This window comes from Papio anubis, chromosome 5 (genome assembly GCF_008728515.1).
Source record: "Papio anubis isolate 15944 chromosome 5, Panubis1.0, whole genome shotgun sequence".
In the NCBI taxonomy this organism is placed as follows: domain Eukaryota; kingdom Metazoa; phylum Chordata; class Mammalia; order Primates; family Cercopithecidae; genus Papio; species Papio anubis.
Genome location: NC_044980.1, coordinates 49603121 through 49747299, shown reverse-complemented (window position 1 = coordinate 49747299; position 144179 = coordinate 49603121). Strand labels below are relative to the sequence as shown.

The following is a 144179-nucleotide window of genomic DNA, read 5'->3' as shown; positions in this document are numbered from 1 at the left end:
CTATTCTTTCCACATGTTGTCTTGACACCCATTTTGAAAATCAATTGAACATAAATGTCAGAGTTTATTTTTGAGCTCTCAATACTACTCAATTTATCTGTGTATCTATCCCTAAAGCAGTACTATGTTGTCTTGATTATTGCAGATTTATAGTAAAATTTGAAATTAGGAAGTGTGAATTCTCCAACTTCATTCTTTTTTTCAAGATTAATTCAGCAATTTTGGGTCCCTTATAGTGCCACATACATTTTAGGATTAACTTATCATTTTCTGCAAAAAAGCCACCTGTGGTTTTAGTAGGAGTTGCATTGACTCTGTAGATCAATGTAGGGAATATTGCCTTCTTAACAATATTAAGTCCTCTGATACATGAATTTGGTATATTTTTCTCTTTATTTAGATTTTCTTTAATTTCTTTCAATCATGTTTTATAGTTTTCAGTGTAGAAGCCTTACACTTCTTTTGTTAAATTTATATCTAGGCATTTTATTTTTTGTGATGCTATTGTAAGTGGAATGGTTTTCTTAGTTTCATTTTCAGATTGTTCATTGTTAATGCATAGAAATACAACTGATTTTTGTATATTGATCTTGTATCCTTCAACCCTGTTAAATTAGTACATTAATCCTCATAGTATTTTAAATGAATTCCCTAGGATTTTTTGTATACAAAATGATTTTACTTCTTCCTTTCCAATCTAAATAGCTGCTGCTGCTCCTTCTTCTCTTTCTCCTTTCTTCTTCCTCTTCCTTCTTTTTCTTTTCCTTGTTTTCCTTCTCCTCCTTTTCCCCACCTCCTCCTCCTCCTTCTTTCTTCTCTTTGCCTTATCGCCCATATGCATACCTACAGTGCAGTGTTGAGTAGCAAAGGGGTGAGCAGGCATCCTTGTCTTTTTTCTTATCTTGGGGGGAAACATTCAGCTTTTCACCATCAAGTATGATGTTTGCTCTGGGTTTTTCATAGATACCCTTTATCAGGTTAAGGAAGTTCCCTTTTTTCCCTGGTTTATTAAGTGTTTTTAAACATGAAAGGGTGTTGGATTTTGCCAATTTTTTTTTTTTTTTTTTGCATTTATTGAGATAATCATGTTGCTTTTCTCCTTTAGGCTATCATTACATTACATTGATTTTTGGATCTAGGAGATTCTTGTTGCAAGATAAATCAATTAGTAATTCCCTTTCCTGGGAAAACTGTGACTTGGAACTGAGGTTTAGTAACTTGTAGTCATTTTAATGTCAAAATTCTGGGAGATGATCCAAAACTTGAAAACATGATGAAAACTTTGCAGGTAAGCATCATTCAGGGTGGTGACTATGGAGGAGCGTTCCAGGGGATGAGTGACCATCAGGGAAGTGAGCCCTGAACCTTGGAAGAGCTGCATGTGTTGTAGGAGAAGCAACTAAAACTCCCCATGCAAAGGAACAGTCATTTTGTCAGGTGAGGAAGGGTATAGGGCAAAAGGACTCCAACAACAAAGGAGCATACAGTCGCTCTTCTTTTTCCCAGTACAAAGAGAAGGGAGATCTTTAGAAGAGAAGAGAAAGAGAAACAGCTCTCTCTGTGTAGAGGGGTCTCCCAGTGAAAAGGACCGACTGGTAGTGGATGCACTGGATTTCATTTGAGGGTCACGGAGAGTAAAGGAGGAAATTATGATAGAAAAGTTGGAGATCCTGTTGCCCACCCCATTGGGCGGTCAGAGGCTGAAGTCAGTCCAGAAGCCTTTGGATAACGCCATGGGGTAGCCCCGCCAGAAATCCTCAGTTGCCCCAGGACTACTTCCAGCCCCGCATGACGGCGAAGTCCTCCGTGAAAGGAAGCTATTTCAAACACGGCCAACACGGCCTGCAAGCCGTGGGTGCTGGGGATTCTCCATGTTCTCCCCAGCAAGCCTGTCCCCCAAGTCTTGCAAGGCTGGCAGCCATGCTAATCATTTTTAAATGTCTGAGGGGGGCCAGTATTTGGTTTGATTTGGTTCTAAAATGGAGGCCGAGAACCTTAAAATGAAAGGACAGAGTTGGAGTCCGCTGCTCTACTCACCGTTTGGATGAATGTTGTACCTTGGTGTCCTGGACAAGGGCCCAAGATGAAGCGGCTACCTTGTCTGGGATGTATACCTTGGGGTTTGCCCTCTGGCGCCAGGAAAATTTAGGACACGGAGGCACACAGGGAGTTTAGGAGCGGAGGTTTCATAGGGGGAAGAGAAGAGAATGAGAAACAGCTCTCTCTATAGAGAGAGGTCTCTGAGCGGAAAGAACCCCCATATAATGTTATTAACTATGTTGTTTCTGTAACTTTTTTTCCAAATTCCTTTTTGCTCAGAGTTATTTTGTGATTTGAAAAGTAGACTTTACATTTGAGTCATTTTTAGGTTCACAGTAAAATTGAGTGGAAGGTATAAAGGTTTCTCATATATTCCCTGACCCTACACATGTATAGCCTCCCCCATTATCAACATTCCTCACCAGAGTGGTACATTTATTACAGCTGATGAACCTATTGACACATCATTATCACCTGAAGTCCTTAGTTTACATTAGAGTTTACTCTTGGTAGTGAACATTTGATTGGTTTGGACAAAGGTGTCATGACATGTACCCACCATTATAGTATCATACAGAATATTTTCACTGTCCCAAAAATTTTCTGTACTCCACTTATCCAGCCTTCTTTCTCCCCTAACCGCTCGTAACCACTGATCTTTCTACTCTCTCCGTAATTGTGCCCTTTCCAGAATGTCAGGTAGTTGAAATCATACAGTGTATATAGCCTTTTCAGACTACTACTACTTCTTCTTCTTATTTTTGAGATGAAGTCTCGCTCTTGTTCCCCAGGCTGGAGTGCAATGGCGTGATCTTGGCTCACTGCAACTTCTGCCTCCCGGGTTCAAGTGATTCTTCTGCCTCAGCCTCCCAAGTAACTGGGATTACAGGCGCCTGCCATCATCCCCGGCTAATTTGTATTTTTAGTAGAGACAGGGTTTCACCGTGTTGGCCAGGATGGTCTTGATCTCTTGACCTCATGATCTGTCCGCTCCGGCCTCCCAAAATGCTGGGATTACAGGTATGAGCCACCGTGCTCGGTCTACTTCTTTCATTTAGTCATATGCATTTATGTTTCCTCCATGTCTTTTCATGACTTGATAGCTCATTTCCTTAGTGCTGAATAATATCCCATTATCCCATTAAGATGTACCACAGTTTGCTTATCGATTCACCAACTGAAGGATATCTTGGTTGCTTCTGAGTGTGGCAATTTGATTTCGAATAAAGCTGATACAAACATATGTGTGCATGTTTCTGTGTGGACATAAGTGTTCAATTCTTTTGAATAAAACTAAGGAATGTGATTGCTGGATTGTTTAAGAGTATACTCAGTTTCCTAAGAAAATGCCGAGCTGTCTTCCACAATGACTCTACAATTTTGCATTCATACTAGCAAAAGATGAGTGTTTCTGTTGTTCCTGTTGCTCCAAATCCTCTCCAGCATTTGGTATTGTCAGTGTTCTGGATTTTAGCCAATCTACTAGGTGTGTAGTTGTATCACATTATTGTTTCAATTTGTGTTTCCCTGATGACATATGAGGTGGAGCATCTTTTTATATGCTTATTTGTCATCTACGTTCTTTTTGCTGAGATGTCTGTTAAAGTCTTCTGCTAATTTTTAAATTGAGTTTTCTTTTTGTTCAGTTTTAAGAGTTCTTCCTATACTTTGGACAACAATTCTTTATCAGATATGTCCTTTGTAAACATTTTCTCCAAATCTGTGACTTGTATTTTTATTCTGTAGACAGTGTCTTTAACAGAGCAGAAATTTTAACTTTAATGTTTTTTTTTTTTTTTTGAACAGAGTATCACTCTGTTGCCCAGGATGGAATGCAATGGCGTGGTCTCGGCTCACTGAAACCTCTGCCTCCCAGGTTCAAGTGATTCTCCTGCTTCAGCCTTCAGAATAGCTGCGATTACAGGTGCTTACCTAATTTTTGTATTTTTAGTAGAGACAGGGTTTCACCATTTTGGCCAGGCTGGTCTCAAACTCCTGACTTCAGTGATCCACCTGCCTCAGCCTCCCAAAGTGTTGGGATTACGGGCGTGAGCCACTGCACCTGGCAGAAATTTTAATTTTAATGAAGTTTAGCCTACCAATTCTTTCTTTCGTGGACCATGCCTTTGGTATTGTATCTAAGACATCACTGCCAAACTCAATATCATTTAGATTTTCTCCCACGCTATCTTTCAGGAATTTCATAGTTTTGCATTTTACTTTAGAATTATGAACCATTTTGAATTGATTTTGTAAAGCATATACAGTCTGTGTCTAGATTACTTTTTTTTTTTAAATAGATGTCTAGTTGTGCTAGCACCATTTGTTGAAAAGACTATCTTTTCTCCATTGTGTTGCCTTTGCTCCTTTGTCAAAGATCAGTTGACTATATTTCTGTGGATCTATTTTTAGGTTCTCTATTCTGTTCCATTGATCTATTCATCTATTTTTTAATCATTACCTCCAATGTCTTTTTTTTTTTTTTAGATGGAGCCTCACTCTATCACCCAGGCTGGAGTGCAGGGGCATGATCTTGGCTCACTGCAACCTCCACCTCCTGGGTTCAAGCGATTCTCCCATGTCAGCCTCTCAAGTAGCTGGGATTACAGGCATGCATGCCACCACGCCCGGTTAACTTTTGCATTTTTAGTAAAGATGGGGTTTCACCATGTTGCCCAAGCTGGTCTTGAACTCCTGGGCTCAGCTATCCACCACCTCTGCGTCCCAAAGTGCTGGGGTTATGGGCATGAGCCACCATGTTGGGCCTTTTTTTTTTTTTTTTTTTGAGACAGAGTCTCCCTGCCACCCAGGTTGGAGTGTAGTGGTGGAACCAGAGCTCACTGTAACCTCAAACTCCTGAGCTCAAAGGATCCTCTTACTTCAACCTCCTGAATAGCTGGGACTACAAGTGCAGGCCACTGCACCCAGCTAATTTTTTTGTAGAGACAGTTCTTGCTTTGTTGCCAAGGCTTGTCTTGAACTCCTAGGCTAAGGCAATCCTCCAGCCTCGGCCTCACAGAGTGTTAGGATTACTGGTGTGAGCCATTGCACCCAGCCCACATTGTGTTGATTACTGTAATATTATAGTAAGTCTTGAATATGGGTAGTGTTGGTCCTCCGACTTTATCTTCTTCAATATTGTGTTGCCTGTTGTGCATCTGTTGTATCCTTATAAACTTTATAATTAGTTTGTTGATATCTACAAAATAACTGTTGACATTTTGATTGAAATTGCATTGAATCTATAGATTAATAGTTGAATCTTCTCAGTACTTGGGAAGAACTGACATCTTGGCAATATTGAGTCTTCCTAACCTTAAACATAGGATATCTCTCTTTTTATTTAGTTCTTTATTGATTTCTTTCATCTGAGTATTGTAGTCTTCCTCTTGAAGATCTTGTACATTTTTGTTAGAGTTATACCTAAGTATTTTATTTTTGGGTGCTAAAGTAATGATATTGTGTTATTAATTTCAAATTCCACTTGTTTATTGCATCTTGTTCATTGCTAGTATATTAGAAAGCAATTAACTTTTGAATATTAACCTTGTATCCTGCAACCTTGCTACAATTGTTTATTAGTTGCAAGAGGGTTTTTTTGTCAGTTCTTTCACATTTTCTACACAGATAATCATATCACCTGCAAACAAAGACAATTTTGTTTCCTCTTCCCTAATCTGTTCAACTTTCAAAGATTCCACATATAAGTGAGATCATGAAGTATTTATTTGTCTTTCTGTGTCTGGCTTATTTCTTAGCATAATGTCCTCCAGATTTATCCATGTTGGCACAAATGGCAGGATGTTCTTCTTTTTTATGGCTGAATAATATTCCACTGTATATATGCATCACAATTTCTTTATCCATTCATTTGTCCATGAACACTTAGGTAGTTTCCATGCCTTGGGTATTGTGAATAATGTTGCAATGAACATGGGAGTGCAGATACCCTCTCGAGCTACTGGTTTCTTCTTTTTTTCTTTCTTTCTCTTTCTTTCTCCCCTTCCTTCCTTCCTTCCTTCTTTTTTTTGAGACAGAGTCTAGCTCTGTCATCCAGGCTGGAGTGCAGTGGTGCAATCTTGGCTCACTGCGACCTCTGCCTCCCGGGTTCCAGCAATTCTGCCTCAGCCTCCTGAGTAGCTGGGATTACAGATTCCCGCAACCACATCCAACTAATTTTTGTATTTTTAGTAGAGTTAGAGTTTCGCTGTGTTGGCCAGGCTGGTCTCAAACTCCTGACCTTGTGATCTACCCCCACCCGCTCAGCCTCTCAAAGTGCTGGGATTACAAGTGTGAGTCACCACGCCTGGCCCAAGCTACTGATTTCTTTTCCTTTAGATTATATATCCAGAAAAGGGGTTGCTGAATCACATGTAGTTCTAGTTTTTATTTATTTATTTAATTTTTGAGACGGAGTCTCACTGTTGCCCAGGCTGGAGTGCAGTGGCGCAATCTTGGCTCACTGCAACCTCTGCCTCCCGGGTTCATGCCATTCTCCTGCCTCAGCCTCCTGAGTAGCTGGGACTACAGGCGCCCGCCACAACGCCCAGATAACTTTTTGTATTTTTAGTAGAGACGGGGTTTCACCGCGTTAGCCAGGATGGTCTCAATCTCCTGACCTCGTGATCCGCCCACCTCGGCCTCCCAAAGTTCTGGGATTACAGGCGTGAGCCACCGTGCCTGGCCTATTTTTAATTTTTTGAGGACCCCTCCACACTGTTTTCCATAATCACTGCACCAATTTACATTGCCACTGGCAGTGCACACGGGTTCCCTTTTCTTCACATCCTTACCAACATTTGTTATCTTTTCTCTTTTTGATAATAGCCAAGCTAACTAGTATTAGGTGATATCTCCCTGTGGTTTTGATTTGGTGATTAGTGATGTTGAGCATCTTTTCCTGTGCCTGTTGGCCAGGAAAAGGAGAAATGTCTTTTTAGATCCCTTGCCCACTTTAAAATCAGATTATTTGTGTTTTTGTTATTGAGTCGTATGAGTTCTTTACATATTTTGGATATTAATCCCTTATCAGATATACGGTTTGCAAAGATTTTCTCCCATTTCCATAGGTTGCTTTTTCATTTTGTTGATTGCTTCCTTTGCTGTGCCCAAGATTTTAGTCCCTGCTTATTTATTTTTGCTTTTGTTGCCTGTGCTTTTGGTGTTATATCCAAAAAGTGATTGCCAAGACTAATATCGAGGAGATTTTCCAATATTTTTTAAAGGAGCTTTAGACTTTCAGGCCTTACATTTAACTGTTTATCCATTTTGAGTTAATTTTTATGAGTATTATAAGGTAAGGGTCCGATTTCATTCTTTTGCATATGGGTATCCAGTTTTCCCAGCACTAGTTATTGAAGAGGCTATTCTTTTCCACTGTGTATTTTTGACATCTTTGTCAAATATTGGGTGACTATACTCTCCCTTTTGATTGTGGTAGCATGGTATATCTTTCTCCATCATGTCTTTATATTTAAAGTAGGTTTATGTAGACAACATATAGTTAGGTCTTGTTTTTTGATCCACTCTGATAATCTATATTTTAAATAGTGTATTTAGACCACTGATATTTAAAATGATTATCAATGTGGTTGGATTAATAGCTACTGTAATTATTACTGTTTACTATTTGTTGCCCTTCTTCTTTGTTTCCACTTAAGTCTTCTGCTCTTTTCCTGCCTTTTGTGTTTTGTTTTGTTTTTTAGAGACAGGGTCTCACTCTGTCACCCAGGCTGGAGTGCAGTGGTGTGATCATAGCTCACCGTAACCTCAAACCTCTGGGCTCAAGTGAGCCTCTCACCTCAGCCTCTTGAGTAGCTGGGATCATAGGCGTACACCACCACCACCACCACCACCACCATATCCAACTAATTTTTTTATTTTTAAACTTTTTCATAGAATCAGGGTTTCACTTTATTGTCCAGGCTGGTCTTGAATTCCTAGCTTCAAGCAATTCTTCCACCTTGGCCTCCCAAAGTGTTGGGATTACATGGGTGAGCCACCACATCTGGGCCCAAGGTATAGTCATCTTTAAACGTCCATTAGATTAAGCTGGTTGATACTATTGTCCAAATTTTCTATATTCTTACTACTTTTTTGGTCTTATCAAATACTATTAAGATCCCCAACCATAACTGTGGAATTGTCTGTTTCTTTTGTTCTATAAATGTTTACTTCGTGTGTTGTAATAAAGTCTATTATTAGACACACATTTATTTATAAGTGTTATATATATTTTAAGGCATTGACCCTTTTATTATGAAGTCTATAGCAATACCTTTACCTTGAAGTTTATTTTGCCTGGTATTAATATAGTTATCTCTGCTTTCTTAACATATTGTATGTGTGGTATATCTTTTCTCTTGTTTTACTTTCAATTTATCTTTGTATTTAAAGTACTTCTATAGAGAACACATACTGAGTTCTTTTTTTTTTGAGACAGGATCTCATTTTGTTGCTGAAGTGCAGTGGTACAGTCACAGCTCACTGTGGCCTAAGCCTCCAAGTGATCCTCCTGCCTTTGCCTCTGGAGTAGTAGTACAGGTGCGTTCCACCACACCTGGCTAATTTTTTGGTGGAGATGGGGTGTCCCCCTGTGTTGCCCAGGCTAGTCTCAAACTCCTGGGCCCAAGCTATCCTACTGGCTTGGCTTCTCAAAGTGCTGGGATTACAGGTGTGGTTCTTGCTTTTTAAATCCAGTCTGACAATCTCAGACTTTTAATTGTAGTGTTTCATTTATTTACATTTAATATAACTTGTTACAGCTAGATTTAGGTCTGCCATTTTGCCATTTGCTTTCAATTAGTTTGTTTCTTTTTGTCTGCCCTTTTTTTGTTTTAATAAAATGTTTTCTTAGTATTCCATTTTAATTTCTCTATTGCATATGCATATCTTTTAGCTATGTCTCTTTGCATCACTTTTTTAGTGGTTCCTGATGTAGGGATTAAAATCTGCATCTTCAATTTCTCACAATCTACTTAGAGTTGATATTGAATGACTTCAGGCAAAATCTACAAAACTTTTAACACTATAATTCTATTGATCATCCCATCATCCTTCTGCTACTGTTGTCACATATATTTCATTATTGTAAGTTATAAACCCGACAATCCAGTGTATCTCCCCTATACAAATTCTCAGAAAACTATTTATAGAAGGGAACTTCCTCACTTTGATGAAGAGCATTTATAAAGAAAACTATAGCTAACACGGTAGCTAATGGTGAAAGGATACCCACTGTGACCATTTCTAGCCAACAGTGTACTGGAATTCTAGCCAGTTTAATAAGGCAAGGAAAATAAATAAAAGTTATAAAGATCAGAAAGGAAGAAGAAAGAAAACCAGTGAATGTAGTTTTATTCTTATTGCAACTGAGCTGAGCTAATTTCTCCAAACACAATATTAAATCTTTTGAAACCTTTTTTTGTTTGTTTGTTTTTTAAGAGACAGTTGCCTTGCTATGTTGTCCCGGCTAGTCTCAATATTGTGGCCTCAAGCGAACCTCTCACCTCAGCCTTCTGAGTGGCTGGAATTACAGGAACAAGTCACTGTGCCTGGTTAAATCTTTTGAAAACTTTTAAAAGGAGCCAGTCATATAGATATTTAGTGCACATCCTGCATCTGTGACTGAGATGGTTAACTTAATAATCTTTTGCTTTACTTAATATTCTTTTACTTTACTTTGGTATCAACTACATACAGACATAAATGAGCTGAAGAGATGGACATTATCTGTAGAATTTGGACTATGACATTTTGACATAATTTAGTTTGGTTTGACACATATAAAATTTATATATACTTTAAACAGACTTTATTTTTCAGAGCAGTTTTAGAATAATGGAAAAATTGACAAAAAGTACAGAGAATTCCTACATACACCCCTGCACACAGTTTCCCATATTATTACATTGTATTAGTAATGTACTAGTATAACTACATATCTTACATTAGTGTGGTATAATTAATGAAACAATACTTATACATTATTATTAACAGAAGCCCATACTTTATTCAGATTTCCTCAGATTTCCTAATGTTCTTTTGTATTCTGGGTTTTCACCCAAGATCCAATTACATTCAGTTGTCACGTCTCCTTGGACCCTCTTGGTTGTGGCAGTTTCTAACACTTTTTTTTTTTTTTTTTGTGGTCCTTGAGAGTTTGAAAAGTACTGTTCAGGTATATTGTAGGCTTCCCCTCTGTTAAAATTTGTCTGGTGTGTTTTCTCATAATTAGAGTGAGATTATGTATTTTTTGGAGAGCAATCATATTATATCAAGGTTATATCAACATGATTTATGACTATTGATGCTGACCTTGATCACCTGGCTGATGTAATATTTGTCAGATTTTCCACTGTAAAAATACTCCTCCCTATGCTCCATACTGTACTCTTTGGAAGGAGGTCACTATGTGCACCCTGCATTTGTGGGGAGCAGAATGTCCACATAAATTGTTTGGAATTCTGCAAGGGAAATTTGTGTCTTATACCCCATAACATTTATATTTTAATGCTGTCTGTCTATGTACTTGTCATCTTTCTATATCTGCTCTTTTCTTTTTAGGTTAAATAAAGCAGTAAAAGTTATCTTGCTCTGTAAGGTTCAATATTATTTCTAAATCTAAAGTGATATGTTTTTTCTTTATACCACAATTAAGTAAGCAGAATTATGTTCATTTTGTTTGCTTTCATTTTGACTAATATTTGGCTTTTACTTAAATTTCAAAATTCTCTATACTTCTTTATTAGTTATAAAGAAGTAGTTTAGCCTGTAGGCTAATGCCATTAGCCTTGTTTTACAGATGAAGGAACAAGGTAGTTAAGAGCCCTTACTAAGTTCTTACAACAGATCAGTGGATGAGCTGCCTCTACGATTGATTCTTAGCTTTGATCCCACTTCACTGGGCCTTGTTACATTTAATTATCTCTTTGTAAATTGTAAGACTTTTAAGAAAAAATATTCCCCCTAGTTGTTTCTTGTTTTTTATCTCTAGCTTAAACTTTCCCCTGTCTTTGAATAATGAACATTTTACATACTTTAGACTGAAGGGGAGAAATTACAGCTAGGGTTTTCTGCAATGCTTAGGAAACCACCAAAGAGCAAAAACTACAAAGTAAAATTAGAATGTTACTTGGAAAGTAGGATGAACACCAGTATTGCACAAAGCAAATGGAAACTTCAAATCTAACGATAAATAAAGAACGTACAGCTGTTACTACTTAGAGGAACTTTAGCTTTAAGTTCTCTCTGGATTGAAAACAAGACGTGTTTGCAATTAAATTTGGAAAGTTTTGCTGATACCTAGTCTTTTTTTTTTTTTTTTTTTGAGACGGAGTCTCGCGCTGTGTCACCCAGGCTGGAGTGCAGTGGCGCGATCTCGGCTCACTGCAAGCTCCACCTCCCAGGTTCACGCCATTCTCCTGCCTCAGCCTCCGAGTAGCTGGGACTACAGGCGCCCGCCACCTCGCCCGGCTAGTTTTTGTATTTTTAGTAGAGGCGGGGTTTCACCATGGTCAGGATGGTCTCGATCTCACGACCTCATTGATCCACCATACCTCGGCCTCCCAAGTGCTGGGATTATAGGCGAGCCACGGCCCGGCCTAATACCTAGTCTTAAAAGTAAACACTCCACAGTAAGTGGCTTAACCATGATGGGTGTATACCAGGAATGGAGTATCTACTCTGCTACGTGGAGAGGAGGGAGAGAAAAGTGCAAGTGGCAGAGGAGCTGGGGGTAAAAAGGAAGGTTGAAGAAAAGGAGCTATGTGTTAAACTTACTACTGTGGGAATTTTTAAATGAATTAATTCAAAGTTGTTAAATTAATAATGAAAATACCTTTTTTCTTCTTTTTTTCCTGAGACGGAGTCTTGCTCAGTCGCCTAGGCCGGAGTGCAATGGCCCGATCTCGATCTCAGCTCACTGCAACCTCCAGCTCCCAGGTTCAAGTGATTCTCTGGCCTCCGCCCCCCGAGGAGCTGGGATTACAGGTCCGTGCCACCACACCTGGCCAATTTTTGTATTTTTAGTAGAGATGGGGTTTCACCATGTTGGCCAGGCTGGTCTCGAACTCCTGACCTCAAGTGATCCGCCTGCCTTGGCCTCCCAAGGTGTTGGGATTACAGGCGTAAGCCACCGTGCCTGGCCTACATTTTTAAAAATTGTTTTATATACCTGTGATATGAAGAAATTTGAACATCTAAAGCCACATGTATGACAGGAGAATGACATTTGAATGACATTTGTATCTGAGGTTAGTGTAGAAAATTATTTACCCAATAAGCATTTTATCTTTTGAACAAATAATTTAAAGTACCCTAAAGCTAGATCTGTGAAGGCACAGTGTTTTGTTTTGTTTTTTTTTTTTGAGATGGAGTCTTGCTTTGTTGCCCAGGCTGGAGTGCAGTGGCACTATCTTGGCTCACTGCAACCTCCTCTCCTGGGTTCAAGCAATTCTCCTGCCTCTGCCTACCGAGTAACTGAGATTACAGGCCCGTGCACCATGTCAGGCTAATTTTTGTATTTTTAGTACAGACAGGGTTTCACCATGTTGGCCAGGCAGGTCTCGAACTCCTGACCTCGTGATTCCCCGGCATTGGCCTCCCAAAGTGCTGGAATTACAGGCATGAGCCACCATGCCCAGCCCAGAAAGATTTAATAGGGAAAAATTTTATAGCTAGATTGAAAAACCATCAACTAAATGGAACTAGATCAAAGAAGAATGACAAATTAAAACATCAGTATCACAGTGTCAAAATGTAAAAATGTGAACTAGTTTTTATTATGTAAACAATAATGTCCTTATCCTAGTAAATATATTTGTTGGGTGCACTGGCCCATGCCTATAATCCCAGCACTTTGGGAGGCCAAAGTGGGAGGATCGCTTGAACCTAGGAGTTTGAGACCAGCCTGGGCAACATAGTGAGGCCCCGTCTCTACAAAAAAATACAAAAATTAGTGGGGTGTAGTGGCACGCACCTGTGGCCCCAGCTACTAGGAGTCTGAGATAGGAGGATTGCTTGAGCCCGAGAGGTCGAAGCTGCAGTGAGCCATGATCACCCCACTGCACTCCAGCCTTGGCAACAGAGGGAGATCCTGTCTCAAAAAGCAAACAAAATGTATTATATTTACTGGTGTCACATTTTTATCAGAGCAGTTTATGAAATCTACTGTATTGCTGACAGGTGATTTTTAAATTGATTGGGTAACTAGTGGTTTATTAAGAGGTCTAACAATCTCTCAGCGTAGGTTGATTGATTTTTGGAGGTACAGTTACAGTGGGAAGATTTTGACTGAACATAAGGTCTTGCCTAGGATAGTATCTACGAATATTTGTTGAGTCAACTCATTTCAAATGCGTCTCCTTAAAAATACCTGGAGAGATTATTTTACCTTGACAGATTATAAAGAAGGCTGATTGAATGGAAAACAACACCCTATAAAATAAATCATGTATAATTTACAAACAAGTCGATGCATGAATATAGCAGATGAAGAAGGACCGATAGCCTCAGTGTGTGTTTGCAGTTATTTAACCAGTTATTTCCCATGAGGGTGATGACGAAGTCCTGGACCAGAACTGCTGAATATCACCTGCTCTTGATCCATCCTCTTCTTTGAAACATTTCTTTAGTTAATATCACTCCCTGACCCATTTCTATATTCTCTGATAGACCGTTTGAAATTGACTACTTATTTGTGTCTGAATTGATATGCCAATTGCTGGATTTTTGGTCTGTGGACAGTTGCTCTATGGTTCAGTCTTTCAAATACAGACTTTCCACCTCAACTAGGGAAACTCCATTAGTTATAATCTTGGTGTGGGCTGTTCCTGTTCTCACTTTCTATTATGTAAATTGGTATGATGCAGGACATTTAGATGATGTGATTCTCCTTTAATTAATTAATCAATTTTTTTTCAGAGACAGAGTCTTGCTCCGTCACCCAGGCTGTAGTGCCGTGGTGCCATCATAACTCACTGCAGCCTTGAACTACTGGGCTTAGGCAATCCTCCCACCTCAGCGTTCCAATCCTTTAATTGTATTCTACCCGGAAGTACTATTAATATTTATGTATATCTTCTATAACACAGTCCTTAGTATATTATTGCTGCTGCATGACAAGAAGTTTTATAAATTGTCCTGGCTTTAGTTCAGAAAAACAAAATCTTTCAGGCTCAACATTACCTGAAATATTCTTTTTTATTATTTAGGAGATCATGTACTTTAGTAAACTCCTTCTTTGGGTTTGTTCCCTCTGAAAGGACAAAGAGAGGCTGGGCCCTTCTGGGCTGACATCTTCCATGATCATAGACAAATTCATAGAAAATCCTTATGAATCTAAAAGAGGGTAGGGTCATTGGAAAGCAGAAAACATTTTCTTTTTCTTTCAAAGCAAACTAACGATCGCTGTAAGTAAGTAGAAAGACATTTGGAAATACGTGGTTATCTTGGTTTTATTTTAAGATTTTATTATTATTTTCAAAATAGGCAATTTTATTTTTGTGCGCCAGAACAACTGATGGAAGCAAGTGAGGCAGGAGGATCATCTGAGTCTGGGAGGTCGAGGGTTTAGTGAGCTGAGATCGCACCACTGCACTCTAACCTGGGTGACAGAGCAAGACCCTGTCGAAGAAAAATAATTAAATGTAAAATTGGACAGACTAGGGCTATTTATTTGCATGCAAAGTGAAATTGAGAATCGAGGCAATGTGTTTTCTGGATGTTTTCAGTTAAAGCAATTTTTGATGTCCAAAATTCTGAAAACTGCTTTAGTGATCCCTCTAACTTTCTATACAAAGAGAACGTCTAAAGTATTTTAAAATGGATTTTAACGTATTTATTCTAATTTTATCTCTCTCTCTCTCTCTCTCTCTCTTTTTTTTGACAGAGTCTTGCTGTCACCCAGGCTAGAGTGCAGTGGGATGATCTCGGTTCACTACAACCTCTGCCTCCCGGCTTCAAGCAATTCTCCTGCCTTAGCCTTCCTAGTAGCTGGGATTACAGGTGTGCTCCACCGTGCCCGGCTAATTTTTGTATTTTTAGTAGAGACCTGGTTTCCCCATGTAGGCCAGGCTGGTCTTTAACTCTTGACCTCATGTGATCCTCCCCGCTCAACCTCCCAAAGTGTAGGGATTAAAGGCGTGAGCCACCAGGCCTGGCCCTAATTTTTTCTTTTAAATAAAAGTATAGGATATCTCTATTATTACTATAGCCCAGAGCATCTTCAACTTGTAAAATGAATTCATGTGCAGAAACAGGTGGGCATTTTGGTCATTTTCAGATTCAGAAATGGAATTGGGCAAAGAACTGTAAAAAACAGGATTAGATTAGAAGAGCTGATGCAAGCCAGGGAAGTCTCCTGCCCTACTCCTATGTCTTTCCCCCAATTTTCTCATTTCACTTAGATACACGGTCTGACCTTCCTTTGATTAGAGAATAATTTGGGCTAATAAGTAGCTTCATTTGCAATATGTGTTTTTCCTATTATACCAGTTGTAAGTGTTCATTACTAATACAGTTTTAGAAAATGAGAAATTACTTGTAGTTTTACCTTCCAAATATTCCATTGTTCATATTTTGGTGGATTTATTCTGTTTTTTTTTTATAACCATTGGTTTAATTTTTCTCATAGTTATAATTATCCAGTCCACAGCATTTGACTCCTTTATTCCACTTATTCAACATTAACTCCCTCCCAATGAATAAGTAGCTTCTTCGATGATTTCTGGGATGAATATAGGACAGTGTAGCATTCAGGATTCAGTGCAGTTTTGATATGCTGGGTTGCTTTCCCGCCTCTACCTACCCAAGGTCATATGCATTTGTTTATTTATTTGATAGGCACATTAAACAACTTTGTGCCTAAAGTCAGGGAAAGTAGAGTCCCTGGCCCTGAGGAGCTCACAGTCTGCTTGGGAAAAACTGTATCACCAAAAGAGAGTTTTGACTAAAGGGAAGGGAGATGGGGCACTTGGCCCCTGAAGTACTTTGGGAGACAGGACAAGTCGGGACAGAGCTGTGAAAAACATGGCAATTCCATCCTCCAAGATAACCACAGAAAAGGGGCCAGAAGCAGAGGTGGGAGGGTGGCAAGAATAAATGATATATAAAAAGTTTTCCCTGGGGTGTTGAGGTCAGAGTAGCGTGACATGGTGAGAGGTAGTGACTGGGCAAAGAGAATGAGGAAACCCTCTGGGGTGGTGGAAATGTTCTATGTCTTTATTTGGATGATGATTACACAGGTGTATTCATATGAAAAATTCACCAGGCTATACACTTAAGATTAGTTCACTTTATGTATTTTATGCATCAGTAAAAAAGTCAAAGTATTTCCCCCTAGGGTTGGCCCTTTGCCCAAGGTAGGAGAGGTTTGAAAAAGTTCTGCTTCTCCTACACTCTCTTATACTGCCTGGCTCTGTTAATAGGATCTAGGACTCAGACTTGTGCTACTAATACCATGGCTCTGCTACATTATAGGTTAAAAAGGCTTTTGTGAATTAATTTCAGAAATACTACTTAAAATGAACTGTGTGGGAAAGTGCAATTGACTTACAAAAGAACATCAGGAGTGTAATTCAACAAACATGGAATAACTAACTCTACTGTGTACAAATGGTGCTTTGTGCTGAGACTGTCTCCAAGATGAATGAGACCAGGATCCTAGTGTCAGGAACCTGATCTTTCCTAGGTTAAGGTCTTTCCCATATTATTATCAGTTCAAGTATTGTTTGCCATGTTTTGGAAATAACCAAAACATAGTGTCTTTGAAAAAGATGCTGTTTTCATTCATTTTAAGCTGCGTTAACAGAATACCACAAACTGGGTAATTTATAAAGAGCAGAAATTTGTTCTCTCACAGTTCTGAGGCTGGGGAAGTTCAAGATCAAGGTGCTAGCAGGTTTGGTCTCTGGCTCACAGTTGCTACTTTGGTTCTCTGTCTTTCAGAGAAGAAGAACATTGTGTCCTCACATGGCAGAAGAGAAGAGAGAGAGAGAGAGAGAGAGCTCACACCGCCCCCATAACCCCTTTTTAAAGCAACATTAATCCGTTCATGAGAGTGGAGCCCTCATGCCCTAAACACCTCCCAAAAGGCCCTGTCTCCCAATAACGTTGATTGAGGATTAAGTTTCTAGCACATGAATTTTGGGGACACACTTAAACCATAGCAGATGCTCAACATCATTAGCTATCAGGAAAATGCAAATCAAAGCCACTGCAAGATACCACTTCATACCCACTGGAATGGCTACAATAAAGAGATAATTACAAGTGCTGACAAGATACGGGGAAATTAGAATCCTCACATACTGCTGGTGGGAAGACAAAAAGGTGCCGCTGCTTGGGAAAACAGCTTGGCAGTTCCATAACAGGTTGAGCAGAATCACCACATGACCCAGCAATTTTACTCCTAGGTATCTAGCGGAGAGAAATGAAAACATATGTCCACAAAAAAGCTTTTGCACAATATTCATAGGAACATTACTCCTACTAGCCAAAAGGTGGAAACAACTAAAATCTTCATCAACTGATGGATAAATAAAATGTAGTATGTCCATACAATAGAATATTACTCAGCAATAAAAAGGAATGAAGTAGTGGGTGCAGCATGAATGAACTTTGGAAACATTATGTTGAATGAGTCAGTCACAGAAGACCACATATTGCATTTTTCTATTTATGTGAACTGTTGCAGAATAGACAAATTTATAGAGACAGAAAATAAATTAGTGGTTGCCTAGGGATAGGGAGAGGGGAGAATGGAGAGTGACTGCTAAAGGGTAAAAGGTTTCCTTTTAGGGTGATCAAAATACTCTAAAATTAATTGTGGTGGTGCTTGGATAACTATGAATGTACTAAAAATAATTGAAATGTACACTTTAAATGTGTGAATTTTATGCTTTGTGAATTACATCTCAATAAAGCTGTTTAAAAAACCTAGTGCCTTTGAAGAAAGAGACAAGAAAACCTAGTTAACAGCAGCATTCAATAAAAAGTATCCGAGTGGTTAAGAGGTGCTCTGGTGCGGACCCCTGAGTTTTCATGCCAGGTCCACCATCTATTAGCTGTGGAATGTGGGTATGTTATTAAGCCTCTCTGTGCCTCAGTTTCCTCTTTGGAAAATGAAGATACTGGCAGAACCTACTTCATTCATAGGCACATGTACATAGGCTTTATGCATAACTGCATTAGTGAATGAGCCCATGTACAGCATTCATGGGTAGAGTTTAATAAATGTTAGCTATTATTTGTAGAGCGCTCTAACATTTTTAAAGTACTCTTACACACATTTTCTCAGTTGATAACACAAGTACTTGGGAAATTTTCATTCCTTCTGCCTCTGTAAAGTTTTGAGCAGCTTGTTTTTGGCCCTTGAAACCCTCTCGTATTTATTACCCTCTCTACCTCTCCTCCACTCCATAATACCCAAGGTTTATCACTATTTGATTCTTGCTTTTACCTAATTTCTGCTAAGATGCCAATAAATAACACTTAAAAATGGGACCCAGTCAAGAAAATTTCCATGTTAAAAGAGAAATCTTAAAAACCAAAAGGGTCTGTAGAATCCAGAGTACTGGCAAATCTCCAATCACACCATTCAGGAGACAGCCCGTCCTTCTTACTCCATAGACTAGGTTCTGATTTTTGTGATGATTAGCCTATGATTCAGCATGTACATTTTGTTTTTTCTAGAATCAGCTTAATAGTACTAAAAATGGACCCGGTGCAGGGGCTCACGCCTGTAATCCCGGCATTTTGGGAGGCCAAGGCAGGCAGATCACGGGGTCAGGAGTTCGAGACCAGCCTGGCCAACATAGTGAAACCCCGTCTCTACTAAAAATACAAAAATTAGCTGGGCATGGTGGCATGCACCTGTAGTCCCAGCTACTCAGGAGGCTGAGGCAGAAGTTGCAGTGAGCCAAGATTGCGCCATTGCACTCCAGCCTAGGCAACAAGAGTGAAACTCCATCTCAAAAGAAAAAAAAGTCCTAAGAATATAAAAATACTCTCATATATACAATTTATACTTCATTTATTAAATGAAATCTCTTATGCGAATAAACTGAGATTCTAAAATTTGCTTTTATTTTGATAATTATATTACAAAGTGAAGCATCTTATTAATTTTTTTCTTGCTACAAAATCAGTAACTGCAAGCAAAAGTATACATAAAACACCCATATTTCTCCCACTTTGATGGGAACATCCAGGTTCTTTTGTGTATATATACGTATATATATATATTCAGACAAATATATACTTAAAATAAGAATTATAACCTGATATGTGCCTCATTTTTCTTCTAATTAATAGTATTTATGATTCTTTTATGATTTTTATTTCTGAAATATTTTAATGACTTGATTTCATTATATAGACATGGAATAATTTATTTAACCAATACCTCGTGGTTAGATATTTAACAAATATGCACTGGATCATTAACTTTCCCTACAATTATTTCAAAAGTGAAGAAGATGCTAGGAAACTAAGGAAGTAAGGCATTGCTTCCCACATTCAGCTTTTGGGCCTTTATAATGGTGGTATAGTTTTGAGTTCTATAAACTAAGATAAATATTGAAAACTGAGGATTCAGAGGAGAACAATAAACAAAGCATTGGGAAATAGGAATTGAAATTATTTAACCTTAAGAAGAGAAGAAAAAGCTTAAACATGGCTACATTTATGTTTATTTACATAGAAAGAATATCCTATAGGACCTTGTGTTTTTCATGGTATCACTCTCACAGTCTGTCAGTATTAGAGTCATTATTGTATATATCTCCTCTTCCCATCTAGCCTGAGAGCTCCCAGAGGAAGTTATCTAATTGATCTATTTCCCCAGTTGTGTGTGCTGTTTAAAGAATAAATGTTTTCTGAACTAAAGTTGAATATAATCACAACATTTCAAAGGAGGAGAGAGCAGATCGGGATCGTTTAGTTCTGCCTATAGTCACTATGCTGATTTTTACAAACTTCTAAAGGAATTATCAGCCACGTGACTCTATCCATTTTACTAGTATGCCACTGTTTGCTTCTTCTTCTTATAAAGAAGAATTTAAGGGCGTTTCCTCACTGTCTTACTCTAGTAAATCAGGTCCTTGTGTATCCTATTACTAAAATGTAAACATAATTGTGTTGAAATTATGTCCCACTGGCTAAGTTGAACTGTATGAAATGTTAGCTAAATGCTTCTGTATTTACACAGGTATGTTTGCTTACTGGGTAAGCACAGTTGGAAGTGTTTCATTTAAATATGATGAACTGACAATTTGGCGGTGCACCTGATGAGTAAGTTTTCCATAATCGTGATGTGATTCAAGCATTCTGTTTTGTTTTGTTTTGCTTTTTACTCAACATTTAGGCGATAAAGTTGTAGAATCTCCATAGGAAAGTTGAAAATGATAGCACAGTTTTGGCACACACCAAATTAATGTATTCAGAAATTCATGTATTCAAATTATGCGGTCTCAACCTTTGAGGGATGTTGTAAGATTTTAGCCTATTGAGCAGTAAGGTCACTGCAAAGTTTTTTGGGTTGTTTGAATCATAACTTCCCACAGTTGATGTCAAAATATTTTAGTTGGCTTGTGCCTTCCTATACTATTCTGGTCTGATTTTGGTGAGGGTTGGTGGTATGTGTTTGTTAACAAAAAAAAAAACACACACAGACACACACATACACACACAAAACAAACAGAAAATGTCCCAATTACATCTTCATTTCTTTCTTTCTCTTCTTCTTCTTCTTCTTCTCCTTCTTCTTCTTCTTCTCCTCCTCCTCCTCCTCCTCCTTCTTCTTCTCCTTCTTCTCCTTCTCCTTCTCCTTCTCCTTCTCCTTCTCCTTCTTCTTCTTCTTCTCCTTCTCCTTCTCCTTCTTCTCCTTCTTCTCCTTCTTCTCCTTCTTCTCCTTCTTCTCCTTCCTCTCCTTCTTCTCCTTCTTCTTCTTCTTCTTCTTCTAGCAGGTAACAAAATAAAAGCTCTTAGTCAAGTCTCTAGTTAATAAAGACAAACATCATGTCTTCTCTCCCTATATGCTGTCCCAGAAAAAAAGCAAAGAAACAAGTTTATAAACTCTAAAATTTCCTAGCAAAATCATGCCAGTTGGAGTTGTGGGAATTAACTACTCTTTTAAAATAGCTCCTGTCTTCATTTTGCCACTGAAGTACAAAAATGCTATAAAGTATTTAAAGTGCTTAGTATTGTGGTTGAAAACAGCATTCAATAAATTTTAGCTGTTAGGTTTTTTTTTAATAGAAAACAATATCTTAATATAAAAACTCACTCAAAAAGTCAATGGGCACAGTTACTATAGACAATAAATTTGATCTCAAAAAGGAATGGAGAAGAATCAAAATGAAAGGAAAATAGCAGTTTAAACTGTCAAAGGCATCGGAATAACTGAGATGTATATAATGTGGTTTTTTTCTTCTTTTGAGACAGGGTGGTGATCCTCTCACCTCAGCCTCCCAAGTAGCTGGGACTACAGGCATGTGCCACTGCACCTGGCTAATTTTTTCATTTTAATTTTTGGTAGACATGATGTCCCACTCTGTTGCCCAGGCTTGTCTTGAACTCCTGGCCTCAAACCATCCTCCTGCCTTGGCCTTTCAAAGTGCTGGGATTATAGATGTGAGCCACTGTGCTTGGCCTATTTTGCATTTTTTTTTTCAATCTGATAAAATAGTCCCCAAATCCTGGATAAACTAAGTGAAGAGAGCTAATTACTTTCCATGTTCATAGTGCCACCTTCAGGGAAGAAAGTGTTCATTTAAATTTAGTGCAAATGCATCTTTTTAAATTATTATTTATTATTATTATTATACTTTAAGTTCTAGGGTACATGTGCACAATGTGCAGGTTTGTTACATATGTATACATGTGCCATGTTGGTGTGCTGCACCCATTAACTCGTCATTTACATTAGGTATATCTCCTAATGCTATCCCTCCCCAATCCCCACTCCCCACTCCCCACAACAGGCCCCGGTGTGTGATGTTCCCCTTCCTGTGTCCAGGTGATCTCATTGTTCAATTCCCACCTATGAGTGAGAACATGCGGTGTTTGGTTTTCTGTTCATGCGATAGTTTGCTGAGAATGATGGTTTCCAGCTGCATCCATGTCCCTACAAAGGACACGAACTCATCCTTTTTTATGGCTGCATAGTATTCCATGGTGTATATGTGCCACATTTTCTTAATCCAGTCTGTCACTGATGGACATTTGGGTTGATTCCAAGTCTTTGCTATGGTGAACAGTGCTGCAATAAACATATGTGTGCATGTGTCTTTCTTTATAGAAGCATGATTTATAATCCTTTGGGTATATACCCAGTAATGGGATGACTGGGTCAATTGGTATTTCTCTTTATTGAAGACGGCTAGGCCAAGTACCTAAATATCAGGTGTGATAATGACAATGTTTAAGTTTAATTGATTGTCATGAACATGTTTAGTCTCATTTCTGCCTGGTTGTGTTCAAAGCAGAAGACAAACTGCTACCCTTTAAATTTCGAAATGGGGCATTAAAATTTGATTAGAAATGAAATACACATAATTTCCTATTTATTCTGCTTTGGAACACCATACTTAGATCTTTATATGTAGATCATGGAATTTTTATATATCTCCAAGAGGTTTAACAATCTCCCTTGATAATTGATTCTGTTAACCAATCTTATAAGAAAACTATCCACTATATTGAATTAAAAATGGGACTAAACAATAAATTCTAGTACTTGAATAGTACCCAATGGATGAACAATTGGTATGGGAAGTCAGCGTGGGTCAGATTAAACAACCTGGGGAAGAGGAGGGGAAGAGCTCCTAGAACTCTCTAGGACTACATTGTCTTAGGTAGCCACTAATTGCATGTGGCTATTGAGCACTTGAGATGCAGATAGTACAAATCAGGATTTGCTATAAATGTAGAACACATATAGGATTTTAAAGACCTAATGCCAAAAAATCATAAAATATCTGAATATTTTTATATTGATTATATGTGGAAATTATATTTCATATATGTTACATTAAATTAAATATATTATTTAAATCACTTTTACCTATTTATTTTTAATTTTCTTACTGTGGCTACTAGAAAGTTTAAAAGGTTATTTATGTGGCTTGCATTATACTTCTATTGGGAAGTATGCTCTAGGGCATACAAATTATAGTGGAAGCGGCCCCCATGATAATGATAGATTTACTAAGCACATACCAAGTGTCTGGTATTGTACTACGTGCTCATAAGAAAGTTTTGTGGCTAGATGCAGTGGCTCAAGCTTGTAATCCCAGCACTTTGGGAGGTAGAGGCTGGAGAATTGCTTGAGCCTAAGAGGTGGAGGCTGTAGTTAGTTATGATTACACCACTGTACTCCAGCTTGGATGGCACTAGAGGCCAAGATTTGGGAGGAAGGTTCAGTGTGGATAGAAGTTTGAGGTGCCTGAGAAGCCTACCGGTCTGGATTAGGTATGGATCACAAACACTATGCACCAGGTTGAGACTGCTTATGGAGTACAGTGTTAGAAGAAGCCCTCTAGTGGTGAGCTGGAGCTGGTTTGTAACGTTCCATGAGCCAATTTGACTCTTTTCCCAACTCTGTTCAGTGATATCATGTTGGGAGCTTGAAATCAGTTACAGTAGGAGTATTTACACCACAAATTGTCAGTTGCTTCAAATCAGGTCTTCCTCCTCCTGCCTAACCTGGTGCCCCAAAGCTGTTTACCAGCATACCACTTAAAACTTAAAACATTTCCAAAGCCTAGCAAGAAGGATAAACCAGTAATGATTACTGAGAAGGAGGAAAACCAGGAATGTGTAGTGTTGATTTAAAAAATGGAAAAAACTTTAAGCAGGAAGAAGCGGTGAATTCCTCCTTTGGAGGAAGCAATATTCCTTTTCATCAAGGAAGATGATGAATTCCTTTAATATTCCTGTGATGTTTCTCTGGACGAGATTCTTGATATCCATTATGAAGTATGACACTGAAGTGTGATATGTACAGATACGGTCGGTCTAGTACAAAGGAAGAAAAATCATTTCTCTCCTGAGCAATATTCCTTTTTCATCAAGTAAGATGAAAAATGAGACCTTTTGGAGGTAACAATGGGGAAGTGATGGTAAATAGACTGAGGAGTGAGCTAAAGTTAGGAAATTGCGATTGTGCATGTAGACAAATCTTTTGAGAATCTTAGCTGTGGAAAGGATAGCCTGGAATAATAGTTGGAGATTTGAACGCATTTAAATACTTATTGGAAGAATCCAATAAAGAGGGAGAGCTTGCAGATGAGGAGAGATGGAGGGTACTACTATAGCATGGACCATGAAAAGATGGTAAAGTTCTTGAAGAAATTAACCTTAGGAGGAGGGGTATCTTCTCTATTGCAGAGGAGGAAGTGCAGAAGGATGGTGTTACAGGTTTGGCTGCCCAGAAATCAGACTTGGGTTTATTTTCTTCAGATTTGCTTTCTAGTCTATAGCCATACCACCCTGAATGTGCCCGATCTCATCTGATCTCAGAAGCTAAGCAGGGTTGGACCTGGTTAGTACTTGGATGGGAGATTTACTTTCTAGTTAATATGATGTTTTTCCTGGTTAATGTAATTTTTTTCTGACATGACCTTTAGATACTTTAATATACTTACGATATTTCTCTGGATGAGATTCTCAATATCCATTATAAAGTATGATACTCAAGTGTAATATCTACCGTTAGGGTCTGTCCAGTACAAAGGAAGATAAATCATTTCTCTTTTGGGGACATTACACTTCTATTAATAAAGTCTAAAAGTTTTATGGTAGCTTTATCAACATCCTCCTATTGACTTATACTAGCTTGCAGTAAATTAAAATCCCCAATTCTTTATTTTATGATGGTTTTTTTTTTTTTTTTTGACGGAGTCTAGCTCTGTTGCCATATTGAAGTGCAGTGGTACAATCTCGGTTCACTACAACCTCCACCTCCCAGATTCAAGCGATTCTCTTGCCTTATCTCCTGAGTAGCTGGGACTACAGGCACATGCCACCATGTCCGGCTAATTTTTGTATTTTTAGTAGAGACGGGGTTTCACCCTATTGGCCAGAGTGGTCTCGATCTCTTGACCTCGTGATCCACCTGCCTCAGCCTCCCAAAGTGCTGGGATTACAGACATGAGCCACTGCGCCCAGCTAGTTGTCCTTTCTAATCATCACTTCTCCCCCTCCACCATAACCATCCTTTATTTGGAAGATATGGTTTTTGTTAGTTTGAGAGTTTTTGCTTTTAGAGTATGTACAGATTTTACATGTAGTCTAATGAAGCATTATTTTGGTAATTGATGCATTGTTATAGTCTGTAGAGGTAATTTTGGATTTTGATACCGTGGAATTAATGCTTACAGACATGTTGACTCTTTTTCAAATCTTTTGAGTATTTTAGATGATGGAAAGATATCTTAAAAGCAACTAATACAACTACAAAATACAAATGATAAGCCCATAATAGCTAATGGGCTAGTGAAGAAAGTCTTCAATAAGTGGAGTCTATGATAATACTGCCTTTACTTTTTCAAAGGTGAAGTTTGGGATATTGATTATCCCAATCAATAATTGTTATTTGTTCAAATAAACTCTTTAAAATTTCATTGTGTCTCAGTTTTCTTTTTAACAAACTGGAGTGTGGGAAGAGAATCATTCACATAAGTCAAAAATTCTTAATTGTACTATATTTCTAGCAGCATTGAAATAAGTTACATTAGTGCCATGTTCTGAATGTTTAGATTCTCCCAAAATTCACATGTTGAAATCCTAACCCCCAAGGTGATGGTATTAGGAGGTGGGACCACTGAGAGATGATTAGGTCATGAGGGTGGAGCCCTCATGAATGGGATTAGTGCCCTTATAAAAGAGGCCTCTTGTCAGTTCCACCATGTGAGGATGCAGCAAGAAGGCACCATCTAAGACCAAGAAATGCCCTCACCAGACACTGAATCTGCTGGCACCTTGATCTTGGGCTTTCTGGGCTCCAGACTGTTAGAAAGATATTTCTGTTGTTCATAAACTACCCCATTTATGGTATTTTGTTATAGCAGCATAAACAGACTAATTAGGAAAAGATTCTTTGAGAGCAAAATAAATGTTAATATTAAACTGCAATGAGCCATTTTGACCCCTATGAATCTCTTTACTTTTGTTTTGGTATTTTAGTTATGGATGCAGAAGTGATTAATAAGTACCAAAAGAAGCAGAGTTTAAGTTTAAATTTATATGTATAGGCATTGCCCAATTTATTTAAATAATAAATTATCTGTCATCTCTTAAAATCAGAGCTAATTCCTAAGCTATTTTGAAAGTCACCCTTTTCATTGTAATATTAACACCAGCAACAGATGTTTATACATATGTGTGTTTGTATATATATGTCATATATGCCTCTGTACATATTTACTTATATCATTTTTTAACAGAGTTAAAAACCTGGAATCAACCAAAAAAGCAAAATATTTTCCCTATAGATATGAACAATACAGTATTTCCAATTTACCTATAAAACCTTATTTCTTCATATTAGTGGTGTACTGACACAAATAATTTCTACACTATTTGCAAGAAATGACACCACTTTCTTGTATAGAAGCTGCCACTGTTATTGTGTACTGGTCTATGGGAACCCCAAAAGGTCTAGCATCTTTTCTTTAAAGATTCAATTTGAAGAGGATTGAGAAAGGACTAAATAAAAGGACTAAAATATAATGAAGTAATAGTAGCCTCTTCTGTGCCTTAGAAAATCTGAACACCACTATTCAATCCTGACTTATTTCAACTCTTGAGATTCATGTTGGGATCCTTGGTTATTCCTCTTTCATGAACCTCTCATATGACAGAGTTAGTCTCAGAACTTCATAACTATATCGGCCATTTAATCCCTCCAGATGAGGAAACTTGCCTAAAGTCGTACAGGAAAAGTTAGGGCTTTAGCTGGCCTGTACTTGCTCCATTAAATTGCACTGAGCTGCTTCCTGCTGATGGGTCTAAACAAAATAAATATAAAAGGTAAAAAAGAAAAATAAAAAAGTCAATAATAAACTGCACTGAGTCGATAAGTCAGAAGTTAGATTATAAAGCTTTTATGTTTGGCACATTACTTTGTACATTGTGGTCATTTAGCAAATATTCAATAATTAAGAAGACAATATGAAGAGTTAAAGAGAGAAAATTCATCCTTTGTTACTAAATTTAAAAATCACAGGCTTGTGAGAATCTCTTGAGTATGTTTTTCTTTAAACAGTGTCCCATTTAAAAATAGCTAAAAGAACATCACGCACTGACTTTTTCGACTTAAGGGGAAATTGTAGAATCATGAGGAAATGAAGGCATCTGTCCAGGGCAGTGCTGAAGCTCGTAAGTCTACTTACTAGTGTAAATTTTTAAGTACCTGTGGGTTTATCTATTGTGGGCTATATACAGATCTGCTTCTCTTTTGATGCCTCCTGTCTAGTGTTTTATTGTTCCTTGGTGCGTCCAAATAAATCATGAACAAGATGAACAAGGGAGGAGGTAAAGGCAAAATTAGACAAAAGATATCAACTGCATTTGGAATTCTGACAAATGATGGTAGAATGATGACATGGCTGAAACTATTGCTTAAATGAGATTTCAGGATTGCTTCTATATAATATCTGAAGGAATTTTCCTCTATTAGCAGATAAGTGGGAACTGATTATATCATGGTATGTTGAATTGAATTTTCTCCCTACAATGTGTAATTTGGGTGTTGATGTGGTAAAAGGAGAGAATTACATAGAGCATAGTCTCTTGAAACATGGAGGGAACATCACCCACCAATGTACTCACTGGGGGCAATGGCCCTCTGTGATTGCATATAGAGTTCTATGGATAGTCTGTGTGTCTTTGGACTTTACAACATAGTTCTGGAATATGGCACCAGTAAGCAGTGTATAAGGCAAAGTTAGCACGGGCATTCTTACAGCAATTCAGCCGTTGTTTTCTTCTATCTTAACTCAAATATTTCATTCATTGGTCTTGAATACTGAAATAAAAATCAGAATACAGAACATGTGTGTAGAGTGTAAGAAGTTGCAGAAATACAAGAAATTTTGGTATGGTTCTTCCTTTTAAAAAACCATTTAAGAATAATGGTATAATTTACATAGAGTAAAATTTACTCGTTCTTAGTGAATAGTTTTGTGAGTGTAGAGTAATGCCTACAGTCCTATAACCACCCCACAATCAAGATATAGAACAGTTCCATCATTTAGAAAAATTCCCTGTGCTCCTTTGTAGTTAGCTCCTCTCTGGCAATCACTTATCTATTTCCTGTTCCCATAGTTTTGTCTATTCCAGATTGTCCTATAAATTGAGCCATATAATATGTAGCCTTTTGAGTCTGGTTCTTTCAATGAGCATATTGCATTCCCAGTACATCCATGATGTTGTTTGTTTGAATAGTTTATTTTTTTGTATTGTTGAATCCATTGTGTGGATTTACTATAGTTTGCTTATTCATTCACCAGATGAAAGGCATTTTGGTGGATTTGGGTTGTTTCCAGTTTTTAATGATTGCTTCTTGCCTTTTACAAAGTTTTCTCTCAATTTTTTTTTTTTTTTTTTTTTTTTTAAGATGGAGCCTTGCTCTCACCTAGGATGGAGTACAGTAGTGCAATCTCATTTCACTGCAACCTCCGCCTCCTGGGTTCAAATGATTCTTGTGCCTCAGCCCCTGAGTAGCTGGGATTATAGTGCGCACCACCATGCCTGGCTAATTTTTGTATTTTCAGCAGAGAAGGGATTTTGCCATGTTGGCCATGCTGGTTTCGAATTCCTGACCTCAGGTGATCCACCGGCTTTGGCCTCCCAAAGTACTGGGATTATAGGTGTGAGCCACCGCTCCCGGCCTCAAGTTTTTTTCATCTAGTCTTCACAGCAACATGTGAAATAGATATTATTACTATTTTGCAGATGAGGAAGCTGAGGCTCTGGAAGGGAGTGTTAATGACTTGGCCAATTTCACACAGCTAGTACATGGAAAAGCTAGGATTCCAACACGTTCTGTGACTGTAAAGCCTGTGTTCTTCCCTCAGCTCTATGCTACAAACAAGCAAAGGGGCAAGAGGGTGCATATTTTATGTCATTCTGCGTTTAGAGGAGATAAAAGTCACTAAAAGTAAAATTCACTAGGGGCAGCAGCCCTAACATTTGTTTTGGAAGCCACTCCTCCATAGTCTCTCATGCTCCTACATGTCTTGCTGGACATGCTAAGAATGTGAGATCTTGATGACTCTTTATCTGGGCTTGGAATTGGTTTGCAGCATGCCATTTTACAGGTTGAGGTAATCTGGGACAAAGAGCAACCTTGCTTTTGCTTACTATAAAAGCAGAAGATTCTTCAAGCTAAGCCTTTCTCTCCTCTAACGCAACCTCTTACAGGTGCAGGGATCAATTTGGGCTCTCTATGTCACCCCACGAGATTTGGGGGCAAGGCGAATTGATGTAAATATGCCCATTCAGGTTGCTGTGTTGTGATGAAGTCTTTTGTCTGATCCAGGAGTCTTGTGTCTTCTGCTATTAATAGCATCCACAAAACAGTAATAGGCTAACTGATTAGATTGTGGATAGAATAAAATGAAATCCCAGATCCAAAAGTTTATATCTAAAGTATCAGTAGTCTCTGGAAAACTTGGAAAAAGAAGGCGTAAGAGCAATCATAAAATAAGTTAAAAAAGGACAAATATTGGTCTTTAAATTAGTCAACATTTTTGTGATCTAAACTGTTTCTTCAACATTTCACCCTCTGGAAAGGAGCCCTGGTTTTAGGGCTTAAAACTCCAAATTGCCCCTTGCTGTTGCTCTGCTTCACTGCATGTTAAGCTCTAGAAAACTAACTTCTCATGTGTTGGTGGGTACTGTTTCTGTGGGCTTTAGTGTTGCCATGATCAGACATCTTGAGAGGCTGATTGGCTGTGATTCCAGACAGCTTCCCAGTTGGGAAGTTTCGTGCTGAGGTCACTCTGGTTGGTAATTCATGGACTATAACGATACAGAGGTGGAAAGAATATTAGAGCTTCCTCTGTTTAATGTCTTCATTTTATAAGTAACCAGACTTCTGGGGAAGAGTAACTCGACCAAAATTATACTGCAAGTTAATGGCAGGGCAAGAATATCTGGTTCGGAGCAAATCCCATTGTTTAATTCACCACTTTGGTTCAAATCTACTTCTTCTGAACAAGACATAGCAATCATGGGATACTGACTTATATTAACCAAGCTCAAGTTTGGTAGGTAAGCCAGAATCCAATTCAGTTACAATTGGCGGTATGTAGCTATCTAGAATCAGGACCCTTCCCTTTCAGAAGCAAGTCTTCCCAGACTTAACCTTAAGTCATAAATCAAGTGGTTGCTTGGTGGGCACAGAATTGGAATACATTTAAATGCAAATGTCTATTCTCTGGCGACATAACCATATAACTAGATTAGCTATATGGATTTCTCTTGATTTAGTATATTACTAGTTAAGGAACTGAGTTGGAGGTTTAGAATTCACTCATATTATATTTATTGACCACCTACTATGTGCCACGTACCTAGTATATGGCTCTGGACCTACGGATAGTGTCTTCTGGACAACTGCTTTATAAAGACATATTTATTATCCCAATACTCATTTTACTTAGTCATCTACGTACCACCACTTCATTCTCAAAGCAAGAAATGTATACTTTTCGAAGGTTTATATTTTCCCTCTTGATCCTCGTCATAAATCTGTACAGTAGATAATAACTATCCTATTTTACAGTTGAGGAACCTGAGACTTAAAGGGGTAGAAAAACATGTTTCAAGTTACACAATTAGCAGGTATCAGGCCTAGGACCTGTATACTTTTTAACTCACATATTGCTTTTTTTTTTTTTTCCTAAGACGGAGTCTGGCTCTGTCGCCCAGGCTGGAGTGCAGTGGCCGGATCTCAGCTAACTGCAAGCTCCGCCTCCCGGGTTTACGCCATTCTCCTGCCTCGCCCGTCTAGTTTTTTGTATTTTTTAGTAGAGGCGGGGTTTCGCCATGTTAGCCAGGATGGTCTCGATCTCCTGACCTCGTGATCCGCCCGTCTCGGCCTCCCAGAGTGTTGGGATTACAGGCTTGAGCCACCGCGCCGGCCAACTCACATATTTCTTAAAACTGAGTTTATTACATTCCAAATGTGGCATGTGAAAGTCTTTCTTTTGTAATTCTATATTGCCACTTCCATGATTTGGAAAAGGTTCTAATCTCATCTACAAATTGGTTCAGTGAACAAATTATTGATCACCAACCGAGTGCAAAGCTTATTATGTGCAAAGCACTGAGTCAATCTCTGAAGAGGAAACCAAGATGAAAAACACAAGATCCTTGTATTCTTGGAACTTACAATATAGTGGAGAATGTATATAACACACACACACACAATCTGGAAGTAAGCAGACTAGAAGTACAAACAATATGGTATGGGAACAGAGGGAAGATAAAGAAATTCCAACTAGCATGATTTGATTTGAGAAGGCTCTTTGGAAAAGGTAGCTGAAATTTGAGAGTAAGAATTTGCCAGGAAGAGAAAAGAAAAAAGACAATCCAAAAGTAAGGTACCTTCAACAAAGATCTGAAGGCAAGAGAGTACTAGTATCAAGTACATCTGAAGATAGGAGGTGTTGGTGGTGTTGTGGGAGATTATGAGAGAAAGGCAAAGAGAAGTCCTAAAGGGGTTTTATGTGAATTAGAGAACTTAGAACTTAATTCTATGTGTTAAGAAGGTCTTTCAAGGAACTTGGGGCAGGGGAGAAATATGATCAGCTTAAGATAATGCTTATTGGCTTTAATTATTGGATCTCTACTTCTTTGCATAGTGCATGACACTTGCTGGGTGCAAAGACATATGTTAAATGAACCAACTGGAGAAGGAATAGATGGGGGTTATCAGGTTATTGTTATTGTTTAAGAAGAGGGCAGGTGTAATCAACACAGCAGAGGGGAAAATGACTGTCTTTGATAGCTGGATTTGGACATATGGAGAAGGGGAAGAGTTAAGGAAAGCTGACTTTACCTCTGCTCCACCAGGAAGATGGTGATGCTGGCAACAGGGCACACAGAGGGAGGAATAGATAGATGGTCTGGCAGAATGGGAATAAGGAAAGATTCTCAATTCTGTTTGGGATTATGTTGCATTTGAAGTTCTGGAAGAATATCTAGTGAAAACTGATTTTCGGGTCTAGAGCATTCATGAACCAGCTTTTCTTTGAGAGGGGATCATTTTCATATGCCTGATTTCATCCATTGTTTTATACAGATTTGAATTAATTTAATTTTAAAATTTTCCTTGCATTGCCTTAAAATGGTGGGGAACTACCTTATTTGGGCAGTTACCCTGTGCAAGAACGACTCTAAGGAGGAAGTGAAAGGAAAAACGCCTTAAAGGAAATAAGTGGTTGGAGGTGATCTTAAGATTTTCATGCAGTGAAGCTGGGCAAACCTTTTCCTCTATCCTTGTTCATTGGGGTATGAATGGAGAAGTAATTTTAAAGGACAGACCCTGTACTGTACTTAGAAATCAGGCACTAATAGAAAAATATGCATATACACGAACTACTTGTAATCGAAAAAATAATAAGCCATGTAACCAGAGGTGATGTGCTACTTTATTGACCACTCTTCTGATTGAGGCGTTTACAGTGCTGGAACCTTTGCAATTTAAATTTTTGGAGCCCTGCTGATAGTCTGCATTATAAGGGCTTCATTCGTCCATCCATGCGCTATACTGAGCCACGTTACACCAGGGAGCAGAGAGTTTATCAGTCTTGGACTATGTTTTTCCTTCCCTTTCTTTTTCTCCGTGGCTGACTTCCTTGCGCCACCAGAGTGCGGTTATCCTAAGCTCTCCCCTTCTGCAGTCTAACGCCTGTCACGCACAGGCTGGAGCTGTAACAGCCCCCACCGGCGTGGCGCTTTACCTCACACTCCCAGCTCGCGCTCCCCAACCCCTGCTGGGCGGGAAACGCGTGCCCCAGGGACCGTTGGAGCAAACTCCCAACCGTCCCTTTGGCCCAGTAGGCGCGCAGGGGCTGCCGGGCGGCGCGCAGACGCTAGGGGCGGGAGCGGGCGCGGGCGTAGCCCGGAGCCAGCGGGCGGAAGGCGCGGGACCAGCCAGGACCCGGGCGGGAGGAACCGCGGGCCGGAGGGGCGCGCAAACCTGCCGTTGGCGTTGGGGTTGGGGAGCTCTCCTGTTTGCATTGCTCGGAAATTAGTTGAATACAGTGAATTAGAGAAAACAAGTTGAAAAATGATAAGTATAATGAGATCTCATTTGTGGGGGAAGATCCATAGGGCCAGACTCTCTGTGTGCACGTGCAAATAGATTGAAAAGGGTCTGACGAAGCTAGGGGAAGGAGGAGGTTGGGAGAGCGGACTGAACGGAGTGTACCTGCTATATTGCACATTCAGTGCATATGCCGCTGAAGCGGGCCCATGTATATGGCATATTTCTGAGATATTTAACATTCTTGATGTTTAGAATGAAAGTGTAATTGAAAAAAAAAAAAAAAGAGATCGCATTTGGGAAGCTTGAATATCCTCTTGCTTCCCATTGTTAGGGACCTACTCAGATTCTCACAGCACCCGCGACTTCGAGAGTTAAGGGAAGCTTTTCCAAATACTTTCTCTCCCTTCCTCCACTGCTCCACCTCTGCTCGCTCCCGTCGCCTTTCTTTCCTCAAAATCCTTCGAACTGGCCTTTGTCAACGAGTCTTCCTCACAGCCTTTCTCATTGTCACATCCTTCCTGCAAAACCCATTCTCAAAGACGAAACATTTTAAAGATAGTAAAGCTACTCTCAGGCACATAAATATTTGAATTAGACATTGTTCCTAAACCATACTTGATAACAATTAAGATAATATGTTTACAGGATATTTCTGTTTTCCCCTACACAGTTTTACCAAAGTGCTTTTTATTAGAATGACCACACGATGTTAATTTTTTTTCATTTTGAAATAATTTCAGGCTTAGAAAAAAGTTTCAAAAATAGTACAAATAATTCCATTATATCCTTCACTCAGCATTCACAAATCTCAACATTTTTCATAACCCTAGTACGGTAATCATAACTAGGAAATCAACATTACTACTACTCTATTAACTAAAGTGCAGATATGGATTAATTCAAATTTCTACAGTTATCTAACCAATATCTTCTTTTTTCTTGTCCAGGATTCAATTCAGAACCTTGCAATGCATTCAGTTGGCATGTCTTGTTTCTTTTAATCTGTGACAGTTTCTTAGTCTTTCTTTATTCATGACTATGATACTTTTGAAGAGTACTGGCCAATTTAGTGGAATGTCTTTTAATTTGGGTTTGTCTAGTATTTTCTCACTATTAAACTTATGCATTTTGTGGGACAAGAATATCACAGAAGTGATGTGTCCTTCTCATGAGGCACAATATGTCATCATGTCTCATTAATGGTGATGTTAACTTTGGTCACTTGGTTAAGGTGGTCCCTGCCAGTTTTGGCCAATGAAAAGTTGTGATTTTAATTTTTGTGTTTAATTATAGGGAGAAGTATTCTCATCATACGCAAGGTAATTTTAGTATTCTTGACAGTTATTACTGTAGTATTTGTCAAGTGGCGAGTTTCTATTTGCATCATTCTGATTTTAAATTTAATCTGAATATTCAACTGCATAATAACTTCCTAAAGATACTTGACTAATACTTTTCTAGTTTACACTAAAGGAAAAAAAGGCATTTGGAGGCTGTGTATATGTATGCTGTGGAATTAATGGCTAGAATGGAATTTATAAATGTATTTTTTTTACAGACAATTGCATTCTAAATGAATAATTCACTATTCTTAGTACTTGTAAGAAATTGGATTCTAAAAATCCCAATTTACATGCATTTATAAGCTTATTAATTGAATTGCTTTTATTCTGTGTTTATACAAAATGGTTAAATGTGAACTATATTTAAAAATAGAACAAAGATAAAATGTCCTTCATATTATTTCCAATATACTTTGAGTTTTTGTTGACATTTGCAAAACTGACCATTTAAATTAACAATGCATCTGACTCTCATCCAATAATAGGTTACTTCTATTTAGTCTTAATGTTTGCAGAAAGGATTTACTGGAATTTGGAATGAGTACTCCACTGCAAGGAAAATAGACTTCTTGTGGATGAAACTTAGAGAACTTTTAATCCACTAGTTATTTGACTATCAAACATTTTGATATGTCATTTGAAGATTAAGTTACCCTATGCAGCATTATTCTTGTACATAGAAAACTGGTCTAAGATTGGGTCTTAGTTCTAATGCCACTTTTTCTTGCTTTCAGTATGAAGGAAAGCAGGGGAGTGAGTTTTAGCTTTTTTTTGGGGGGCGGTCACTGGCCCATTTCAGTATCTGGTGTCTATGAACTGTTTCACCAGAAAAACACACAAACTCACATTGACTTAAAGCAAAATACAATCCAATGTCAAAAATGGTTGGGGGGTTAGCAAGGGAGGAACAAACAGGCTGCCAGGCTTTCAGAGGCTTCCCAGACGCCGTGTCTCCTCCTGCCATATGGCACAACTCTCTTGGCAGCTCAGATGGGTAGCTAAGGCTGCACAGCCCATCTGGCTGCTTGTCATTTCCCGGCAGACCTCTTCCTCAACCCTCAATATCTTCCTCTCCCCCTTTATCACGGAGTTCCCAGTGTGCTCAGCTTTCTGACCCCTTCACGCCTTATGAGGTCCTGCCTGTCTTGGTTCTTTCACTACCTCTTCACCTCTCTCACCGACCTCCTACTTAGGAACGGGGCTCAGAAGCCCGAGTGAGAGGACCTGACCACTTCCCAATGTATAGAGCAGGGAGAATAATTTATTGCATAAATATGTCAACGCTCTCCGTTTTGACCGGCATAGAAATCTTGCCACGTTTTCTTGCCTGTCTGAAAACGCAGAGCTGACGAACACGCCTCACATCAATAGCTGACACAGCGATTACCAACGGACAGAGGCCAGAGAGCTGTACACCCTCCGATCCTGCAAAGGCAGGGTGTGGTTGAACAAAGAGAAGTGAGAGCCGAGAAACAGGGATTAGGGCCGTTATAAGGAAACATTCTTGTTTCTGAAAATGGAAAGATTGTGAACTCCCAGAACCCGCTTCTTAGCCCGCCAACCCCTCTGCCTCCCGCTGCGGTGGCAGCCCCCGGTGCCAGGCCCAGCCGCAGACCCGCCACGGCTCGCGGCAAAGCTTGGCGCCGGGGTGCGCGCCTAGTCCGGAGGCGGTGACTGGGCGGGGCGCAGAGAGGGCCGGCAGGGGCGGGGCCGCGGCGCGCGCCGGGGAATCCCTCCTGGGCTCTGACGTCACCACGGCGCAGGCCAATAAGAAGGCGGCGAGGGGGATTCCCGCGCCAACTGCCGCGCCGCCGGGTTTTTAAATGGTACCCAGGGGAACACCTTGCAGCGGCGGTGGGAGGAGTGGGGGACCTGGAGGGAGGTGGTGAAATAGAATGGTCTTGGGGGACGGGACTCCAGGGGTTTGACGTTAGGCGTCAAGACTGACTTAGACCTGGAAAGAAAACCAGAGGCGGTCGAGGAGAGAGGCCAAACGCCAGGCAGGGCGAAGTCAGCCGGAGATGGAGTGGAAACTGGAGCGCACCGCGCCTCGGAGGGTCCGCACCGAAGAGGAGATGCTGTGGGTGAGTAATGCCCTGTTTTGCATTCTCCCCAAGTCTCTAATGCGGGGTCAAAGGCCCCGTTCGTAATACCTGTTTAGGACCAAGAGGTGGTACCAAACTCTAAGCCCGGGTCGTACATTTGAATGAAGTAATTTAGTTATATTCTGAAGGTGCCTAGTTGCCTTAAAAAAAAAAAAAAAGTGTAATCTGACAAGCACAGGATCTAGAAAAATTCCACACCTGAAATTATGATTTTGCTAAATAGTTTCTCTCTCAATATATTATCTGTGTTTTCAAAGGAAAGTATCATGCGTGTGCTCTCCAAAGAACTGAAGCAGAAGAAAAGTCAAAGCTCCACCAAGGTGAGTGTCCAGGGCTTGTTCTTGTTCTCTGTTTTAATTCTGATCTTGAACAAACGAATTCTTGGTAAAGAATGTATTTGTAGGAAGTATGAGCTGGTCTGAAAATATGAGAATTTAAGTACAGTATCTTATTACATACTAAAAAAATTTCTTTACGAAACTGAAGATCCCAGAAAAATAATGCAATCATTTGCATCTGAATCGTTCTTTCTAGTTTTTGCCTCCACAGCAAAGGATAAAGCTGGGATGTCAGGTAGGCAGTGTATTGCTAGCGGCTGTTAATACTTTTTTTTTTTTTTTGAGACGGAGTCTCGCTCTGTAGCCCAGGCTGGAGTGCAGTGGCCGGATCTTAGCTCACTGCAAGCTCCGCCTCCCGGGTCCACGCCATTCTCTTACCTCAGCCTCCCGAGTAGCTGGGACTCCGCCACCTCCCCCGGCTAGTTTTTTTTGTATTTTTTAGTAGAGACGGGGTTTCACCGTGTTAGCCAGGAGGGTCTCGATCTCCTGACCTCGTGATCCACCCGTCTCGGCCTCCCAAAGTGCTGAGATTACAGGCTTGAGCCACGGCGCCCGGCCCCTGTTAATAATTTTAACAGTTGTTTGTTGTACTCCTCTCTGTTGCATTCAGAAGCACGGCCCCCAAAGAAATGGAAATGGTGCCATCTTGTGGACAATGTGGAGAAGTGGCATAAACCACGGTTTTTAACGTGAGCTGTTTAAAGTTGATCCAAAGTATTACCTGTTCTCTTTGAAAGACCAAACCCAAAGGTCTGTAGTGTCTCTTGTAATCAGTGTAAAAGGAAACAAATTTAAACGGTTTTAGAAACATGTTTCATAAACAGCCTTCATCTGCTTTAGATGTCGGTCATCATTTACCATGCTTCTCTCTAGGCTCAATAGTTCATCTTCCTTTGACCTGTACTCATAGATTCTAGTTCCAAATCCATCACCATTTTAATATATTTTTCTAGATCTTATGTAAATGTTTCAACTAGGCACCGTGGCTCATGCCTATAATCCCAGCACTTTGGGAGGCTGAGGCAGGAGGATCATTTGAGGCCAGGACTTCAAGACGAACCTGGACAACACAGGGAGACCTTGTCTTTACAAAAAAACTGCAAAAATTAGCTGGGCATGATGACTTGTGCTTGTAGTCCCAGCTACTTGGGAGCCTGAGGCAGGAGGATCGCTTGAGCCTAGGAGTTCAAGGCTGCAGTGAGCTATGATTGCACTACTGCACTCCAGCCTGGAGGACAGAGCCAGACCCTGCCTCTTAAAAAAAATTTCTGTATTCAAGTGGTAACATCCTAAATTGAATACATAATTGCATTTGCAGAACTCGATTACTAATGTCATTTCTAGTAGGAGGAAACTAATCACATTTAAGCCCTTACATTTCTTAAATACTTTAATGTTGATTTCTTCCCCCCAAACACTGCTGCAGTTTTGTGTCATGCCCAGCTTATGTATTATCACGACTCCTAGATATTTTACCTTCTAATACAGGCAACTAATCTTTTGATCAGTAAATAGAAGTGATTTGAAAAGGTATAGTTAAGTAACTTTTTATTTATTTTTTTGAGACAGAGTCTTGCTTTGTTGCCCAGGTTGGAGTGCAGTGGTGCAATCTCGGCTCACTGCAAACTCCGGCTTCCAGGCTCAAGTGATTCTCATGCCTCAGACTCCTGAGTAGCTGGGATTACAGGCAGCACCATCATGCCGGGCTAATTTTTGTATTTTTAGTAGAGACAGGGTTTCACCATGTTGGCCAGGCTGGTCTGGAACTTGTGACCTCAGGGGATTAGCCAACCTCGGCCTCCCAAAGTGCTGGGATTACAAGCGTAAGCTGTCTACAGTTAAGGAACTTTTAAAATTCATTTGTACTGCAGTAACATATCTTCATTATCCAAGCATTTAATTTGGAAAACCTAAGTGTGAGTATTCTGAACATTTTAAAGTTTTTGTTTACCTTTTATGTTTTTGACTAGATTCAAACAAATATTGATTTCATTTCTTATAGTCCTGAAGTAATACATTTTGTCCATAAGTTTTCTTTAATGTGACTATTAAGATTAGAGTTCTGCCACTGTGTTCATGTTACAAATTTAGCCTCGGTGACTTTCTGGGCCACGAGAATCAGCAGTGACCTGAATCAGGTAGGCAGTGTATTGTTAGCTGGCTGCTTGAGTCAAGTCAGCAGCCACAACTACCCTGCCACTTGCTTCTGGATAAATTCTTCTTGTCAATGAAGTGCTCTGGCTACCTGTGTGTGATGAGCTGGCAGTGTATTGTTAGCTGGTTGAATATGTGAATGGCATCAGCTAACATGCAACTGCTGTCTTATTGCATATACAATGAAAATCAGAGTGTAACTGAATCTGTAATTAGTGTGTGTTTACGTGTACTTTCTGCTATGAAGCAAGGCACTATTTACCATAATATATTATTGCCATTAACTTACAATACAGTAATACTTATAATACAATGGACAGTTTTATAATGGTAAGGAAAGTACTACAATTACTTAAATTTTTTTCCTTTTAAGAAAAATTTACTTATGCCTGCTTTTCCATAACTAAAAGTTTTTAAGAAATATTTTTGGAGTCTTTGGAGTCTTTTGGAGTAGACAGTGTTTAAGTATTTGTGAAATTATATATTTTTACATGTAAGGTTTAGAATGTAATAACAATGTGGAATGGACCTACAATGTGTCCCCAGATTTTCAGTGAAGTCTTTGGGATTCTTTCTGCATCATTAGTTTCTGAATACAGCATTAGAATCGGTTTCCAAAACCGTGACTGTGTATACCAGCTGGAGGGAAAGTTGAGGTAATTTTCCAGATGAGTCAGTCAACTAAAACATTTTTCACTTGAAATATCAAGAATATTGGGGATTTTTTTTGGATGGGGAATGGTTTAATTTTTTTTGGAAGATTTACCTCAATCCTTTCACTTCATTTTCTGTAAAAACACAGGTTCATGAAATATTTGGAAGGGAGCAAGAGATTTAACTTGTGAAGTGGGAAGAACTGACCATACATTATGACTTTAAATATTTTCTCTTTCCCTGAGAGGCATTTTGGCCCATGAAGCAGTATAGATATGTGCTGGCTTCCAGACATGCAGTATTTTTGTGTGGACATTTGTAGCCAGTTAGTGGAACTGACTTTGGTGGTGCCATCAGTTAGTTAAGCCATAGATGAGATATAAGAAATATTTCGGCCGGGCGCGGTGGCTCAAGCCTGTAATCCCAGCACTTTGGGAGGCCGAGACGGGCGGATCACAAGGTCAGCAGATCGAGACCATCCTGGCTAACCCGGTGAAACCCCGTCTCTACTAAAAAATACAAAAAACTAGCCGGGCGAAGTGGCGGGCGCCTGTAGTCCCAGCTACTCGGGAGGCTGAGGCAGGAGAATGGCGTGAACCCGGGAGGCGGAGCTTGCAGTGAGCTGAGATCCGGCCACTGCACTCCAGCCTGGGTGACAGAGCAAGACCCCGTCTCAAAAAAAAAAAAAAAAAAAGAAATATTTCACATTCTCTACTGTACTGGATTGTAAGTTATTGGTAAAATGATTTTTATGCTTTCCTTATTTAAATATAAACATATTTCTAGAACATGGGTTAAATAGATATCTATAGCTTGATTCTTATGCATTTTACTACTTTCAAATCACATCCTCTTTTTGTTGTTGCCCAGTGTTATTCACTTTCAGGAGATTTATGTTTAAGTATATCTTCCATGTAAAAATTGTTTTCATCTTGTCTCTTTTTAAGGTTAAATTTCAACATGTTATTTTTCTATACAGAGTCACTGACCTGGTGATAAAAATAAAACCTACTAAATTTAGAAGTCTTGGCTTTTGTGTTTTAGTTTTTTAAAATTAAACAGCAAGACACAAAATGCCAACTTTATTTTATTTTAGATCAAGGGGTACATGTGCAGGTTTGTTACGTGAATATATTGGGTGATGCTGGGGTTTGGGCTTCTAGTGAACCTGTCTCCCAAATAATGAACATTGTACCCAATAGGTAGTTTTTCGGTCCTTGTGTTCCTTTCTTCCTACCCCTTCTGGAGTCCCCAGTGTCTACTGTTTCCATCTTCATGTCCATGTGTACCCATTGTTTAGCTCCCACTTAGAAGTGAGAATATGCCATAATTGATTTTCTGTTTCTGAAAATGACAACTTAAATTAAAAAAAATTTTTTCTTTTTTAGAACTGTTGATTCTGTAGGGAAACCAACTTTAAGTTCAATAAACAGAAGACATTTAAAGTTGTGGTTTAGTCTCATATTATTGAGATGATGAGAAAAGAGGGAAGGAATGGAATGAAATAAAAGTATGTTAAAGAAATAAAAAATACGTTAAAGAGATGAATGGGTTAGGAGGAAAGTGAAGATACAAATTAAAAGAGAAAATGTTTCCATAGGTGGGAGAGGGAAAGAAAGGGATACACACTGGGATATCAAGGGTCAAACAGAGGGAAAAGGGATTGGAAAAAGAGGAGGGAGGCTCTGCTGATGGCAAAGTATTTTCTCCCAGGTGTTTTCTCTTGAGGCAGTCTCTTGGCTGTTCACTGGTACTGGGAATGTCACTACCTCCCATCGCTGCCCTCTGAACCTCTCACTATTATAGTGATAGCCTCCTTCTTTCTCTCTCTCTGCTGCGTTTTATTTCCCTGCAAAGACACTATGCTGCTCTGCAAGAGACATACTTAACAGTTCAGCTGGAGGAGGGGAACGGAAGAGTGGGAAGGAGTGTGATGGATTAGTTTCTAGGCATAACAATTATTAGAATTTTATTCTATGGGAAAGATAAAATCCAGCAGAGGACTAAATATAGACAGAGTGTCCTCATATCAGCTCCACCCAAACATGTCATTTTTCTTTCAAAGGAACACCACAAATCAATGTGGTGCAATCATGGCTCACTGCAGCCTCTACCTCCTGGGCTTAAGCAATCCTCTCACCTCAGCCTCCTGAGGAGATGGAACCACAGGTATGTGCTACCACACCTGGCTAATTAAATTTTTTTTTTTTTTTTTTTTTTTTTGGGCAGAGACAGGGTCGCTCTGTTGCCCAGGCTGGAGTTTAGTGGAGCCATCTCGGCTCACTGCAGCCTTGATCTCTTTGGGCTCAAGCAATCCTTCCACCTCAGCCTCCTATGTAGCTGGGACCTGAGGCATGTGCCACCACACCCAGCTAATTTTTTGATTTTTTTGTGGAGACGGGGTTTTGCCATGTTGCCTCAGGCTTGTCTCTAACTCCTGAGCTCAAGTGATCCTCCCTCCTCAGCTGCTTAAAGTGCTGATATTACAGGCCTGAGCCATCATGCCCATCCCCAATTGTCATATTTTTAGAAATTTTGCATCCTAGTTACTAAACCATTGGTAGATTGAAATTGGCCATGAGGGAGCATGAGCATTTACACTGAACTGGCAAATGCTGTATGTCAGGATTCCTCCTCCAGAGTCTGCTATTAAACATGTACCAGCCACCATTATATATATGCTACATACACTGCAGTTATTAAGAATTATATATATGTACATGTATACATACTATTGATACAGTGTAATTGTTAAACATTTAAAAAAATGAAATACAACTTTCAGGGCACATTTCAGGCAAATTCATATTTATTCCAGTCTCTAACACTCTGTTGTTCCGTCTGCTGTAAGATGATCAGGAGTTAGTATGAAGTATTCTTCTCTACGCACCAAAGAAAACAAACAAAGCAAACTTCAAGTCAGTGAATTAGTTACCACAGTTAAAATGCATTTGATTTTGTCCTTTTCCTTTTTCACAAGGACAACAGCTGAATACTCTTTTATGTGATGCATGATATTTTTCTTTTTCTCTTTTTTTTTTTTTTGAGACAGAGTCTTTGAGATGGGGTCTTGCTCTGTCGCCCAGGTTGGAGTGCAGTGGTGTGATCTTGGCTCATTGCAACCTCAGCCTCCTGTTTTCAAGTGATTCTTCTGCCTCAGCTTCCCAAGTAGCTGGGATTACAGGCACATGCCACCATGCCCGGCTAATTTTTGTATCTTTTACAAAAAATACAAATACAAAGATGGTCACCATGTTGGCCAGGATGGTCTCGAACTCCTGACCTCAAGTGATCCGCCCGCCTCGGCCTCCCTAAGTGCTGGGATTACCGGCGTGAGTCACCGCGCCTGGCTCTGATGTTGATATTTTTCTGTTACAGTCCTTAGCCCAGGCATCCTGTAGCACTCCATGTCCCAGACTTTTTGATGCAGAAACAAGACTGAAGGAAGATTGTCCAATATAGGAAAGATTCAACTTTTCCTCTGTGTGTTTGTCCACTGGTATTCCTATGAGGCATTTGAGTTACAGGTAGCAGCACCTTAGCAAATGACTCCAATCCCTCTCTCAGCACACATAACCTAATTGTTACGGAACCCCGAAGGGACACCTGAATGTCCTTTCTTTCAAGGCAATACGTATGACATGCTTTCAAATCTCCGCCTGCCTACTCTGCTTACCTAAAGGGCAAGGGGAGAAAATCCAGCACTGACATAGAATCTGTAGGTTGAATAAGGCAACCAAGATTAGAGATGTAAGTGAAGAAACCCACTTTTTCTGGCTTTGAAGAGAACTAGTGACTTACGGCAGGACGTTCATCTGTATCATGTTGACTGGGACAGTCCTGGTTGTTCCCAGTGCAGCTCCATTATCATCCATCTGGCAGTGGGGAGTCTCTGCTGCCCATGTGGTGCTGGCATATGCAGTTCTGCTCAGGCCCCTAACGTGAATGCATAAAACACCCCTGCAGTGCCACAGCACTGCTATGAGCTCATGGAAGGCATATGTGGGGATACAAGGCAAGAGTTCTCTGGCAGCAACACTTGGAGGGGCCGCCTGAACAAAAGTTTTCTTAGAGGCTCATAATTCAAATTGCTAATAGGCTCTTGGGGCAAAATTGCAAAGGACAGATAGACTTGTTGGGTGGCTTCTGTTTTTGTTCCAGCAATCCAGGTTAATTCTGATTTCCTTCCTGGTCACTTAAAACACCTTGCTAAGTGTGTTAATTGACTTTTAAAGTTGCAAAGGGCTTTTTTATTCCATTCAACCCCTGTTCAATTTACAGGTGAGGAAACTGAAATAAGGTACTTAAGTGACTTGCCTAAAGTCACGCAGCTGGCGAGCAGTAGGAGCAGGCTTGCTGACACACTCATCTGGCATTTGTGAGGCTATCCCTACAAATCCTCTTGACTTCTGGTAGAAACTCCACCTCCACCTCCACCAAATATCTTTCTAAATACCTTCATAGCTGGGTGGCTGGATATGTACTTTGAAGCAGAAGATGCTTCATGAAGTATTTTTGGTTTATCTAAGAACTTTGGTCCAAATACATATACAGAACTATTTACTGAGGTAGCATTACTGAATTCGCCATAAGAAACATCTTCACTTTCATCCATTAGGTCAGGATTTGGGAGTCAAGTCACAGACTACTTAAATCGGGTCTTTTTCTTCTTAGAAAATTTTATATGACTATTTTTACATTTTTGGCCATCTTCCTATTTATTTTATGCAGTGAATGTGTATTTCATGAGGCAATAATCAACCTTCACCAACTTGGCAGTTTGCTTTGTTAGCCAATTATAAGGCTAACAAAATATAAAGGCCATGACTTTGGGAGAAGAAGTGCCTTGTGACTCTACTAAAAGGTTCAGTGACTGCTGATCTACACTTTAGGACTTATATGATCACCCCATTTTTACACTAGAGTTTAGGCTGTTTGGAGTTTGTTTTTACTATTTCAGCCATCAGAATGATGCAGCATTGAATTCCTTCCACGTGGCTAATCTAGAATGAATACATTAGCAACCCAAATCAACCTATAAGGAATCAAGCTAAATTGTCTTATACTCATGTCCTTTTTTCTACACTTGGGATTTTCACGCAAGAGTAAAGACTGACTTATTTGGTAATATTATGATTACAGAATTTGAGTTGCTTCTAAAAAATAATGCAGAGAGAAATACTGAAAATGAAGACTTTTTCAAATGTTATAATATGGCCATTTATAAATGACTATTTATATATGTCAGTTGCATACATAGTGACAGTTATAGTAAAACACTAGGAACCTACACTTAAAGAGAAAAAACAAACAAAATCCTGTACATAAAACAAGCACACATATATAAGGATTTGAATCTATGTATATATATTTTATACTTTTCAACATTTGTGTTTTATTACGTTAACATAACCATTTACAGTTATTCCAGAAATTTCAGTCATACACAGTGCTCTTGAATCCAAAGAATGGTCTAGTGTGTTAGCATTTTCATCAAGTACAGTCCTAGAAAATGTCAAGTTGAACAATAAGATATGGAGGCACACTGGTCACTGAATTCTGAATTCTTTAGCACAGTCAGAGGAAGTAGTTAATATATTTCATGTTGATTCTTTGGCTACTCTTGATTTTGCTTTGGGTAACATCTTCATCCTGGGAACATTCATTACCACTTAATAGCAAGATAACATTAAAAAAAAATCCTTCTTTGCCACATTTAATAGCATGTTTAAAGAGGCAGAGGTTGCAATGAGCTGAGGTTGCACCACTGCACTCCAGCCTGGGTGACAGAGTGAGACATTGTCTCCAAAAAGGTGTTTAAAATGAGACCAAACCCTCATGGAGACATTTCTCTGTTCTATTAGAAATGCAATGGCATTCTCATAGATCCTCTTTCTTTTTTATGATCAGTTGTCTAACCAGAGCTGCTATGTCAGGCCTGATGACTTCAATGGGCTCCTCTGGCCTCCAGAACTTCACAACTTGACCCTCAGGGTTGACAAGATACTTCCAAAAATTCCACCTTGGTTCCTTCTTTGAAGAATCTAAAATATCCAGAACATATTTTCATGAGCATAATTTTATTCTTTGTCAAGATTTTCACTTCTATTAGTATCTGCATAAATGACAACTTTAGTATCACGTTCTAGGATTGTCATAATATCAAAAACAAAACACCCAAACAAAGTGAAAGTCAAGGTTAGAGTAACCAGATTTCAATATACTTGATGACTTCACCTATGAGTCTACTCATCTAGGATGTGATCTTAGTATCATGAAATAAAGCAAAGTAGGCTGGGAGTGGTAGCTTATGCCTGTAATCCCAGCACTTTGGGAGGCTGAGGTGGGTGGATCACCTAAGGTCAGGAGTTTGAGACCAGCCTGCCCAACATGGTGAAATCCTGTCTCTACTAAAAATACAAAAAATTAGCTGGGTGTGTTGGCATGTGCCTGTAATCCCCGCTACTCGGGAGGCTGAGACAGTAGGATCACTTGAACCCAGGAGGCGGAGGTTGCAGTGAGCTGAGATCACGCCATTGTCCTCCAGCCTGGGGGACAAGAGCGAAACTCTGTGTCAAGTAAAATAAAAGCAAAAAAAAAAAAAAAAAAAAAAAAATTAAAGTTGTAATCCCAAATTGCTGGGATTACAGATGTGTGCCACCACACTAGGTGAATTTTTGTATTTTGAGTGGAGACGGGGTTTTGGCCTCCCAAAGGGAATAATCACCTTATTTTGAAAAGCAATAACTTTTTTTTTGGCAGGGTCTCACTGTATTGCCCCGGCTGCCCTTGAACTCCTGGGCACTCAAGTGATCCTCCTGTCTTGGCTTCCCAAAGTGCTGGGATTACAGGCATGAGCCACCATGCCCAGCCATGATATCCTTTTGATAAACCTTAATTTATGTAAGAAATGTAGATGTTTTTTCTATTTATACCACTCAAGATTTATGTTCATTTTATTGACTAACGTGAGAAAAAATATAATAATTATAACTAAAATTTATGAAGTGCTTACTATGTGCCTAGTAATGGATGCTGCGTGCTTCAAATTGATCCTCTCATTTAATCTTACAGGGACCCTATGAGGTGGGTATTATTATCATCCCCGTTTTGCAGATGAGATAAATGGAGGCCTAGACACAAGGTCACGTGGCTAGTAAGTGGTCGAGCCGGGATTGCTATACAGGCCTTTTTACTCCAGAGCTCATGCTCTTAACCTTTGGGCCCTATGATCCTATCTAAGTGGAATGAAACCTTAAATCACTGTTACCTTTTTGATTACACAGGCTAAGAGGGGTTTCAGAAGGTTTGTAGTGATAAAGAGAAATAACCTATGAGCTATTGCACCCACGTATCTGGCTGCTATAACTGAAGAATGATTAGTTCAATGGCATGTGCTTGGGCTTTTCTTTCCTCAGTGCACCCTCAAAATAAAAGGAATAAAGACCTCGCTGTGGTTGCCATTTACGGCGTTAGGCATTATATCAACTTTCCCTAGAAATTAAACATAATGTTTTCAGAAGATTGTGACTTCACATTTATGTGAAATATTATAGATCACGATTTGGTTTGTTGGATTAGAAGCTTGATTGCCTGAGTGAGGTCATAGTTTTATCAAAACCCAAGTTATCTACAGTGAAAATAGGACTGAAGATGTCATCAGAATAAGTTAGATGAGAGAATGTTAGCTAATGTCCTTTATTGATTGATTGATTGATTGATTTAAGATGGAGGCTTGCTCTGTCGCCCAGGCTGGAGTGCAGTGTCGCGATTTCAGCTCATTGCAACCTCTGCCTCTGCGTTCAAGCGAATCTCCTGCCTTAGCCTCCCGAATAGCTGGGATTACAGGTGCCCACCACCACGCCTGGCTAATTTTTGTATTATTAGTAGAGACAGGGTTTCACTGCATTGGCCAGACTAGTCTCTAACTCCTGACCTCAAGTGATCTGCCTGCCTTGGCCTCCCAAAGTGCTGTGATTACAGGCGTGAGCCACCACATCCGGCCTTTTTTTTTTTTTTTTTTTGACTAATGTCATTTAGAACAGTGTCTGGCACAGAGCAAGCGGTGTATAAGTACTTTATTTTTACTATTAACACACTTAATTCCAAACAATCTTAAGAAGTCGGTACTATTGATAGCCCATTTAACAAATGAGAAACAGGCACAGAGAAGTTAAGAAGCCACACAGCAAAAACAAGAGAGCAGGGATTTGAACTCAGGTAGCCTGAGGCCAAAGCCTATATGCTGTCACTACGCCTTATGACCTTTGTGCTAAGTGACCTTGGCAAGTCTTTAAACAGATTTCTGTAGCTAGCTTAATTGGAGAGATAGCCTAACACTACTGCCCTCTAAAGAATCAAGTTATATGTTTTTGGATTTTAGCAAAAATCTGGTAAGCTGACATATTCATCCTTGAGAATATTGTTTCAGATAAGAAAGGCAACATAAAATTAGCCACAAACATATGTTAACTAATATTGCCCAGCACTATTCATGAGAGCTGGGTGGCTTTAATGATGGGAAGGGACATTTCCCCAGATGCTAGTTACACGAGAGGAGAATTAAGATATTTTGTGAAAATGGCCATGGGCACACTTTAAATAAATTCTTCAGGAAGATGGTCGTAAGGAATAAAATACATTGGAATAGAATTATTTTACCATCTAAGACGCTAAAACATTGGTTTCAGGGGAGCATAACTCCTAGAAGTTACAAAGGATGAGATTCTGGCTCTTTGATAGTTTTATGACGCTTTCCTGATCCAAAGTTTCAAACGAGATAGGAAAGTATTGTCCTGGTATAATTGTTTAAAAATGAAAAGCAATTTAAAACATTATACTGGTGAGGCAAGGCAGATATTTACCAACAAGAAATCTAAATGCAGGTTCTCCTTCTGATCCTAGAATCTTAATCTTGTGGAAGATGGGGAATGTTACTCCGTAGTTTTTTCTTGCAAAAGATTCTACCTCCTTGCTCGGGCGGGGCTCCGATTCTCCAAACTGATTGCAGGGAAAAGCCAACACGCTGAAGTGGGATGGTCCAAACTCTTTGTGCAGTTCCTTCAGTGCTAAGTAATTTCTGTCTGTGAGTTGGCAGTCACTAGCCACGTTTACAACTAGTGAAACCTCCCGGAAAAAGAAAAAAATCCAACCGGAAAGTGAAGCAAAAGATTTTAAAAAATTCTGCAAGTAGTTAAAATCCTAAACAATTTTGGGGGACTATAACCTCTGATTGATGTTTTTTTCATATTTTTGGACACACAACGTTCTATTGAAAACTGTAACCTAGATGCCTGGGTTAAGGCCCTGAAATAGTACTGCCATTAAACAAGCATTAGGTACTCATGAAAGTTTATTTTTAAATTAAAGATAAAACTATGATCCTTGATAAGTGCTTTTTAAAGTTATTCGATTATAGAACCAATACTTTTATTAATAAATGTCATCATGTTCACATTACTAACTATAAGTATTTTCCAAACAACTTTATATATCAATTCAGCACAAAATTAAAGCATTTTAAAGAAGACAAGATAATTGGAATTTATTATTTAGAAGCAAACTATCAGAACTCTAATAATGAAAGTGATGTACTAATACAATTACTCTGAAGACTAAATTCCAACTTATGACCATGTAACAGCAAAAAATGATTTTATTAAGAGGAATAAACAGAGACAAGGAGAAACGGTAACAATAAAAATCAGATGATGCAACTTACTTTGCCTTTATACTTTTCCAGAGAAACAGTTCTTCCTTTTGCATCCTTCACTTCAAAGGCATAAAAGCTGTTGATTTTAGGTTTGAGGAATTTTAGTTGTAGAAGAAATAGCGTTACTGTGCATAGAACCATAGACAGCAAAACTGCAAATACCTTTGCTCTGGGCCCGGAACATTTTAGCGGGTAAGCTGCAAGAGGCTCCATGTTGGAGGATTCTAGAGGGAAGTCTCAGCAGCCTGGAATTCAAGGAGGAGCTGAAACTTGAAACCGGCTTAGTTTAACGGAAAACCAGGAAGGACAGACTGCCTGCCTTCACTGCTAAGGAACAGAAAAACTCCTTCTCAGAGGGGGAATGAAGCGAAACTACTGAATGAAGCAAGGAGCTCTGCAGAATTTCAAAGTATTTGTGATGTAATTATAATTTTTGTTAGAAAAATCAGTACATTTTTGGTAAGTCTTTGACATTCTCCCTACAAAGAAAATATTTCGCCAGCAGATGGTGCTCTTGTAACTTGAAAGCTATGGAGGGCTCATCCCCATGCTAAGCATCCTGTATATTTATTTAACAACTGTTTGGATGCAGAGGATACAGTACAATGCTCAGCAATAGTTTAGAATGTAGATTAAATGACCATATACTCATATGATGTATAGCCTGAAGGACGTTACTATTACATGTATGGATTAAATATGCTATATGAGTTCAGGAAATTTGTAGTGGAAAGAGCAGTGAAATATCTGAAAAGGCTATTTACCCTGACTCATCTAGCTAAGGCAATCAAATACCAGGTGAATACAGTCAAAATAAATATGTTAAAAACAGTGAAGGTGTTAAAAAAGCCCTTCTTTATCATAAAGCAAACTATAGTCCAGTGTTTTTCAAATTTCTGATCATGACCCCCAGTCAGTAGTGCACTTTACAACGTAACTGGGTACAAACATACACAACTGAGAAACAACACTTCTTCTTTGAACTGTGATGCACCCCCACCTGTTGCATTTTTAAACAACCCAGTTCTGACCTATCAAAATGATTTCATCATTCACCAATGCACTGCAACCTATAGATAGAAAAAACTGAGGCCGGGCATGGTGGCTTGTGCCTGTAATCTCAGCATTTTGGGAGGCCTAGATGGGAGGATCACTTGAGCCCAGGAGTTCAAGACCAACTTGGGCAAGAAAGCGAGACCACTGTCTCTAAAAATTTTTTTTTTTTTTTTTTTTAAATTAGCTGGTTGTGGTGGGGCATGCCTGTGGTCCCAGTTATACAGGTGGCTAAGGTGGGAGGATCGCTTGATCCCAGGGGACTGAGGCTGCAGTGAGTCATGTTTGTAGCACTGCATTGCAGCCCGGGTGACAGAGTGAGACTGTCTTAAGATCAAAACAAAAGAAGAAGAGGGAAAAAAGAAAAAATTGAACTCCATAATAAAGTAGTAATTTAGCAGTTAAGTAAGGCAATTCTACCAAGAAAACTCTGAAAACAAACAAACCCTGCAAAACCCATCTCTACTTGGGTACATCAGCTAATTGCTTCATTTTTTTTCTCTTTATTTCCCCCCACTGGCTGTTGCCTGGCACAGGCAGCCTAACTTTGCTGTTGCTAATGGTCATGAATTTTAGGGGTGGGTATGGGGAGGCAATTGAAGGCTGCATATCTTAAAAGCCATTCACTTTCAATTCTGCTCTGTTTAAGACTCACAGCAAGATCTGGATGAAGGGGCATTATTCCATTTGATCACGTGTGTTTCCAGAAAGTGCAGGGAATGAGCTGAGACGCTTGTGGAGTGCCCTTCCTATCACTGTTAGCTTGCGGATCTTCAGAGAGGGTGCTCAGGGCGCTGCCTGCTCTTCAGGTGCCCGCTCTGTGGCATGTGTGTTTTTGGGTGGCTGAGCAAAACCCATAGCCTACTGTGTAAAACCTGTGAGAGAAACCACTCTACTCCTACTCTCATGGCCCAGTAAGAATGGATACAGTAGAAAAGGAAATGACTATGCAGAAAGTATTCCCTTTTAAACATAATTCCTAGTAAAGAACAAAATTGTATCACTTCCTGATAATTTTACTTTGGTGTTCTCTGGCTGAATTGTTTAAAAAGTCAAAGTCCCTGTGTTTGTATGACATGAACACTGCTATGTTACTTAAGCTCTCTGGCCTTGCTCTCTAAATGGGATCTGGGACCTTCCACAGTACCATCACCTGGGCATTTGGTAGAAACACACACACACACACACACACACACACACACACAAAATAGAAACACAGCATCTTGGGCCCCACCCCAGACTTCCCGAGTCAGAATCTACTTTTACAGGATCTCCTCATGACACATACACACGTTTAAGTTTGAGAACCTTTAGACCTCAGCCTTTTTTTGGTTTCAGAGCAACAAGAGTCTTTGATTTCTCTGTTTTCCATAGTGGATGTGTTTCATGTCTCTATGAATACACGAGATATTTTAACTCCTCAGGCTGTACAAGCAAATGGCTCAGGAGCATGCATTTTAAAATTAATTCGTAGAATACCTGCTATAATTTGAGCCATGTAAACCCAACTCATTATAACTGTGTTTTGAGGTGGAAAGAGAGTGATTTATCTCTGGCAGGGATGTTGACTGACTACTGCTTCAGCAGGGCCCCACAGGGTGATATTATTTTGATAAAATCACTGTGATAATTTCTAGTTCATTGTTTTATAAGTACAGAAACTCTTATCAAGTGATCCAGAGATGAATGGATTTGAAAAGGCCAAAATTATGCTGTTACAAACTTGCATGTGATTGCTGAATAAGCCAGTTTTTACAACCAGAAATAAAACATTATGCAGGCCTGATGTTGAGGTTGGTTTGACCACAAAATTCCATATTATATGAATACAACTTTGAAAACTTCAGTGTATGTCTCCTGTCAAGGATGAAATCAGAGTCAGTTTGTTAACTTAATGTTCCTAAGGCTTAAGAGCTTCAAATAATGAAGGCATGATATATAAATTTTCACATTGGCCCATTAACCAAACATTCAGACAGCACTTTGGAGAACTCATGTGCTGGACAGCATTGGATGAACACAGATTTTGACCCTGGCACACCTCTTCTTTGTTGTTTTGGCAGTCTTTCTCTGCATACATTTTGATGTCATCATCTCTCAGCCTTCTGGGGATCTGCCATCATTGTTTTCATGTTCTGTCTATACTAACTCTATTCTCAGACTATAGATATATCAAAAATGGCACATTTCTCTGCGTAAGGGGTAATATGTTAGAAAAACCACCAGCACTCTTTCAGTAAATGAAGGAAGGCTTCTTACAGGAGGGGAAGAGATTGATGAGTTCATGGTGAAGGCAGGAGGAAGCTACCGAGTCAAGAATGGGATAAAGCAGTTGACTCAATTATCAACCAACTCAGGCACTGGAAAGGATACAAATAAGGTGCAAGGGAAGGAGCCAGCCTCAGGCAAATGTAAAATCAATTTTGGAAATATGAGAACACACATGAAACAGGGAAGGATTACAAGGCAGCAAATAACTGAGTGCTAAATAAATGACTTGTTGTTGTTGTTGTTGTTGTTTTTTTTTTTGAGACAGAGTCTTGCTCTGTCAGCTAGGCTGGAGTGCAGTGGTGCAACCTCGGCTCACTGCAACCCCCACCTCCTGGGTTCGAGTGATTCTCCGGCCTCAGTCTCCTGAGTAGCTGGGACTACAGGCATGTGCCAAAACGCCCAGCTAATTTTTGTATTTTTAGTAGTGATGGGGTTTCACCATATTAGTCAGGCTGGTCATGAACTCCTGACCTCGTTAGCTGCCTGCCTCAGCCTCCAAAAGTGCTGGGATTACAGGTGCAAGCCACCACGCCTGGCCAATGACTTATGTTTTTAGAGAGCTTTATACTGCACACAATCTTCTTTAGTATACACATTATTTTCTTCACAATAATTCTTTGAAATAGGGAGCAGTTAACTCAGCCAAGATCACAGAATTAGTGAATGGAACAATGAAGAATAGAGTTTTGAACTTTCGACTTCATAACCAAAGTTATTTCAACTTCATGAAACTGTTTCTGTGTAATAGGTAAATAAGTTTATTTAGAAGGAAACATGGTAGGTGAGGAGATGGCTGTAGTACTCTGGTGGAGAGGTCATACAGTTTGGCTGTGTCCCCACCCAAATCTCACCTTGAATTGTAATAATCCCCACATGTGAAGGGTGGGGCCGGATGGAGATAACTAAATCATGGGGGTGGTTTCCCCTATACTGTTCTCGTGGTAGTGAATAAGTCTCACAAGACCTGATGGTTTTGTAAATGGGAGTTCTCCTGCACAAGCTTTTGCCTGCTGCCACGTAAGACATGACTTTGCTCCTCATTCACCCTCCACCATGATTGTGAGGACTCCTTAGCCATGTGGAACCGTGAGTCCATTAAATCTCTTTCCTTTGTAAATTACCCAGCCTCAGGTATGTCTTTATTAGCAGTGTGAGAACAGACTAATACAAGGGGTTTCATTCATCAGGAGGCATTTTGTTTTATAAGAGATCACTGTATAAGCGCCCAAAAAGGAGAGGGCATGGAGAACACCACCAAAAGGCTTGTCTGTGTGTACTGAAGTTATCTGGAAGGGGCCCCAGGAAGTCTGCAGAACAGCAGGTCCAGATGATAGATAAAGAGTCTTAGTGAGGGCAGCCTTGGCCAGCACGATGGAAGGAAGGGGTGGGTGCTAAAGATGCTTTGTAGACCACGCTGGCGATGGAGATAAAGGATGACGTTTACCTGAAAATGACCTTGACAGTGTGTGGGTCATATTGCCCACTAGGATGGGAAGGCATTGAAGGTTCAAACATGAGAAGATGAACATTTTGGTCTTCATGACTAATTTGAAATAGCATTGAGACCCTACATTTGAAACGTCTTGTGGACAGAATGTTGCTGCGTTGGGCTAGTGGTGGGTGGGAGGGGCACACACTCAGAGGTTAAGGAACGAGGTTAGGGTATGCTTCAGAGCTACCTGGGCTGTCTTTGCTACTTTTATCTTTGTCTTGAGGTTCTAGCAAGACTGGCATCACCAGCAGGTCTTTTCTGGCATGTCTAGGTTTTTCCCACCCACTGGATATTTGTGTGTCAAATTATTTGTCAGTAGACATATTTGTTTCTATTTTCTCAGTTGTTTCATTCTGCTACTTCCTGACTTTATTTTTAACCCCTCTGGGTTCTTTTCTAATTATTTTTGGCTCTGGTGCTCTGAATTCCTCCTGGTTTAATGTCACTGTGATGTGAACTCTACAGGTAAACAAGCTGAATTGATGTGCTTGGAGTACCAAGTCATTCATCCCTTTTCCCTTCTTTGTCTTACTTTTCTTATCTTCCTCTTCCTTTCTATTAATAAATACTTGAGTCATTCAAAACTATGCGACAGGCATTTCCTCAGCAGGAGATAGATCCTGGAACAGAAGTTTAAAAATACTGAAGATGAAATAGCACAATCTGCAGCAGTGTTTCCTTCACTGCAGTCATTGAAGGAATACCACTGTGTGATTTGCCGTATCTCTATATCATTTATTTGCTTAACATTTTAATATTCATACTAACAAATGAGTATTTAAATACAATTTATTTTTCTAAAATTAATTTTTTATAAAGAAAACTTTACATCAAAACTAAAAAATTATAAAATGACATTAAATATATAATTATTAATGTTCATCTATACCACTATGAACCATATGTCCCTAGTGCAGGGACTGACAGAATTTTACTTTATATTCAAACTGTGCTCTCTTTCAAAGTTCTCTGAACTGAATCTACCCCTTCGTGGGTCCTGGTTGTATCATAAGGAGCAATATAAAGTATGTTTTTCTTTTATTCATAGATTGCATCCCTTTAAATATTTGAAGACAGTTCATTTTGGGTTTTCCTCTTTTTTCTTTTTCTTTTTGTAATTTGAGACAGGGTCTCACTCCATCACCAGTGGCATGATCATGGCTCACTGCATCCTCGACCTCCTGGGATCAAGCGATGCTCCCACCTTAGCCTCCCAAGTGGCTGGGACCACAGGTGCGTGCCACCATGCACACCTAGTTTTTTGATTTTTTTTTTTTAGAGATGGGGTCTCACTTGCCCAGGCTGGTCTGGAACTCCTGGCCTCAAGTGATTTCCCCTCTGCATTGGCCCCCCAAAGTGCTTGGATTACAGGTGTGAGCCACTGCACCAGACCCTTTTGAGTCTTCTTTCTTCTAGACTAAGCACCCCAGGTTTCCACCATTGGATGTGCTGGGGTGTTGCCCCATTACTGTGTTTACCCTGACCCCTGTCACTGTGGTCTCTTTCCTCCAAATGAACTCAGGGTTTGAATCCTGACTCGTCCATCTGCCTTCTTGAAGAACAGTTCTGGGACTGAACGTGGTTCTCCAGATGCTATCTGAGCGGTGCAGAGACACAGGGTTTTGATTGCTCCTGTTCTGGACACTATTTTTCTGTCAATGGGACCTAAAATTGTACTGATTTTTTACAATCATTTCACTGTGCTGTTCACCCATATTCTAGTGGGGGCCTGCCTAACACTGTCAATCTTTTTCACTGCATGTCAGTTCTCTTCCATCTTATGCCTGTGCAATGAAGAAAAAAAATCTAAATAAGAATATTGTTCATGCAACTTGATTGAATTAAATTTTGCTGCTTTGGCCCTTGTCCCAGATTTATTCTGTATTCTATTCTGTCCTTTAGTATTTTAATTATATTTTCAACTTAGAGTAATCAACAATTTTGATAAATAGATCTCCATTTAAGCTGCTGATAACGAGTTGAATAGCAGAAGGCCAGAGACTAAACCCTTTAGTCCACCACAGGGTGATTTATTCAGGCTAACGTGGATCCGCTCACTTGTGCTATCTAGGACACTGGCAGCAAATTTATTACTAGTTACTTGCTCCTCCTATTGGAAAACCATGAAAAATAATACATTTATCTATCAGGGGGCATGTATTTTTCATATTTGTCATGTTTTGCTCATAGATCACTAACACGTATCAGTTTTGAAAGTGCTGTCATTCCTCTGGGTTTTATTTATCTGGCCCTACAGACTTGAACTTGTTTTAAAAACCCAGATGCACTTTTGTTGTTTCATTTATCTCATTCTCTAATTTCTGCAGAAATGTTTGTTTTACTCTGTACAATTTGAGAATTGTTCTTTTTTTTTTTTTTTTTTAACGAGACAAGGTCTATCTCTATTGCCCAGGCTGGAGTGCTGTGGCATGATCTTGGCTCACTGCAATCTCTGCCTCCTGGGCTCAAGCCATCCTCCCACCTCAGCCTCCTGAGCAGCTGGGACTATCGGCACACACCACCATGCCCGGCTAATTTTTGTATTTTTGTTCAGATGGAGTTTCACCACGTTGTCGAGGCTAGTATCGAACTCCTGAGCTCAAGCAATCTGCCTGCCTTGGCCTCCCCAAGTGCTGGGATTATAGGCGTGAGCCACTGTGCCTGGCCTGAGAATTGTTCTCCTTAGTGGGAAAGGATAAAAACATCTTATTTCCTTGCCTCTGGATTCTTTCTCAAATCCCTTGTCCCTTTTTAGTACTAATTGCCTCTAGGGGAAGAGATTCATCTATTTATTCATTACGGGGTTCCTAGATACCAATGTCCCAAGGATAGTAAGATAAAAGTCAAAGTCCCTGGTCTTAAGGAGTATATGATATAGCAGGAGAGAAAGTAAAAAAGTGGAATATGAGCAGACCTGCTTTTTAGCATAGGGATTAGATTGATTTGTCAGAGTTCAAACCGTGGCAGGGTTGCTCTGGTTGGTTGTGAAGGTTGTGCACTGCATATTCTAGAGGGTGCCATCCATAGAGAAAATGATCTATACAGCTGTATGCAGTATACAGCTGCCTATTAGCTCTATATCCTTGCTTAAATTACTTAATACCATTAAGATATTTCTTCCAACTCTGTAGAATGGGGGAAATAATACTAGTACCTATTTCACAGGGTTGTGATGAAACTAAAATAAACACTCCCTCTAAATCATATATCCCAGTGCTTGGCATGGATTAAGTGTTTGATAAATGTTATTAACACAGGGTGGTCATGCTGGAGCATGCACTGTGGGTGTGGAAGCACAGGGAGGGCTTAGTATTTGTTCCTAGGGCTGCTGCAGCAAATTACCACAAACTTGGTGGCTTAAATACACGTATTCTCTTCTAGTTACGGAGGCCAGAAGTCCAAACTCAGTTTCACTGGGCAGAAGCTGAGGGGTCAGCAGGGCCTGGCCTCCTCCAGAGGCTCGAGGGGAGAATCCATTCCTTTCCTCTTCCAGTTTCTGGTACCTGCCAGCATTTCTTGGCCTGTGGCCCTATCACTCTGGTCTCTGCCTTTGTGGTCACATTGCTTCTCCTCTTCTGTGTGCAGTCACATCTCCCTCTGCCTTCCTCTTACAAGGATACATGTGATTGCATTTAGGACTCATCCTGAAAATTCACAACAGTCTCCTTACCTCAACTTAACTTCATCCTGAACTTAAGTCTGCATAGTCCCTTTGGCATATGAAGTAACATTTACAAGTTCCAGGGATTAGGATCTGGATATCTCTGGGGACAATTATTTAGCTACCATTGGCTGCCTAACCTAGTTTGGAATAGGGAGGAAGGGAAAGTCAGAGACACCTTCCTGAAAGAGTTGATGGCTGAACCCAGGTGTGAAGGTGGCTGGGAGTTCCCTGGCAGAGAACTGGGGATGAACATCCCACGTGGGAAACATTCAGCGTGGACAGAGTGATGGTAGATGAGTCACAGAAACTCAGACCTGCTAAGGCAGTAGGATATTGTCAATATGCAATTTCTCAATAGTTTTCACGGACATAGCTGACATAGCATCAAATTTTTATTCTTTAATTTCCTCTTTTAAACACAGAATTTTTTAAATGTACATTTAAAGTTTGGAATTTCCTTGGAATTTTGCTCCAAGGAAACCTTTGAGCAAGTGTCTCTGTCCTCTGCCATGTTTTCTGCAAACTAAGTCTATCTTCCAATATGGTGTCTCCTCCCTTTCTTGGTACCTGTGAGGGAAAGGGCTACCTGGACATAGTGGAGCCGTTGCAAACATAGCCTACTGAATGTGGCCCACAGACATGCTCTGTTCAGTCCTCCAGTCTTTTCTAAAAATTACAATCAGTTGAACACTTTAAAAAGTGGGAAAATTCATATGAAAAGTCTAAATTTCTAACATCTTCTAAGAAATGAGACAATGTGTCTCAATGTGTTCTTGCTGCGGCTAAAACACGAACATTAAAGTTTGAGAGATTCCCTCAGTTTCTGGGGCCAAGACCCCATAGCCTCTGAGCTGGTACTGTGGCTTTTTTCTTAGTGGAGAGAAATAAAAACAGTGGGGAAATGAAAGTCCAAGTGGCCCTGTGAAGGGGCTCATGCTTGTAATCCTAGCACCTTGGGGGGCTTAGGTAGGAGGATTGCTTGAGCCCAGGAGTTAAAGACCAGCCTGGGCAACATAGTGAAACCCCGTCTCTCCAAAAAATACAAAAATTAGCCAGGCATGGTGGTGCACACCTGTAGTCCCAGCTACTGGTGAGCCTGAGGCAGGAGGATCGCTTGAGCTCTGGGACATCGAGGCTGCGGTGAGCCATGATCGTGCTGCTACACTCCAGCCTGGGTGACAGAGTGAGACTGCCTCAAAATAACAAAGCAAAACAAAAAAGAAGGCCAGAGTGGGTCACGCTCTCATCCAAGCTGGCGTTACTCATCACCTTACCTGCTGCCCTCTAGTCTGGGCTTCTGAGATTGAGATGCCTGATTGACACGTGCAGCCTCTTTTCATCTTTCCCATTCCTACTCAAAAACAAACAGCTGTAAGACAGAAAAACTGACCCCCAACAACACTCTTTACAACGGCCTGTCTCCTGGGAAAGACGTTCTCTTCGGTCAGTTGGTGGGGAGAGCACAGAGCAGCAGTGGAGAGAGAGCTGGCCTTGCCCCCTGGGGGCTGCAGGCAGGGTGGGCCAGTGCCCTCACATATGCTTAGTAAAAAACCCAAACTGAATCAAAGCTTACTGCTTCAACATTCTAGCATATTCCTTTCCTATCTTTCATTTAGATCTAGGAAGTGGGACTGTATTGGAATTCTGTTTTATAGTCCCTGTTTTACAGCTAGCAATATATTGTGAGCATTTGCATGTTTCATTCACTATTATCCTATGTTACCATTTTAAAAAAGATTTCTTTTATTGAAGTGAAATTCTCATGTTAAAAATAACTTTTTTTTTTTTTTTTGAGACGGAGTTTTGCTCTTGTTGCCCAGGCTGGAGTGCAATGGTGCCATCTCGGCTCACTGCAACCTCTGCCTCCTAGGTTCAAGTGATTCTCTTGTCTCAGCCTCCCAAGTAGCTGGGATTACAGGTGCATGCCACCATGCCTGGCTAATTTTTGTGTTTTTAGCAGAGATGGGGTTTCATCATATTGGTTAGGCTGGTCTCGAACTCCTGAGCTCAGGTGATTTACCTGCCTCAGTCTCCCAAAGTGTTGGGATTACAGGTGTGAGCCACTGCACCCGGCCAGAAATAACCTTTTAAGACACCAATTCAGTGGTTTTAGTGTATTCCCAATGTTCTGGAACCACCACTTCTCTCTTGTTCCAAAACGTTTTCATCACCTCAAAAGAAAACTCCATACCCATTAAGCAGTTGCTCCCCATTTCCTCCTCCCCTAATCTCTGACAATGACCAATCTGTGTTCTCTCCCTGTGGATTTTCTTAGGCTGACTGTTTCCTATAGATGGAATCATACGATATGTGACCTTTCCTGTCTAGCTTCTTTCACTTAGCATAATGCTTTCAAGGCTTATGCACATTATGACATGTATCAGCTACTCATTCCTCTTGGGAGTGATATGTAGATCACTTGCATATGTAGATACGTCCCATGATTTGTCTACGCGTTCATCTGTTGATGAGCGTTTGGGCTGTCTGCACCTTCTTAGTGTGATTAGCGCTACTATGAACATATGTGCACATGAATTTGAGTACATATACCTACGAGTGGACTTGCTGGGTCATGTGGTAATTCTAGGTTTATCTTTTTGAGGGATCACCAAACTAATCTTCCACAGTGACTGCATCCTTTCACATTCTGTACACTTGCAATGTAAAAAGCTTCCAGTTTCTTTGCATCCTTACCAATGCTTATTAGTTTCCATTAAAAAAATTCTAACCATCCTCTTGAGTGTGAAGTGGTGCTTTGGTGTGGTTTAGTTTACATTTTCCTAATGTATGCCATTTCTGATGGCAGCAGAGCAGTCCCTCTTAGAGATGTCCTGTTAGTTTGCCTAGTCAGTTCTCCATTGGTAAATATTTAGTCTGTCTCACATCTTTTTGTACTTACAAACATGTAAAATGCAGTACATACCCTCATGTTCTCAGTTGAGAGCCTGGACTCTGGGGTCAGACAGGTGAGCCTCGGGTGTGGTATCTCCACTTACTGTGTAGTCTTGGGCAATTCACTTGACCTCTAAGCCTCAGTTTCTTCACTGATAAAATGGGCATAAATAACATCTGCTTCACAGATGTTTCTTAGGATTAAATACAAACATGTGTAAAACCCTTTACATATGGGTTCATACATAGTAAGCAGTCAGTAAATGCTGGATGTTTTCTCCATCTTGGTTCGTATCTTAGATTTTTTTTTCTTTCTTTTCTTTTCTTTTTTTTTTTTTTTTTTTTACTTTGAGAGAGGGTCTCACTTTGTCGCCCAGGCTGGAGTGCAGTGGCGCCAATGTGGCTCACTGCAGCGAGCAATCCTCCTACCTCAGCCCCGTCAAGTAGCTGGCAATTCAAGTGCACGCCACCATGCTTGACTCATTCTTGTACTTTTTGTAGAGACAGGGTTTTGCCTTGTTGCCAAGGCTGGTCCCGAACACCTGGGCTCAAGCAATCTGCCTGCCTCAGCCTCACAAAGAGCTAGGATTACAGGCATGAGCCGCCATGGCCAGCTGATTTCTTTTTTAAATTCTTAGAGGTGATATTGCTGGGTCAGTAGAAGTTATGCACATATTTGAGGGCTTTTGAAAGGACATTGTCCAAAAGTCCTTTCCAGATACTAATTTAACCCCCACGAGCAGTGCATGCCAGTGTTTGTTTTTGGCACCTTCAACACCAGGGATTGTCACAAAAAAATTATTGCTAACATCTCATTGCTCTTTTAAATTTGCATTTCTTTGATTGCTAGTGAGATTAAATATCTTTTGGGCATTTATATATCTCTTTTATGAATTGCCTTTTTAATGTACTATGCCCCAGTTTTTCTATTGAGTTGGTAAACTTGTCAATTTCTATGAGAGCTCTTTATGACTAGGATTTTAATGTAAGTTGTCTGTCATTTTGTTAAACGATAATTCATTTCTAGTTTGTCACTTACATTTTAATTTCACATGGCTACATGGGATGGTTCACTACTACAGGCTCTATAAATATCAAACTCCTAGTGTTTCTTAGAGAGGATGGACAGATGAGCAAATCACTTACTTTCTCTAGGCCTCAGCTTCCCCATCTGTGAAATGAAGGGTTTGGACTAGAAAATTGCTGTTTATATCCAGATTTGAAATTTTATTATTTCATACAAACATCTTGCATGTTCAGTACATAGTGTTGTATCATATGTCATATTTTACACTGATATGTGATGGTAATATTTATAAATGTAATTACTCCCTAAACTACTTTGGTATACCTACAGACCCTTCAGCAGAGGCTCTAAGTAAGTAGTAGCATTTTGTTGTTTTTTAGATAGAAAAAATGTATATCTATTTTATATATAAAATAATAGATTTCACATATAAACATAAAAATATAACATATTTTACACATAAATATATATAAAATGTAACAGTTTACACATAAGTATATAAAAATGTAACATGTTTATATATAAATACATGTAAAAATAACATGTTTTATAAATATAAATATAAAATATAACTTTTATATATATTAATATAAAAATATATAAAATATGAACATATTTCATATATAAATATAAATATATACAAGATAACATATTTATGTTTATATAATATATAACTGTAAAATATAACATTTAATGTATAACTATATACAAAAATGTATATAAATATATAAAATAACATCCAGGTTACAAAAATTAAAAAATCTCATTATATATATTTTATTGGTGTTGTACTAGATGAGTCATCTGAAGTCTCTTCTAGGGAATTTTTACTTTTGCATCACTGAGGCCAGTGGAGTTACAGCTGTTTTTGTTGTTAAACAGGTATTTGATTCAGTTAATGCTACGTATTCTGACTTTAAGAGTCACTTTGCGAAGAGGTTGTCCGCGGAGGTTCCTGTTGCGAGTAGCCCCATTACCACAAGGTGGAGGCAAAGTCAAACTAGGGCTTTGTCCTCTGATTCCTTTGGGGAAGAGCAGTCAACCACCTACCTCCCAGAAGCTTCCGGATCAGTGCTGAAGACAACGCCTGAGAAAGAAACCTGGACTCTAGGTGAGGAGCCCCAAATGCCACAGCCCAGTTACACAACGTGAATAAAAGATACGTTCCTGAGAGATTCTTTGTCTTGTAGAACTAAGGAGTGCCACATTGAGTCAACTCTTTTCTCTTTTTCTCCCTTTGAATAAGAAATTTCCAAGGTGGGGAGAAATGACACAAAAACAAAGGAAAGGTACTGTATGTGTTAAAAAAAAAAACCCAAAACTTTAGACAAATTAAATTTAACAAAGTTAGTTGTGCAAAGAACCATTGGCCAATGGGCAACCAGAGAACCACTCCGCCATGTGGGGGCGAGCAGCATTTATGGACAGGAATTGGGAGTGAGTAGAAGCCGGCCTGATTGGCTACAGCTCAGTTTGCCTTATTTGCACGTGGTCTGATTAGTTGGCCACCTGTGATTGACTGAAGCTCAGCTTCTGTGATTGGCGGAGACTCAGCTAAGTTAAGCTTTCAGTTAGTTTACATCCCAAGTTAGGTTGCAATTTAAGATGTAGGGACTCATCCTACATCCTCAGGCCAAATTTAGCTTAATTTTAATATGTTTTCAAGACTTGCATTGGTTAGTTGATTGCTTTTGAAAAGACTGTATGAATGTGTATGTATATATGTATATGTATATACACACATATATATGTGCTTTTGTTTTGCAAAGTATAGAATTTTAATGACTAGTAAGGTTCCTGGTATACAGATTAAGAAAAAATTATGCGTTAGTAATGGAATAATCAGATGTGAAATAGAAGGAAAAGACACAAGCAGGAGAGAATGAGAGGAAGAGAAAGTAAGAGGAAGGAAGCAAGAGAGAGGGATGAGGGGATGGATGAGGGGAGAGAGACAAAAAGAGAGAAGAGAGGAGAAGGAGACAGAGGAGGAGGAGGAGGAAGAGGAGAAAGAAAGAAGAAAGAAGAACCTCCAAAATTAGTAGGAAAAGTGAAGAAAAGGGAAGGAAAGGAGAGTGAGAGACAGTCTATGATGCGGCAGAGATGGGGGAGTGGGCTCCAAACCACCAGTGTGATGGGCAGGATCCGTGATCAACCTGCCAGAGCCCCGAAACACAAACTCTCTCTCTGAAATATGTAATTCTCATTTGGGCACAGCCATTTTCATTCCCATCCTTCAGAAGCAAAATTTGTCACCTATCATTAGCTGATGTAATGCCCATTCTCTCTTTTGAGAATCATAGGCAACATAATTCTTTTGACTATCAGCATATTTATTAAGACAAATGTTAATAGAAGTGCCAGCTCTTTTCAATGACATCAGACACAATGATGCATTGCAGTCTGCCGATTGAAAGGGAGCCCAGATTTTTTTCAAACCAATGAAGTTCCCATGTGACGACAGGCATTAATACTGAAAGTATTTAATAATTGAAAATATTTAATAACCAAGGAGGGAAGCAGTAGGAGATAAGGGGTTGTGAAAAAGGTCATTGTTATGACTATCTTCTAAAAGAAATCTTTTGTATCTCAGTGCAATTGAGGGACAGTTTTGATGCTGATTGTTTTTGGAAGAATTTCTGGCTAAAATTAGGGGCTCCCTTTTTCTTTCGAGGCTCTAAATTAATTTATTGATTTTTAAAAAAAGTATGGCATTGTGTGAGAAATTCAGAAATCAGATATTAACCAAAAGGATTTTACAAGAAAGGCCATTTTATTTTTCTACTTAAGTTAATACTAGGGATTAATCAGATCTATTGGTTTCTCAGTGCTTTGCTAGTGGGGTTTCTTTCTTTTTGTTTTGGAAGAGCAGATACTGAAGATCCTCCCATTCCAAAGGGACATTTATGGAGAGGTTTATTTTCAGTCATGCTCTGTGGACAGAACCTGAGAGGTCCCTTCTTTCTTAGGCTGGTGGACCTGACTTCTTTGTTTATAACTGGGGTGATTGTCAGTACTAGCCTCTGACTGCAACTTTTTCTTTCTCATTTGAAGTTCTCAGAGCTGGCTTTTTCTTCCCTGTACTCTTTTACAAATACCACGAGAAAGCAAGCATGCATAATTTCTCAGGACAAAGAGCAAGATCTAAAACTTTGATCAACATTTCATATTTTTATCCTTCTTCTCCCTAAATGTAATCTATATTGCTTAAATTTTGAATGTCTCAGTACTTGAGGTACTAGGCTCTAGGAACATTAGTGAGAGTTTATCAAGCCCATGGTTGTCCAAATGAAGAAGAGATTGTCACATAGCAAAAGGCCAAGATTTTCCAATGGTCCCTTGGCTCCTGTGATGAACAAGTGATATGGCAGATATTTAGTTTTAGAGAATGACTTGACAGGTTTCCAGTGCAGTTGAAAGTCTGGTAAAGGGCTTTCTCAATCTTGAGAAGAGAATAGGTAGGAATAATATTGATGCAAGAAACACTAACTCTTCTATTACTTTAACTTAGAAAGTATTTCACTAATGCCATCTTAAACTATCTTTAAAACATCTTTCTGCAATAGAAAGGGGGAGAGAGGCAGAGTGATTTGCTCATGATTATGCAGTGAATGTCAATGCTGGCAAAGCAAGCATCCCATAATGCTTTCCTTGCAGGATGACCATAGCTCAGGCAAACCGGATACTCTTTCCACTATCATTTAAAACTATGGAACTGTTTCTATCCATTCTTCAAATGTGCAAATCTGTTTTTTTTTCCATACAGAGATAAAGCATTTACACTGCTGCCGCTGCAGATGAAGTCAGGTCTTTAATCTTGGCACCTCTTCCCTGCTCTAGAGACCACTGAGGCAGCTTTCTCATTGAGTGACAACCTTATGAAGTCAGCAGTCTGGATAAAATTCTGTTCTGCTCTCTGCAATGGACTTTGGAGTGATGAGAGCTTGGACTTTCTCACTCTGTCCTACTGTGAAAGATGCCATGGCCAGTCCTACAATCAAATTGATTATCTTGTTTTAAAAACCAAATTCAAAGATAAATGTCTTTCTTGTAGGATCCTGCAAAGAACCACCGAAAACCCCCAGCAAAGGAATTTCTGAAGCAAGTAACTCTGCTCTCCATTTTTGCAAGGCACCTCATGCAATGGACAGAGACTGGAAAGAAAATGTTGCCTCAAAAGGGCAGGTAGGTAAAGAGAAAAAAACTGAAGATCCCTTGTCTAGAGAAGCTGAGACAACTTAGTCGCAAATGTAAGGAAAAAGTTGCTTAGCTGCTCTTACCCATCAATGAGAAAATGATGCATTCCTGGTAAAAAAAAAATGAATAATTAAAGGATATGAATAGAGCCACCTTTTTTTTTTTTTTTTTTTTTTTTTTTTTGAGACGGAGTCTCACTCTGTCACCCAGGCTGGAGTGCAGTGGCCGATCTCAGCTCACTGCAAGCTCCATCTCCCGGTTTACGCATTCTCCTTCCTCACCTCTCGAAAGTAGCTGGGACTACAGGCGCTCAGCCACCCTCGCCTCGCTAGTTTTTTTGTATTTTTTTTAGTAGAGACGGGTTTCACTGTGTTAGCCAGGATGGTCTCGACTTGACCTCGATCCGCCTGCCTCGCCTCCCAAAGTGCTGGGATTACAGGCGTGAGCCACCGCGCCCGGCCCGAATAGAGCCACTTTGTAAAAGAAAGAAGATACCCCCCAAATATATGAGAAACTGTTGAATTGGGATTAATTAAAAAAGTGAAAATGAGAATAACCATTTTATCTTTACAAACAGGTAAAAGTTAAAAATATAATGAAATTATACTTATTATGGTATGCTTCCTCTTAGCCTAAGGATCTCTTGCTGTCATCATTTCCATCTGTGTGATGATGTGATCTGTCCTTTGGGGTCTCTTAGGAAAAGTTGAATTATTCCTCTATATGATGGTCTTTTAAATATTTACCTTAAGCCTTTCTTGTTGTTTTTTTCTTGGTTAAGTACATTTATTACATTTAGGTATCTCTTATTTATCATAGTTTTAAGATCTTAGGAGTCTGACATAGATCTTTTGGGCACATTAAATATCAATAACATGTTTTTGCATTTATCAAATCCAGTGAAGAATCTTTGAAGGAATCAATGTTTCAGTTCAAAAACTTTGAACTAGAAAAGTCATACATTCTCAATGTAGGCAAAATTACTTATTCAGTGTATGCCTTTTTTCTGTGCTTTGCTATTTTACTAGAAGAATAATAAAATATTATAAATATAAATTTTAGTTATCTGAACTCATATGCAGTTGGAAGTCAATGTTTTAGAGCAGGTGTTTTGATGCGTGCTTTATTGTTGGATATGGGTTTGGAGGATAGGGAATGGCCGGGGAGTCCCACTGAGATAATTAGGGGGCACTGGTGGCCTCAAACCTGGACCAGGTTATTAACACTCCTTTCTTTTTCACCCCCTACTGCTGATTGGAGTTTTTGCTGTCCCACCCTTTAGGATTTCCCTTTTCCTTCCTCTTATCCTTTCTGGTAACTGGTGGCAGCAAGGTTCGTGGCTCCATCTGTGGGCTCATGATGGTGTTGGCAAGATACTCCTTAGCAATTGTTATACCAGCTGGAACGTCACCCCAGCATCACTGAAGAACCTGGACAGGGGATAATGGAAGCTGCTCTACGATGTTAAGGAGAGCATTTTTTGCCATGATTAGTTAGAAGTCAAATAGCTTAGAGAGTGGTGAAGACACGAAGCGAGGTCTTTCCCCTGTAGAGTAAGCGTGTGTCTTCATGTGGTCCTCACTGATCATCTGGAGGGTGTTCCACAACAAGGGCTTGCATAGCCATGGAGACTTTCAGAATTCATCCTCCAGGAGCTCCATATTAAGTTGCTGATTAAAGTGGTAAGTAGATCTAATCTAGGAAAGAGCACCCCTGCACCCACAGAACAGAAGTGCCTGCTAAACCTTGCTGTGATCAGCTTTGTGGTAACTGTGGGATTCTGAAGAAATGAGTCTGTGAAGAGGTCATTGAACTACTGATGAGCAGGCCATTTTAGGAATATTATTTTATACTAATGGTTCTCAACTTGGGGTGATTTTACTCATCAAGGGTCATTTGGCAATATCTAAAGACATTTGATTGTTACAACTCAGGGGGAGAGCATCTCGTGGGTGAAGGCCTGGGTTACTGCTAAACATCCTACAATGCACAGAACAGCTCCCACAACAATGAATTATCGGCTGCCAAATGCCCATAGTGCCAAGATTGGGAAACCCTGCTTTCCAGTTAGTTGTTCTACCTTGAGTAACTAAAAACCATGATTCATTGACAGCAATGCCAATTATGTGACATAACATCAAGGAAGAAAAACAAAATACCAAAACGTTGCCTGTCAGAGAGACTTCTTTCTGAACTGTGGGGACCCAGAGTGTAAGGAACATGGCTGTGCTTTGGTCAAGGATAGGCTGAGGTAGGATGTTTACATTCTTCATGACTCAGTGAGTCTAGAGCACAGGTGTATAACTCCGCTTGTTGTCAGCCATGTAGACACAGCATGGAGAAGCTCACCACTATAGCTGTAACACCTGCAAAGCCATCACTTGGCTCTAAGCGACTGTTGTCTGTAAAAGGTATAATTGCCCTGTTGACACTGTGCAGGAGCTGGCACCCGCAGAAAGAGAAAGCCAGAGCTGTCCGTCTTTGCAGATGGATGAGGGGAGCCAGAACACAGCTTGGCTTGCTCGTGCCCAGAGAAAGAAAGTGTTAAGCTGCTGACCCTGAAGGCAAGGGAGAGCCAGCCATGCAGCTGTGTGTGGGGGTCACGGAATTAAGCAGCTGAAATAAAGGTGAACAGCGTAGAGAGCTAGTTAAGAAAGCTGTTGATGAGAGCTGCTGCTGAATAAAATCATTCACCTGCCTACGGCCACTCCCCCGAGTGTTCTTTCTGCTCATTCACCCTCTCCCTCCGGACCTCAACATGACCTTTGGCGCAGTTGTGAACCTGACACAGTGTTTGTCATATTTGGGAGAGGAAATATCTTGTTGTGAAGAAGCAAAACAGAATCTTCTCTGTTTTAACCATTTATCAGTATGTTTTTAGGAAATTTCATCAGTTATTTTTCTTTCCACTTATTACTAATTTTCCCAGGGGTTTTTGATTGAAGTTGGATGTAAGAATGTCAGAAGTGCTCTTTGTATATTGGCCCAAAGGGATAGGACCCAGATTTTTGTGCACATGGAATTTTAGTAAACTTACTTAAGAACTCTGTGAAGGTGTTAACAAAAAGGGACCTTAAGATGGCAGTTCAGTTGTGGCAGGCTTTGGAGATGTCACCAGCCTATGGTGTATAGGCTAAACGGATTTTTAGGCTAGAAGAATAAAAAAAGATTTTATTCTAGCCAAAAATACCTGCTCTATGGAGTTGTTGAACTCCATAGTCTTTTATTACCAGTGTTCTATGATTTCATGATGATAAAGCTTGGCATTAAAAAAAAGACTCATTATAAATCAAAAGCCCATTGGTGGATATTTTCATTCTTGGAGATCCATATCCTATAGTTCTTGGAAAGTTGCTTGAATTATTTTTAATAATTTTTTTGACTATCATTTATTTTTTCTTTATGAAATATTTGGATTGTCTCTCCAATTCTCTTATCTTTTATCTTCTATTTTTCATCTCACTGTTTTTTTTTTTTTTTTTAACCTTTTGGGTGATTTCCTCAACTCTGTTCACCAACCTTCCTATAAAACTTTTTATTTTGGCTATCCTACTTTTAATTATGGAGTTGTTGAACTCCATAGAGCAGGAGAAATAATATATGTAAAATGCTCAGCACTGTTCGTTACATAGTGTTTAGTTAATAAATAATAGTGATTATTGTGGTGTTGGCTTTTACAATGTGGAATCTTTGAACTCCTTAGTGAATTATCAGTTGTAATTCTATATTATACATCACATTTTAGTTGTACATATATGTTTCTAAAGAAGTATTCTCCTTATGTGTGCTTATTTTCAGAAATGCCTAAAACAACTCTTTGTAACCCAGAAGGTGGTTCAGCAGGCTAATGGAAAAATGCAGCTCTGTGAGCAATCCCAATGTGTTTGGAAAGGTACAGGGTCAAGACATTGTCCTTCCTTCCTGCCCTCCTCTCTCTGCCTCCTTCATGTCTTCCTAATCTTAAAATATATTATTTTAAATATATTTTATAATATTAAAGATATATGATATAAATATATAATAATAAATAATAACAGACTAAATCCATCTAATTGTAAAATTTGAATAATTCTCATAAACCTCTGTTCTAACTACTCCTACCTCCAAGTCCCATTCTCTATAGGTGACCACCTTTAGCTCTTCCAGCTGTACTCCTGGTATTTACATCTACTTTCTAAATAATATTGGTAAACTGCTATTTCTTGCGACTTTAGACTTGATCATGACTTTTTTGTTTTTGGTGTTGCTCAGGCTGGAGTGCAGTGGTGCGGTCTCGGCTGACTGCAACCTTTGCCTCCCAGGTTCAGAGGATTCTCATGCCTCAGCTTCCTGAGTAGCTGGGATTATAGGCATGCACCACCATGCCTGGTTAATTTTTTTTTTTTGTATTTTTAGTAGAGTTGGGGTTCACCATGTTGGCCATGGCTGGTCTCGAACTCCTGGCCACAAGTGATCCTCCTGCCTCAGCCTCCCAAAGTGCTGGGATTATAGGCATAGTAGGTAAGAATTTAGTTATCTTTCTGCCTCATTCAGTTTCATCAGTTTCTTGACATGCTTATATCACACTTTAAAAAAGTAAAATTAGAAGTTAATGTTTACATGTTACTACACAACTATTATTCACTATCAAGTCAAATAGTATAATTGTGCTTCTTTTCTAGTATAACTTTTGCTGAGTATTAAAAGTTGCCTTATTTTTCATTTACTAGATATCTATGACACTGTTAATATTTCTTCTAAATGCTCCAATGTTTTGTTCCGTAGCTGTCAATAATAATTTCCATGTGCTCACTCACTCCAGTTTCTTCTTTTCCTTGATGACCTCCCGCTGAGAGCCTGCTGAACAGGCTGCTTTCTTGGCCAGTTGCACGGTTGTCTTCCAGGACTTTTCACCAATATTAGATCCACTATTTTTGGGCAGCTATGTTATGCTCTTTCTGGGTTTGCTGGTCTGAAAATGTCCTTATTCTTCTTTTATGCTTGATTCCTAGTTTGGCTGGCTATAAATTCTAGTTTCACTCAGAATTTTGACAATATTGCTTTATTATTTTCCAGCATCCACTGTTGCTGTTGAGAAGTCCTGTGTTAATTTGACTTCAACTTTGCTTTTTCTCTTTTGATGCTCTTAGAAAAGCCTTTTATCACCAAGTGTTCTAAGATTTCATGATGATAAAGCTTGGCACTGAAAAAAAACCCAACTTATTGTAAATCAAAAGCCCATTGGTGGATATTTTCATTCTTGGAGATCCATATCCTATAGTTCTTGGAAAGTTGCTTGAATTATTTTTTAATATTTTTTTCACTATCGTTTATTTTTTCTTTCTTTATGAAATATTCTGGATTGACTCTCCAATTCTCTTATCTTTTATCTTCTATTTTTCATCTCATTTTTTTTTTTTTTAAACCTTTTGGGTGATTTCCTCAACTCTATTCACCAGCCTTCCTATGAAACTTTTTATTTTGGCTCTCCTACTTTTAATTTTTTAAAAGCAATTTCTGTACTCTGTTCCTTTTTTTTTTTTTTTCTTTACAGCATCCTGTTGGTGCTTCATGGATATACCACCTTCTCCTATATCTCTGACAATATTATTTTGTAGAGTTTTGGAAATACTTCTGTGCTCTCTGCGTTGTTTTCCTTTGCTTTGGTTTTCTCTCCCTCCAACCCCTCATTTACTTTGGCTTCTCTCTTTCAGGGTAAAAACTTTCCCGAAAGCTGTGCGTTTTAAAAATAGTACTAGGGTAAAGAGCTTAGTTCTCCTATCCTAGGTTAAAGAGCACCAGGGTAAATTCAGCATAAAGATTTTAGTACAGGCGCGGTGGGTCAAGCCTGCAATCCTAGCACTTTCAGAGGCCGAGGCGGTGGATCACTTGAAGCCAGGAGTTTGAGACCAGCCTGGCCAACATGGTGAGACCCCATCTCTACTAAAAACACAAAAATTAGCTGAGCATAGTGGCTCACACCTGAAATCCGAGCTACTTGAGAGGTTGAGGCAGGAGAATCACTTGAACCCGGAAGGCGGAGGTTGTAGTGAGCCAAAATCACACCACTGCACTCCAGCCTGGGCGACAAAGTGAGACTGTCTTTTTTTTTTTTTTTAACTCAAAATCTGTTTTTTTTGTTTCATACATCTCCATGGTGCCTGGTGCTATTGAATTAAAAAAATTGTCATTTTTATTTATCCAGAGAATAAACATCTGGTTTCTTCTGGTATATGCATATATGTGTGTATGTATTTACTTGGTTGGGCAGGGTGTGTGTGTATGTGTGGGAACTTGACAGTCTTTCAACTAACCCACCTCTCAGTCTTCTCTGTGCCTCTGAGCCCTTGTGGGATTTTGCAAGGCAAATCAGCTTGTTTCTCTTCACTGTCTCCCTCTTCACTGTCTCCCTTTGCAGGCACTTGAGGGGTAGTTTCTTATGCTCTTCTTGGTCAGTTATTAATCCTTTATTCACTTTCTAGAAAATTATTGCACTCTCTTGCCCACTGCTATATTCACTCTCATACTGTTTGTTCTTGTGTTTTCACCCCTTTAAAAAGTCATTTGCTGTACTTACGCTGAAAATAGGAGGCGGAGGAAATAAGCTTATATGGCCCTTCCACCGACTTGACTTGACTTACATCTGTCTCTCCCCTTCCCATAGATCACTTTAGTGGCAACATGAAGAAATGATTTGAACAGGGGGATGTTGGAGGCAAAGACTAACTGAGAGGCCCTCTGAATGTTCTATGCAAGACTCTGTTATTGATTCTTTTAAGGAAATTTAAACTATGAAATAGATCCCACGTAAGCCAAGTAATTGCTCATCAGTGGATCATGGGGCAAATGTTATCCAGGTGCTGTGTATATAAAGCAATTCTTTATGCCTTGTCCATATCTGATGACTCTGAAACCTTACAGCAGGCAGCCCCTGTAAACTTTCAGGTGTACCTCTTTGCCCAAAGCTGGTAGGAAACTTCAGATGGTGGTGTTGTGAGTGTAACAGGGAAGCTCTGTAGCCATGCAGTGGGGAGATGATTGCCTGTGGCAATTTCTAGAAGGTCCTTGCTCCATGCTACATTTGGAGCTCTCAGTTATTTCTTTCTTTCTTTCTTTTTTTTTTTTTTGAGACAGAGTCTTGCTCTATTGCCCAAGCTGGAGTGCAGTGGCGCGATCTCAGTTCACTGCAGCCCTCTGTCTCCTGGGTTCAAGCGATTCTCCTGTCTTAGCTTGGGATTACAGGCACATACCACCATGCCCAGCTAATTTTTTATTTTTAGTAGAGAAGGGGTTTCACCATATTGGCCAGACTGGTCTCCAACTCCTGACCTCAAATGCTCCACCCGCCTCAGCTTTCCAAAGTACTGAGATTATAGGCATGAGCCACTGTGCTTGGCCTCCCAAAGTCTTTTGACCCTGAGCCCCATGTGTTTTCATTCCTACTTTCTGTTGCCATCATGAAATTTTTGTGTTATTCATGAGATTACTGTCATGGTTGGAAAATAATTGTTTGGGAGCCAGAATTCTGTGTGAGAACCCTCTTGAGAGAACTAGTGTGGTTCATTTCATAAATGCTGAGGAAACTTGCCTGCTACATTTCCCTCTGGAATAAGTTCTGGTAAGCATATCCATGGGGTGCTTTGGCAAGGTCTCAAATATAAATGTGAACAAGGAGACAGAAATCCTCAATGCTAAAGTAGATGTCTGTTTTTATGGCTTGTCCTAATTTTTTTTTTTTTTTTTTGAGACGAAGTCTTGCTCTATCGCCCAGACTGGAGTGCAGTAGTGTGATCTTGGGTCATGGCAACCTCCACCTCCTGGATTGGAGCAATTCTCCTGCCTCAGCCTCCCGAATAGTGGGGATTACAGGCCTGTGCTACCACACCTGGCTAATTTTTGTACTTTTAGTAGAGACGGGGTTTCACCATGTTGCCCAGGCTAGTCTTGAACTCCAGCCACAAGTGATCTGTCCACCCTTGGCCTCCCAAAGTGCTGGGATTACCGGTGTGAACCACTGCACCTGGCGTGTCCCAATTTTTTATTAAAAATATGTTTTGGGGCTGGGCGCGGTGGCTCACGCCTATAATCCCGGCACTTTGGGAGGCCAAGGTGGGTGGATCACAAGGTCAGGAGTTCGAGACCAGCCTGGCCAACATAGTGAAACCCCCGTCTCTACTAAAAATACACACAAAAATTAGCCGGGCATGGTGGCGGGTGCCTGTAGTCCCAGCTACTCGGGAGGCTGAGGCAGGAGAATTGCTTGAACCCGGGAGGCGGAGGTTGCAGTGAGCCAAGATTGAGCCACTGTACTCCAGCATGGGTGATAAAGTGAAACTCCTTCTCAAAAAAAGAATTTTATTTTTGGAAATTTTCTTTTAAAAATTATGTAGATAACACATAAATACACACTTTCAACTTCTAAATACAGGGGTGTCCAGTCTTTTGGCTTCCCTGGCCACATTAGAAGAAGGAGGATTGTCTTGGGCCACACATAAAATACACTAACAGTAAAGATAGCTGGTGAGCTAAAAAAAAAAAAAAAATCACAAAAAAATCTCGTAATGTTTTAAAAAAGTTTACAAATTTGTGTTGGGCTGCATTCAAAGCCCTCCTGGGCTGCATGTGCCTTGCGGGCTGCAGATTGGACAAGCTTCTATCTAGAACTTTGTGCATATTTATTCTTCAAGTGTCTGTTTCCCAGCAGTAAAAAGGGGAAAAAATTGAGTTAGATGCATAAAAATAGGGACAAAATTTCAGGCCTTCTAAATGTTCTTTTGGGGGTTTGGGAAAGTATGGTTGGGATGGGAGCGTGCACCTTGTCTTTTCCTTAGAATGATATTTTCTTAAAAGCAAAATAAAATGTATGGGGACATGTCGTTCCTCAGCTCTCTCATCTTCTTTTGTCCTAAACAGCAACAAGTTTTTGTTTTTGTAAGGTGCTGAATATTTGACTTAGAATAAAAAATATATGTTCTATGAAGCCAGAGATAATGTACCTATATTATTCTGATATTTTAGGAATCTCTCTCTCTCTCTCTCTCTCTATATATATATATATATATATACACACACACACACACATACACACAAACTGTATTATTTAGATTTGTTTTAGGTTCACAGCAAAATTAGGCAGAAGGTGCAGGTTCCCTTCTTGTTACCACACATGCACACATGCACAGCCTCCCCCATCATCAACATCTCCCACCAGAGTGGTACATTTGTTACAATCAATGAACCTACATTGACACATCATTGTCACCCAAAGTCCATAGTTTACATTAGAGTTAATTCTTGATGTTATGTATTCTATGGGTTTGACCGATGTATAATGACATGTATCACTGTTACAATATACAGAATAGTTTCATTTTCCTAAAAATGCTCACTACTTTGTCTATTCATCCGTCTTGCCCCTTCCCATAGAAACCTTTTTGCTGTATCTATAGTTTTTCATTTTCCAGAATGTCATATAGTTGGAATCATACAATATATAGTTTTTTCAGATTGTCTTCTTTCACTTAGTAATATGTATTTAAGGTTTCTTCATGTATTATTTTTTATTTTTTTTAGAGACAGAGCCTCACTCTGTCACCCAGGCCGATGTGCAGTGGTGCAGCCATGGTAGCACTGGCCTCCTGGCTCAAGCGATCCTCCCCCTTAAGCCTCCCAAGTAGCTGGGACTACAGGTATGGGCCAGCAAGCCCGGCTAATTTCTGTATTTTTTGTAGAGACTGGGTTTCACCATGTTGCCCAGGTAGGTCTCAAACTCCTGGGCTCAGGCAATCTGCCTGCCTCAGCTCCTAAAGTGCTGGGATTGCAGGCGTGAGCCACCGTGCCCAGCCCCAGGAGTTTTTTTGTTAATTCTTTGGGTATTGATTTTTTTTTTTAAAACATTGGTGATACTTTATCAGCAAGCCTAAGTATTTTTAGTAATCTTGCAGTTTTGCCCTCAACTACAGGTTTTCATAGCTAACACGGAAGCAGGAATTTATGAGTAACAATTTGGTTTTTTGGTGTAGCATTGTGAAGCTCTCATGCTTTTATCAGAAGCCATCTGGTCATAGACACCACAAGTCACCTAGGTAGGTGGTCTTGTTTTCTTTTGATTTTATAATTCTCAGTTTGATCACAAGCTGAGTGGTTGGAGATGAAAAGACAGTGGCTTGTGGTTTGAACTTAGTATGGTCTTTTGATGAGAACTGAACAAAAGATAGAATACTGACCTTAGATAGTCATGGGTAAAATTAACCAAAAGCAGTTAAGTCTGTGTGCTCTGATACTGAAATATTGAGAGAAAGAGCTAAAATCAATGAATCAGTAAATATTTATTGATGAAGTCTCAGAGTAGGGCATGGGTGTACCAGGTAAGTCTTGATGTGGAAAAGCAAAATTCACTTTGGTTTTAAAATCCCAAATAACAGAAGAAATATTCAAAGCATGATGTAGTATCTCTGTGTACTCCCCACAAGATCTGTCTTCTTCATTCAGTGTATACATACATAAGAATAGACCATCATTAGTACAATTCTTTCTAATACATAACATAAAATGTATATTTCCCACACCATGCCAACATTAACAATACTCATCCCTGAATATGAAAGTTGCACCAGGAAAAGTCAAGTATATTAGCCATATTTGGATGTTACACTATTTGGATATGAGGCTTTTTATTAGAATGTGCTGTATGCATGTGCTTTTTATTAGAAAGTGTTGTTGAAAAAATTTTTAATATTCTTGTTTAAATTAATACTGAAGTACTCTTCATTTCCTTCCTTCCCTGGCTCTTTGTACTGTAGTTTTATCATGATGACTACTTATTTTCTACTTAATTAAGCTTTTCCACTTAATGTTATTTCTCAACACCCACAATAACAAATATTATATTTTCAGGATCATAGAGCTGTGTAGAAGTGTTTATTTCTTGTAGGCTGCAAAGATGGAGTCAGAGATGAATCCTTCCATCTTAAAAGGTCCAGTGATATAAACGATTCCATACTCCAGCCAGAGGTGAAGATTCATCTTACTGGTCTTCGAAATGACTACTGTAAGTTATCATTTAGATTGGGAATTGAAAACTTGAAATGACAAAATGCATCCTGTGCTTGGTATAAACATGAAATTTGATTAAACCAGATGGCCTTTATGCCTCATATCCAAATAGTGTAACATCCAAATATGGCTAATATACTTGACTTTTCCTGGTGCAACTTTCATATTCAGGGATGGGTATTGTTAATGTTGGCATGGTGTGGGAAATATACATTTTATGTTACTGTATTAGAAAGAATTGTACTAATGATGGTCTATTCTTATGTATGTATTTTAAATATGGGTAAATTGAATCAGTCAAACAACTGCATTGGGTCTACTTGTTATATGCCCAGCTTGTAATCTAGTTTGGAGGACAGGACTAACTGACACAGAACTGATACCATATGCCGAGGTAGATTATAAATAATAAATCATGGGATATGAGGAGTTATAAAGACTAGAAAGAGCTTAGTGAGCTTCGGTGTTGTCTAGAAAGATGTTGTGGAGATATTTATACTTAAGCTGGATCTTGAAAAATTGTTAGAACTTGGAAAGGTATAGAGGAGAAGGACCATTTTTGGTATTGTTAACAGCATGAAGAAGGCAAGATGTTGGTAATTAATGATATTTAATGGCAATGAAGAAGATACATTGGGGACTGGTGAATAGGTGGGTACAGATTATGGAGAAAAATTTAGAAATTTAGATTTGTTTTGGGAGTTGTTGACTAAGAGAAACATCAAAGGAAAATTCATGGCAGAGAATGCAGAACGCACTTAGTAGGAAAGAGCTGCCAAAGAGTGAAGGCTTGTTTTTCCTCCATGAAGAAAAGAAATGGGATGAGAAATGAATTCATGATTATTCCAAGTTTTTGAAGCAGGAGAAGGGTGGTGTCACTGAGAAGACAGATTGGCAGAGGAGGTGATTTGGAGAGGAAAGACTATGCTTGAATATTATATTAAAGGAGACAATGAGACATAGAAGAAGCTTGGCGGATTATTTGAAACGAATGCTGGTAGTTGAAAGAGGATGGACTAGCCTGTAGGTCAGATGATTATGATTGAAGCCAGGAGCCAGTGTAAGCTCCCTAGGTGAGGGAGAGAGGAGCAGAGGGAAGGGGCCTGGGCTCCATGGAATATCTACAAAGAGGCATGAGCTGGAAAAAGCAAAATCCCTAAAGGGAACAGTTCTGTATTTTCCTATTCTTTCAGCTCCTTCTCCAAAAGAATTTATTGTCATGACCAACTAAGAAGGATGCATTTTCAAAAAATGTTAAAAAACTGTTACACTCATATTAAAGAGAAATGACTTTTGTTCCCATTTTTCCTTTAAGCCACAGCCCTTTTTCTTTCTTTCTTTTCCTTTTTTTTTTTGAAACAGAGTCTTGCTGTGTCACGCAGGCTGGAGTGCAGTGGCTCACTGCAGCCTCCGCCTCCTGGGTTTAAGCGATTCTCATGCCTCAGCCTCTTGAGTAGCTGGGCGTGTAGCTACAGGCATTTGCCACCATGCCCGGCTAATTTTTGTATTTTTAGGAGAGACGGGTTTCACCATATTGGCCAGGCTGGTCTCGAACTCCTGACCTCAAGTGATCCGCCTGCCTTGGCCTCCCAAAGTGCTGGGATTACAGACGTGAGCCACCATATCCAGCTGCACAGCCCTCTTTCTTTCCTCCCTTTGACAGTAAAACTTTCAAAACATCTTTATACTTACAATTTTCCATTTCTCTCCCCATATTGTCTCAAATCCACTCTAGTCAAGTTTTAAGTCTCATCATTCAATTGAAACTACTCTTCCAAACTTTACCAAAGAACTCCTCGTTGTTAAATCCAAAAGTTACTTCTTAGACTTCATACTGAACCCTAACAACTATATTTGAGACAGGCGATCAATCCCTCCTTCTTGATATCCCACTCTTTTGGGTTTTGTCCAAGATTGTCTTTTTGTTCACTCTTTCTCATCCTTTTTTACTGATTTGTGTTTCTCTTCCATTTCCCTGGCCTCTAAATGTTGGAGTACCCAAGGCCTATTCCTTGGACATCTTTTCTTTTTTTACTTCGGTTCTATTTAATTGATCTTAGCTTTTTGGCTCTATCTCTTTGTATTGTATTTTGTCGTCATTGTTCTAGGGATTACAATGTGATTTAAACTTTCTTAGTCTACATAGAGTTACTATTGTACACTTCACACAATACATAAACATCTTGCAATCATGTAGGTCTCTCAAACTCCCCAATGCTTTTTAGGTTACTGTAGTTGTCATGTGTGTTTGTTTGTTTGTTATTGTTTTTTGAGGGAGGATCTCACTCTGTCACCCAAGCTGGAGTGCAGTGGCTCAGGCTGGAGACTGTAGAGGCTTACTGTAGCCTCTACCTCCTGGGCTCAAGTGATCCTCCTGCCTTAGCCTCCCAAGTAGCTGGGACCACAGGCACATACCACCTTGTCCAGGTAATTTTTTGATTTTTTGTAGAGATGGGGTCTTACTTTGTTGCCCAGGCTGGTCTTGAACTCCTTGGGCTCAAGTGATCCTTCCACCTTGGCCTCTCGAAGTGCTGGGATTACAGGTGTGAGCCACTGTGTCTGGCCTGTCATGCATTTTGTATTTACATACACTGAAAACCGTCCAATTGTAAGCATTTTAAAATTGAAAAAATATTTAAATAGCTTAAGAGGAAAAAATGGCTCCTATGTTTACCCAAATATTTACCAATTTCAGTGTTCTCCTTCATTTCTGAAGATCCAAGTTTCTCTTTCATATAATGCCCCTTTCGCCTGAAGAGCTTCCTTTAGCGGTTCTTGCAGATTAGGTCTGTTGGCACAGACTTCTGTTAGATTTTCCATCTTCCAGTTTATGAGGTTTTTGCTGGATATAGAATTCTGAGTTGAAAGATTCATCACCACTCCCTACCCCCAGCATTTAAAAGATGTTGTTCCATTGACTGTGGCCTCCATGGTGTCTGGTGAGAACCCCATGGTCATCTGAAATCTTGTTATCCTGCTTCTAAGACCTGACTCTACTTACACATGTTAGATTTTTGGATATTATTCTACAATTCCCTGAGGCTTCATTCTTTAACAAATTTTTTCTCCCCATTCTTTAGGTTGAATACTTTCTGTTATCTATATTCAAGTTTACTCTTTCCTCTATCACCTCTATCCTGCTATTCAGCATATCCAAGGAATTTTTCAGATATTATATTTTTCCATTTTAAAGTTTGTATTTTATGGTTTTTATATATTTGATTTCCATTTTAGAGCTTTGTTTTATGATTTCTATTTTCTTTACTTAGAAAATACTTTTGGGTTTTCTGTTTATCTGCTAAAGCTTCATATAAAACTTCATATGACTTTCCATTCATTTCATGTGTGGTTTTCTTCACTTCATGGAGAATATAATGGCTGCTTTAAAGTCTTTGTTTCATAATTTCTATACCTAGGTCACCTTGGAGTTTTCATTTATTGGTTATGTTTTGCCTTTACATTTATCCAGTAATTTTGAATTTTGTCTGGATATTGTAGATGTTATGTTATAGTCATTGGATCCTGTGGAGAATGTTGACGTTTTCTTCTGGTTGATGTTTTTGTTCTAGTTAGGTTCATATTTTAAGTTTTGTCTTGCCATTTGTGGGTGGTGTTTCAAATCTTAGATCAGTTTCTTTAACTTTGACCATGCTGGTTTGGGTCTGTATCTCATACATGTGGATCAGAGCCTAGACTGAGACTTGTATGGAGGTTTCAAATCTCAGTTCGTTTCTTAAAGCCTTTGCTAAGCTAATTTGAGTCTTTTCTTCATGTAAATGATTTAGGGGTAAGGCTGAGATGTGTGTGAATTAATATACTCACACTCAGAGGATCTCTTTCTTTTGGCTTTCTCATGTCTAGGACTTTCCCCTCATACTGGTATCAGTTCTATGCCTCAGGCTCTATTTCCATGGTTTCTCTGACCAGAAAGATGGTGTCCTTTTTATCAGAGTCTTCACTGGCACTCTATGACTGGGGCCTGTCCTGGGGCAAATGTGTGAAAGAAGAAAAGTGGGAAACTCACCTCCGGCCAGGTTGCCTCTCCAAAGTTTGACTCCCTTACTTAGTTTACTGCTTTTTCTTACTTTCCAGGGTCTCCAGGTGTTTGTTTTTTATACTTCATTCAGAGTTTAGATTTATCACGGGGAGGGAATGTATTGTAGAGGTTTAAACTACTGTAGGGAAACTGGTGTGCTACTTAGTTTTATACTGATACGTGTCAGTCAGGAGTTTCTGACTGATAAGAAATAAGATAGGGTATATTTTAATAAATTGTCATACAAATATGTTTTCTCTTAGCAGTCAAAGGTTTCATATTAGTGTAAGCTATAGAATACTGTTGAGAACATGTAGGTATCATACGTGAACCATCGCCTCTTCTAGCTGGGTGGTATTTTTGGTTAGAAATGATGGTGGCATCTCCCTTATAGATATCCTAGGTCCAAGGGTGTCTCCATAAGCATTATATACTTTTAATTTTTAGTGATCTGTTAAATGAAGTCTGCATGTACTAATAATGGTAGATGAATCTGCCAAATTCTTTAAATGCCTCTAAATAAGTATATTTCCGTGTAAATAATAAGCATTATTGCTTATTAGACTGTGAGTGTTGACACCAGATTCTATTCCAGTTTTCATTTTTGAACTTTTAAGGATTTCCTTGGTTCCATGTTTCTGTTTTCCAACTAACCATGGGATGGTATTAGTCTTTTCCCCCTACCTATAAATAAAGTTGTTTATTTGAACATGTTTTCATTTGGCTGTATAATTACCCTAATTTGAAGTGCTTTTCTTATAGATCTGAATATCCTAGACTGGAGTTTTCAGAATCTTGTTGCCATAGCCCTGGACTCTGCTGTGTACATCTGGAATGGGGAGAACTGCAATGGGATTGAAACCATAGACTTAAGTCTCACTTGTAACTATATCTCTTCTGTGTCCTGGATAAAAGAGGGAACTTGCCTGGCAGTTGGCACCAGCGAGGGAGAAGTGCAAGTACTGGCCAGTTTTTTTTCTCATTATGTTCTCTGTGTATTACTACACTATAATTGACTTTTAATAATAAGTTAATGTAAAGTAGAGAAACTAGGTGTGGCTCTTAAAGTATGGGGAATAAAAGGAGATGACATTCTACTTTTTTTTTTTTTTTTTTTTACTGAATGGTTTTTAATGAAGACTTAAGGGTACTCTGGTTAGTTTCCACCACAATCTTTCTGTCATGTTTAAAAATATATTTTCTCTGAAACTAAAGTTGGGCTTGTAGAATCTCCTGTTCTGGAGCTTTGGAGAGAGGAAGATACTTTCAGTTCTCCTTTTCACCTGAAGCCATGATTAGGAGTCTGTACTAATTTTTTTTTTTTCTGACAGGCTCTTTGAAATGGGGATTTATTGAGCTTCCATCAGTCTATCTAATTTCTCATGTATCATTATTATTATTTTTTGTTACCAACAGAATAAACAACATCATTCATGTGCAAATGATTCAGGAGGGCCACAGATGGCTCTCTCACTGCTTTCTCATCTCTGCAATGATAATGAATGCTGTGAAGTCTATGTCATAATTTCTTCTTACACCAAAGTTGTCATTCCCCATGGCGATCAGAATATTATCTGTAGCTGGCAGGAAAGGAGTTTCTTAGCAATAAGTGGAATTTCTGATTCTAGGAAGTGTCCGGGTACCCACATCTTATTAATACATTTGTTGGTAACTGTAGGTAGATTTCCAGATTTGTAATTCTCACAATTCAGAAGGAGCTAGAAATGTGGTAATGATTCTCAACCCTTGGCTACACATTGAATTCACCTGGGGAGCTTTAAAACAATTGCCATATCCCCAGGTTCTACTCCGCCAACTAAATCTGCATCCATAGTGGTACAGACTCCCCAGCTGATTCTAATACACAGTCAGAATTGAGAACTGCTGGCTAGAGGTGCTGGGTTTTCACTTAGTACAAAAACTAACAATATCAACAGTAATTGGCTCTCAGGCCTTTGAGAAGACAGTGGGCTGTGAAAACTCCAATGCTACATAACTCTCCTTGTTCGTTTTTTCAGTTATGGGATGTGGTAACTAAAAAGCGGCTGAGAAATATGCTTGGTCATTTGTCAGTAGTTGGGGCTCTGAGCTGGAATCACTTTATCCTCAGCAGGTAAGAAGTGTCTTATTGGAGACAGTTGTGTTTGTATTAACAATTGATTATGGGGCCTGAGTAAACAATTATAATATTCAAAACCTAAACTGACAAAAAATAAAACAAAATAGGCCATTGGACTTAATATCAGGTATGATCCCACCCTCTCAGGTATTCTGATCTGCTGGCGATATAAGTGTCTTGGTGCCCACATGTACCATGTGTGCCTTCTGCACGGGATTCACTAAATTGTTCAGATAAAATGTGAAACTCCCTTCAAGCAAAAGGTTTCTCTGTGCTAAGTAATAGGTACTAAAGGGATATTGTGCTGAAATAAAGTATTTATTGCTATCAGTATCTATACTATGGAATATGTTGAGCTCTTTGGGGCACATTTCCAATTCACAGACCCACAGAAATTATGGCGGAAGGAACCTCGTAGATTATCCTGTTCAGTAGTTCTCAAAGTTAAGCACGCATTACAATCACCTGGAGGGCTCCTCAAAACACAGATTGCTGGCTTCACTTGGGGGGCTTCAGATCCATTAGGTCTTGAGGGGCTGGTAATTGCCATTTCTCATTTCCCAAGTGATGCTGATGATGTATCCCTTTGAGAACTAATGATTTAGTTTAACTGCTTCTTTTTTAACCAGAAAAATTAAGTGACTTCTTCCTGTGAGCCTACATAACTGGTCTAAATATATACTGCTTTTAATCATAGCCATTCATTTTCATATTGTAGTTCTTAAGATTAAGGTAGACTTAAGTTAGATAAATCCCAAAGACTTTTAAAATGTATTTAAATAATTTGATGTAAACTTGAGATTTGAATATCTTGTGATTTTGGCCATACTTAAAACAACTTAGTTATTGCAGTCTCCTTTGTATGTACTCAAACTCCTTCCTATGTACTCAAGCTCCTTTTCTAATCTGCATTGTTAAAGTTTAGTTTCATTATCCACGAGGAAAATGAACAGATCCTTTCTTATAATAATAGCAGCTAACATTTTCAGACTACTCTGTGCCAGGCACTGTGCTGTACTTTTTATGTGTGTAATTTCATTTTAATCACTGCAGTAACGTGATAAGGTGGTCTCTTATCCTCAATTTTGTTTTTTCAAATGAGTAAACTAAGACACTAGCCTGAAGTCACATGGTTACTAAGTGACAGAGTTGGGATAACCCAGCTGGTCTGGCTCCAGAGCCCATATTGTTTATCAGAATGCTGTTCAGCATTGCATAGTTTTAAACAATGTGACACTGGACTTTGAGAAATGTCTGAAATAATTGTGGAACATCATTTACTTACTCCTTAGAGAAAATTAAATTAATCTAGAAAGAGTTCATTATCTTTGAAAAAGTGATGTGATCTTTAGTTGTTTAGTTTCACATCAGTGAGCATGAATAGAGACATTATCCACTGATTAGGAATCATATTGCAGTTTGCTGTGACATTCAATTGGTTTTAAACTTCTTTTACATATTAGTGCCTTTAGCAAAACTAAGAGTGGATCTATAGGTTAATAGGAATCTACCTGTTAGAAAATTGTTTCCTTTTTCTATGTTTAACATTTTACTATAAATATATACTGAAACAATTTCATTGAGACACTCTGAAATATTCAAAGTTGCAGAAAAGTATTAATATTTCCTAGGTCCAGTATATAAACTACCATTTGGGAAAATCTGGTAATCTCAGCTTAATTTTCCATGGCTGCCTACACCAGATTAAAGTCATTAGAAACATCTATTAAAGGATATTTTTAAATCCAGACTTCAAACTCTGCCAGACAAATCAATTTCACTTGTGAAAAGAATCCTCCAGGCAGAACACTCCATCCTTATTAACCCAAGGAATCTCCACCTGTGTTTTCAATCGGTCCTCGGGGTCTTTCAGAAGTTTTACTTTGAACTATGCTTTCCTCCATGTTTTCAAATGTTTATGTAGCAACAGGGCTTAATTTTTTTGTTATGTAAACTCACAGTGGGTCAAGATTGGGGCGTGTTTATCATCATGATGTTCGGGTAGCCCAGCATCATGTTGGAACACTTCGCCACAAGCAAGCTGTGTGTGCTCTGAAGTGGTCACCGGATGGCAGGCTGCTTTCCAGCGGCTGCAGTGATGGACTGCTGACAATATGGCCCCACGACCCAGGTGCCAGTGCACAGGGCCAACCGCTGAAAGTCATACCCCAGTCTACAGCAGTCAAGGTAAGAAACTCAGTAGCTTTCTAGGTTTCCTGTTACTCAGAGACCACTGGGTATCCTTCACATATAAAAAGAAAATCATTAAGCCAATATTTTGAGATTTTTCTTTCTCTAGAATTTGCTTTGGAGTTTGTCATCACTCTCCTGAAAGACAACCCTATTTATGCTTCCCACTGGTCAGATTTTTTAGTTGTAGGTGACTGAAACCAAAGTCAAACTTATGCTTAAGCAAAAAAGTAAATCTATTTTTTCATGTAACTGTGGAGTCCTGGGTACATACGGCTGGTTTTAAATATCAGCTGGATCTAAGGCTTTGAGTAATGTCATTTGGGCCCATCTTTTTAGCTCTTGGCTCTGCTTATCTCTGGTTTCATTCTTCCTTCAGACTTCATTTTCTGGGCAAGATGGCTCTTGGCAGCTTCAGCTTCAGATTCTTCTAGATGGGTGCTGGATAAGAAGCCATCTTTCCTTATAACTCTGGTGGAAATGTGCCAGGTAGGACCCTAGTCTGCCTTTGGTCACATTCTCATCTCTCAGTTAATAATTGTGGCTAGAGAGATGGGCACACTGACGGGCCTGGGTCACAAGCTCACATGTAAGGAAAGAGACCCATTGTCAGAAAATGGCAGGGTGCTGTGAAGTTAGATCAATGCTCCACCGTGTTCTGCATAATTATTTATTTCTCTGACTGTTAAATTCTTATTTCTAGTAAAAAAATCCATACTTTCCTTCTTGAGGAGTTGGTGACACAGATGTATGTCTTGACCTCAACATAGTCCCAGAATATATGTCACTCGCAGAGCAAAGAAATGGTTCTACCTTATTAACAATAAGCAAATTGATTACAAGATGATTTAAAAGTTATTACAGGGCTTCCTAATATAGGATGATGTATGTAGTGACTACTGCCACTACATTGTGCTGCCCCGAAATTCCTGGCTTGTGGTTTTTCATGTCTACAGGATATTGAGAATGATGATCAGTCCAAATTCCCACTATTCATTACTTGAAAAAAAGTAGGCAAAATGTATGTAAAATATTCTGTCTGAAAACAACATACAAAAACAAGACAAAAAAATAGTTGAAAACCCAAGCCAAGCAAGACAAGTTACCTTTTTAAATGTCTTGTTGTCAAAAATCTAATGCATTGAACTACTAAATGGGAGTCCTCTTCACTAAGAAAGAGTTTCTGGAAACCAGAGCAAGCCAAGCCTCCTGGCAGTCAGCACCTGGGGAATCACTGAACAGTCACCAGTCATGTCTCTTCAGTCACCAGCTAACCAACTGGTGAAGCAGGAGTAGACTTTGCAGGTTGACATCTGTGTGATTCCTCTCATGGTGTAGCTTCTAATTTTGCCAAAATATTTATTATAAAAGCTATCTAGAACAGTAGGGTATTTAAGAAAATGATTATTAATAAATATAAAAAATATTATCCATCATATGGTAAAACTGGGGTCCGTCGGTTCAGGGGAATTTCTGAACCTCTTGAAATTGCAAAATTATGTTTTCTGTGAAATAGCCCACTTCTCCAGCCTAATCAGAGGTGGAGAATTATTATTTGAAAAAGATAAAGCAGGGAACTTTAACTTATGATATATATTGTAGATATTTTATTTTGACTGAGAACATTACATTCACCAGATTTATTAAACTGTACATTCATTCACCATATGAGACGAAGGCCTTTACTTTGAGTGTAGGTAGGCTGATTAGAATTCCTCATTGTCTTTCTTGTATGAACTACAACCATATTTCATTGTTCAAGGTTTCTATTTATAGTATCTGTCTGACTATCTATTGCTGTGCAACAAATTACTCAAAAACTTAGTGGCTTAAAACAATAATAATTTCATTATCTTTTATGGTTTCCTGGGTAAGGATTCTGGGAAAATGTCATCGGAGCAGTTCTGGCTCAGGATCACTCATGAGGTTGCAGTCAGACAGCATCAGAAGCTAAAAGTGCTGGGGGCTGCACCAGTTGTTTGTCAGCTGGCTGGGCATGCTCCTTCTTGCAATTTGCATCTTCATGTTGTGTGAGCTGATTTGGGTTTCCTTACAACGTGGTTGCCTCAAGCCAGTTGGAATTTGTGCTTCAGGGAAATAGGTCCAGTGCTTCAGAGAGCAAGGTGAAAGTGGTAATACCTTTTATTAATATAACCCAATTTTGCAAGTCATGCAGTGTCACTTGTCACATTTATTGGTTCCAGGTTAGTCACAAGTCCCCCCAGATTCAAAGGTAGAGGAATTAGATTGTACCTATTGATGGAGGGAATGGGCAAGGCTTAGAAGGTCTTGTTGGATGAAAGACAGTGTTGTAGCTATCTTTGGAAAATACAATCTGCTGCAGAATCTTTAAAGTAGAGTGAGGCCAGGTGCAGTGGCTCATGCCTGTAATCCCAGCACTTTGGGAGGCTAAAGAGGGTGGATGGCTTGAGCCCCAGGGAGATCGAGGCTTCAGTGACCCCTTGTGGTAACACTGCACTCCATCCTGGGCAACAGAGTGAGACTGTGTCTTAAAAAAAAAAAAAAGCTTCCAAATTGTTTGATTGAGTTCATAGAAGTAACAATCATCTTTAGTCCAAATAAAGTAGGTGATTTAATTAAACATTTACATGTGATTTGATGAAATCACAGTTATAATAACAAGTTCACCTGTTATAAACAGGTTTGGCAAAACACAGTGGGTTCTATAAACCTATAGCTTAATTAGTGGGAGCAGAAGTGTGGAGCATTCTAGAGAACAGAAGATTAGTATGCTATGGGTAGAAATAAATACATTTTACAGAAGGAGAGGAGAACTTTGGTAAACTTAGCAAGTTGGTTAAATGAAGAATGAGAGGAACTATTGTATATTCAGATGTGTGTTTTTAAAAAATGGACTCAAACTTGTAAGAAAAGCATTAAGATGTAGGTGCTTAAATGGCAAAAAAAATTCACATGGTGGGAAATGCTGGAGGAACATAAATACACAGAAAAAAGTTCATTCTTGCTAAGAAGAAAATAAATTACCCTTATAATCTGTTTTATAATTATTATAATTTCACTAGATGTAAAATAACATTTTTAACTTCATGTAACTTTTAGCCAGGGTGAAATTAGTATACTCATTGGATGCTGGTGCTGTAAAAAGTTATAACTGTTTGGAAAATTTTATGTCAACTCTTTTGAACCTTGGAATTTACTTAAAAAATTTGTCAGAAAAAAAAGACATGTAGAATATATTCATTACAGTGTACTTTATGAGAACAGACAACAAATAAAACACATGCAGAAAAACAAAAAAATTACTCCTTTCCAAAAAAAAGCAACCCAACCCAATACAAATAAAACCACAATACAACAAAAACCAAAACAGGTCCGGCATTAGCAGAACAAAAATTAATCAGGATACAACAGCATGATGGAATATTATGGGATTGTTAAAAATTATAATTGTGAAAAGTATATTAAAATGTGGAAAAGTGTTTATATGATAGGTGAAAACAACAGAAAATAATCAAATAGTATAAACACTATGTTTGCTACTTTATAAAATATTTTTACATGTAGAAGAGAAGATGCAAAAATGAGGGTGGTTACCAAGATGATTGATAAGGATACATAGATACATACAATTGTAGTATTTATTAAAATGTCCTTTAAAGTGATTGTTATTAGTAATTTTAATTACCAATGTAAATGTGTGATACTAAATCCTATTTTTTAAATTAACTGTAATTATAAATAAATAGAAGGCAATTTTATTTTCTGAACTGCCTTAAAATTTGAAGTGCTTGAGACTTTTGAGTTGTGAGCAATCACATATAGTTGTCTTTTATCTGACCACTACCTGGAACATAAGGACACGGGTAGACAAATCAGAGAAAGCCTGCATTTTCAGAGCCAATTTGCAAGGGCACATGTGAACTACTCCAGCAGCAGATTTTTGCCCCATAGTATGTATTGCATGTAGCTTTCCAACTGTTATTGCATAGTCTATGTTAAAAAAATCCACAATTGTTATCATAATTTGAGTCATGTTAGGTATCTTCCCTTCCAGAAGTGACTGCTAGTCCCTGAGGAGTAATCTCTAGAGGGTGCAGTTGCTCCTGCCTTTGGATAGCAGGCCCAGGAGAGCTGTGACAGGTGCAGACCTGGGGACTTGCTGCTTACTTAAGTGCATCACATTCATGAGTGCACCTTCTTTGAAGCTGACCTGTCTGTGCTATTATGTGAAACTTTAAAGGCTATGGATTGGTGTCCCTGGCAGTCTGGGGTCCTTGCCATTGGAGGAGGAATGAAGGATGGATGCTTACACATCTTGGATATAAATGCTGGGAACAGCATACAGACCCCAAGCACAAACTCACAGGTTAATATCTCCTCTGGGCTTCATCTTCATTTCAATCTTCTGCATTCTTGTGAAAATAGTTTATGACAGAGCCTATGCCCACAACAAGCTCTCTTTCTCTATTGAGTCCATAAGGAATTTGAGTTCTCAAGAGTTTCTTTTTATTGTAAAAACCTCTTCATTTGTGAGTTCAAAGTTAATATAATTTGTATTTTCTATTTTTCACATTTCCTTTCTTTCCCATCACTGCTTTGACCATGAACTTTGAGGGTAGTCTGGCTCTTCCTGGCCAATGGTCACAGTTCACTTAAATTCTTCCATTTACTACACCTAAGCCTATTTGTATACTTGATCCTTTGTTGCCTTGGATAAACTTTCCTAGAATGGATGTAATTTCTTTAACATCCTACTCCAGCTGTACTGGAGGTTGGGTCATGGACAGTGCATACTGTCTATAACCAGTTTAAGTATATTCATAAGGAATCAGAAATTGTAATAATTCTGTATTTTTGATCATTATTTCAGATTTGTTCCTTAATCTGGCTACCTAAGACAAAGGAGATTGCAACTGGCCTAGGTACTCCCAAGAATGATGTGACTGTGTGGACCTGTCCCACTGTGTCCAGGTCTGGTGGGTTTTTTGGTAAGCAAATGGGTGAGTAAAATGCCATGCATCTATAGCAAAGTGAGCTATTGTTGAGGGGAATGAAAGATTTTCTCCTTCCGGTTTTTCTCAGTACATATTTCATCAGAGGTAAAAGTCCTACATCCACCCTACCTCAGAGAGTGTATAGTTGAATGTTTCTGAATTTGACTAAGATGGTTCATCACTTTAAATTAAGTCATCTTCTCCTTGCATATGTATATGAATGATGGAGTGGTGATCTGGGGCAGTTTTTGAACTCGAGTGAGCATCACAAATCATTTTATTTTGAAGAAAAACCAATGGTGTAGAATGGGTGGAAGATAAGGCAATCCGAAAGGGCAAGACATTATTATGTGTCAGGAGGCCACTGATGACCATGAGGCTTCCTCTGTGAACATCTGCCCTTTCAAGGTAGACCACTATTCTTCTCAGCTTAGTTCTACCAACTTTTACTGGGTACTTCTTGAGAGAAAGACCCCATGATGGGGAGCAAGACCCAGGCCCTGTCCTCTGGGCCTTAAATCTTTTGTGCAATCTAGAATGTTAAAGGGGGCTCAAGGGTGAGTAGAATATCTCCTCTACCCAGCCCAGGGAAACACGAAGACAAAACTGGTGGTCGGTGTAAGAACGGGGCATCCTGTAGAACTCTGATTATATATCCCGTCTTTTTCCTCTCTCCACTCACCGGGCTTCCTGGCCAATCCCTGGGATTTACTTACTCATTATTTATTTATGAAGCATCTATTATGTGGCAGGTACTTTCTAGGGTGCTGGGGATACACAGGTGAACAAGAGAGACAATGTCCTTGCCCTCAGGGAGCCCACACTTTTGTGAGAGGAGACATGCAGAAAACAAATATATACAATGTTAGGTGGTGATAATACCATAACTTTCTTTGGAGATTCTGAAAATGTTAACGGGCAACAACGAAACAGCCTTATCGGGTAGACTTCCTGCCTCTGTTGATGAGCCCGACTGGACCTCAGCCTCAGAATGACCTTTGTATTCTTCAGCTGTCACACTCTGTGGCCTGTATCAGAATACAGGCAACTCTTAGCAGAGCCATTTTGGTGATCAGGTGCAAGTGTAGGAAGAGCATGAGTCATATTTTTTTGCATATTTTAAATCAAAAGACATGCAATTCCCTGGACCTTTTCAGATTAGAGAAGTATTGTAAATCAAGCCTTAAAACCTGGTTCTTTACAAAACTAATTCCAGCAGCTAGGCAGGGCCTTCATCTAGGTGGGGGCATGTGATAGGATATTCAAATCAATTTTCTAATGCTTGGAATAAAGAATGTACTTATCAGGTGTATTTCCTTGTTTCTCTGGCCCTTACAAGTGATAAGTACTTTAGTTTTAACTCCTTGTGAATTTTTTCACTAATATTAGACAGAATTTCCAAGAGTGCATTTTAACCTTTTCTCTTAAAATGCTTATAGTTGGAGACGAGGTTACTTTTGAGCTCTTAGACACTCATTTTCATCTCTAACCCATTAGTTCCTTCTACATACAGTATTTCTCAAAAGTGTTTAGCAGTTATACAAAACATGTATACAAAGTTGTTAATACAAAAACATGCCATGTGGTCAGTAAGTTTGGAAATTTGGGGTTAAGCTAGAATAGTTTTTTCTCTTTATTTTCTTTTTATTTAATTTTTTTTGAGGCAGAGTTTCACTCCGTCGCCCCGGCTGAAGTTCAGTGGCACCATCTCGGCTCACTGCAACCTCCACCTCTCAAGTTCAAGTGATTCTTCTGCCTCAGCCTCCCTAGTAGCTGGGACTACAGGCGCCAACTACCACTCCTGGCTTATTTCTGTGTATTTTTAGTAGAGATGGGGTTTCACCATGTTGGCCAGGCTGGTCTCGAACTCCTGACCTTAGGTGATCCACCCACGTCGGCCTCCCAAAGTGCTGGGATTACAGATGTGAGCCACCGTGCCTGGCCAGTGTTTTCTTTCTTAAGGACCTTCCAAAGGCTTGGATAGATTATGTGTATTGTGCATCACCAAGAGAAGGTGATAGCATTCGTTGTTTCCCCAAACACACTTGGGAAATCTGTAGTGGGGGGTATCTTGAAGTACTTGTTCCATGAACACACTGAGGGAACACTGCTGTGTCCCCTGATACTGCCTAGGTATTTAATTTTTGTGGCTTTTGTTGTGAGGCTGTGTTTCCATTTTGGGTCAAGAACAGAGCCCTCGACATACACCTGATGATTGGGATCTGGATCAGTGTCTTCAAACTGGGGGTTATGATCATTGGATTATGAATGTAGTGAGTCAAGATCAGCAATAAAAAGTGAAATAGAATAGTATAGATGGGAAAATGGAAAATTAGGTAGTATTTTGTGAAACTTTTGTTATGGTTATGTAGTACATATATGTGTCTATATATGGGGTTGCTACATAAAATGTAGTTTTGGCTGTGGGTTGTGGTCACAAAGTTTGGAACAAAACTATTCTAGATTCTGGTCACACCTTTACTAAGTTTTACCCTGTTAACCATAGTCATGACTTTTTTTGGGAGGGAAAATTTCAGTTAAAGAGACCTCATCCACCTGACCACAGAAGAAAGGTAACTTATGATTATTCCCACCTATTAAAGAGTTGTAATTTTTAAGCTTTAAAATAGGAGTAGGTAGCTCTTTAGCTTGTAGGGTGAGATCTGGTCTTTGGCTTGGTTTCATCATTCCGTGTATCAATATGTGGTCTCATTTATGACTATAGTTGCAGAAATAAGACAACATTTTCATGCTTTCAGTGTCTGTATTCTTAGAACCTGGGAAAATAAACCCTAAAAAGGACCTTTGTCTGACATAAAGAAGACATTTCCCACTATCTGGTAAATTAAGATTGTCACTGATATGCGAGAAAAACTTCAAGAATGCCTTTGCATCCAATCCAAATGCCATTTTTCTAACAAATTCTAGAAGTACCTTTCCAATTTTTAAGTCAAGATGGTTTTCAGTAGTACATGCTTTGGAAAAGATTGGGATTTCCCCCCACCATTACTCCTTTTCCCTTTTTCTCTTCTTCATCACAACACAGAAGAGTGAAGACATATTTATTACCTATTATATTTATTGAATAGACTTTTCTTTCTTATTAATTTAAAAGCATTAGTGCAGCCTGGGCAACACAGTGAGACTCCATTTCTAGAAAAATTACAAAAATTAGCCGGACGTGGTGGCACACTCCCTATAGTCCCAGCTATTTGAGAGGCTGAGGTGGGAGGATCACTTGAGTCCAGGAGGTTGAGGCTGCAGTGAACCGTGTTTGCACCACTACACTCCAGTCTGGGTGACAGAGTGAGACCCTGTCTCAAAATAAATAAATAAATAAATAAAAGCATTAGAGTAATGTTTTATTATATATTTATCCTCTTCTTTTTAAGAGGCTGGATCTTGCTATGTTGCCCAGGCTGGAGTGCAGTGGCTATTCACAGGCTTGATCATAGTGCACTGTAGCCTCAAACACCTTGCTTCAAGTGACCCTCCTGAGTAGCTGGGACTGCAGGCATGTACCACTGTGTCCATCTCCTATATTTATCCTTTTAAAACAACTAAATCAAGTTGCTTTTCATTTATATGGTTTTATTATTTTTTAAATAATAGACAGTGGTCTTCCATAAAAAAACAGATTCTTTGGTCAGGGTTTGGTGTGTGGTCTGAATAGTCAGAGTGTTGAATTGGATCCTAGTTTGGCGTGTGGTCTGAATAGTCAGAGCGTTGAATTGGATCCTAGTTCTGGCTCTGCCATTAATTAGCTGTGTGACCTTTGGCAACACATTTGGTATCCCCAAATCTTTTCCCTCACCTATAAAAGGGGCCTGCATTGTCTTTATAAATGTAAACTTGCTGCTTCAGTTTATCTGATTAGTTTATTGAAAGCTGGGGCCCAGTGGGATACTTCTTGGGGAGGCCTGGGGTATATGGCAGGAGCATAGCACTGGCATTCGTAGGAATGGGTGGATTAGAGACGACAGAACTAACAACAGTATAGGGCATGAAGGGTGTGGTAGGCTGATAAATAGTCTCCTAAAGGATATCCATGCTAAATCTCTGGAACCTCAGAATGGGACCTATTTAGAAATATTGCATTTGGAGATGTCATTAAGGATCTTGACATAAAATCATCCTGGATTATCCAGGTGGCCCTAAATCCAATGACAAGTATCCTTGTGAGAGACACACAGAGGAGAACAGACACACAGAAGAAGAGGTGATGTGGCCACAGAGGCAGAGCCTGGAGTGATGTGGCCACAGAGCAATGATTGCCAATAGCCGCAAGGCACAGAATCACCTCGAGAGCCTCCCTAGGGAGCACTGCCCCTGTGACCCCATGATTTCAGACTTCCCATCTCCAGAACTGTGAGAATCAATTTCTGTTGTTTTAAGCCACGCACTGAGTGGTGATCTGTTATGGCAGCCACAGGACACTGATACAGGGGCAAGAGCACTGAGGGAGAAAACTGTCCCAGTCAGCCCTGACTGCTGTCTCCCAGCATGGCTCAGTTGGTGGCAGCTCTGAACCTGGTGGGTGTGGGAAAGCCCTTTATTCTGGGATGGGACTCATGACCCCACCTCACATTGCCTATAGTCCTGAGCAGCAGCCCATGTAACGTGGAGGAGTATGAACTGTCTTTCCCTTTTCCCCTAGGCCACAGGGGCAGAGTGCTGCACCTGGCTTTGAGTCCAGACCAGACCCGGGTGTTTTCTGCTGCAGCTGATGGGACGGCCTCTGTATGGAATTGCTACTAGCACCCAGCCCCTCTAGGTTTCAGTTTCCTTATTTCTAAGTGAAGATGATGATGTTGGCTATGTCTTCTCCATGGAGTTTTTATGAGTATCAAACAAGTTGAAATACTCTTCTTGATGTGAATGCCTGTTTTCCTGTTCTTTCTCAGATTGCTTTATTTGCTCTGCTTCCCAGAGATCGACTTCTTTCCTTCTCTGCTTTCTTCTTTCTGCCCCTCTTCCTCCCCCTTTTCTTCTGCCTCCCCTTCTTACCCCTTTCTAGAGATTCATTTTCACTACTTTATTCAGAATAACATCTACAGCAAAGATTTCTACTTCTTTCCCATCTGACTTTTCTCCCTAGCTCCAAACCTCATATTTCTGATTGCCTCGGGATAGTTCCCTTTCGAGATTCTTTCCTGTCTTTAGCTCAATCTCAACACATTGAAAACACGACCCATTCACTTGAAAAACATTTATTAAAATCTCACTATATGCTAGGCAGTATGTTAAGCATGCATATTACTTTCTCTAAAAATCAGTTCTGTAGGAATCTCTTCTCCTCCTGATGGTCTCATCCTTATCCTGGTCCCCTACTCAGGGAACCTCCTGGTTCTTATCTGTGCTTCCTTGGTTCACCCTTTGCTCTCTTTTCTTTTGTTTCACTTAGTCACATCCTGCGTGCCTGACAGCCAGTCTGCTGTAGTTGCCTTATAACTGTTTCTCTTGACTCCACACCACTGCTAGGTTAAACATCTAAAAGTCCCGTGCTGATCCTCTCAGTCTCCTGCTCGTAAACTCTCGAGGACACCCTATTACCAAGCACCTTTGACGTCGGCCTCTGGAGTCCTGAGCCCAGGACTTGAAGTTAGATCTATTCTTGCCTTACCTCTGCCATAAATACACCCTGTAACCTTGGATGTGTTGCAACATCTGCAAGGATAGGAATTTGGATTTGATCACTGCTAAGGTTCCTTCAAACTTGATCAGTTCACTGTTCTGTCTTTTGAATGTTAATTCCCATTCATCTCCTATATTAAGACTTTGGTTAAGTCTTGTGATTTCCTGCCTTGTTGGAGCTTTTCTTCTAATCTGAATTCTTGCTTCTCTTTCCTTTTCCTTTACACACCCACACAAGTCCTAACCTCTCCAGGAAGTGTTTTGAAATGATGTTACCTGGGTTTGAGTTCTTGGCATTAGCCTGTATCATCTACTTGGTATTACTGTACTATTACAGCTGTTTAAAAAAAATCTTATTACTGTCTGAATCATTGGTTATTTTGGTTTTAACATCCTGAGGAGTTTAAATTGAAGGCTTGAGAGAGCATGCGTTATATTTTTTGGTGCTCCTTAGTATGTTCTGCATATGACAGATAACAAATATTGGCTGATTTTTTTTTTTTTGCTTCGACATGACTTGTTTTTACTAATACATACCCATTCCCTATGCCCCCAAAATCGATACAACATAACAAAAACTTTGAGAATTCAAAAGTAGAATGGTATATACCAGGGGAGTTTAGGACTCTTCTGTTAAATTAGTGTTAATTTGTCAATATATATATTTATTTTCCCTGTTTTTAAAATTTAAATCTGTTTGGTAATGTTAGTAATTCTTGCCTTAGAAAATTTTAGGCCGCTGAAAGCCACAGGTGTGATCGTTTTCTGCAATGCACACTCTTCTTTAATGGTTTTAATTTGATCTTCCTAATAAGCCAGGTATAAACTATAAGAAAATGTTTAGAAGAAAATGAGCAAAATGATTAGACCGTTTCCAGTGTCCCCTGCTATTCTGTTGTGGATACTTCTGTTTTAATACTCTCACGACACTATGTCATGACCAAAGGCCACTTCTCTCAATTAATACTGGCATGTGAACAACAGGCTCTCATTTAAGAAAAATATTAATATATCTGTTACTACGATTAGTTTTGTTGGGAAGTTTGGAATATGATTTTCATAAAGAAAAAGGTAAGCTTTCATATAGCACACAAAAGCCTGGGCTACAACTTATTTTTAAATTTTGAAATTAAAAATTTTTCATGGAGTAATAATTCACATATAGTAAAGCACATAAGTCTTAAGTTTATAGCTTGATGAGTTTTAAATTTGTGAATAAACAACTGTGCAACCACCATCTAGATCAAGATATGAACATCTCTAGTACCCTAAAGGGATCCCTCGTGTCCACTCCTAGTTAGCACCTCCACATTTTTCTGACTCCTATCCCCATGGATTAGTTTTCCCTTATGCCAACTTTTAGATAAATGGAATCTCATCATGTGTATTCTTTTTTATCTCACTTTTCCTCAACATTAAATTTGTGTTGCATAAAACTGAAGTTTGTTCTTTTCATTGCTGTATAATATTTTATTGTATGACTGTATAACAGTTGTTTATCCATTTTATTGTGTGTGGATATTTGAGTTATTTCTAGTTTTGACTTCCAAGAATAAAGCTGCTATGTACATTCCAGAACACATCTTTGGTGGATAAAAGCACTCATGTCTGTTTGGGATCTACCCAGGAGTGGAATTGCTAGGTCATAGGCTTATATATATGTTGAATTTTAGTAGACACTGCCAATTTTCCTATGACGTTGTACTAATTTATACTTCTACCAGCAGTTAACAAGGGTTCCATACAACCACTTTTTAAACAGAGTTCAAAATCTGTAGTACGTATTGACAGTAGGGAATATTCCATCCTCTTTTTGCAGTTAAAGTCCTAACTAGCAATGAGGGAATTGTAGCAAGTATTTAAAATATCATCGTAGTTACTCTCTCAGAGCCTCTCTTTTATATAGTAGCACCAGGCCTCCTTTTCTAGTATAAAGGTTCATCCCTGGTTGCATATTACAATCACTGGGGAGCTCACATAAAGAATACTACATCCCGGGTCCCACCAAATACCAATTAAATCAAAATGTCTAGAGGTGGGACCTGGGCATTGGTAGTTTTAAAGAGCTTAGTGAGTCTAATGAACGACCATAGTTGAAAACCAATGTACTATTATTTTAGCCAGTCTTTAAGCTATGCTCCTTCCTTTGTTGTTGGTGTTTTATTTTTGCACCTTCCTTTGTTTTAAGAGCCTGTCTCTTAGTGTTGCTGTATGTTATTGGTTTGAATATGTATTATGCATGTATATGTGTGTGTATATGTGTATATATATGTGTGTATGTGTATATATGTATATACATATGTAGATACACACATATATGTATGTATTGAAATTTGTATTATATAATATGTAATATACATATATAAAATTTATATTACTAAAGGGACTATAGAAATTGAAAGAATCTGTTCACATAATAACATCTTGAAGTGACTGCAGGCTGATGACTACCTACTAAATTCACTATGTTGAAAAAATATGATGAGGGCTTTTTCCAAAGAAAACTTTCTGGACACAAGTGAACACTCACTCTCTACTATGGGATGGCAGCCACTGTAACTCTCATGTTGATTGGATCTACCCAGTCTCAAGAACAAAGAGAACTGAGAAATCACCTAGGTACTCCAAGGCTTAAATGCAAGGCACTGAGAAAGAAGGCTGACTTTCTACTGTATAATTTTCTTGGCTGCCCAAGTACTGTATTTGTATGCCCTAGAATTTGGAAAATACTGTAAGGCATTGCTTGTTTCTTTTTCTCCCATAGACTCAGATTCTTGTGTATAGCATGAAAAGCAGTTGTTAATGTGGAACAATGCCCTATATTTCCTTTTCCAGACTGGCTGCAGACTGGCTGTTCCAGACTGGCTGTTTCTGTTTCCTGTGGAATTATGGAGCCCTTTACTGCATTTGTTGTTAGACTTGATCTTAGGGTCATTCTTGCTGGATTCCACTGAGACAGAGAGATGAATAATTCAGGAAGCATTCCCATGTCACTTGATGCATAAATGACTCTGGTGACATTGATCACATAATCCCTCCCCCTTGCATTATCTACAAGGCTGCCGTATAACTCTGCTTCACTTTGCTGGTGCAGATCTGCCCACTAAGTTTACAAGAGAGAAACAGGTACAGTCATGCAAATTGATTTTATTTGTGAAAGCATTAAGAAGCCACAGAAAATGAAATGAAACAGTTATTTAAACTGCCCCCTTGATAGTCATAATTATCCAGCTGAGGTATTTCTTTGAGAGAAGAATATAGACACCAGGCCCACCAGGGTCTCCACATCTATTTTTACGGCCGAAGGAAGTGACCCCTCGGAAAACACCGTTGCACAACAAAGGGCTTCCAGAATCTCCCTGGAGGAAAACAAGAGGGGTCAGTGTTCAGCATTACCACTAGTGAAATGGAAGAAATTCTGTAGCATTTAATATGAGTTAAGACCAACCTTGACCTCATTGAAGATAGTGCTTAAAAATTAAAACATTTGGAAATATTTTAGTATTTTTGAATTGGTTCACTTGGTTTATTTATGAGCCAGTGAAAATCAAAATGAAACTTGCACATGTTATCAGCTAATTTTGAGACTGTTGCTCTGCTTTTGGAAAGGAAAGTCTCCTGTTTGTCATTTTCTCAAAATGCTTAATAACTCAAGCGGCAAAATAGTCAAATGCAGATGGTACATTGAAGCAAAGAATAAAAACTATGTTTTCTGGTTCTTCTAGCAGATAATTGCCTTCCAAAAGAAACAAAACCAAATCAGTCCCTTTCAGGCAAAAGTGGGCCTTATAGAGATACGAAATAAAGAACCATGTTAGAACCCGGGATCCTCCCTGGACAGGTATAGTTCCCCTGCCTGTTACAGTAATGGCATTTGCAGAATTAGTCCTTTAGGTTTAATTCATCAATAGCCAATTTTGGGGTGTTGAGAGAACAGGGAAGGATTGCCAAGCTTCAGTGGTGGCAGGTGGCTGGTGGGATGGGAACTAACATCTTAGTATGCTGCCGTGGCCTTAGGATGCTGCATGTGGGTTCCAAAAGCATGAAGGTTCTGGGTTCCTGGGAGCCCAGCGTGGTGGACGAGGGAGGGAATGGGGGAACTAGGGCAGAGAAGAGAAAGTGGACAGGTACTAAAGACAAATGTTTTCTTTTCCTGGGATTTGACTAGCTTTGGTTCTGAAGGCAAGACATAGATCTAGGGAAGGACAGAGACCTTTGGATTTCTCAATCTCTGGTAACTCCCAAACCATGCATACTGCATACCCTTCTTCAGGTAAGACTCTGTAAGGTCTTTGGGACAAATGAGAAATGCAAGCTAGTATTCAGTTTAAAAATCTGTAAAATGTTTCTTCTATTCTTGTCTTTAAGCATGGCCCTGTCCCACCCCTTCTCAGGGGGTTCTAGGATGGAAGCTTACACATTTTCTGGTATGAGTCATGCTTTGAACATTGAACAGCATGTTTACTGGGGATTAAACTAAGCTCTGGGAAGCTATAGGGTCTGGCTGGAAATATTCAGCCAGGCTTGACAGACATTTCAGACACACCGATGTTAAATGGCAGAGGAACGTAGTGGAGAAGGAGAGGGAATGTACTGAAATGGGGAAAGCGTACTGAATGGCCTTGAGGAACCTTAACTTCAACTCTTCTAAGTGTTGTATATCTTCAAGTTTAGATCTCTGTATGTTAATATGAAAAATGAGACCAAACATTGCTTCTTAGTAATTTTTGTAAGAAGTCAAAAATATGTAGTGCATGCACCCCATGCACTAGCAGTGAGCTTCTTATTTTTGATTAATGACTCCCTTGAGCTGAGCACATTCATGTATTTGACTGGGGTTTTATTAAACTTATTTCAAGAAACTCTAGGATCCTGTAGAAGCCAGTGCCATGACAAAACAAAGCATGATGTTACATTTTCTCTGTCTGCATGACTTACTTCAATAGCTAAATGTGGGATCTTATTTTACTTACATCGCACGAGTCTTTTCCACCTCGGAGGCTTCCAGCACAAACCATATTCATTCCAATCACAGGGTTAAAATTATAGTGCTTTGGATCATTGCAGATTTTTCTGTCTATGATGGTGATATTGACTTCTCTCAGCGTATCGGACTGAGATGCACTATTGTGAATCCTCCCCCACCCTGCAACTTGGCACATGGTTCCTGGTTTCACGTCATCCCCCTTTTTAGGCAGATGAAGGATAGTCACATATTTGTTAATTTTTGCTTTTTCAGTTAGCTGTTGGAAGAAAAACATAAAGTGTTAATGGGATAAGATAAATATTTACATTTTAACTTAAATTATAGTCCAAATTTTCAGGATCCTCTTTATGTGAGTTTTTACAACAGGGGCACCAAGGAAATGTTTTCATGTTGGTGGCCAGATTGTAGAAGGTTCTATGACTTTTGAGAAGACAATCAAAGACACGTACCTGTAAAAGTTTAAGATCACCTTCGTGTGTGGCTGGGTCATAGCATGGATAGGGAAACTCTTTCTTAACACGCATTATCTGTTTTTCTTGCTCTTTCCTGGTTATTGAGTGAGCCCCAAGAATGACCTGGGACCTTTTGTCCCTGAGAACAGATACAACATTATTTGCTGGATTTATTCTTCATATTAGCAATTGAGCATATATGCTGATCAGTTTCATTGTCCCATTTGTAAGTATGGAGGTGGGGAGAGTTCTTTGTGGCTCAGAAAGAAAATGTGTGCTTTAAAAAATAAAATAATATTTGTGAATAAAAGAATGTTTATGAATTCATCGTCATCATCATCACCAACTTGTTTATAAGAAGGTAAACTAGGTTCATTGAAAAACAAGAGAATTCCATGGCAGCAAAGCCAAGCCTTGTGCTTGTTTGCCCCTCTACCCCTGCCTTATTTAGCTGTGATGGAGAATTACTTATTAGCTGTGATGGGAAGCAAAGATCTCAGTAGTCCAGGGACAAAGCAAAAAGCAGCCAATAGTTGTAAAGTAATGTAATGAAGGGGTCTTTTTAAGAAAACAACAAACTCAAATGGGAAAACTTTCAGAAACAGAGAGCCCCATGGAGGACCCTATTTGCATGGCATTGAGTGTGTTGAAGGGATGGTGGTCTGAAGGAGGGGTTCAGGAGTCTTTTTTTTCTCTTAAAGATTCATTTTGGTTATCAAAATCAAAATGCTTTCTGATGAACTGATGGTTAAGGCTATCATCATTCACAACCTAGTATAAACTACACCAACCAGATTATGCACACTGCCTCTTTTCCATTACATCAGCTGAGATTAGTCTCACTTAAACGATCACATGTACCCCCAACATATGTGCAACTATTATATGTCAATAAAAAGTAAATAATCAAAAATAAAAGAAAAAGACCTTAGAACAGTGCTTTCCAGTAGAGCATATTTTTATGATGAAATGTTCTATTTATCTGCACTAGCCACATGTGGCTACTGAGGACTTGCAATGTGGCTAGTGCGATTGAGGAACTAATTTGATATTTTATTTAACTTTAATTGATTGAAATTTACATAGCTACCTCTAACTAGTGGCTGTCATATTGAATGGCCTAGGTTTACAGGCTTGATTTACAGAGTAGGAAAAGACAAGGCCTGGGAAGAGGTTGAATGTAGCGGTTGACAGGAGTGAAGAGGCGGCCAAAGATGTGACAGGAATTCACCGAGGCATACAAGAAGGCATTGGACACAAGCTTTCTGTACTTGATGGTTGCACCCAGGGCTCTGAGGGGGCACTGAAAGTTTCACCCTTCCATGCTGAGGCTAATTCTACCTGGGCATGCAGTCATGACAGAAGCAAAGCTCTGCAGCACCTGTACCCAATGGCTTAGTGGAAATCTACAGAAAGAGCTTGTGGATGCTGCTTCCTCATTGCCTGATTCTTTGTGGCAAGTCTGGGCTTAACTTCCTTTTAGGTTTAAGCAAGTGCCTAAAGACTTAAGCGACATGAAGATACATGTGAACCTCCCATGACTTTAGTGGGATCTACTATTTATTTTATTTTATTTATTTTATTTTATTTTGAGATGGAGTCTCACTCTTGTTGCCTAGGCTGGAGTGCAATGGCGCGATCTTGGCTCACTGCAACCTCCGTCTCCTAGGTTCAAGCAATTCTCCTGCCTCAGCCTCCAAAGTAGCTGGGATTACAGACATGCACCACCATGCCTGGCTAATTTTGTATTTTTAGTGGAGATGGGGTTTCACCATGTTGGCCAGGCTCGTCTCAAACTCCTGACCTCATGTGATCCACCTGCCTTGGCCTCCCAAAGTGCTGGGATTACAGGTGTGAGCCACTGTGCCTGGTCTGCTCTTTTTATTAATGTTTCCCCAAATTAGAGTATCTTTACGAACTTTTTTAAAAAAACCCAGGCACTTACAAGTTACAGTGAGCTGCAGTCAACACCCAGTCTTCTGCAATCAAAGCCCCAGCACAGATGGTTTTTCCGTGAAGACTAAGTAGGACCATGTAGGGTCTTGAATGAGGAGTTACTTCATTTCCTCCAATAATTTCTTCACAGACATCTGTTCAATGGAAAAAGACAAATCAGATTGGTGTTCAACCCCAAAGAGCTCTACACAAAGTCATGTTTCTAAGAGCAGCCATACTTTTTGCACTCAGAGAGGAAGTCTGGTTGAGAGCATTTCCCCTTGTTTTTACTCTATGTAGACCTGCAGACATCTGATGCAAATCCTATTCCTGTTGGACTTTAGGGTCCTGCTCTCCCACACATAGAAGCCAGGCCAATGACTGTTCCAGGATCATTAGGCTAGATGTCACAAACCAGCAACCTCAGGCCCCAGGGCAGAAAGCTCTGCCTTGGTCTTTACCATCAACAGTTGCTGCAGGAGATGCCAGTGGTAGTGACAACCTCAAGTGCTTCCACCCTTTTTGGCTAAGTATTAATTTTGGGGAAATAGATAAGACTTTTAGAAGCCTCATAACTTCCCTTTTAACCCCAAGCCATTGCAAAAACACAGCTTATGAACCAATATTAGCATCATTTGGCTGTGACCCTACCCCTCAGTCCTTTGGTCATTATGAGAGTTTTGGTTATTAAATTGCACTGTTCTCACTCATAAGTTAAGAAAATAACATCGATTACACCTCCCTTTCAATCTCTAGACCAAACCATGTGGTTTAATCTAAGGTATTTTCCACTGAGATATGGAAGAGAGGAGAGAAGATACTATATGCCGAGAATTCTGCCTAAGTGACATTTCCTTGATGATGATAGTGTAGAAGTAGAGACCCATTGTTAGGGAACAGTGAGAGCTAAACACAAGGCAAACCATACATGCTGATAGATAGAGCACCTTATGTCTTAGTGATACACTCTGAGCTCTCCACCTCCTGCACCAGATGTTCTTGGATTCTCCCAAAATACTTTTGCTGAGACTCATGGTTTCTTGAATAGGGCACAGTGCCTCTTGTTCCATAATTAGGACTAAGTCATTGCCAAATTCACAGGCAAGTATTAATGGCAGCTATGGAAGCCTTTCATAAGATTTTATGAGGGTGAGAGCAAGGAGGAGAGTGACCACATGAAATGTGGCTAGTGTGATTTGAAAAAGCAGAGGTCTCTGCTTTTAAAAAGGGAACTGGGAGGAAGAAATTCTAGACTCTAGAAATAAAAGGGTAAAGAGCTTATAGAAACAAGAGAACTTCACCCAATCCCAATTTTCCTAGAATGATTCATGTACAGATAGATTTCAACCGTGCCTTGCTTTGCTGCGTCTGTTCCTTATATGGGCCCACACTGTCCTCTCTGAACACAGGAAACAAAGAGGAGCACAGCAGTTTGCTTTTGTTGTTTCCTTTGAAGAAAAGATATGGCTGGATTTATCTGCCCTGTTTTTTTCTGTATGGAGAATTTAACATGCCTGAATATAGTCATACTATGCCCTGCTTATAACATAGCCAACCTTTGTCTCAAATGTCCTGCAGTCTTGTTATTTTTATATTTCTTCCCTCTCTATCTTTTTTTTTTTGGGGGGGGGGGGGACAGAGTCCTGCTCTGTCGCCAGGCTGGAGTGCAGTGGTGCGATCTCAGCTCATTGCAACCTCTGACTCTCCGGTTCAAGCAATTCTCCTGCCTCAGCCTCCTGAGTAGCTGGGATTACAGGCACGCACCACCATGCCCAACTAATTTTTGTGTTTTTAGTGGAGACAAGGTTTCACCATGTTGGCCAAGATGGTCTCAATCTCTTGACCTTGTGAACCACCCGCCTCAGCCTCCCAAAGTCTTCTCATATTTAGGTGCATGATAAACCAGAGTTCTTTGGGAATTCCTGGCAAGTTAGGTTATTACATAAGTCCCTGCCTCCAAAAGCTGATGAATCATGGGAAAAACCATGGTTGGCTCCATATTGCTACAGCTCGAGTGTAGTCCTCACTTCCTAGTAGGTTCTTCAAGGGAAATCTGGAGCTCCCCAAGAGCTGTCACCCTTTCAGTGGTGATACCATGAATTATACAGCATTTTAACCCATGCATGCGCAACTCATGCAAAAGCAGAAATATTGATTACCATTTGGTAGACAAAAAATTAGCTTAATAAAAAATATTATAGCACTCCCAAAGGGTTAATGAGGGAACTAGCCTAATGTCTTAATGTATTGCCAAAGAGTCTCTAGACCTGAGAAATAAGTATAAAAGTTCTAATAATTCCTGATTCACTTTTGGTGTCTAGGTCAGATTTGTCTTAGTTTTCTTTAAATGATCTATGCATTTTCTGCAGCAGGAAAGGCTGAGTTGACTAACTTGCCACTATTCCTTTCCTGGAAGGTACTATTTGTTTCACTAACACGAGAGTTTTGTTCACTCATTTTTACATTGTCTTTTTTGGCAGTTTTCAAGTTACAAATTGGCAGCAATAAGCATTGGTGGTTCTGCTATCTTTTGCAAAATAATCGTGAGAAGAAAAGATGTTTTTTTCTTCTAAAATACAGAAATATTTAAAATCCAAGAAAGAATGCTATTTAAAAAAAAATAGAGACAGGGTCTCACTATGTTGCCCTGCCTGGACTCAAACTCCTGCGCTCATGCAATCCTTCCACCTCAGCCTTCCTAGTAGCTGGGACTACAGGCATGTGCCATTGTGCCTGTCTAAACATTTTAAGGCTTGGGGGAAAACATCTTCTTTCAGTATAGGAAGGTAATATTACCAAAAGTTCATTGAAAGTCTGCTCCATTTTGCTTCGTGGTCATAATGGAAATGAGAAGAATCAGTCTTACCTTCAGGAATTAGCACAAGAAAAACGACAACTGAGAGAGAGGATGCCAGAAATCTGTAGGAGTTCCTCATTGTGACTGCTGTCCCACATCAATCAACCTGAAAATCTGTTTTCAGTTCTTAACTGCCTCCATCTATATACTGAGAGTAAAAAGGATGTGGTTTCCTTTCTTTCTTTCTTTTTTTTTTTTTTTCAAATTTCAAAGTTTAGCATTAGGAAACCAAATCCAAATAAGTGAGAATGGTGGATGATGGCTCACTGTCAGCAGGCATGTTTTCCTTTGCTAGGACTGTTGAGGGGGGCGCTGGAATTCTACAAGGTGGGAGGGGGGCAAGGGACCTTGTTGCCATCAGAGTACACCAGGGAAGACTGTAAAGTGTCTCAGCTAAGATTTTGAAGATGCTTTCATCATCTGCAATATTATCTACAGTATCCATGACTGGAAACTCTTGAAGACTTAAATTAGAGTTTTAATGAAAGTCCTCAAAATTGGTCACCAATCAAACTTCTTTCTAGCTATCTCCTTGGGTTATATAAGAATTAGCAGGCCAAGTGCAAGGTGAGGACAGGAGGGAGATTTATTTACATAGAGGCTCCTGCCTGGATTTTCCTTCCCCACTTTGTGGTGAGTGTTTATTGTGCTCCTGTCTGGTCTGTGGCAGGTGTGGGGACATGGGCTGGAGGGGGTAGGGGCTCTTGGCCCTTTCCAGCTCTCTGACTGTGCGTTCCTGATTGTCTAGTTTCACAAATTTAGATACTGAAAGTATCTCTGAGTTTCCCTCCCACCCTCCCTTCCTGCCTTTCTTTCTTTCTTTCTTCTGAACAGGTTTAGCTGAGAAAAGAAATGGGAGTCATTTTTGTTCCAATGTTGGGGAATGTCTCGCTCTTAGAAGAGTCAACTTCAGTCCCTGGAGGAACAGTATGCAGTGTGCTTTCTATCAGAAATGAGTTCAGCTCTCTTTCTGAGCTGAGGATGTGGTCTCCAATACAATACAAATGGTCAGATGTGCTGTCAGGATGTTGGGTACTGAACCAACCATCCCCATAGTTAACACTCTGATGACTTCAAACCTAGTGGTTACTTCTTTAGAAATCAAGTGACTTTAGAAGGGAGCCCTGCTGAGACCCCTGTGTTTCTTTTTCTCAGATATTACAAGTGTATCAAAGGTTCATCATTTTCAGTAATAGCAATAAGGTACCCTGCTACTGGGTGAGTAATTTTAGTGCAGACCTAAGAAAGTCAAATTGTAATTAACTACACCTACTGAAAAATTCTTAAAGAAAACATTGACAATTTTGTTTATTTTTATGTGAATGGTTGCTCTTCTTCCATTTATGTTGACTTCTAACAACTTTATGGGACATAATTCACACACCATAAAGGTCACCCATTTAGAGCATATGAGTCAATGGATTTTAGTATATTTGCAGAATCATGCAGCCATCACCATAATCTAATTCTAGAACATCTTCATTATCCCCGAAGAAGCCTTGTATCCATTAGCAGTCACTCTCTTTAGGCAACCTGCAATCTATGTCTCTATGGAATTTGCCTATTCTGGACATTTCTTATAAATGAACCATACAGTATGTGGTCTTTTGTGACTGACTGTGTTCTCTTAGCATAATGCTTTTGAGTTTCATCTACAGCATAACATGTATCAGTACTTCATTCCTTTTTATTACCAAATAATCCGTCATATGGATATAGCACATTTTATTTGTCCATTCATTGGTTGATGGACATTTGGGTTGTTTCCCCTTTTTAGCTATTATGAATAATGCTTCTGTGAACATTTATGTACAAATCTTTATGTGGACGTATGTTCTGATTTCTGTTGGGTCTATACCTAAGAGTGGAATTGCTTGGTCATGTGGTAACTGTATATTTAACATTTTGAGAAACTTCTAAACTGTTTTCCAAAGTGGCTGTATCAATTTATATTTCCACCAACAATGTACAAAGGTTCTAATTTCTCTACATCATTTCAATATATTTTTAAAAAATAATCACTATTTTAGTGGGTGTGAAATAGCATCTCATTGTGGTTTTGACTTGTATTTCCCTAATGATGAATGATGTTGAGTTTCTTTTCATGTGCTTACTTGCCACTCATATATCTTCTTTGGCAAAATGTCTATTCAAATTATTTGCTCTTTTTAAAATTGTGTTATTTGTCTTTTTATTATTGAGGTATAAGTGTCCTTTAAACATTCTGGATACGAATTTGTTATCAGACATATGATTTGCAAATATTTTCTCCAAGTCTGTGGGTTGTCTTTTTTTTCTTGATGATGTCTTTCGAAGCACAAAAGTTTCTAATTTTAATGACTTACAACTTAATCTTTTTAATCCCTTTTGCCTTTGATGTGATGTCTAATAAATTATTAACTAATCCAACATCATAAAGATTTACTCCTACATTTTCTTCTAAGATTGTTATAGTTCTATTTTGTTTTTACCTTTAGGCCTTTTTTTAAAGTTAAATTTCTCATATAGTTTGAGTTAATTTTTGTGTATGGCTGATGTAGGGTCCAACTTCATTCTTTTGCATGTGAATATTCAGCTGTCCAGCATTATCTTTTGAAAAGACTATTCTTTCCCTGTGGAATTGCCTTGGCCCTTTTGTTGAAAATTAAAGGTTAGAGTTTATTTCTGGCCTCTCAGTTCTATAATATATATGCATATGTCTATGCCAGTACCACACTGTCTTGATTACTGAAGCTTTGTAGAAACTTTTGAAATGGAATGGTTTGAGTCCACCAACTTTGTTCTAATAATTTTTTCCAAGATTGTTTTAGCTGTGAAATATGAATGTTAACAATTATGTATGCAGTGATTTCTTTACATTCTTGGGAAAAATTTTAATTTATTGTAATGTGAATGAGCCGTTGCAATGTCATAAGCCAGCAGTTCTCAAAGTATGGTCTGTGGACTCCTAGGGGGTCCTGAGACAAGTCGTGAGGTCAAAACTATTTTCATAACAACACCAAGATATTGCTTTCCCCCGCCAAACCCCACCATGTGTCGACATTTACACCGATTGTACAAAGGCAATGAAGGGTAAAACTTTGGGTGCCTTAGTGGGAATCAGAGCAGTAACACCAAACTGTGCTAGTAGTCATCGTATTCTTCATTGTCAGGCACTTTCAAAAGAAAAAACTGGAACAAAACACAGTTTTACGCAAGAATGTCCTTGACGAAGCAGTAAAAGCAGTCAAATAATTTAAATTTAATAATCTTGATCATGTTGTAAATGTCTTTTTAATATTCACTGTGGTATGGAAAGTATGCAAAGCATGCATAAGGCACTTCGGCTGTACAAGGGCTGTCTTGAGGAAAAGCACTAGAGCAATTGAGTTGTGAACTGATCTGTCTCTTTTCTTGGAATACTGTTTTTACTTGAAAGAATGCTGATGAGGAATGATTACTCGGACATGGACATTTGGTGGACATTTTCTCAAATGTGAAGGAAATGAACCCGATACCTTAAATAAGTTAACTGATAATTTTTGTTGCTAATGATACAATTAGAGCTTTCAAGAGAAAGAATTTTAGGGAAACGTGTCTGCTGTCACAAGCTTGATCTCTTTCCAACACTTAGAGATTTTCCTGATGAGATGGTGGTAGTATTAACAAATATGACTTTTAAATATCGTGTAGTGAAATGTGTCAACATTTGGAAAATCTGCATAATTCAGTGAATTGAGAGTTTCCGAAAGGGCAATGTGTGCTGTTACACGCATTTGGTTTTGAATTTGCTGTGCTCTTTCCAAGGCACCGGAGTAGTGAATCAGCTATTGAGAAAAATGGCTGGAATCATATTAATTAATTGATGAATTACACAGACATTTATTGAATGCCTATTAGATGCCTGGTGTAATGCTAGATGCCAAGGATAAGAAGCAAAGGGTATCATTTGCTACTCTGGTAGTCATCTATTTCTTGACATAGCGGTAGTTAAGGAGGTGTGTTCACTGTGATAATTCATGGAAAAATAAAATGTGTACAAGGGGGAGGGAAACTGCCTGCTTAAGGCATAGACTTTCAGAGCTGGTAGAGTTATGGGGGTTTATAATTTATTCATTCATTTTGTAAAAATATTTATTAAACACCTAGATACTGGGAATACATCAGTGAGCAAAACGGACAAAAATCTCTGCCCTTATGGAACTTACATCCTAGTGGGAGGAGGCAGAATTAAGTAATAATTATCAATATGATAAATAAGATATATAATATATTAGAAAATGATATAAAAAAGTTGACGGTTAGAGGTAGGGAGTGTGAATTGGGTATGCATGCATTGTGAGAAGGTGGCACTTTAGCAAAGACTTGAAGGAGGGTGAGGGTGTTAGCCATGAAGATATCTGGAAAAGGGCTGGAAGACTAGCGTAGTTCAAGAGAAGTGAGTGAGGGAAGCACAGAAGGAAATGAGTTTAGAAAAATAGTGGGGGACAAAACTGTGAGGGCCTGTGGGTCACTGTATGGACTCTGCCCCTTACCTTAAGTGAGATAAAGAGTCATGTAGGTCATGAGAGGGGGAGTGACATGATCTGATGTGCTTTAATGGGATCACTTTGGTGACTGTGGGGAACAGACTGAACAGGAACCAGGATGGAAGTCGGAAGATTAGGAGGAAATTGCAGTGATTCAGGCTGGAGAGGATGGTGGCTTGGATCTGTGGGGCAGTGGGAGGTGGGTGAATTCTGATCTGTTTTGAAATTAAGACAGGTAGAAATCTCTTGCAGATTTGGTGTGCAGTATCCAAGAGAGGAGTCAAAGAAGACTTCAGAATTTTTGATCTGAACTACTGGGAAGGTGGAGTTGCCATGAAATAAAATGGGGACGTCTGGAGCTGAAGCAGGTGTGGAGGGGAAGATGGAGAGGATGGGTTGTGTCTGAGACGTCTGCTAGACATGTGAACAGAGCTATAGAGTAAGGTGGCTGGATTAGGGAGATGCCTGAGCTACAAACATGGATTGGGAATTATCAGCATGTAGATGGCACACTGTCTATAGAGTCAGAGAGCCTAGCCCCCACTGAGAAAGGAGTGAGTGTGGATGGAGAAGAATTTCCCAGGACCTATCAGAGGGTCACCCTATCTTGAAAGTGGTGGAGAAATGGAGCGACCAGCAATGGCCACTGAGGAGGAGAGACCTGTGAGGTGGGAGTGAGGCCAGGAGACTGTGGTGTCTTGGAAACCAGCGAAGTCAGTGCCACCAAGAGGAGGAGAGTCCACTGGTGCCACATGCTGCTGAGAAGGTAAGTGAAAAGGGACGAGAATGGACCATCGGATTTCACAAGGCTAACAAGGTAACAAGGTGGAGGTCTTTGCAAGAGTCATTTCTTAGAGTGTGCGGCAAAAATCATATTAGAGTTGAAGAGAACAGGAGAGAAATTTGAGTGAAGACATCTCATTGGAGGAATTCTGATGTAAAGAAAAGCAGAGAAATGGGGAAATGCCTGGAGAGAGAAATCTTTTTCTTTTTTAGATGAGAAGAAAAATGCATGTTTGTGTGTTTTGTCATTTACAAGTGTGTGGGATTGTACCTTGCGTACAAATGGTAGCCTGTCTGAAAAGAAATCATTAATGAGAGCTTCCACTCTACATGATTAGCTGATACTGGATCACAACACTTATTATCTACCCATGGCAAAAGATGTCTCTTGAGAAAAACTTCTTTGATTCAGTGACCATTTGCTTTATTCAGAACTTGAAGATGGTTACTTTTGTGTTTCCTGTTAAAAGAAAGTCAATCCAGGAAAGGCCAGCATATCCTTTACTCTTCCAAACAGAGTTCCAAAATGTCTGTGGCCCTTAGAATTTAGAGTTCAGTGTTCTATTCATGTAGGAGTGTGGGGAGAGATGAAGGGGGATTTATACTTCTCACCATATACTTCTATATATTTTAATTTTTTACAAAAAATTCAATAATAAACATAATGAGAAAGATCTAGTGTGTATTTTAGATATTTGGAAAATTTGAAGTTTGAGGCTAGGAATAGTTCAGGACAATTGCATCATTTATTAATTATAAGTGGACTAAAGTATCATATGCCAGCAGGCCTCAGTTCAGCCAGCATGTTGATATGCATTTTGCCTTAGCTAGCCAATTTATACATCAAAGCCCTGAACTTAGTTCTGTTATTATTAATAAATTGTGATACATAACAAAGAAAAATGGCTTCTTTTATCAGCTACCATTTATGTCTCATCTTTTTCTCTGGAAGAGCTGAATTATAAAAAACTCACTCTCTAACACGTCTGACTGATTTATCCAATTTAATTCATCAAACATTACTTGAGGGCCCACCATGTGCCAGGCAGTGTGCCCAGCACTGTAAATACCGAGGGAACAAGGACATGATTGCTGCCCTTGAAGCATTTGAAGTCTAGCAGAAGACAAGAAGAACACCACAGATAATGAGGACACCTGCTTCAGATTCTGATAACATGGAGCAGAACAAGAATATACCACATTAAGAAAGTAATTGGAGAAAAGATAGATAATATTTCATACTCCCAGCAGCCATCACAATTAGCCCCTGAGATCAGCCCTATATTTAAACAAACTTATACACATTCTGGGTTTCTGACTAGAATGGCCACAGACTTCACAACAGCCTGGTAGAAAGATCATTGGTCTGCAAGGCAGACACCGGCTCCATCACTAAAACATTTAAGATCTTGAGCAGGGAATTAGTTTGTGCCTCCATTTTCACACCTGTTAACTGAGAATAGTGACACATAGGGTGTAAAATGAAATGGTCTCAGAATTTGAAGTCAAGAATTGTCCATCCTCCAACTTCACACCTCCTAGGATGGGTATAATCAAAAAACAGAAAATAACAAGTGGTGGTGAGGATGTGGAGAAACTGAAACCCTCATCCACTACTGGTGGGGATGTGAAGTGGTGCAGCCACTGTGGACAACAGTGCACAATGGTTAAACATAGGGTTTCCAAATGACCAAGCAATTTTAGCCTGCATTAGGCCATTCTTGCATTGCTATAAAGAAATACCTGAGACTGGGCAATTTATAAAGAAAAGAGACTTCATTGACTCACAGTTCTGCAGGCAGTACAAGCATGGCACCAGCATCAGCTAGGCTTCTGGAGAGGCCTCAGGGAGCTTTTACTCCTGGTGGAAGGTGAAGTGGGAGCAGGCACATCACATGGTGAGAGCGGGAGTGAGGTTGGGGGGAGGTGCCACACATTTGAATATGTAGTGTATATACTATTCAGTTGTGAATTGGTGGGACGCATGTAACAGCTTATCAACGTGGAGACACTGGTACTTGATAGCCTCTTAAGGAAAATTTGCTTCCAAATTTTAAGCTGGAAAGTCACTGGAATAACTTTTACAATACATGGCCTTTTATATTTCTGGTATGTATGTTAAGAACTGTGTACAAATTGAAATGTCTGTATTGATCCTCAGCCAATAAAATCTCAATTATGAAAGAAAAATGTGAATTTACTTCTTCCCATGAATTATCTTCATCCTTTATTTTTTAATTATACATTTTTTTCAAAATTATTTTCATAGAATACATTTTCACATTAGAGATTCCCATAGTGTGAACATAACGATTTATTACTTATGGTTTTATATTTGTGGACGGATTGTTTTAGAACAAGTAGAACAAATTTGAGGATTAAGTCTCAGTTTATACTTTGTAATAGTTTGATACATCTACAAGGGGAACCTTGCCCTTAAATGGAACCTCTCTATATTCAGAAGCACTCCAAGCTATTTTTCTTAAGATTTAGAAATTGATAATGTGAGATATCAGCATTTCCTAATTTTAAAGTTTCCCTAGTATATGCAACCATCAGTAGGTGGTATCTACTGAATAGAGAAGGAAATTTTAAAAAATTAAACACTATCTAAGTTTCTGCAAAGTTTTTATTCATGAATTAACAGTATTTCCCTTTGTCCACTACTCCCAGGGCAAATACAGAAGTTTGATCATATATTAATTGTAATAAAGCTGGATTCTCTTTAAGAGATTGATAAATTAAAAGGCTCATATATCATGTTTTGTTATACTATGAGTCTTTTGAGAAGCTGGGAGGCAACCCCATTAACTCACCAGAATACAGAACTCAGTCTCACAACTTCTTAGACAAAATTCCTCTCAAACCTTTTCCTTAAAGATTAAATTCTGAAAATAATCTTGTGATTAAGAGAAGAAGGCTGTCCACTAATGGACTCATCTGCTATTTCTTCCTGATTGTGAGTTGAACGGCATGACAACACAGAGGAAAAGAAGCATACATCAATTCTTCAAAGTATTAAGTCAGAAAGGTCAGAGCTTCCACAGCATGGCAACAGTTTTGCAGATGTCCACATCGTGATGGTTGAAATAGCAAAGCCCAGCAAAGTTTAAAACTGAAATTGCCAAAAGCCCTGCCTTGGCAGCTTTCTGCCAAACGTCCCTATGAACATAGTAACAACTTGTTCAAAGCCCCAGTGACCATGAAGAGTGAGGGTTGCAGCCAGGGAGTAGTCCATCGCAGAGCAAGGATTCAAATAAGCAGCCAGAAGCCGACCCAGGAGCAAAACACTGACAACCCTTTCACTAGTCCAGTGGAGACATGCAGTCTTGGAACCAGAATGGTGGCTCAGTGACAAGTGAATGTGCTGCACTCCACACCAGTCTGGTGTAGGTCGGTCCTGAAGAAATGCTGAGATATGAGCAGGTCTGAACACTGGGGTTTGCAGCAACAGAGCTCGGCTTCCTTGGGCACTGCAAAGAGCACTCAGCCTCCAGAGAACCGCCATCTTATTCCTGAGGGCTCAAGGACACCCACCAACCCCTGTCTTCACTCTTTCCCTCCCTCCCTCCCCCCCTCCCTCCCTCCCCCTTCCTTCCTTCCTTCCTTCCTTCCTTCCTTCCTTCCTTCCTTCCTTCCTTCCTTCCTTCCTTCTTTTTTAATTATACTTTAAGACCTAGGGTACATGTGCACCATGTACAGGTTTGTTACATAGGTATACATGGGCCATGTTGGTTTGCTGTACCCATCAACTTGTCATCTACATTAGGTATTTCTCCTAATGCTATCCCTCCCCTAGCTCCCCACCCCATGACAGGCCCCGGTGTTTGATGATCCCCTCCCTGTGTCCATGTGTTCTAATTGTTCAACTCCCACTTATGAGTGAGAACATGTGGTGTTTGGTTTTCTGTCCTTATGATATTTTGCTGAGAATGATGGTTTCCAGCTTCATCCATGTCCCTGCAAAGGACATGAAATCCTTTCTTAATGGCTGCATAGTATTCCATGGTGTATATGTGCCACATTTTCTTAATCCAGTCTATCATAGATGGACATTTGGGTTGGTTCCAAGTCTTTGCTATTGTGAATTGTGCTGCAGTAAACATACGTGTACATGTGTCTTTATAGTAGCATGATTTATAACCCTTTTGGTATATAATCCTTTTGGTAATCCAGTAATGGGATTGCTGGGTCAAATGGTATTTCTAGTTCTAGATCCTTGAGGAATCGCCACACTGTCTTCCACAATGGTTGAACTAATTTATACTCCCACCAACAGTGTAAAAGTGTTCCTATTTCTCCAAATCCTCTCTAGCATCTGTTGTTTCCTGACTTTTTAATGATCGCCATTCTAAATGGTATGAGATGGTATCTCATTGTGGTTTTGATTTGCATTTCTCTGATGGCCAGTGATGATGAGCATTTTTTCATATGTCTGTTGGCTGCATAAATGTCTCCTTTTGAGAAGTGTCTGTTCATATCCTTTGCCCACTTTTTGATGGGGTTGTTTTTTTCTTGTAAATTTGTTTAAGTTCTTTGTAGATTCTGGATATTAGCCCTTTGTCAGATGAGTAGATTGCAAAAATTTTCTCCCATTCTGTAGGTTGCCTGTTCACTCTGTTGATAGTTTCTTTTACTGTGCAGAAACTCTTTAGTTTAATTAGATCCCATTTTTCTATTTTGGCTTTTATTGCCATTGCTTTTGGTGTTCTAGTCATGAAGTCTTCGCCCATGCTTATGTCCTGAATGATATTGCCTAGGTTTTCTTCTAGGGTTTTTATGATTTTAGGTCTCACATTGAAGTCTTTAATCCATCTTGAGTTAATTTTTCTATAAGGTGTAAGAAAAAGATCCCATTTCAGTTTTCTACATATGGCTAGCCAGTTTTCCCAGTACCATTTATTAAATAGGGAATCTTTTCCCCATTTCTTGTTTTTGTCAGGTTTGTCAAAGATCAGATGGTTGTATATCTGTGTTGTTATTTCTGAGGGCTCTGTTCTGTTCCATTGGTCTATATCTCTGTTTTGGTACCAGTACCATGCTGTTTTGGGTACTGTAGCCTTGTAGTGTAGTTTGAAGTCAGGTAGCGTGATGCCTCCAGCTTTGTTCTTTTGACTTAGGATTGTCTTGGTGACATGAGCTCTTTTTGGGTTCCATATGAACTTTAAAGTAGTTTTTTCCAATTCTGTGAAGAAAGTCATTGGTAACTTGATGGGGATGGCATTGAATCTATAAATTGCCTTGGGCAGCATGGCCATTTTCATGATACTGATTTTTCCTATCCATGAGCATGGAATGTTCTTCTATTTGTTTGTGTCCTCTTTTATTTCGTTGAGTAGTGGTTTGTCGTTCTCCTTGAAGAGGTCCTTCAAATCCCTTGTAAGTTGGATTCTTAGGTATTTTATTCTCTTTGTGGTAATTGTGAATGGAAGTTCACTCATGATTTGGCTCTCCATTTGTTATTGGTGTATAAGAATGCTTGTGATTTTTGCACATTGATTTTGTATCCTGAGACTCTGCTGAAGTTGCTTATCAGCTTAAGGAGATTTGGGGCTGAGATGGTGGGGTTTTCTAAATATACAATCATGTCATCTGCAAACAGGGACAATTTGACTTCCTCTTTTCCTAACTGAATACCCTTTATTTCTTTCTCCTGCCTGATTGCCTTGGCCAGAACTTCCAACACTATGTTGAATAGGAGTGGTGAGAGAGGGCATCCCTGTCTTGTGCCAGTTTTCAAAGGGAATGCTTCCAGTTTTTGCCCATTCAGTATGATATTGGTGGTGGGTTTGTCATAAATAGCTCTTATTGTTTTGAGATACGTTCCATCAATACCAAATTTATTGAGAGTTTTTAGCATGAAGGGCTGTTGAATTTTGTCAAAGGCCTTTTCTGCATCTATCGAGATAATCATGTGGTTTTTGTCTTTGGTTCTGTTTATATGCTGGATTACGTTTATTGATTTGCGTATGTTGAACCAGCCTTGCATCCCAGGGATGAAGCCCACTTGATCATGGTGGATAAGCTTTTTGATGTGCTGCTGGATTCGGTTTGCCAGTATTTTACTGATGATTTTTGCATTGATGTTCATCAGGGATATTGGTCTAAAATTGTCTTTTTTTGTTATGTCTCTGCCAGGCTTTGGTATCAGGATGATGTTGGCCTCATAAAATGAGTTAGGGAGGATTCCCTTTTTCTATTGATTGGAATACTTTCAGAAGGAATGGTACCTGCTCCTCCTTGTACCTCTGATAGAATTCGACTGTGAATCCTTCTGGTCCTGGACTTTCTTTGGTTGGTAGGCTATTAATTAATACCTCGATTTCAGAGCCTGTTATTGGTCTATTCAGAGATTCAACTTCTTCCTGATTTAGTCTTTGGAGAGTGTATGTGTCCAGGAATTTATCCATTTCTTCTAGGTTTTCCAGTTTATTTGTGTAGAGGTGTTTATAGTATTCTCTGATGGTAGTTTGTATTTCTGTGAGGTTGGTGGTGATATCCCCTTTATCATTTTTTATTGCATCTATTTGATTCTTCTCTCTTTTCTTCTTTATTAGTCTTGCTAGTGGTCTATCAATTTTGTTGATCTTTTCAAAAAACGAGCTCCTGGATTCATTGATGTTTTGAGGGTTTTTTGTGTCTCTATCTCCTTCAGTTCTCCTCTGATCTTAGTTATTTCTTGCCTTTTGAATGTGTTTGCTCTTGCTTCTCTAGTTCTTTTAATTGTGATCTTAGGGTGTCGATTTTAGATCTTTCCTGCTTTCTCTTGTGGGCATTGAGTGCTATAAATTTCCCTCTACACACTGCTTTAAATGTGTCCCCGAGATTCTGGTATGTTGTGTCTTTGTTCTCATTGGTTTCAAAGAACATCTTTATTTCTGCCTTCATTTCGTAATATACCCAGTAGTTATTCAGGAGCAGGTTGTTCAGTTTCCATGTAGTTGAGTGGTTTTGATTGAGTTTCTTAATCTTGAGTTTTAGCTTGATTGCACTGTGATCTGAGAGACAGTTTGTTATAATTTCTATTCTTTTACATTTGCTGAGGGGCGCTTTACTTCCAACTATGTGGTCAGTTTTGAAATAAGTACGATGTAGTGCTGAGAAGAATGTATATCCTATTGATTTGGGGTGGAGAGTTCTGTAGATATCTATTAGGTCTGCTTGGTGCAGAGTTGAGTTCAATTCCTGGATATCCTTGTTAACTTTCTGTCTCGTTAATCTGTCTAATGTTGACAGTGGGGTGTTAAAGTCTCCCATTATTATTGTGTGGGGGTCTAAGTCTCTTTGTAAGTCTCTAAGGACTTGCTTTATGAATCTGGGTGCTCCTGTATTGGGTGCATATATATTTAGGATAGTTAGCTCTTCCTGATGAATTGATCCCTTTACCATTATGTAATGGCCTTCTTTGTCTCTTTTGATCTTTGTTGGTTTAAAATCTGTTTTATCAGAGACTAGGATTGCAACCCTGCCTTTTTTTTTTTTTTTCCATTTGCTTGGTAGATCTTCCTCCATCCCTTTGTTTTGAGCCTATATGCGTCTCTGTGCGTGAGATGGGTCTCCTGAATATAGTAAACTGATGGGTCTTGACTCTTTTTCCAATTTGCCAGTCTGTGTCTTTTACTTGGAACATTTGGCCCATTTACATTTAAGGTTAATATTTTTATGTGTGAACTAGATCCTGTCATTATGATGTTAGCTGATTATTTTGCTCGTTAGTTGATGCAGTTTCTTCCTAGCATTGATGGTCCTTACATTTTGGCTTGTTTTTGCAGTGACTGGTACCAGTTGTTTAAAGCTGGAGGCATCACACCACCTGACTTCAAACTATACTACAAGGCTACAGTAACCAAAACAGCATGGTACTGGTACCAAAACAGAGATATAGACCAATGGAACAGAACAGAGCCCTCAGAAATAATACTACACATCTATAACCATCTGATCTTTGACAAACCTGACAAAAACAAGAAATGGGGAAAGGATTCCCTATTTAATAAATGGTGCTGGGATAACTGGCTGGCCATAAGTAGAAAGCTGAAACTGGATCCCTTCCTTACACCTTATACAAAAATTAATTCAAGATGGACTAGAGACTTAAATGTTAGACCTAAAACCATAAAAACCCTAGAAGAAAACCTAGGCAATATCATTCAGGACATAGGCATGGGCAAGGACTTCATGTCTAAAACACCAAAAGCAATGGCAACAAAAGCCAAAATAGAAAAATGGGATCTAATTAAACTAAAGAGCTTCTGCACAGCAAAAGAAACTACCATCAGAGTGAACAGGCAACCTACAGAATGGGAGAGAATTTTTGCAATCTACTCATCTGACAAAGGGCTAATATCCAGAATCTACAAAGAACTCAAACAAATTTACAAGAAAAAAACAAACAACCCCATCAAAAAGTGGGCAAAGGATATGAACAGACACTTCTCAAAAGAAGACATTCATACAGCCAACAGACACATGAAAAAATGCTCATTGTCACTAGCTAACAGAGAAATGCAAACCAAAACCACAATGAAATACCGTCTCACACCAGTTAGAATGGCAATCGTTAAAAAGTCAGGAAATAACAGGTACTGGAAAGGATGTGGAGAAATAGGAACGCTTTTACACTGTTGGTGGGACTGTAAACTAGTTCAACCATTGTGGAAGACAGTGTGGTAATTCCTCAAGGATCTAGAACTGGAAATGCCATTTGACCCAGCCATCCTATTACTGGGTAAATACCCAAAGGATTATAAATCATGCTGCTCTAAAGGCACATGCACATGTATGTTTATTGTGGCACTATTCACAATATCAAAGACTTGTAACCAACCCAAATGTCCATCAGTCACAGACTGGATTAAGAAAATGTGGCACATATACAACATGGAATACTATGCAGCCATTAAAAAGGACGAGTTCCTGTCCGTTGCAGGGACATGGATGCAGCTGGAAACCGTCATTCTCAGCAATCTATCGCAAGAACATAAAACCAAACCCTTCATGTTATCACTCATAGGTGGGAATTGAACAATGAGAACACTTGGACACAGGAAGGGGAACATCACACACCAGGGCCTGTTGTGGGGTGTGGGGAGAGATAGCATTAGGAGATATACCTAATGTAGATGACAAGTTAATGGGTACAGCACACCAACATGGCACATGTATATATATGTAACAAACCTGCACATTGTGCACTTGTACCCTAGAACATAAAGTATAATGTTAAAAAAAGGTGAGACTATAAAGTATATGTTGTAGCTAAAAAACAAATGTTGATGACTGTCTCCAACATGGAAGGAGAATTAGCAAATTCATTAACTGCACTTCTGCTTACACTTCTAATTCCAGGCTGAAATTACTATAGAATCTCTTTCCTAAAAAACTCATACATTCATTCAATTTTTTTCCATGCAATTATCCCACAACTAGTTTTGAATAACTACTGTTATAACGGATGCACAGATGAATGAAACATTGTTCTTGCTGTTGAAGAGCTTTAGTAGTAGAAAGATAGAATGAAGCTATGGACAGATGCACAAATGATGACAATGGCCAACAGTATGCTAAGCGCCTTGAGAGGGTATAAATAAGGAACTGTAGGAATTAAGAGACACGAAAAAATGCTGATGGCAGGGAGGTCGTGAAGTCTCATGTAGAAGGCATTTCTTTTTTTTCCTGAAAATGATTGAAGGGTGTGTAAGATTTCAACAGGTGAGGCTAGAGGAGATTTCAAGTTTAGGTATAAGTAAAAGCAACATGGTCAAGGGTTATGAGAATGAAACGGATCACCCACAGAGGAATATTAAATTGAGCTTAATGATTCATTATGTTTAAAGCTTTCAAAGTGCAGACTTCACATATATCTTACAGCCAGTTCATAACGTTTAACTGTTAGCAAAGTGATTTTTTTTAAGCTCCAACTTGACTTGCTGTCATTCTTTAATTGTTCAGATTAAGTTTATTCTAGCTTCTACAATTTTCCATAATCTCTGTGGATAATAGTATCTTGAATTTAAACGGTACTTCTCTTCCCTATGAGTTCAAAGCACCTTTAAGGTAATATATATCTCCTTCTTATCCTTTGGGAATTAGGGAATGTCAGGAAATTTCTTAAAGCTGAAGAAAGAAAAAGATTAGAGACCCACCATCACAGGGCATAGTGGGAAGGGACCCCTCCTCCTAACTCCTTGCCATTCACTTCCTACTTTAGACTGGATTGTCTCAGTCTCAATTGGATACTATGTTATGGGCCTTAAAAATCTTATAATATTTGTATTTTTAGTAGAGACGAGCATGGTTGTGTGTACCTGTAATCCCAGCTACTCGGGAGGCTGAGGCGGGAGAATAGCTCAAACCTGGGAGGCGGAGGTTGCGGTGAGCTGAGAGTGTGCCACTACACTCCACCCTGGCGACAGAGTGAGACTTTGTCTCAAAAAAAAAAAAAAAAAAAAACAAACAAAAAACTCATAATATTTCAGGGCAAGAGTACTATGTGGGATGATAGTTGAGTAAGCTATATTAAAATCAAAGGAAAAAAATCAACAACTACAGGAACAACACTGATAAAAGCATCTATGACTTACCAGGCACCTGTTAGTGTCAGACACTGGCTCTAATAATTATTACAATGCAAGGTAGGTGTTATTATTTCCATGTAGAGATAAGGAAGATGAAGTTTAGACCAGGCAATTAACTTGTCCAAGTTCACACAGCTAATAAATGGCAAAGTGGTTCTAACCAGTTGCATATCAGGCGAAACCCCTACTGTTTCCATTATGAAGCATTGACTCCTAAAGTAGTAGCTCTTTATCTTTATTTTTTTTTAAGTTACAGAGTCATTTGAGAATCTGATGAAGTATAGATATACATGTGCATGTAAATATTTACATACAGTTTTGGGAGATTCACAGACTTCCTGATGCCCACCCATGGCTGTGAATTAGCTCGTGGATCTCATGTGAAGAACCCTGGCTCTGAAGGTATCATTGAATTATATCATAGTGTGTGGTTAAGCATATGAGCTCTGGGCTCAAATCCCAATCCTGCTACTTACTGGATGATAAACCTTATTACATTTACTTAACTTCTTTGTGTCTTGGTTTCCTCACATGTGAAATGGGGCTGATAACAACGATACTTAAGAAGATTAAATGAATTAATATATACGAAGTACTTAGAATACTTCTATTTTAAGGTTTTATTAAGTGTTGGCAAATATATATAGGTATACAGTTAATATAGTTAATTAGATTATTTTACATTGATATTATTTTCTTTATCATATTTACTACTGGAAATAGTCAAAAACAAATTCTGAAACCAAAAGTTTTTTTTTTATAGACAGAATCTCTGTCACCCAGGCTGGAGTGCAGTGGTGTGATCTCGGCACACTCGCAACCTCTGCCTCCTGGGTTCAAGCGATTGTCCTGCCTCAGCCTCCCGAGCAGTTGGGATCACAGGTGTGTGCTACCATGCCTGGCTAACTTTTGTATTTTTAGTAGAGATGGGGTTTCACCATGTTGGCCATGCTGGTCTTGAACTCCTGGCCTCAAGTGATCTACCTTCCTCGGCCTCCCAAAGTACTGGGATTACAGGTGTGAGCCATCACACCCAGCCATGAAACCAAAAGTTGAAAGATTTATAGAGGACTATGACCATTCAGTTGGATTTGTATAACTGGAAGGTCTAGTTAGTGAGTAATTTATATATCCCTGATTTAATGGCTTTGTCAGTTTTTCAGTTAAAGGTTTTGCTCTGTAGATCTGACAGGAATATATGAGAGCCACTAGATACAGTTGATGCTTTCATATTTTAGCTGTAGACACATAGGGCATATTTTCTTCTTAAAAAGCCAATGTTCCTTTTAGAAAAACAAATGGTAACATTAAAAATGATTGGAAATTAAGTTATGATTACTTTTTCCTTTTTACATGATGTGAAACATTATTTAAGCCAATATAAAATTCTACTTTCTCATGAGCAATACTGAAGAGCTTATGAAAACATATCTTATCTCCAGCAATTAGAAGAAGCATGGTAGTAGGGAAAGAGAAGGGAAAAAGGATTTTCCTGGCTTCTGTGATCCGCATATGGAGACCTTTCGGTGTCAGGTATGACATTAGTAATGTATAATTAAACACAAAGGATGTGGGATTTTTCTTTCTCTGCTGTGCTGCTGAAGATTTGGGTGTTTTATTACTGGAAAATATAACTCTATTTTGTCTATGGTGTGGTTACTTGTTTCACAAGTGAGATCATTTCCTTAGGGGTTAGAGGTCTGCTACATAAACGTAAATGTGATGTTGTGAGACTGATAATTTAAAACAATAAAAAAATTTCTCTTCCTTGACAGCTTTTTTACTTTCAAGTGTGAGTTTATTTAAAAGCTGAGAATTTAAGTCTGTATCAGTTTGTTTTGAAACATCATCTTCAAATCTATTATAGTGGAGAAAGGATAGACATTTGATGCATTTTTTTTTTTTTTTTTTTGAGACGGAGTCTCGCTCTGCCGCCCAGGCTGGAGTGCAGTGGCCAGATCTCAGCTCACTGCAAGCTCCGCCTCCCGGGTTCACGCCATTCTCCTGCCTCAGCCTCCCGAGTAGCTGGGACTACAGGCGCCCGCCATCTCGCCCGGCTAGTTTTTTTGTATTTTTTAGTAGAGACGGGGTTTCACCGTGTTCGCCAGGATGGTCTTGATCTCCTGACCTCGTGATCCACCCGTCTCGGCCTCCCAAAGTGCTGGGATTACAGGCTTGAGCCACCGCGCCCGGCCTGATGCATTCTTTATTGAGAGTGGTAATTATTGAGGAAAACCTGAAATTAGATTCTTAACTCACAACATTCAACCATAAAAGCACTAAATGAAGATACGGATGAGTATTTATACAAATATAAAAATGAGAAAACTACTTCTAAATGTGATATTAAACGCAGAAATTATAAAGGAAAAGATTGATAGATTTGATTATAAAAAGTCAAAACTTCTGTATCTTAAAATATCAAACATTAAAATCAAATTGCAGCCATTTTCAATATGTGACATAAATGGATAATTTTACAAAGCAGTAAGAAAAGATGAACACCTGAAAAGAAGATGAGTGGAGGATTTGAAATAATTTATAAAAGAAGACATTAAAATGGCTGCTATGTGCCTGTTCTACAGAAGAATGCTTAAACATGTAGCACAAGCTTACCAGTAATGAAAATGCAATTCAAAACACTTAGGTACTATTTTTGCCTGTCAAATTGTTAAGAAAAAAACAAAACAAAACAAAAATGGATACTTTCTGTTGTTGGAAATTCTATGTGCTGATGGTATTTCAGACTGCTATTGTGTTTCTGGAAGGAAATACATATAAAAGGCTATTAAATTTTAGAGAGTCTTTGACCCAACAAGTTATATCTATGAACTAAGAAAAATTGCGGACATGCGAAAGAATTAAGCTATAAGAAGTTTCATTGTATTATTGTTCATAATGAGAAAAAAGTTGAAAATAATCAAAATGCCCCCAAACAAGGAATTGGTTAAGAGTATTAGTTTCCTATGGCTGCCGTTGTTAATCACCACAAACTTAGTGGCTTAAAACAACACAAATTTATTATTTTACAGTTCAGTAGGTCAGGACTCTGACATGGGTGTCACTGGGCTAAAATGAAGGTCTTGGCAAGCCTGTGTTCCTTCCTAGGGGCTCTGGGGAGAATCCATTTCCTTGCCCTTTCCAGCTCCCAGAGGCTGTATACATTCCTTGGCTTGGAAACAATGCAGTGAATGCATCTGCAGGAGGAGTTTTCTTTTTGAAAGGCTCTGCCCTTGCCACCCCTATTGACTCAGACTGACAACTGGAGTCAAATTTCAGCATACCCTGAGTGGAGAATTATGGTTTTTGCTCTGGGAGAAAGTAGCTGATATGCCAAAGGAATCACAGAAACTGGAGGGTTTGTACCAGCCCAAACTGAGAGAACACATGTGCAATTGTGTCGTGAGGGTGCTAGCCTTGGGGACCAAGGTGCTCCAACCTCCCTCAGCCACTCATTCCTGTGGTCATATCCCAGACCTTGATAGCTCCAGCATTTGCACCCCCTCCCTCATCTCACTTTCATGGATCCTTCTATATTACTGTCCCTATTTCCAGTTCACTCTCTTTAGTAGCCTCGACTACTGATCCTTTGATCCCACCAGGACACCCAAACCATTGCTCATACCTCCCTTTCACTCTTTCTTACTCTCTCCTCTATTTACACAACTTAAAACTCCACTGTCCAATGTATGGACAGAGAAACTCATAAAGTGGGTATCATTCAGACTTTCCTTGCCATTCTGGTGCTGACACAATGAACCCATGACCAAAGTGACCATGTAGTAGGGCTGGAGGCCTCGAGAGAGGGATTGATCTATTGAAATGGTATTTACACAATCCGGCCTCAGACCAAGGTGCCTGGTATTAGGGGCTCCTTGTCACCAAAGCAATCCAGCTACCACCACTGCTGAGTGCCCCCTTACCAGCAGCAGAGATTCATGCTCAGCTCTTAGTATGGCACCATTTCAATTACACCCTGACAGGGGCAACAATTATTTTTTTCTAAAATTAAAAATTATATATATATATATATTTTAGAGATGAGGTCTTGCTCTGTAGCTCAGGCTGAGCTCCTGTGGTGTGATGATAGCTCACTGCAGCCTCCAACTCCTGGGCTCTGGCGATCCTCCCACCTCAGCCTCCTGAGTAGCTGGTACTACAGGCACGTGTCACTGTGCCCAGCTAATTTTTTAAAAATTTATTTTTTGTAGAGATAGAGTCTTACTATGTTGCCCTGTCTGGTCTCTAACTCCTGGCTGCAAGTGATCCTCCTGCCTTGGCCTCCCAAAGGGCTAGGATTACAGGCATGAGCCATCACACTAGGCCTCATTTCTTATAATTGATTTCTACTCCAGATGTGGATTTACCTTCCTTACTAGCAGTGCATCTAGGAACACACTGATTGATCCATTGATATGATGTTTACACAACATAGCTTCAGACCAAGGGATATATTTTATCCCAGAGGAAGTGAAACCAGGGGCAATGACCATTGGGTCCATTATCCGAAAACAGCCAACCTAATGGAAGGGCAGAGTAGCCTAACAGAGGCTTAGGAAAGGTGGCAGTTGAGAAAAAACTTCTGGTAGTTTGAGATGTTGAAGCAATGGCCAATATTATGAGACTGTGTCTCCCGAAACCAGAATATGAGAATCTACAGGGGTGAAGGAGCAGGAATGGTCCCTCTTACAAAGATCCCCTGTGACTCTTTTGTACAATATGTCCTTTTCATCTCTGTAATGTTAGGTTCTGATGGGTACAGAGGCCTTGGTTCAGGATCAGGGAGGGTGGGGAACTGCTTCTTCCCAGGAGAAAGTAAGACAGTAAGAGCTCCATCCAACCGGAAGATGAGAATAATATGGCCAATTTAGATTTCTCATGTCAGTGGACCAGAAAGCAAAGAACAGACTTATTATACTGGGATGGGGTGATTATAACTGACCTTATTTACCAAAAGGAAAGCAGAGGATAGCTGGGGTGTTGTTATACAATGTGAACAGGGAGGAGTATATATGGAACCCAGAGGATTCACTGGGTATCGCCTGGACTTTCTGTGCCCAAGGACAATGGTAAATGAGCAGTTGCAGCAATCATGACCTGATAAAGGCAAGGCAGTGAGAGACTTGGGCTCCCTGGGGATGAAAGTATGGGTGACTGTACCAGGAGAGAAACCAAGAGCAGTCAAATTCCTGGCCAAAGTTGAGAAAATTCTGGAATGAGTGGCAGAGAAGGGAGATGACATATTTCCATGTGGGAATAACTGTGGCAGAAGAGACTGTAGCCTTTTTTCGTTCACTCTTTTGCCTTAAGCTTTTTTAGAAATTGTGCCTGGCCACCAACTTGGAGGTGATGCTGACTCCACCCCCAACCTAAGCTCTGTGGGGAATATGTGAGGACAGGGCTATTCTCATGAAAATGGAGATATCATATTTACTATAGAGGCCAGTTGCAATGGGAGAGCACTAATGACTCTATGTTCCACATATTTAAGTATACCTCAGATGATCTCTGCCTCATTTGTTCTTAGGCCACTTAATCCTTGAGCTGCATGGGCTACAACCAACTTCGCATAGGCACCACCCAATGTCGCCTTAGCTTATACCCTCACAACGTATCTCTCATATTCCACCTCTTCTCTTCCTCATGGCCACTGGAGTGTCAGATGCCAAAGGTCTTCCTAGTGCCCACACATAATTCAGAAGTGGAGATGGGACAGGGTAAAAGCTGACCAACGAGAGACAGAAGCTAGTGTAAACATTCGCCTTTGCCTGCCTGGGTGGACTAGACTGAGACATGGCAGTACAGTTCAGAGGGTGGTTCCATGAGTTCAGGCATCCACTGCAACTCATACCAGAGGCGGCCATCATGGCAGTGCACCCTCTAGAGACTTCTTCCCTGCCTCTCTCCTCCTTTCCCCTGCTTCTCTGGTATCATAGTGCTTAATGAAATAGTAGCATCTCAGCTTGTTCTTCAGACTTTGCTTTTCAGAAACAATTGCTAAAAAAAGCAGGTTATACAATATTATCATTTTGTTTATATTGTGTACATGCACATATACATTTAAACACACAGGAAGAAGAATACTAGAACATATTTGTTTTCTTTTTAAAAAAAATCTGTTTTGTTTTAAGTTCTGGGATACATGTGCAATGTGCAGGATGTGCAGGTTTGTTACATAGGTAAAGGCGTGCTATGGTGGTTTGCTGCACCTATCAACCCATCGCCTAGGTACTAAGCCCAGCATGCATTAGCTATTTATCCTGATGCTCTCCCTCCCCTTGCCCCTGCCGACAGGCCCCAATGTGTTTTCTTCCCTTTCCTGTGTCCATGCTAGAATACATTTTAACATTAAATGTTAACAGGAGCTATTCCTGGTGATTGTTTATTTTCTTCCTTTTATTTAATTATAGTTCTATAGCTTTAACATTTTACAATGAATGTTAAAGGACAAAAATTATTAATAAAATAATAGAACTTTGTTTTTAAGAAATATGAATGATGAAACTTTTTCCTACATATGATCTATAATATACTTTATTTTGCCATTTTTTAAAGAATATTGGTACCCCTAAAGATAGGTGACAGTAGCAGTTATAATTTTTACATGTTGTTTCAGATGTGAAGACTTCTTTTAATGATTGAAACTTTTTTCTAGTTAGTAGAAATTTCTATATTTGGACTTTTTATATCTGAAACATGAGTTCACATAAGATAGTTAATCGAATGCTATATCTGTTAAATCAAGGTTTACAATTGAAATAATATGTATTTAATTCATGCAATTGCACATTCATGTATTCTTCTCATATTCGTTAATAACTTTTTGTATTAGACTGTGTTTTGAGCATTGAAAATGCAAAGAATTAAGACATGTTCTCTGTACTCAAGAACTCACCATTGAGAGGGGAAGTTCTCTTAATGTTAGTTATCTTCTCTCACAGTTCTCCATCCATCCATCCATGCACCCACCCACCCACCCGCTCACTCAGTCTTTAATGATGGTCTATTGTGTTCCAGAAACTGCAAAAGGCATGAAAAGTAGATGTTGCCTTATCAAAATGAATCTTGGGCACTTGAAGCTGATGTGGAATAATTTTCCTAACATATGGAGTTTGTATAGAATATGATGTCAGTAAGTGTATTCACTCAGCATGTGTTTGCTCAGGTGCTTCCTATGTGCTGGTACGGTGCTGGGTGAATAGATAAATCTGGGCCTAACGACCTGGATTATATATAGGACCTGGGAACTATACCTAGCTCAGTGTTTGAGGAGCCTATGTGTGGAAGAAGTAACAGATGAGGTTAGAGGGAGAGGAACATTATGGAGAACTTTCAGCACTGTGGTAAATAAGGTAGATAGACTCTCACAGGACAATGGGGATCCAGAGAAGAGTTTGAAGCAGGTACAGGATTCTGTCTTCATTAGAGAGAACACTCCGGCACCAATGTGGAGGCAGTGGCAGCTCTGGAATGTCTGTATCTAGCAGGTTTAAGGAGCAGCAATCTGTTGGGGGAATTTGGAAATTATCTTGGAGCAGTGTTTTCATAGCAGTACCCAATTCTAACCTATAGTGAATGCTTACTAGGGATGGAAGTGTTTAATGGGAGGGAATGACAGAAACTCATATTAGCAGGGGGAGGCTGAAAGCTTCCAGTGGTGGAAGAGGAAGTGAGGCTAGAGCAGGGAGATTAGTTAGGACATTATAGAACAGGTCTGAATTAACAGAGGCTGTAGAGATGGAAGGGAAGTAACAGATAAGAGGGGTTAAAATTAGTTTGTTCAGTGATAATGAGTTTCCACAAAGAGACAAGAGGAATTTGGAGGCAAGGCCAGGAAAGAGTGGGCTGGATTGGAGTGTGGGGCTGGCAATGGGCTTCTCTACTTGTCTTGCCTCATGGTGCAGGAAGTGATTGGAAAGAAAAGTGAGGCCAAGGGAGGCTTTTTTTTTTTTTTTTTTTTTTTTGAGATGGAGTCTCGCTCTGTTGGCCAGGCTGGAGTGCAAGGGGAGGTTATTTTTAAGGTAAGAGGAATAACAGCATATTTGATGCTAGAGGGACTGATTCTGTAGAATGGGAAATTTGACTGAGGTAGGTTTACAAAAAGGAAGAATTGATGGTATAATGTTCTTAAGTAAGTGAGGGGGATGGGTCTTGTGCAAAGTGGAGGAGTGGGTCCTGGATGGGAGTGCAGAGTCTGTCTACAGTTGTAGATGGGAGGTGGAGTGTGCAAGTGCAGATGTGGTAGGTGGGTGGATGTGGTGGAGGGAGTCTGCAAAAGTCCCATTCTGATTACTTCAATTTCCTCAGTGCATAGGGAGCCAGGTCATCAGCTCAAAGTGAGAATGTGGAGTGGGTATTGCAGGTTTGTGGAAAGAGAAGAAAGTATGAAATAGTCATTTAGGAGAACAGGGAAAATGAAAGAACTAAGGAAATGTAATACTGATTGCCAGGAGGCATTCAAGACCCATTTGAGGTTTATGGTCATGAATTAAGGCCAAGGAGTTGTGTGATTTTTCTTAGATGCCTATGATGAGTTACAGGTGAAGACTTTATTTTAACTAGGGTGGTAGTTTTGCTGAGCAAACATAACCAAGTGATAAAGGGACACTGGAGTTGAAAGTGTAGGCACAGCAGTGATTGAAAATAAGTGATTATGTACAAAAATTAGCTGGGTGTGGTGCCAGGCGCCTGTAATCCCAGCTACTTGGGAGACTGAGGCAGGAGAATTGCTTGAACCCAGAAGGTGGAGGTTGTGGTGCGCCAAGATTGCGCCACTGCACTCCAGCCTGGTTGACATCTCTAAATAAATAAATAAATAAATAAATAAATAAATAAATAAGAAAATAAATGATTATGGAATTCAAGCTTGGTGAGTGGGGGGAAGTTAAGGCATGAAAAGAACAAGGAAGTGTGAAAAGGTGGTAGGGTCAAAGAATTGGAGTTCCTGCAGAGTTGAAGGATTTGTACTACAGGGTCTGGAGAGACGACTGAAATGGAGATTATGAAGGAGATGCCCCTAATGCTGATGACAGGTCTAGGGAATGACCACTGTGGGTGGAGGGGAGTAGGAGATGAGTGAAGTAGTATGAAGGACAAACTATTGAGGTGAAGGAGAAGAGTTTAAGGAATTGAGAGGCTACAAGGATATTGAAATCACCAATTATTAAGACAAAAATAGTGAAACGTAACAATAAGCTAGGGTTTAAATTATCAAGAAATGAGAGTGTTCCTCAAAAAACTAAGCATAGAATTACCATATGATCCAGCAATTTCACTCCTAGGAACATACCCAAAGATATTGAAAGCCAGGACTAGAACAGACTCTTGTACAGCATTATTCTCAATAACCAAAGGGTGGATCCATACTATAATGTGACAAACCTTACACCACAATGTGATAAACCTTGAAGACATTGTGCTAAGTGAAATAAGCCAGATCAAATGACAAATATCGTGTGATTTTAGTTACATAATATACCTAGAATAGGCAAATCCATGGAGACAGAAAGTAGATTAGAAGTTACCAGGGGCTAGAGAGAGAGGGGAATGAGGAGTTGTTGCTTAATGATTATAGAGTTTCTGTTTAAGTTGATGAAAAAGTTTTAGAAATACATAGTAGTGATGATTGCACAACATTGTGAATATAATTAATGCCACTGAATTATACAATTAAAAATGGTTAAAATGGCAAAGTTCGCTGCCTACATTTACAACAATTTTTCAAATTAATAATGCAATATACCCCAAATCATTGAACTGTACATTTTAAACGGTAAATTCTATGGTATGGAAATTATATCTCAATAAGGTGGTTAATAAAAAAGAAGTGAAATGAGGGGACTGTGCAAATGATCATGAGAGGCGCAGAACAGTGAGAGGCAGTGAGTGGCCTTGTGGGGTGACATGAGATGCAGACCTTCCATTGGGTTGGGGAGCAGGGGTGGGCAGAATGGTCTAGCAGCTTCATTATGTAGAAAACCTACCACATAGAAACCTCCAGCCCTAGACCACATCTAATGGACCAAATTGCAACCGGAAAGATTTGGTGGGAACCCCATAAAAGTCTGTTCTTATGACAAAGTTCATTCTAAGTCCACAGGTCAGAAAATCAAGCAAGTTGCAATTACCTTTCTCCCACCCACCCCACTTCGGGGAAATCCTGTTCCTACATGTCCTTTACCAGATGCAGGGGGTAGGTTTGCCCCTGTCCTGCACCAACAGAGTCAGACTCAGATATGAGTCTGATGTTAGAATTATCAGAAAGAAAATTTAACTAGTAATGATTAATATATTAAAGTATCCAGTGGAAAAGGGGGATAGCATGGATGAACATATAAGGATATTGGCAGAGAGATCGAGACCATAAAAAGGGAACAAAAGGAAATACTGGAGATGAAGAACACAATGAAAGACTAATAACTTTGTTATTCTCAGTAGTAGATGTGACTGTTCTGAGGAAATAGGGTTCCTGAACACAAGTCAGTAGAAATTGCCCCAACTGAAGCACAAAGGGAAAAAAAGTGAAAACCAAGACAAAACAAAAATAAACTCAGAGCATACTATCCAAGAGCTGTGGGACAATATCAAACTAATAGTTATATAATTGGAAGCCCAGTCAGAAAACAGGCAAGGAGACTGAAGAATATTTGAAGAGATGATGAATAGAGTGAACATTTTATCCCTAGTGGAGGAATGAAAGGCTTTGCACTTTTCTTTGTCAGCCTGGGCCTACATTTGCAGTCTGATTCTTTGTTTCATTAATCTGATCTACTTGGACAAACTTACCTTTCTAATTCAAGTTTTAGAATGTGATGTATTCATTTATTCCATTTAAAATACCTATGAAGTATCTACTATGGGCTGGAACTGGGAGTTACTTTCTGGATTGATTTTATGGTCTACATGGAGACCAGAGTAGCTAGTCTCTAGTTCTGTGGTCAGGGAAAAGAGCAGGACTTTGGAAAGAAGATAGCCATGGGTCTAAATTCTGGCCCTGCCATTTAATGTCTAGATCATATCTGAGCACAGCAGTACCTAGTTTACTAGGCTGTTGAGAGGATTACAGTAAAGTAATTGTTCTTACTGTGAAATACTTGGTTTGGAGTGGTCCCAGGCCTTCCCAGGTTTCCTTCCTATTTTTCAGGTGATGATGAACTGGTTGTCAGGGTAGAGAAGTACTAATGTAAAGTGTTGCATGGCACATAGTTGGCACTCAGCAAATGTCAGTGCACCTCTTATACCCTAACTAAACCTGGACTCACCCCCAAATCCTAATCAGTGCCAGATGCATCCCCGAGGGCAAAGCTGATTTCCTCTTTGTTATGATTGATGTGGGGGATGGATGGAGTCAGAAGAGAGAAAGTCTCCAAGTGAGTCAGAACCTGGATGGGCTATGCTGCCTGTCTCATTTACCAGGGATTACAGGGGGCCTGTCTCATTTACCAGGAATTACAGGGGCTTAAGACTTTGTTATCCTTCCTTCTAGCTTCTCTCAGCACCTAGAGACCCAGGGCTTTAGCCCAAGGCAACATACGAGGCAGTCCCTGCCCTGTCAGAGGGGATAGTGCTCTCTTCTAATTTCTCTGCCCCTAGACAGCCACATGTTTGTTGGATTTTTTGTGAACACACATACAAAAGATTATAGTATAAGACATTTATAAATTGACCTTTCAAAAGTAGTGGAATTGGCAAAATTTGATAGTTAACTGGTGATGGGGCTGATAGATACGGAAAGGTTTCTACATTATTCTCTGTACTTTTGGATGTTAAAAAACTGAGTCCTGGCCGGGCGCGGTGGCTCAAGCCTGTAATCCCAGCACTTTGGGAGGCCGAGGTGGGTGGATCACGAGGTCAGGAGATCGAGACCATCCTGGCTAACATGGTGAAACCCCGTCTCTACTAAAAATACAAAAAAAAACTAGCCGGGCGAGGTGGCGGGCGCCTGTAGTCCCAGCTACTCGGAGGCTGAGGCGGGAGAATGGCGTGAACCCGGGAGGCGGAGCTTGCAGTGAGCCGAGATCGCGCCACCGCACTCCAGCCTGGGCCACACAGCGAGACTCCGTCTCAAAAAAAAAAAAAAAAAAACTGAGTCCTTGGTGGTTTACCTGTGCTGTCTATATTAATTGTACCTTTGACAGGAGAGTGACCTTGTAATATATTAATATATTCTTGGCATTCATATTTAGAGAGATGATTAAACTTGACCAGTTCAGCAAATATCCCATATCAATGTTCCCACAGGATTTGACTAATTACAGTGAATTACAATGCAAAAAGAAATCCAGCATAGAGTATTTTAAATGTTTATTCTGTATTTATTTGGACTTTTTGGGGTTATTTTATTGATAGTCTATGGGATAGGTGATTTTTTTTTTTTTGGTCCGAGTGAACTTGAGAAACATATAGGCGTATTTGACTTTTTATAGTGTTTACAGAGAGCAATACAGTCACAGTGTGTGTGGTTATGTACTGAACCACTTGAAAGCACAGCTGTTGGGCAGAGTGGTAGCTCCCTAGCTGTTTGAGTTAGATACACCACATCTTACTACAATAAATAGTAAATATTTAGAGGATTAAAACCATATCTTACACTGTGGGAGAATAGAATAGAACTAATTATTGGGACTTCTGGGGGCATTTGTCAATTTGGGTTATAGTTTTTGCTTTGTCCACCAGATCACTTTATTAAAAAAGATGTAAGTACTTCTCCAGGAAGGTATTTAAGGGTAAGTGGATAATAAGAACTATTTATTTTCTTAATTGGCATCTAGAGAGGGATGCATTGGTGTCCCAGGGTGCCCTGGGCAGCAGGATGTGGGCTGTGGTGGGATGTGGGGTGCGGTGTTGGGGAATGGAGTGGGTAAGAGCGTGTGCATGTGCATGTGTGCAGGATGCTGACCCACTGTGAAAGCGAAGGCTCGATTCAGATGTCTTCAGCTGAAATACAACATTTCAACTAAGCTGATAAAATCATGACTAAGGTAGTTCATGAGGGAATGTTAGTGTAGAAAAATCTCCAGAGTGGCACTATTTTAAAGAGTAAAGATGGAACAACTTTTATGATGTAGCTTGCCCGGCTGGTTTATGTTGGAGCTGGGACTAGGACCCAGGTAATTGGCACTTCTTGCCTGATGCCCCAAGACACTTCCCGATCAAGTTCATGGCATTGTACCAGGTATTAGTGGATGGTGGTGTAATTCCAGTCTCTTGCCCTCTGGGAGATTATAGTCATGTAACATGTGGCTAGACCAGTGTTTTTTAAATATCTTTTTTTTAGAGGGGAAACTTGCCCCCCTCATTGAATCTTCTGTGGAAAACTAAAATATAAAATAGACGAAAGTCAGAGCTGCTCTGAGTGTGTATGTATACGTGTGGGGGTCCCAAGCCTTGCCACCCCAGCCTACTCCTCACAGCTCCTTCTCCTTCTTGGACGATAGGGCTCCAGGGAACAGCTGGGAAGTTTGTGGTCTATCCTCAGGCTCCTATGTTGGAAGGGACTGTGAGGCACAGGGATGGGAGTGTGCAGAGAGAGGGCTCTGTGGGTCTTATTGCCTGCCTGCTGTTTCCACCGGACAGGGGTTTGATGAAGATGACATGTCCTCCCAGTGCAGCATCTATTTCCTTCAGTGATGGGGGAGCAGGGCATGACTGACTTCTGCAGGGGTACCTGAGTAACTAATGGTGGCACAGCTTTTTCCAGGCTTGCTGGACTTTTCTTGTAGAATTTCATTTATTCATTCATTGGTTTAATTATTTATTCACTCATTTGTGAGATATTTACTGAGTTCTTGTTATGAGAAAAATGCTGAACTCACATACTCTGGGGGAGGGGACCAATAGATCAGCCTGAAAACTGCCTTCCTTGAGGGCTTCCTGAACAGACTTTGACAACCATTCTGAAGAGGGCAGGTGAACCAGCTCTCAACATAGACACCACTGGCCAACCCGTGTTGCCAACTCTTTCTGGACATTGAAGGCTCCTGGCTCCTCTTCACCAACACTAGAAACATACAACTGCAAGTGAACTGTGTCTTGGAGGAAGAGCTCAGGTCAAACTGTTGTATTTTTGGATCAAATGCTGGCTTTATTCTAGCATGAGGAAGACTTTGGGTGTGAATGAATTTAGAGTAAGGACGGCAAGAACATCAGAGAGCCCCAGAATGGCTATTGCTATTTTCACAGGCTCTAGATGCTATTTCAAAAAGCGAAGTATGTATAGCATGGCAGATATTGAGGAAATTAATGTATATCTTCTTTTTTGCTTAAAAAACTTCATGTTGTGGCCTGTAATAGTTCATTTGCTTATTTTTATTTTTAAATTTTTTTCAGGATTCTTTATATTAAAGTAAGACATATACAACATGGAATTTACCATTTTAACCATTTTTAAGTGCACAGTTAATGGCATTAAGTCCATTTACATTGTTGGGTAACCATTGCTACCATCCATCTCCAGAGCTTTTTTCATCTTCCAAAATTGAAACTCTATATTCATTAAACAATAAATCTCCATTCCCCACTCTCTCTGCCCCTGGCAACTACCCTTCTTCTTTCTGTCTCTATACATTTGACTACTCTAGGTATCTCATATAAGTAGAATCATACAGACAGTATTTGTTCTTTTGAGACTGGCTTATTTCACTTAGCATAATATCCTTAAGGCTCACCTATGTAATAGAATATGTCATATTTCCTTTTTATGGCTGAATAATATTCCATTGTATGTACATACCACACTTTATCCATTCATGCATTGATGGACATTTGGGTTGCTTCCATCTTTTGTTTACTGTGCATGAAGCTACTCTTAGCAGGGGAATACGAATATTTATCTGTTTAAGTCCCTGCTTTTAATTCTCTTGAGTACATACTCAATTCCACTCAAGGAGTGGAATTGCTGAATCATATGCTAATTCAATTTAAAATTTTTTGCTGAACTACCATACTGTTTTCCACAGTGGCTGCACAATTTATATTCCCACTCAACAATGGGAAAGCGTTCCGATTTGTCTACATCTTCCCCGATACTTGTCACTTTCTTTCTTTTCATTATAGCTATCTTAATGGGTGTAGAGTGAATGAGCACCTTTTGAACAAAAACAATGCATTCATCTTTCTACAATGTTGACTATAAAATAATTTAATACATCTGTTAGGTACTTATTCTAAGTTTCACATGAGTGTTATACTAACTGACTTCTTTCTAAAACTTGGACAATTAAAGTCTGTTCTCAAAGCAAATAGAAAAACAGTAGTATAGTAATATGATGAAATATTATACAGTTATTTCACCTGATTCTCTTGTGCCATGACCACACAACCTCAGGACTTCCCATTCATATGCTTGCTATCCAGTCACTTCCAACTGTAAGCACCTGCAAATCTTCGCCAGTGAGCTTTCACTGAGTGCTGAAGCCCTCTGAGCCCCTTAGCAGGGCAGCCTTAAAGTGCTGAGGATTAACACCCCCTGGAAGCATCTCTCAGCCATTCGCCGATGAGAGTTAGTGAATAAATACCCCAGCTGCTTCACCCCTTGGTTGGGTTAACTCTAAGGTGTGTTCCACACTGTCTCCCAGGGATCCCCGGTGGGGATTGAGCCCTGGTGACTCACAGTGGTGACTTGCTCAATAATGCTTCCTTCACTGGTTTCCTCATTTTTCCAATTTTCTGCAAGTGTTTCTTGGAATTACCTCCTAAAAGAGCTATTTGTACTCACATCCATGTCTCAGCACCTGCTTTTTGGAGGGACCCAACCCAAGACAGTTGTTATGATGATGACTATGTGGACTTTTTTATTACAAAGTAAGGAGTTTATAAAAGAATGCTAAATTAAAAAAAAGACTACATCTAGATTAAAATTACGGTTATGTGAAAATAAGCTTCAGAACTGACTCTACATTTATGTAAACTGGTTTTATTTTTAGTGGAGGCATTTTATGTGTGTTTTCCTGGTGAAGTTATTTACATATTATAACAGAAATGAGTTTCCTTGAGCATTTCAAGGCTTTGATCATCCTCATATATACATTTGAAAATGTTATGTCTCTGTTATCCTTAGAGTACAACCCATGTCCTTCCCAAATGGCCCAAATTACATGGCATGTTTCTGGTTCATACAGCACCTTACTGTGGAAAGATGGCTTCCTGTTCGCTCCTGGGTTTATTATTATTTCCAGCTATGCTTAATTTTAAAAGCTAAATAGGGGTTGAAGTTCTGCTCTCTTAGCTTTACAAACGTAGACAAATATTTATTTCCTTTTCCTTTTGTGCCAATAGATCTCATTTGCAAAATTTCAGGAAATCTCACCAATCAAATCTATGCCACTGTAACAGGCAATATTTTTAGTTTTCTTGTGATAGACCATTCTTTTGAATTTCCTATTACCAAATGTTACTTTCATTAGTGTCTGGAAGGAATGTAGTTTAATGATCCTATTCATGTTGCTTCTGGTTATGTGAGAACAGGACTCACCATATGTTGCATACTCTGTATCTCTTAAGTGAGGATTTATGTGGAATATGAAAAGTATGTGGGCAAGGAGAGTTGTTTTTGAGTTTTTAGTGTTGTTGGCAGTCTAAACATTTCACAGAAGATTCAATACAAATATTTACATCAGATGAAATGTATAGCCAGGAGCTTAGGGAAGGAGATCTTACTGAGGGAGAAATGTTAGACCCCAAAGAGGTAACTTCTGTTGGGAAAATACAGTTTCCCTCAAAACTTTGGGGTCAGGCACTGGGCAGCCTCAGTTGGTGGCCAACAATCCTATAAACCAACATGAAAGTTTCCTCAGAGAAACTAAACCCATCATAGGTGACACCATGATTTTTCTAAGGGAAACTGACCTCGCCGTCATTGTTCACTTAGTTGTTACAAAATAGATGACAGCAAATTGATCTTCTCTAATAATTCAAGGCTGTTTAGAAGTGAGGTGTACAACTTAAATCTCCTTGTAAATCTTCCAACAGGACAAACATTCCTAACAGGCTCTTCCTTAGAACTCTGGGCAGGTGAGCTGAATTTTCTGAAAGGGTTAATTCATTTTGTTTAATAATCCCTTCTTTAAATAGGTCTTACTGCATTCGAGGACATTTAGCTTGCTTCTGAAGGTTAGGGGAACCAATAGTCAATAAATAAGGGCCTGATATCTATTGTGCACATACCAAATACCATGGTGGGCTCTGGGGACACCCTGATGAACAAAATCTTCAAGAGCAGGGATTATCTGTATCTTTGATCTTTAATGCTCAAGTGCATCCTGCTGATTTTCACCTATCCATTTGCTTCTTTGATCTTGGGGAGCAGTATTAAATGTAATATGAGTTTGTGGAGAGTGAAGTGGTGCTAAATCACCAATTTATCTTCTTCGTCTTCAATCTTTCCCCGTCCACCCTCTGTCTCCCACTAAATTTATTTTTGAGAAGATACAACTATAAAAATGATACCTATTATATTTTATTACAGGGAAACTTGTAGAAGACTGAGTTAGGCCTTTAATATATTCTACAGAGGGGTGACTATACAAGAGAAGTTGCAATTCAACAAATTATTAACACTGAAGACACCAATAGATGGCAAGTTTTGGTAAAAATTTGCAAACCTACACTGACATGGTGGAAGTGAAAAAGCCCTCTAAGATTGCTTTAAAACTTCTTTACTTTTTTGTGTTACCTCCTTGGATGACTTGCCCCTTTGTAAAAATCCCATTCCTTTGCTAGTTCACCTTTCAGTCAATAATTCTTCATAAAGTAAAACACTGGCTCAGAGGTATGCTGGAGCTGGCTTGTCCTAGCTCACAAGAGCCAACTGTTAAATTTTTAGGGATTTGAAAGCCAGTTGTTTACTTAGCCAATATTGAAAATTAAGTTAGATAAACTTACAATTAAATAAATCATATAAAAACAACAGTTGACCCTTGAAAAACATGCATTTGAACTTTGCAGGTCCAGTTATACACATATTTTTGTCAATAAATATATTGGACAATTTTTTGGAGATTTGCAACAATTTGGAAAAAATCCAAAGATGAACTGCATAGCCTAGAAATGTTGAAAAGTTTTAAAAAAGTCAGGAATTCATAAAAGATATGTAGATACTACTCTATTTTATCACTCACTACTATAAAGTGTATTTTTACAAATATAAAAAGTTAAAATTTATCAAAACGTATGCATGCAAATACAGTGTTTATGCTGCCATTTGCAGTTGACAGAAATTTCACCAAACATAAAGATGCAGTATTAAATAATAACTACATAAAATTGACTGTATTATACAGTGTACTGCTGTAATAATTTCGTAGTCACCACCTGTTGCACCTGTTGCAGTGATTTCAATTGTTGCAAGTATCCATTTAAAATGCATGTGCTGGCTGGGTGTGGTGGCTCACGCCCGTAATCCCAGCACTTTGGGAGGCTGACGTGGGCGAATCACTTGATGTCATGAGTTCAAGACCAGCCATGGCCCACACGATGAAACCCTGTCTCTACTAAAAATACACAAATTAGCTTGGCGTGGTAGTGGGTGCCTGTAATCCCAGCTACTTGGGAGGCTGAGGCAGGAGAATTGCTTGAACCAGGGAGGCGGAGGTTGCAGCGAGCCAAGATCGTGTCACTGCACTCCAGCCTGGGCAACAGAGTGAGACTCCATCTCAAAATAAATAAATAAATAAATAAATAATAAAATGCATATGCCACTGATCATCTTTTTGTGAGCAGTTCATCTCTCCAGTAAATTACAAATTGCAGTAAGAAGTGATCTTTTGTTGTTCTCTTGTATTTTTCAATGTGTTTAATGTAATACTGTAAACCTTGAATAACACCATGAGACCCATAGAAAGTGTCACCAACGATGGTGGAAGTGCCCCCAAGTAGCAAAGAAAAGTCATTTCGTTACAAGAAAAAGTTAAATTGCTTAATATGTACCATAGATGAGATCTGTAGCTGTGTTTGCTCACCATTTCAGTTACATAATTCATCTTATAAGCAGACAACATAAACTTACAGTATTGAGAAATACAGTGCAGGGCTGTGTTTCTTTTCCCTTATGATTTTCTTTTTCTTTTTTTCTTTCTTTCTTTTTCTTTTTGAGACGGAGTCTCACTCTGTCGGCCAGGATGGAGTGCAATGACATGATGGCATGATCTCAGCTCACTGCAACCTCTACCTCACAGGTTCAAGCAATTCTCCTGTCTCAGACTCCTAAGTGGCTGGAATTACAGGTGCCCGCCACCACATCCAGCTAAATTTTTTGTACTTTTAGTAGAGATGGGGAACCATGTTGGCCAGGCTGATTTTGAACTCCTGACCTCAAGTGATTCACCCACCTCGGGCTTCCAAAGTGCTAGGATCACAGGCATGAGCCACCACACCCGGCCTCCCTTACGATTTTCTTAGTAATATTTTCTCTTCTCAAGTTTACTTTATTGTAAGAATACAGTACATAATACGTGTATTATACAAAATATGTGTTAACTGGCTGTTTGTGTTATCTGTGATGCTTCCCGTCAACAGTGGGCTATTAGTAGTTAAGGTTTTAGGGAGTTGAAATTTATACACAGATTTTTGACTCTAAAGAGGGTTGGTGCCTCTAACTCCCATGTTATACTTCTTAATTATTTTATCACATTTTCCTAATACCTATACTGTTGACATCACTTATGTCTGTTGTGTCTGCACTATATAGTGGTGTGTTACTGAGCATCTCTTCCCAGCATCACATTTAGTGATGTCACATTAGTAGCCTGAAACTGACTATGGTGGGAATATTTACACAACGGAAATTAGCAAACAATACAAATCAGAGCTTTTTCTTCCAAGAGCTGGTTGCTAACCATTTTACCAGCCCACCACTGACTGCTGTGCTTTCAAGGGCACTGCACTTCCATCTCACCTTCACTGAGATCTGGGGGTCATCGTGAAGGTCAAAGCAGCAAACCTCAGCATTCTGGGATCCCAGCACACTGGCAGCGAACCTCAGCATACTGGGATCTCAGGACACCAAGACACACAGAGGTTTTGCTTCTGGGTCACTGGCATAGTCTGTCTGCTGCTGACTGGCTGGCTCAGAGAGGTTTCCTCTCCACATTGAAGATGTGGTCAGGAATGACAAAAGGGCTGCAGTCATAACCAGTAGGTCAGACTGAGATCCTTGGCCATCGTGATTCTTGTGGGTCTACCTGCTTTGTGTGATCTCTCTGTGAGGCAGGAGACTAGGGTCTGGAGGCAGGGAACCTAAGGCTGATTCATGCTGACTTCCTAGAACTAAATAACAGGAAAACCCCAGCTTTCCATGGCCATGTGACAAAAGTACCAGAGGCTACTCCCTTTACAACACTCATGCCCCTTTTCTGGGTGGCAGATGAAAAATTGAAAGTACCTCTGATTGGTCCCCTCTTGCAACCAATCAGGCTGGTCAGGGCCAAGTCTTCATTTGCATAGGAGTATAACTTTGTAATTTCACTTCAGCCTCCGATTGGTTGCTTTTCACAACCAATCAGACTGATTGAGGGCCTCTACTTAATTTACATAGGGTGTACACCAAGTAACCAATGGGAAATCTCTAGAGGGTATTTAAACCGCAGAAAATTCTGTAACCAGTGCTCATGAGCCACTTGCTGAAGCCCACTCCCGGTCTGTGGAGTATATTTTCGTTTCAATAAATTGTGCTTTTCTCGTCTTGCTTTGTGAGTTTTTTTCCAATTCTTTGTTTAAAATGCCAAGAATCTGGACACCCTCCACAGGTAACATCGGTACAGTGTGCTTTTCATTTTCTATGTTTTTCCTCTAACATCATGAACTCTGCCTGCATTCAATGGATGATGCCTAATAGACTATCATTGTTTTTGAAGCAACATACGTGACTTCATTCTGTAATCATAGGACTTAGCTCTGTCTGGATTGGTTGGCCATTCACTCCCTGGCTAGAAACATTTCTATCTCTTCTAATCTTCTTGGTCTCCAAGGCTTCTCCAGGCTTCTAGTGTCTTTTTCCTAGGTAGCATCATTAGAGTGTCCACTTTCTAAAGGTTCCTCTCATACTGTTCATAGAGTTTAATTAAATCTGCCTAGTCCTGCATGCATTTGTTTTTCAGAACTTCCCCTCTCCCTTAATAAACACAGCATAGATTCTGAGGTCAGTCCAACTTGGTGCAGATGCCAGCTCTGTTATTTACTGGTTGCTATTACTGTTACCACCTGTGGGCTAATATTACTTGTCTATGTAATAGGTGTGAAGCAAATAGCCCTTAAGTCTCACTTATTTGAGTATATAAAGGGGATTACATTCTCACTTGTTTGAGTTTATAAAGGGGATTACATTAGCAGGTAAACTCAAAATCTGCTGCTGTGCAAATGTTCCCACTCAGTGACAGCAAAACCCCCTCCCTCTTTGCAAGGTTCTCCCCTATCCAGCTGTTCTGGGGGATGGTCTGGCAGATGTTGCCTCATCAGTTCCCACTGCATCTAAGCCTTTGAAGTCACTTAGATGTGGACTGCCTCTTCCTGCTCAGCCACAGGCCACTGTGTCTATAGCTCTGGATGCCCCTCCTTCCTCCCCCCACCAACTCCTCAGCTAATGCTTCCCCTTTCATTTCTCTAGCATGAGTGTATACATAGCCTTTCTTCTAACTTCCCTATAGAACTGTTCACCTGTGTTGTACCTTTTAATAACTCAGCGGTGGGGGTGGGGTGGCACCCAAGATGGCCGAAAAGGAACAGTTCCAGCCTCCAACTCCCAGTGTGAGCAACACAGAAGATGGGTGATTTCTACATTTTCAACTGAGGTACTAGGTTCATCTCACTGGGGCATGGCAGACAGCCGGTGCTGGTCAGCAGGTGCAGCCCGACCAGCGAGAGCTGAAGCAGGGCAAG

The 144179-nt window shown here is 39.5% G+C and overlaps 4 protein-coding genes across 5 annotated transcripts; 1 reads left to right on the top strand and 3 right to left on the bottom strand.

Moving 5' to 3' along the window:
* The first annotated feature begins 36453 nt into the window (after positions 1-36453).
* On the top strand, positions 36454-96566 carry CDC20B (cell division cycle 20B). Its single transcript, XM_017959548.3, has 12 exons — positions 36454-36749; positions 37028-37090; positions 62910-63138; positions 66079-66209; positions 70020-70113; positions 77134-77250; positions 82054-82250; positions 83310-83404; positions 85372-85597; positions 89823-89948; positions 90453-90570; positions 95234-96566. Exons 1-12 carry the CDS (start codon positions 36687-36689, stop codon positions 95332-95334), a joined length of 1560 nt encoding a protein of 519 aa, XP_017815037.2. The 5' UTR covers positions 36454-36686; the 3' UTR covers positions 95335-96566.
* On the bottom strand, positions 42708-50744 carry GPX8 (glutathione peroxidase 8 (putative)). Of its 2 annotated transcripts, XM_031666155.1 has the most exons (3): positions 49638-50537; positions 48781-49042; positions 42708-45960 (listed from the first exon to the last, which is right to left on the bottom strand). In XM_031666155.1, exons 1-3 carry the CDS (start codon positions 49839-49841, stop codon positions 45797-45799), a joined length of 630 nt encoding a protein of 209 aa, XP_031522015.1. In that variant the 5' UTR covers positions 49842-50537; the 3' UTR covers positions 42708-45796. The 2 variants fall into 2 exon arrangements, with proteins under 2 accessions (XP_031522015.1, XP_031522016.1); XM_031666156.1 differs by lacking the exon at positions 48781-49042 and having other exon boundaries at positions 49638-50744.
* Positions 96567-99337: 2771 nt separating the features above from the next.
* GZMA (granzyme A) lies at positions 99338-106598 on the bottom strand. Its single transcript, XM_003899671.5, has 5 exons — positions 106451-106598; positions 103595-103739; positions 101647-101788; positions 101184-101453; positions 99338-99569 (listed from the first exon to the last, which is right to left on the bottom strand). Exons 1-5 carry the CDS (start codon positions 106518-106520, stop codon positions 99408-99410), a joined length of 789 nt encoding a protein of 262 aa, XP_003899720.1. The 5' UTR covers positions 106521-106598; the 3' UTR covers positions 99338-99407.
* Positions 106599-113962: 7364 nt separating this feature from the next.
* Positions 113963-115291, bottom strand: LOC110741279 (succinate dehydrogenase [ubiquinone] cytochrome b small subunit, mitochondrial). The gene is given in 2 exon segments (XM_021926543.2): positions 113963-114907; positions 114910-115291. Coding segments are annotated over 2 exon segments (474 nt in total). The 5' UTR covers positions 115241-115291; the 3' UTR covers positions 113963-114764.
* Between the last annotated feature and the right edge of the window lie 28888 nt (positions 115292-144179).

Coding starts and splice junctions, on each gene's coding strand:
- GPX8 (XM_031666155.1), bottom strand. CDS start 49,841: ATGGAGCCTCTTGCAGCTTACCCGCTAAAATGTTCCGGGCCCAGAGCA. Junction 49,043..49,637: donor TGGAAAAGTATAAAGGCAAA/GTAAGTTGCATC, acceptor TTTTTCCGGGAG/GTTTCACTAGTTGTAAACGT. Junction 45,961..48,780: donor TGCATTTAGATTTCTTGTTG/GTAAATATCTGC, acceptor TGGATATTTTAG/ATTCTTCAAAGAAGGAACCA.
- CDC20B (XM_017959548.3), top strand. CDS start 36,687: ATGGAGTGGAAACTGGAGCGCACCGCGCCTCGGAGGGTCCGCACCGAA. Junction 63,139..66,078: donor GAAAGAAACCTGGACTCTAG/GTGAGGAGCCCC, acceptor TCTTTCTTGTAG/GATCCTGCAAAGAACCACCG. Junction 77,251..82,053: donor TGGTCTTCGAAATGACTACT/GTAAGTTATCAT, acceptor CTTTTCTTATAG/ATCTGAATATCCTAGACTGG.
- GZMA (XM_003899671.5), bottom strand. CDS start 106,520: ATGAGGAACTCCTACAGATTTCTGGCATCCTCTCTCTCAGTTGTCGTT. Junction 101,454..101,646: donor GTGATCTTAAACTTTTACAG/GTACGTGTCTTT, acceptor TTCTTCCAACAG/CTAACTGAAAAAGCAAAAAT. Junction 99,570..101,183: donor GTGGAAAAGACTCGTGCGAT/GTAAGTAAAATA, acceptor GTTTTCCTCCAG/GGAGATTCTGGAAGCCCTTT.